Genomic DNA, 144,179 nt, shown 5'->3' on the forward strand with positions numbered 1-144,179 from the left:
ACCCGTGGGCACCAGGTACCACATAGACCATCGACGTCATGAAATTTTTGCTCAGCGACCACCAAAACCCCCGAATAATGGTTAGTGATTGATTTTGATTATAACATAAAACTCCAAGCGACGAGTTTCACCCTGGCACCAGCTATACCTTGCAGTCCATCGCCGAGATGAAATTCGTATTCAACGACCTCCAAAATCCCCGAGTATAAAAAGTGAACTAATTTCTGTAAGTATTTCCTGAGCTATAAATTTTTCATTTTCGATCTCTTCGAGTTGCACTTGGAATGCATTTTTCTTATGGAAATTTTCATCTGCTGGAGATCAATTTAGTTCACAAACTTTCCTGACACTCTCCTGAATCGAATGCAAAATGTTGCATGACGATTCATCTTACTGCACAAAATTCCTAGGTGTAATGCTTCGTTTCTTTGCCTAAACGACGGAAACTTGTTATCAGTCGTCATTAAATCCTTCTGGATGTGTTTTACCTCGAGGCCACTATTTTTGTGAAAAGTTGTTTTGTTTAGAATTGTTTGACTCTATTTTTTTGGTACTTTGAACATTTCTGTTAGCTAGTTAAACTTGATTTCTTCCTGAATAAGAACCTCAATAGATGCAACGATTGTTGAATAGTTGACACAAGCACAATAATAATAAACACCTTTGACATCAATAAACACAAATGTCATGGTAAAAACAATTTAAATTGCACAGCCTGCTTGTAACATTAAAGTAAAGGTAAGATGATAACTTCAATATCGTTGAAATTTTCTAACAATATCTAGAAAATTTGAATTTAAAAGACATTTCTCTTTAAAAACTGTCTTTAGAGATTTTTGCTTTGTTCATTGTGTGCCCAAGTAAAAACAACCGAAAAAATTAAAAGATAGAGCAATTTCGTCAGAAATTATAAGAGTATTATTCCTTCCGGTGAGTGTATTTAGATACCGTGTACTACTCACAAGTACAAAAAAGAAGATATAAAAACGGGTGATCATGTCACATACGAACAGCTTTTTGTCCTTTTATGTTCCAAATACTAAAAACAAGACTACTTCACATTTCATTAGGATTATGTATTTCCATTTTATAACTGACTCTGTGCCGTAATTGTAATTGGAAAGTACATTATACATCTAGTTTCCAATATGTATCGGTCGGTTTTCTATCTCTATAAAAGGCACGATACTGCATATTTCTGTATACATTTCATTAGTTATGTCAATGCGTGGACTTCATTATTCTCGTGACATTTTAAATATTAGAACAGTTTGCGTTTGCTGTATTTAAAAATAAATATTAGCAGATTAATTACAAATAGTTTATACTCTTTTTCTGCTTAGTTATCTATGAGCTATAGCACAATCATTGCATCAACTTATACACTCCTGGTCAAAAAATATCCGGACTTTTGCATTTTGTATATTTTTTATATTTTGTCAATCTATGGTGGTTTTAATGGGGAGGAAGTAAACATTAATAATGTTCATTCCTAACGATTCTTTTAATGCTTTTAAATGATCGCACCATCATAAAAACAAAATTTTGACATTTGACAAAAAATGATACCTTATCTTGTTTATTAGCTACAGATTTTTATTCTGATATGAGTGATATGAGTCTCGAAATAATGCAAAAGTTGTGACATTACATGAAGAATCATTTGAATATTGCCAAAAGTACTGTCCATGATGCTCTTACGAAATATCGTTAGACTGGGAATAAACTAGAAGACTAGCATCAGTAGAAAAAGTTGCAAAGATCAGGGTGCTGGACGTTTTTAAAGATTTCCTCTTTAACGTCAAACGTTCTAACTAGTCACTTGTTAGATGTTCGAGGAACTCATATATTATCTGTACGAGCTGTAAGAAGCGTCCTTCATGAAAGTGGTTTACGTTCTTATAAGTCAGTAGCATACCCTAAATTAACAGCAGCTCCTCGATCTAACAGGATGGGATTTCCGGATTATCAGTTGGACTGCTCAGCAATGGAGTTTGTACTGTTTTCTGACGAGTCCCGGTTTTCTTTACGATCCCCAGATGGCCGCGAAAGTGTATAAAGAAGATCCGAAGAACGATTTGCACCTTGCTGTATTTCACCTAGAACGCTATTTGGTGACGGAGGTGTTATGGTCAGTAAAATTACGTATGCATTACGTTGGTGCTCCGTGTAACTGCTCCAATGGATACGGCATGTGCTCCTCTACATACAAACCGCCACCGATTGGATCGCCGAGGCTGAGCGCCCAGCGGGAGAACCAACGTAATGGATACATGCCTTTACAGCAGATAGATACATATGGCATTATCTAGAGTCTAGAGGACATTTTAGAGGACAGATTAGATCTCTCTATTAATGCTCAACATTTTGGTTGCGGTATTTTTACGGCTGGATTAAGATTAGTTTTGTTTGTCTAATTTGTATGCAATTTTGGATGAAGATTTAGAAGCTCTCATTTTGGCCAGTGCTAATGATGAAAACATCGAGTTTATCATATTTCATAACATTCTATGAGATGATGAACATACCTATTACATGTTCAAATTAATTTGATTTAAATGGAAGGAAGGTTTGATTTTTCTTCCAAATATCGAGCAAGAGAAACAAAAAATGATCCTTGAGTGTTCTTAAAATAAAATATTTTCCAGTTGTACTTTTCATGTTTTCCTGAACTAACGTCCAATTTTCTGGATAGGTCAATTGATTTTGATCTAAAACTTATTTTAATAAACACAAATCGTCGTAAATCTGATTCGTTTGCTACTGTCTGAGGTACTTATTTTAGAAAATTATTACAAATAAACTTAGTTTAAATGAAAGACAAACCACATACATAACCTAAAAAGAAAATAGCGCAACGAATACCGCACAGCGTAACGGCTCCCCTAATAACGGCAGGCACTATTTCCAATAGCGCAGCGTAAGCCAAATATCACATCTGCGCATGCTCTACTGTCAAAATAACGCGTGCTGTGATACAGCAAGTGCAAAAGTGACTGTGCAATATCTCTCTTGTTGTCCCCTGCGCTCATTCGTTGGAGATAATTTCTTGTTTATGCAGGATAATGCGCGTCCACACACTGCGCGAATCATCATGGACTACATAAATACTGTCTGAAATCCAGTTTTGGATTAGCCCGCTTATAGTAGGTACTAACATGAATTCATTAGAACATTTATGGGACATTTTAGAAAAAAAAGATTAAAAAAAGGCAACCATTGCCAGAACCGATTCACGAGCTGAAAATAGAGTTTTTCTACGAGCGTGCAAATAAGTCTAATTTTCCGCATGCGTTTTAGTTTGGAAAGTTTTCCTTTTCCACATTACTTTTCCGCATTAATTTTCCGCACTGAATTTAGATATTTTATTATGGCCTTAAAATAATTATAGTACAGTGGAACCTCGATTATCCGTCTCTCTATTAACCGTCACCTCTGATAACCGTCAGGATCCATATATAAGTTATATTGTACAGTGGTACCTCGACATACGAGGGTAATTCGTTCCGTAACCTTGCTCGTATGTCAAATTGCTCGTATGTCAAAGCAATTTTCCCCATTGAAATTAACCGAAATGTCATTAATCCGTTCCATTCCCAAAAAACCACCTTAGTTGTTTTTGTTAAGTGTTTTTAAATAAGAAAAATGTTTTTACAAGAAGAAACATTTATTTATAAGTAACAAAAAATACATACATATTCTGTAAAAACAAAAGAAAAAGTGAGGTGCTTACGGAAGCGCTTAATTTTCGTCAGTGGTCTTCGCTTTCTTCGTCACACTTTGCTCATTTTCATCTGCAGCTCGTTTAAAAAAACTGTCCAAAGAGGTTTGTTTCTTCCTCCCTTTCATAAATCGCTCGTGCCTTCTCACATATGATGCTTTGTGTCAAGGTTCCTCCTTGAAGCTGCTTCTCTGTCACCCATACCATCAGTAGTTTCTCCATCTTTTCATGGAGAGAAGTCCGGAACTTGGAAATTATTGTAACGCACTTAGCTGGCATTATACCCTTTATCGCCTCCTTCAAGTTAGAAGTAGGTAGTCAAAAAGAGGCATGAATTTTAATAAAAAGCGGTTCCTCGTATCTCAAATTTTGCTCTCATCTCAAAGCAAAACATCGCTCGCTCGGCGGCTCGTATCTCAAAACACTCCTATATTGGGGCGCTCGTATATCGAGGTACCACTGTATACACAAGTAAAAATTTAGTCATCAATTCATTTTGTTTGAGCATTGCGATATGCCAAACGAAATTCGTTGAAATGTACATGTACAGTTATGCCACCACCGCATTTTTTTATGTAAATAATTTTTGTTCTGATCCAGGGCTCTGGATTAAATTGCAATTTAAATAGGTACGGATAAATGATACCGTGCTTTTAGAGTTCTATTTTTTGAATCGCAAGCCGAAAATGAAAACGCACAGCACAATAATTATAAGCATTAATTAGTCGATATCTGTATGTCACCATAATTCAGTGTGTCACCATAATACTATAAATTTTTTAATGTTCTGTTAACCGTCTTTTCGATTATCCGTCATACCCTTGGTCCTGTGCCCTGACGGATAATCGAGGTTCCACTGTACATGCAATAAACTAATAATTAGATATTTGCTAATTTATTTCAAATGTATTTTATTGTGTTCATGTTTTAATGAAATTAACGCGACAATTCGATGAAATAAAATTATTTTGACATAATATTCGAAAGTCAAACCAATAGACAATAACAGTGGTTTTGAATCGTCGTCTTGGAAACCAAGATCGTCGTCATGCTAACCAATAGGGAACTTGCATAAAATTTTAAATTCGAAAAAAATGGTATAAATCACAACAGAACATAATTTAGAACCTGTATCAAAAATAAGATAGTTTTTAGGATTGAAAACTACTTCGTCTTTCAATGCCAGATGGCGCTAGCCACCTTCTATCATCACTTCAGTTGCAATGGGTGGGAAACCCTCTCGATACGAATCAGTTAAAATATGGAGAACAGTGCCTACGTTCCTTCCGATGAAGGCTCCAATAAGAGCCGAAAATCGCGGTTCAAGGGACTGGACTGCACTCCGTATTCTAATTGAAAAGTAAGATTGTTTTGCCTTCGCATTGCAACTGAATAAAAATGGTATACATTTTTATTTTAGAGTCGTATTACTCCGTAGAGTAACTAGGTGCATTTTTCCGTTGGAACTTTACCAGCTGCAGACGGGGGATGTGAATTGCATAGTGTAGAATTCCTTCCCTCTCGTCTTCACTGCAGCATCCATTTGACTTGCAAATTGTAGAAGTCTTGGAGGTGTCACCAGGAAAGTGTACCAATAAGTTTTCAATTTAAAAATCTTTTAGTAATATTTTTAATATTTTCAATATTAATAATTTACTATTAGGATTGAAAACTACTTCGTCTTTCAATGCCAGATGGCGCTAGCCACCTACTATCATCACTTCAGTTGCAATGGGTGGGAAAACCTCTCGATACGAATCAGTTAAAATATGGAGAACAGTGCCTACGTTCCTTCCGATGAAGGCTCCAATAAGAGCCGAAAATCGCGGTTCAAGGGACTGGACTGCACTCCGTATTCTAATTGAAAAGTAAGATTGTTTTGCCTTCGCATTGCAACTGAATAAAAATGGTATACATTTTTATTTTAAAATAGTTTTGTTTGTCTTTCGTTGGGCCCCTAAAGACGACTAAAAATTCAACTTATACCAGCCACCCCAAAACGCGTCGTGACGTCACAGGGTTGTATGTTTACATTCTACACCAATTGTATTCAGTCGGAAAAATGAAAGAATACCCATGAACGATCACATCAATCACTTATTTTCTATTTCCTGTCTTTTTCTATAAATAACAAATGTTTGTTATAGAAAAAGGCAGCAAATACAAAATAAGTGATTTATGTGATCGTTCATGGGTATTCTTTCATTTTTCCGATTGTATATAATTTTAAATTAGACATTATAAACGTCAGTAGAAAATACATTTATGTGACGTTACAAATGTTTTTGACCGTTTGAACTATTCATAGAAAATTTGTACTTTTACAAAATGGTTTTATTTTCAATAGTAAACCTTCGTTCCTTTCCTTCAAAAACTGTATCAAACTGTAATCTCAACAAACTGGTATATTTTATTACAATGACATACGATAAATGTCATTAGAATATAAATATTTTTTATTTATTCCCCGACGACGATCTGGCTAAATACCCAAGTAGGTGGAGGCCAATAAACTAAAGAAGAAGAAGAAGAAGAATATACGTAAATATAACCGTAAACTGAACCACATAGTCAAACTCTGTGACGTCACGGGTTGTTTGAACTATTTTAAGGTAAAGAAGACTTTAAATTTGTACTTCTAAGTTATTATGAGTTTATGAAGCGTGAAATTTTGGAAATCTCATTTTTAAGCAAAACTGAACCTTATTATGTAATAAAAAAAATGTGCAAGTTCCCTATTATATTGAAAGTTTAGTTTTGACAACCTTGTCAAAGAATTAATTTGTGCATTTTCATATTTAATTAATTGAATTAATTGATTAAGATTTGGTCATTTTTTAAATGCTCGTAGAAAAAATATTGTTCCTAACTCTTGCGGAAAGTTTCTTTTCCGCACTCGACTGCTTGTCGAACTAATTACTTTCTTTTGGTTCATTTATTTTTCATATTATTATTTTTTAAACGCTTTTCTTTACTTCAATAGTTTGCATCAAATCTTTAGACGTTAATTTGACTGACTTTTCTTCAATGCAAATGAATGAAAATTTGCAGACATATGCATTCGCGGGAACAATACACAAATAGTCAATAAAAAAAATTTTATGTTTATTAATTGTTTAAATAAATAAAAACGATTTTAATGGAAAATGCTTAAATTCTCTTGTTTTTTATAATGTAGAAACTTGAAACTTTTACAGATTGTAGCTAATGATATGAACTATACATAATTTCACTTTTTACGTTAATTGTTTACGTTATGCTTCATAAATAAACAATAAAGTTTCAAATTTTACTCATATATTTGTTTATATATAAATCGGCGTTTATTACATATACGAAACGAAACTTCAACCAAAACTCGAATTTAAAAAATTCGTGTTTTTATCGAACTCTTAGAAAAACCACCGGTAGAGACGTTTTGTGCTACAATTAACATTAGAATTCGTTTTGTCGTATTAATTAATTAAACGCTTTTCTTTAGTTCAATCGCTTGGGTCAAATCTTTGGACATTAATTTGACTGCCTTTTCTTCAATGCAAATGACTAAAAATTTGCAGACATATGCATTCGCGGGAACAATACACGAAGAGTCAATAAAAAATTTTTTGGTTATTAATTGTTTAAATAAAAAAACGATTTTAACGGAAAATGCTTAAATTCTCTTGTTTTTTACAATGAAGAAACTTGAAACTTTTACAGATTGTAGCTAATTATATGAACTATAAAAAATTTTACTTTTTACGTTAATTGTTTACGTTATGCTTCATAAATAAACAATAAAGTTTCAAATTTTTTGCCGATTCCGACTACTTTTCATGTTTGTACATCATATGTTTTATACATATTTTAATAAACAGGACGATATATTTTAATGTTTGAAAAGTGTAAGACTAAAAAGTAAAAATAAAAAAATATGAAAAAAAATATTTTTAAGAAACGCTCTTCTTTAGTTACGAGTGACTAAAATTAAACATATTATAAAAAAATCAACTGAAAAGCAAAAAATAAAAATAATTGAAAAAATCTAACACATTCGTTAAAGAAAAGCGTGGTGCGAAAACCGTTTATTCGATGAAGACGTGCCATGCTTTTCTTTGACGAATATGTTAGATTTTTTAAATTTTTTTATTTTTTGCTTTTTAGTTGATTTTTTTATAATATGTTTAATTTTATTCACTCGTAACTAAAGAAAAGCGTTTCTTAAAAGTATTTTTTTTTTCATATTTTTTTATTTATTTAGTTAGTTGGTCGTTAACCTACTATCACTTGAGCACTACGTGCAATTTTTGGAGCAAGGATGAAGTATATCCACATGGTATTCAAATAATCTTAATATATCGACTACTTTTTACAATGTTTTTATCAATAATGTAATTTAGAGGTTTTTACACCTAATGAAGTGGCTAGTTTCAAATACTTGTACACTAAACGTTCACACTCATGATGGTCAGTTTTTATCGAAAACGTTTTGCGTATTGTAATTTTCCACTACCTTGTGGATGGATTTTAAAGAACTTTAATTAATTACAGCAGAAGTGTTTACTTCAAGCACCCGTGTTGAGCTGGCCCCCCCCACTTGCAAAAATTAAAAAACAAATAGCCCTGATTTATGAGCTATTTATGAGCTCTCATATTCCGCAAACTAAAAATTTTGAGCTCGTTCCACTGAGCAGGAATTTAATACCCTAGTGGGGGGGGCTGACTCAGCCCCCCCCACTACTTAAAAATAGGAATATTGAATCGGTTTTGCGGCAGAATTACGAGCTATTTATGAGCTCTTGAAATTATATAGTTTCGATTTTTGAGCTCATCCCCTTCACCCCCAAACAACCCTTTAATTGATTTAACTTAAGAGAAAGATGCTGAGAAAACTTAAAATATATCGTATTGCGGATATAATTCCTATAGCTTATATACTCTAAGAATAAACTATTAAATCAAGGGCATTTCGATTATTGAGCTACAACCCCTTCGCAAGAAAACCACCCTATCTTCCCGGCTTAAGAGAAAGTTGTACTTAAAATGCGTTAAACTAATTATTTGGCGACTACATTTCATTTAATAATTTATAAGCTTCCAAATTACGCGCATTTAGATCAGTAAATTGCAATTTATTTTGTATAGTGCAGTCACTGAAGGTAAAAATCGACGATTACCTTCAATTTCGGTGAACCTTCATCGATTTTCACGAAAATTGGTCAGTGGTTAGAGGATACGTCAAGAAACAAAGGTGACATGGTACCACCTTGCGCCTTTACCCTGAGGGTGGATACCGCCCCTTCTCGGGGGTGAAAATTATTTTATAAAAAATAACTGCACAAATCAATAAAAGAACAAATTAAAAGCAAAATTTTTTATATAAAGTTAATAAAATAAGTCAATACTTTTTAAGTTATTAAAGATCAAAGATTTTAATTATTTGTGAAAAAAATGCATGTTTTGAAGAGGTTTTTTGTAAATCACTGAAAAACTGTAAGTTTTTACAAAAAAGTTAATAGTAGTTTAATTCGTATAGCTTATATTCTAAGAATAAACTCTAAAATCACGCGCCTTTCGATTATTGAACTACAACCCCTTCGCAAGAAAACCATCCCATATTCCCGGCTTAAGAGAGGGTTGTACTTAAAATAATTTAAATTAATTATTTGTCGACTATATATTGTTTAATAATTTATGAGCTCGCAAAATATACGCATCTCAATTATTGAATTGCCATTTTCTTTCTATAGTGCAGTCACTGAAGGTAAAAATCAACTATGACCTTCGATTTCGGTAAATCTCCATTCATTTTCACGAAAATTTGTGAGCGGATTTTGATACTATCAACTTTTTCTGGATCTTATTTTTGATGGGTATTTCTAAGTACTTTGACAAGTATTTAGTACCTAAGTGTTATAAAATGCATCTTTTTCCCGTTATTTAAGCTTGAACCCTTCGATTTGAACAGTCGCGGAAAAAAATATACATTTAATTACCAATAACTTACTTTAAATTAACATTAAAGGTTTTTCAAGTAAGCAATTTATTATATTTTTTATTAGCTTCAATTTTAGTGATGAAAACTTTTTTGTAAAAACTTACAGTTTTTGAGTCATTTATCAAAATTCGCTCTAAAGCATGCATTTTCTTTCCAAAAATTAAAATATTTGATCTTTAATAACTCAAAAAGTATTGATTTATTTTAATCACATTATATAACAAATTTTGCTTAAAATTTGTCCCTCTCTCGATTTGTGGGGTTATTTTTAATAAAGTAATTTTCACTCCCGAGAAGGGGTGACATGTACCCCAGGCTAAAACCCCAAGTTGTTATTGTCAATTCGTGAAAATAAATGGAGATTTACCGAAATCGAAGGTAATAGTTGATTTTTACCTTCAGTGACTGCACTATAGAAAGAAAATGGCAATTCAATAATTGAGATGCGTATATTTTGCAAGCTAATAAATTATTAAACAATATGTAGTCGCCAAATAATCAATTTAAATTATTTTAAGAACAACTCTCTCTTAAGCCGGGAAAATGGGGTCGTTTTCTTGTGAAGGGGTTGTAGCTATATAATCGAAAGGTGCGTGATTTAAGAGTTTATTCTTAGAATATAAGCTATACGAATTAAACTACTATTAACTTTTTTGTAAAAACTTACAGTTTTTCAGTGATTTACAAAAAACCTCTTCAAAACATGCATTTTTTTCACAAATAAATAAAATCTTTGATCTTTAATAACTTAAAAAGTATTGACTTATTTTATTAACTTTATATAATAAATTTTGCTTTTAATTTGTTCTTTTATTGATTTGTGCAGTTATTTTTTATAAAATAATTTTCACCCCCGAGAAGAGGCGGTATCCACCCTCAGGGTAAAGGCGCAAGGTGGTACCATGTCACCTTTGTTTCTTGACGTATCCTCTAACCACTGACCAATTTTTGTGAAAATCGATGAAGGTTCACCGAACTTGAAGGTAATCGTTGATTTTTACCTTCAGTGACTGCACTATACAAAATAAATTGCAATTTACTGATCTAAATGCGCGTAATTTGGAAGCTTATTAATTATTAAATGATATGTAGTCGCCAAATAATTAGTTTAACGCATTTCAAGTACAACTTTCTCTTAAGCCGAGAAGATAGGGTGGTTTTCTTGCGAAGGGGTTGTAGCTCAATAATCGAAATGCCCTTGATTTAATAGTTTATTTTTAGAGTATATAAGCTATAGGAATTATATCCGCAATACGATATATTTTAAGTTTTCTCAGCATCTTTCTCTTAAGTTAAATCAATTAAAGGGTTGTTTGGGGGTGAAGGGGATGAGCTCAAAAATCGAAACTATATAATTTCAAGAGCTCATAAATAGCTCGTAATTCTGCCGCAAAAACCGATTCAATATTCCTATTTTTAAGTAGTGGGGGGGGCTGACTCAGCCCCCCCCACTAGGGTATTAAATTCCTGCTCAGTGGAACGAGCTCAAAATTTTTAGTTTGCGGAATATGAGAGCTCATAAATAGCTCATAAATCAGGGCTATTTGTTTTTTAATTTTTGCAAGTGGGGGGGGCCAGCTCAACACGGGTACTTCAAGCTATGTTGTCTTATCGAAGGTATACAGCCAACTACAGGGTTTACTTTTTTGAAAGTTTTACTTTTTTAGTGTTTTAAATAAACGAATTTTATTATTAATGTTTACTTTCTCAAGTGTCCGGATTATTTTGGCCAGGAGTGTAGTTTTTATAAACTCAATTAATAATAATACATCTGAAAGAAAATTAACGAGCGTTCGTGTACTAGGACCACCGTGTTATACATGCATTACTATTCAATTACATGAATTAAATCACAACGTTTAAGCAAACGGCATATCGTCGATATGAGACTTAGCATATATATGTCAAATTAATTAGTGGTTGGAATAATAATTAATAGACCATATTATATTACTCTCGATAATAGCTTATGAATATTATAGTGCCCTCTAGAGTAATGTTCAGCGGTTATACATACATTAGTCGTCCAGAAAGTAAAAAATCGTTTTGGCATTAAAAATGAAAACACAAAATGAAAAGGTATCAACACAAAATTTTATTTACAAAGTGACAAGTATACTTGGCATCAAGTTATGTTAGAAAATCTTAATATTAATCCTATTATAAAGTCATTTGTATTTGAATGGTGTGATTAAGTTTCCGGCCTATTGTCCCTTTAATTATTATACCTGCTATTCAGATATTCAGTATGTTAAATCTCATAACCGAAGAACTCCATTTTAATATAAATGACCTTGTAATAGGATTAAGATTAAGGTTTTCTAAAATAGACGAAAGACTAAGTTTTCACTCTAATGGCATATAAAACAACGTAATGTTACTCTATATCCCAACAGACTGAAAACAATGGGAACCTTCTCTGGTTACAACTCCGAGGCTTCTACAATTTGCAAGCCATACGGATGCTGAGACTAAAGAAGATGAGGGAATTTTACAATTTATATCTCACGTCCCATCAGCTCAGCGCGCTAAAGTTCCAACGAGAATAGTTCCCTTCATACTCCAATCAGAGTAAACATGTAAATCAAAAATGAATAACCATTTTCAATTTCGTTGCAAAACGAAAATACAGCCACATCATATTCCAATCCAATCAGAGAGTGCAGCAAGCACCTCTACCGGTTTCGAAACTTATTAGTCTCTCATCAGGAGGCACATATGCTGCTCTCTCTGATCCAACCAAAACAAACCCCGGAGTGCAGTCACGGATCGCAACGAACGAAATGGCATAGACGCCCTAGCGGCAACTGCTAGCAAAAGACTAAGTTTTCACTCTAATGGCATATAAAACAACATAATGTTACTCTATATCCCACCAGACTGAAAACAATGGGAACCTTCTCTGGTTGCAACTTCGAGGCTTCTACAATTTGCAAGCCATACGGATGCTGAGACTAAAGAATATGAGGGAATTTTACAATTTATATCTCACGTCCCATCTGCTCAGCGCGCTAAAGTTCCAACGAGAATGGTTCCCTTCGTACTCCAATCAGAGTAAACATGTAAATCAAAAATGAATAACCATTTTCAATTTCGTTGCAAAACGAAAATACAGCCGCATCATATTCCAGTCCAATCAGAGAGTGCAGCAAGCACCTCTACCGGTTTCGAAACTTATTAGTCTCTCATCAGGAGGCACATATGCTGCTCTCTCTGATCCAACCAAAACAAACCCCGGAGTGCAGTCACGGATTGCAACGCACGAAATGGCATAGATGCCCTAGCGCCAACTGCTAGCAAAAGACTAAGTTTTCACTCTTCTTCTTCTTCTTTAAGTACCGTGCCCAAATTTTTAGGCGTGGGTAGCTTCCATAACAATTTGCCGATATCGTTCTCGATCTTGTGCGGCATGTAACAATTGATCTGCTGATAAGCCAGTCCATTGACGAAGGTTTCGGAGCCATGAATATTTCTTTCGACCAGTTCCTCTTTTTACGTCGATCTTTCCATTGAGTATTAACGTATTAACTGCAGCATCCTGTATCTGCTACCTCCCATTATATGCCCCAGATATTCTTCTATATAAGTTTTCTCTTTTTTATCATCTTCATTAAGTCACTTTCGCCTTGACCTACTCTGTTTAAGACTTCTCTGTTTGAAATACGTTGAACCCAAGATATTCTGAGCATTCTACGATACGACCACATCTCAAAGGCTTCTAATTTGTTCATCATGTTAACCTTCATGATCCAGGTTTCACATCCATATAGTAATACAGGATACACATAACATTTTAGGAATTTGATTCTTAGTTGTAAGTTCAGCTGAGAGTTGCTCAGAATAGATCTAAGTTTCATAAATGCTCCTCTTGCAATTCTATACGAGTTTTAATTTCTTCATCCGAATTTAGTGTCTCGTTTATCCAAGATCCTAGGTATTTAAAATGGTTAACTTTTGTTATTGATTCATCACTGAAAATTAGTTGCATAGGGCCGACGTCTTGTTTACTAACCACAAGTAACTGTGTCTTTGTTGCATTTATATTAAGTCCGTTATTGGAGAATTCTCTAGTGACTCGATTTATATAATTAATTGAAGATCTTCTATATTTTCAGCCATGATCGCGGTGTCGTCTGCATATCTGATGTTGTTAATAGTTTCTCCCCCGATTCGAACTCCACATTGTCCTTCCAAGGCTTCATTAGAAATTATTTCTGAGTATACGTTAAACAAAGTTGGGGATAACACACAACCCTGTCTGACACCACTTTGAATGCAAATTGTGTCTGTTTCTTTGCCGTCTACCAGAATAGAAGCTTCTTGATTCCAATATAGATGTTGAAAAGTCTCAGGTCTTTATTATCTATTCCAATCATTTCTAGATATTCAAACAACCTATCATGTTGAACTCTATCAAACGCCTTCTCAAAATCTATAAAGCAGACGTAAATTGGTTTCTGTACATTAAATGTTAACATTGGGAACAAAGCTTCCCTTGTTCTAAATTCTTCTCTGAAACCGAATTGTTTGTTTCCCATTGTCTCTTCACATTTCTGCTTGATTTTATTAAGAATTATCTTAAGAAGTAGCTTGAGCGAGTGGCTCATGAGACTAATTAGTCTAAAGTCTTTACATGATGATGTATTAGGTTTTTTTGGGAGTGGAATAAATGTAGACTCTAACCACATCTGTGGCATCATTCCAGTCTCGTATATATGGTTATAAATGTTTGTTAGTTGTGAGACATTGTCGTCATCCAGAAGTTTGAGCCAGTCTGATGGTATTTGGTCAGGGCCTGGAGATTTCCCATTTTTGTTCTGTTTGATGGCTTTCTCTACTTCCGCTTTTAAAATACTAGGACCAGTATTCGTATACTTTGTGGTGTTAAGTGGTGGCCTCGTATCCAGTAAGAGCTCTTTTATATAGTTAGTCCATTCTTCCTTTTTTTCATATAAGTCGAGAATTATTTTACCTTTGGAGTTTCTCATAAAGTGAGGAGTTCTTTTTCTCTGAGTGTAGCTCAGCTGAGTCTTTAAGCTTTTTATGTATATTAAACTCGTCATGTTTTCTTTGTAGTTCTTCCATTTCACGACATCTTTGTTCCATCCAGTCCTCTTTTGCTCGCTTAACCTCGTATCTTATTTGTCGATATATCTCTCTATACCGAATCTCGTCTTTGTTTTTCCAATTTCTTCTTTGTTGAATAAGGTCTAGTATTTTATCGGTCATCCAATCATTTTTCTTTATTGGGTCTTTTTCTGGTTTCAAAATTTCGTTTGCTATGGTGACCATGGCGGAATTCATGATATCTAGATTGTGACCGATATTTTCTTCTTCAGATCTTTCTAACTGTTTTCACTCTAATGGCATATAAAACAACGTAATGTTACTCTATATCCGCACCAGACTGAAAACAATGGGCACCTTCTCTGCTTACACCTCCGAGGCTTTTCTAAAATAATTTGATGCCAAGTATACCTTAGGCTATTTTTCAATGCAGTTACCTTAGTTGTCACGGTATTTGTTGTATCGTGGAATTAGTTTTTCGATGCCGGTGTTGTAGTCCACCACACACCAATCGGTGTGTAGGCCGATTCAGGATATCAGTTCATCTTTGAGCTCTTCATCGTTTTAAAACTACTTTCCACCTATGAATTGCTCTAGTTTGGGGAACAGATAATAATCTGGAGGCGCAGGATCTGGGTCTGGGCTGAAGGGAGGATACTCGAGAATTTCCCATTGTAGACGCTGAAGTTCTTGCTGAGTTCTTGCCGATGCGTGGGGCCGAGCATTGTCATGAATCAGAAACTCCTTCGTCGACAACATACCACGTCGTTTATTCTGTATTGCACGTTTTAGTTTTGGGAGGGTTTTACAATAAGCTTCTAAATTCATTATTTCATCCTTAGGCATAAACTCAACTTGAACTAAATAAACCCGTACATTTAAAAACCAAATTCACATAGCGGAGGCCACGAGAAGAAGTTTTTGCATGTTTTTTGGGTGTTTTTTGAAGTGAAAACTTCTTTAGGGACGTTGTGCACTTTTTGAATAGGGGAAAAAGTATTGAATTCGCGACCGTCATCGCGATCGTCATTGCGACCGTCATCGCTTATGCTATATACTATTATCGTCTATTATTATGTGTATGTATATTATATATAAATTGTGAAGAGGTATTTAAATTTAAAATAAATATAAAACCTATTTTAGGATGGGGAAAAAGGATTGATTTAGGGACCATCATCGCGACCGTCATCGCTTCGGCGAAATAAATTTTGTGTATATATATATATATATATATATATATATAAATTGTATAGAAGTATTTAAATTTAAAATAAATGTAAAACCTATTTTTGGATGGGGAAAAAGAATTTTTTTGGCGACCGTCATCGCGACCGTCATATCTTCGGCGAAATAAATTTTGTACGTATATTTATTATGTGTATGTATATATAGATTGTGTAGAAGTATTTAAATTTAAAATTAATGTAAAATTTATTTTAGGATGGGGAGCAAGGATTGATTTCGCGACTGTCATCGCGACCGTCATCGCTTCGACGAAATAAATTTTGTACGTATATTATTATAATGTACGTATAGCAATAGTAATACTGTTGAAGTAAAAACTTGTTTAAGGACGTTGTGCACTTTATAGATGGGAAAAATGCATTGAATTCGCGACCGTCATCGCTTCGGCGAAATAAATTTTGTACTTATATTTATATTATTATGTGTATGTATATATAAATAGTGTAGAAGGCACGCAACGCGTATATAATATTGGTATAACACCTATTTTTGGATGGGGATAAAGAATTGATTTCGGGACCGTCATCGTTTAGTCGAAATCAATTTTGTATTTATATATATTATCTTCTTCTTCAGCCTTTTTGCATCCACTCCTGGACAAAGGCCTTCCCATGAGTTCTCCATTCTTCTCTGTTTTTTGCTATTTGGTGCCAGTTTCTTTCCATTTTTGCTTGGATGTCGTCTAACCATCGTTTTTGTGGTTTTTCTCTACTACGACTGCTCTCGTGGTCTCCAATGTACTCCAATATTTCTCGTCCACGTTTCGATGTTTTGTCGTGCCACGTGTCCTACCCAGGTCCGTTTCATTTGCATTTCAATTCTTCAAATTACATATTCCACTTTCGTCCTGCTTCGCACGTGCTCATTTTGTATATGCTTCCTAAGAGATACCCCTAACATAGCTCGTTTGATCGCCCTCTGGGTCGTTCTCAATCTATTGGCTGATACCTCTGTAAGTGTCATCGTCTCCATTCTATAAGTCATAATTGGTAGAATACAACTGTTGAATACCCTTTTGTTTAGATTTATTGGTATCTTTTTGTTCTTCAACACATCACTGAGTCTTGTTACTGCTGCCCAAGTCATTCGGATTCTTCTAGTTATTTCTGCCGTTAGATTCTGTTTGCCTAGTTTGATCGTGTGACCTAGGTATATATATCTTCGACACTTTCGATATCACTTCCATCTTAGTCGATTGTGATATATTGATTTGTCATCACTTTTGTTTTATTTGTTTTTGTACTCTGTCTATTTTCTCTCTCTATTCTTATTTTGCTTGTTGTTGGACCTTTTGATACATTTATTTGCATAGGTGCATTGTCGTATATGTATTTAAGGAGTATTCTATATCTAGAATCAATCCTTGCGTTATTCATTCCTTCTAATACGGACCAGAGTTCTATGGAATCGAATGCCTTATTGTAATCCACAAATGCCAAATGAAGAGGGTCATTGTATTCTTTGCACTTTTCGATAAGTGTCGTTATTGTCTGCAGGTGTTCTATGTTACTATGTCAACAGGCTGGTAACTATCGAATTTATTTGATAGCCTGTTAGTAATTATTTTGGTAAGCATTCTGTACGTATGTGGCAACAGTCTTATTGGTTTGAAATTTTCGCGTTTGTGGTACATACATATTAGGTGTATGTATATATTTATAAATAGTATAGGACGCACGCAACGCGTGTATAATATAGGTATAGAACTTCTTTTTGGATTAAGAAAAAGCATTGGATTCGCAACCGTCATCGCTACGGCGAGATATTAGTAATTTATACACTATAGGTTGAATTGCTTATGTATGAGTTCGAACGAAGTTATAATGGTTGGAGGAGGGATATAGTGTGTACCCGAAGGAGCTTGCGAAGCAAGCGCATAAGGGTCCACACGGTCCCTACTCCAATCATTATAAGTGATAAGTGTTTAAAGTATTTTTGAAGTGATAACTTCTGTATCGATTTTGTGCACTTTCTGGACGGGGAAAAAGCATTGAATTCGTGACCGTCATCGCTTCGCCGAAATAAATTCTGTATGTTTATGTATTATGTGAATGTATAGGAAGGTAGGAAGGTAGGTATACCACTTCTCTTTGGATGGGAAAAAGCATTGAACTCGCGATCGTTATCGACATGGCAGATATTAGTAATTTATATACCATAGGTTGAATTGCATATAAGTTCGACAGAAGTAATAATGGTTGGAGGAAGGATAGAGTGTGTACCCGAAGGGGCTTCTTCGTAAGAAGTTTTCACTTCTGTCGGCACTCCCGCAAGTGCCCTAATTATTTTTTTTTTGCATATTTTTATATTTTCTGTAGGGACCAAATTAAAGAGGTTGGTACCTTTTCAAATTGCCACACTGTATAATATAAAAGGTAACTCTACTTCAGTGAGTTTTTATGTTTATTTAGAAGTCATTATGCTTTTTAGTCCTTGTAAATCTTTATTATTCCTAAATAAACATAATACATAATTATTATTATTACTATTAAAAAATAGGATTTTATTAACTTTGATGCATTCTTCTTATTGAATTCAAATTAAAACTGTTGAAACATTAGTAACGGTATTTTTAGTAGGAAGCAGATTACTCGCCTTTTGGTTCTATAGAAGTATATTATCGTTATATCGCTGTGATCGTACAACCGCACCGTCTCTACCACGAGGTACCTAATTAGTGATACTACATTACGTAAAACAAGCAAATGGGACTCCACTTCTATTGTGAATATCTAATTTCTCATTTTTCAACCAGCCATCGTTACCGCCTGTGTAATCTCTCACATCTCGCGAAGATTTTAATTATATAACTGAACATGTCTTCTAAGGTCAATATTATTCTATTGTTTAAGTGGCGTTGGGTAATTTTTGTAAACATGTCACATAGTTCAAGCGATCTAATTATGCTTATTAGGGAAACAATGTTACATATAGAGATTAGGATCTCGGGTATGGGATGGGAGTTAGCGAGAAAAATTCATTTTCCGTTCCGTTCTGGGAGCTTCCGAGAAAGGAACATGGATATAACAGTTACGTTTTCTTTGATAAAACAAACAGTTTTTTCTTAAGGTTTCATTTTGCGAAGATTGTCGATTATTATGACGGTTTTATTGAACTTTTGCAGCAGAAGATATACAAATAATTAGTATCTTTGTAGGATGTGAAGCTTTAGAGTTATGGCTACCTCTCATGAGTTTAAAAATATAAACGCACAATCTGCTGCCGAAAATTGTTTCACTGTTTATAGGTAATTTGGATCTTCGCCCCCAAAAACGCAAACATAATTGATCCACGATATCGTTTTCACAAAATAGGACAACAGATCACATTTTTAACATATCGGGTAATTTAAAGCAGTGCTACCTATATACGTAGTGCTGCTACCCTTCAAAGGAAGAAGACACGAATTAAAAGAAAGGTATTTATTATTGTACAATAATATAGTTACAATAATCATCAAACATATCTGCCAAAAAACGTAAACCTATTAGTACGTTCTTTAACGGTAAAATATTGCAAAACCTCTAAATTTTAAAGAACCGCTTGCATTGACATGAAATTTGGCATACACAAGCTTTCCGTAAGTCCGGAAAATAATAAACTGACTAATTTTAAGTAACTTTTTTTCTATAGAGTTTTTTCACTAAGTCAATACTTTTCGAGTTATTTTCCAGTGAATATGTTAATTTTTTCAACAAAATAACCACGCTTTTAGACGGTTTTTTGCAAATAACTCAAATAGTAAGTATTTTGTCGAAAAAACATTCCTAGCAAAAATATAGCCTATAAAAAATTTAAAAAAATGGTGTATATATCACGTTTCTATACCTAGTAGAAGGAAGCTAATTAAAAATAGATTCATATTCGTCAAATTCCAAATGGAATACTTTAACGTGAAATAACCAAAAATGAAGCACATTTCGGGGAAAACTCATTACAACTCATTTAAAGTGTTTAAAAAAAGCTTAATTTTTGTTTTATAAAAAAAAATTCTAGCATTAAAAGTAAACAAGTTACGCTCAAAATAAAGTTAGTCCCTTTTTTTTTGTTAAAAAAGTCGGGAAAATCACCGCCTAATTAGTATCTCAAATGAACTTAATCGTTACGACTTCACAAGTTTCTTGACTCGTGTACGTATTGTTTATATGATCTGTAAGTTTTTTCGGTTCAAAGTCCTTATTTTTGAAAGGGCTGTAGTTAAAAGAGGTTGAACGAGTCACTGATCACGAATGTATGCAAATTTAGAAACACCAAATCTTAATCAATTTTTGTCTAACAGAAAAACAAAAGAATACATGATATTCAGAAAAGCAATGCTGACTTTTTTTGTTTTTCGAGATTTTTGGTATCTCTAACAATTTTTAAGTTATTTTGAAAAAAAGCATATTTTTCAAAATTAACATTTGTACAAATTTCACATTAAAACCAAATTTTTTCCAAAATAAGCACTTTGAATCGATGAAACTTACAGATCATATAACCACAACATAAGTAAAATAAATTGTGGAGCGGTAACGATTAATTTCATTTAAGTTGCTAATTAGGGGGCGGTCTTCCCGATTTTTTTTGCCAAAACAAAAATGACCAACTTTATTTTGAGCGTAACTTGCTTAAATTTTATGCTAGAAACTTTTTATAAAAACAAAAATAAACTTTTTTAAACACTTTAAAAAAGGTATAATGGGTTTTCCCTAAAAAGTGCTTAATTTTTTGGATATTTCACTTCGAAGTATTCTATTTGAAATTTGGTGAATATGAATCTATTCTTCATTGGCTATAACTCTGGTTCTACGAGGTTCAGAGACCTAACGCGTACACCGTTTTTTTTTTACTTTTTTACAAGCTATATTTTTGCTAAGAACGTTTTTTTCGACAAAATACTTACTTTTTGAGTTATTTGCGAAGAACAGTCTAAAAATGTAATTATTTTGTTGAAAAATGAACATATTCACTCGCAAATAACTCGAAAAGTGTTGACTTGGCGAAAAAGCTCTATCGAACAAAAGTTACTTAAAATTAGTCAGTTTATTCATTTCCGGACTTACTTTGGACTTATATTTTTTCACTCCCAATAGGGGGTGAAAGTCACCCCTAGGTCAAAAGCACATATCGGCACAATATCACTTTTTTTCTTTGATATGTAAGCGAGGCGTATGCCAAATTTCATGTCAATCCAAGCGGTTCTTTAAAATTTAGAGCAAAAACCGTAAAAGAATGGACTATATCCCAAGCATCATCGCAGCACAAAGCTGTTATTTTTCTTCATCCAACGAAAAACTTCCTTTTATGTGATTTTCTTACAAAGGAATAAAAAGCACGGTCCCTTTGAAGACACCAGCAGTAATTATCCATCATGTGAATATCTCATCTACCCTGATACCCTGATACATTTGTTCCATCGTTGTGTTATATTGGATGAATTGTTCCCCCTATTCCTCCCTAAGATCGTCAAGATTTTTTAGGAAACGGTCTGGTAGCTGTGGAGGTAATGAATTTTAATGCTCATATGACAACCGTCTTTCTTAAAATTGATGAGCATGTCTTCCACTACATCTCGTTAATTTTCCGATTTTTGTTTCCACGAAAATATTGTACAATCTTCAGTCATCAATTCTGTAAAATACCAATATTTTATAAGTTGTTTCGTCTGAGGCCCATCAAATATCCTGGCTTTCAAATTGTTTGTACTAAGTGTAGAGAATTTGATAAATCAATATTAAAAACATGAACCATTCTATTAAAACTTCAATCAAAAGACTTGGTAGCGTAAAAAAAGCATTTACAAATTTTGTTAATTCTGTAAATGAGATAATTAGTAATCTTACAGGGCCATCAAACTACTTTGTTATATCTTGAAAATATGAAGAGAGTAATTGATAGATGCATACGTGAAAAAACTGAAATATCCGATAATTAGTTTGGTTTTATGCAAGGCAGATCAATAACACATGAAATTTTCAGTGATCTTGAGAAGAAATATAATAAGAGTCCGTCGAGAGATTCTGTGATAGGCGCTCAATAGAAAGTAGTTTCCGGTGAATATGTAAAATTTGTGAAATATCTAATTTTTCATTTAATAATGATAATGATTAATAACCCTTGTAGAGTAAACAGTTAATAAAGCTTTCTTTAAACACTTTAAGAACGTTTTCATGAGATTTTCTCAAAAAATGCTTTATTTCTTAGTTATTTTATGTTGTATTGTTCGATTTGGAATTTGACGAATAAGAACCTACTTTTCATCAACTACAACAAACTCTACTTGAGTTTACAGAGTCTACAGGCTTCAAACATATATTTTTTTCGTTTTTCTATAAGCTACATTTTTGCTAAAAATTTACATTTTCACTCGCAAATAACTCGAAAATATTGACTTAGTGAAAGAGCTCTATGGAATAAAAGTTACTTATGGCAGGGGAGTCCAAGCGGAATCTTTTGCAGTTATTCGAGCGCGTCAGATTATCACATGGAGAGAAACCTTGTACCCTGTAAATATACCTCTACCATATATTATTGGCTCTTAATACAGGGGAGTTCGTTAAGGGGGACCGGAAAAAAAATATACTTATCCTTAGAAAAACTCCAAATAGTTAGATTAAGATAAGGTAAGTTAAGTACATGCAAAACAGTGTATATTTCAAAAATCTGACGATTTGAGTGGGGCGTAAGGAAATGGGCGAGTCACAAAGTTTCACAAGGAAAAAGCGAATATTTTGCGAAATGAAAGACAGATCGAAAAACTAAAAAATACGTGCTTAATATTTTTTAAAAATCTATCGAATGATACAAATCACGACCCCACGTAGAGGGGTGGGGGGTAAATTTAAAATTTTAAATGCGAACCCCGCGATATTTCGCGAAATGAACATCAGATCGAAAAACTGATAAATACATGTATTCAATATTTTTGAAAAATTTATCGAATGGTACCAAACACTCCGTGGTACCCCCACGGAGGTGGGGTGGGGGTTACTTTAAAATCTTAAATAGGAACCTCCATTTTTTATTGCAGATTTGGATTCCTTACGTAAAAATAGGTAACTTTTGTTGGAAATGGAAGACTAAATTGAAAAATGGGAAGTCCCCACTAAAATGGAAAACTTAACTTCTTTTGGTTTTAGGACATACTCTTCACAACCAAACAGGTCCCCATAACGCTCGAGTGACTGGTTATCCATTTTTGGACTTATTTTGAACGAATCTTTTTTCACCGCTGAATAGGGGTGGCTTTCACCCTCCATGTAAAAGCAACTTTGAGCTTAAGTCCAAACGTGAAGTAGAGTGTAACAGAAATCCAATTGAATCGGTCATTTCGAAAACAATATTTAGGGTAAAATGACTTTTCGACGTCATGATGTTTTTAAGATTCAAATCGACCATTCCGCGCGAAAAAAATGGCAGTCACTGTTTATATTGTATATTTAAATGTTGTATTGTAGGTCAGTATGTTTTTCGGTTAGTTCTAAAACAACACATGTCCTTTACTTGTGAATTTTGACTGTTTCTTACTGAAATTAAAGCATAGGCGTAACCAGGATGATCCTAAGGGGGGTTACAACTACCTGAGAGGGGGGGTTACAACTACTGGAAGGTCTCTGAGGGCTATGGTGTTAAGCGTATAGAGCTCAAAGTACATCCCAATGGAGGGGGTTATAACCCCCAAAACCCCCCTTTTTACGCCTATAAATTAAAGAAAGGTTTAGTACAAACATTAAAAATTATGGTTCATTTCGAAAACAAGATAAGTCCACAAAATTAAAAGCTTAATATAAAAAAACTAAGTAACATGTAGGCTTTTTTGTTTTTCAGAAACATGCATTTATAACCCATAATACTTACTTATATAAAATATAGTATAACCTCAAAATACCCAACTATTATTGGAAATATTTTTAGGAAATGACCGATTAAATTGCAAATTTTCAAGGAAATCCGTCGTGACTAGGAAAATTACTGGGCTAGTTGGTCAAATTTTAAATTTGATTGGAAGTTAGTATACAACCAAGCATATGTACCTACTGGTCTATAAGCGATTGTAAAGCGAGCACCACACTCTCGCGAAGTTACTTCGGGAAAGTTGACCGAAGTCCGAAGTACCCGTCACTACACACTCATTCTACTTCGCGAGGAACACATTCACGCCGGGTGATAAGGACTTCGGTTCCTTTGACTTGGTCGTAAAAACCGCCACAGAATGGAAGTAGGCCGAGGCGCAGCGAAGTCGCATGAACAACCTGTCTACACTCTCGTACTCGCTGAACTTCCATCGACTTCGCTAGCAGTATAAGTATAGTGGACGTTTAACAAGAACCTTTCGTGAACTAATACGTCAATAATTAGTATTTTCTATTCAAAGGATAATTTCCTATTTAACTTATTCTGTTCATTCTGTTTATCTACTTCATTTTAATTTTAAAAAATTGCTCCGTTTTATTTAATTTTTTTCACGTACTGTAGCGGCTTTTACTTTGGCACTGCCATGCAAATAAAATAAATCATTAACCATCACTAAACACACGGATACTATAATTTGTCTTGATATGATTTATTTTTTAGTCTTTACAAAAAAGGAGCCTGTAAGAGAAACCGGCCATTGACTTCATTCCTACGCTCCTGAAGAAATCCTGCAATTGTCGCTTTGTCCATCCTGCATCCTACGCTAATTACCTCTTTAATTAAATTTCGTATTCCGAACCTTGTTCAAAGTTAACTGAGTAAGTTTACAATTATTCGAGCAACTTTATTCTTGGTTTTGTAGGAATGTTTGGAATGCAATAGGTCGTGTGGTGTAATGAGAGAAATTATTAAGATTTTTTTCTATTCTCATACTATAATATATCAATTATGATGTCACTACCTGTATCATAATGAACTTCATTATGATACAGACTTTCATTAAGATACAGATTTTTAACCAATAGAATCGCGATATGGCAGTCGCGATAAAGGTGGTACACGCTCAGTGACCAATGGCGAGTCAAATACATACGCTTTGACAGTTCTCATTATGTAAACAAACCGCCAAATTGACAAACTACTGAATTTATTTGTGTTACAAAATTAATAAATTTGAACATATTTTTTGTTGTGAATGATCATAGAAAAAATAGTGTCTACAACTTGCATTTAATTATCATTATGAAGCTCGTACTCTATACGAAACTCGCCGCATACGGCTCGTTTCGTAACCCTCATATTCGCTTCATAGTGACCATCATTAAATGCTCGTTGCATAATATACTATTATATTTACTATTTATTTATTTATACGCACAACAGGCTATTAAGACCTAGGGCATTTTGATAAAACATAATCATAAGACTAACTAATTACAATTATTTTAAACAAAACTCAAACATAAATACATATATACAAAATTCTTAACTACTCTGAAGCACCTGTTACACACCTGTTACAAACAATATTTCTGAATTCACTTCTATTTTGTGGTTTTTTCTAGTCCCTCACCTTCACGTGTTTAAGGTCTTCCTCTGCTTTATTAATACACCTCGTTTTGGGTTCACCTCTTCTTTGGGACCGATTAGTCTTCTGGTCATTAATAGTTTAGGCATTCTGTTCACTGCCATTCTTTCTACCTATGTCCCAACAATCTAATTCTTTGTGACTTGACGAACTTGATGATGGTAGCAGTGGTGTACTGAGCATGTTTCCGCGGGTTCCGCGGAACCAAGGCACGGGCGCTTTATTGCGCTTTTTGCTTCTTTTGTTTCTAATTTAATGGGGACATTTTGAACTACACAAGTACACACACAGGAAATTTAACTGCTTAATAGATTTTAATTTTTTTGCAGGTACTTATAAATAAAAACGAAGAATACCTATTCCTCAAAAAATTTGAAAACAAAATTTATTGAAATACAGGGAACCCTGTTGTAAGGTTCCTTACACGTTTTACCTGCTTTCTAAAGCCCATGTTTCAACATTTGTAAAGACTAACCGACAGGGCATGTCTACACGTGATAACTCAAATACTTGTATATTAGCAAGATTCATGAATAAGATGTAGGTAAACTACAAAGTTGTAAATATGCATTGCAAGTTTTATACGGCCATAAAAATAATCCTGATACAATAGGCTCGATACTCGTGTTTATTGAATCATCATTCAACCTGTACTTTTATAGAGGTAGGTAATTCTTAAAAATTAAAATTAAATTCTAAATATAGACAATAGTGGTAAGGATAACAAAACACTATATATAGACACTAATTTCTTTTTAAGGAAATCTCGTCGTTTGATAAAAAATATCAACCCCACCGTTATCCAGGTTTTTTTTATATATTTTTTAAGCGTTTTATCTCCCTAGAGGTTTGTATGTAATTATTTAACTTATTTATAAATATATCATATTATCCAATTTCAGAATTAGTCCGTTCTTTAACGGTAAACTATTGCAAAACCTCTAAATTTTAAAGAACCGCTTGGATTGCCATGAAATTTGGCATACACATAGCTAACAAGTCAAAGAAAAAAAGTGATATTGTGCCGATATGTGCTTTTGCCTGGGGGTGGTTTTCACCCCCTCTTGGAGGTGGAAAAATATTCGTCCAAAGAAAGTCAGGAAATGGATAAACTGGCTTATTTTGAGTAACTTTTGTTCTATAGAGTTTTTTCACTAAGTCGATACTTTTCGAGTTATTTGGCTGTGAATATGTTCATTTTTTCAACAAAATAACCACGCTTTTAGACGGTTTTTCGCCAATAACTCAAATAGTAAGTATTTTGTCGAAAAAACATTCTTAGCAAAAATATAGCTTGTAAAAATTTTTAAAAAATGGTGTATATATCACGTCTCTACACCTAGTAGAAGCAGAGTTATAGCTAATGAAAAATAGGTTCATATTCGTCAAATTCCAAATGGAATACTTTAACGTGAAATAACCAAAAATGAAGCACATTTCGGGGAAAACTCATTAGAACTTATTTAAAGAGTTTAAAAAAAGCTTCATTTTTGTTTTTTTAAAAAAAATTTCTAGCATCAAAGTTAAACAAGTTACGCTCAAAATAAAGTTAGTCCCTTTTGGTTTTGGTAAAGAAATCGAGAAAATCACCCCCTAGTTAGTATCTTAAATGAACTTAATCGTTACGACTTCACAAGTTTCTTGACTCGTGTATATATTGTTTATATGATCTGTAAGTTTCATCGGTTTAAAGTCCTTATTATTGAAAGGGCTGTAGTTAAAAGGGGTTGAACGAGTCAATGATCACGAATGTATGCAAATTTAGAAACACCAAATCTTAATCAATTTTTGTCTAACAGAAAAACAAAAAACACATGATATTCAGAAAAGCAAATCTGACTTTTTTTGTTTTTCGAGATTTTTGGTATCTCTAACAATTTTTAAGTTATTTTGAAAAAAAGCATATTTTTCAAAATTTAAACTTTTAAAAATTATACTTTGAAACCAAATTAAGCATTTTGAAACGATGAAACTTACAGATCATGTAAACACAACATAAGTAAAATAACTTGTGGAGCGGTAACGATTAATTTCATTTAAGTTGCTAATCTTCCCGATTTTTTTTGCAAAAACAAAAGGGACCAACTTTATTTTGAGCGTACCTTGCTTAAATTTAATGCTAGAAACTTTTTGTAAAAACAGAAATAAAGCCTTTTTTAAACAATTTAAAAAAGTTATAATAGGTTTTCCCCAAAAAGTGCTTAATTTTGTGGATATTTCAAGTCGAAATATTCTACTTGAAATTTGGTGAATATGAATCTATTTTTCATTGGCTATAACTCTGGTTCTACGAGATCCAGAGACCTAACGCATACACCATTTTTTTACTTTTTAATGACTATATTTTTACTAAGAACGTTTTTTTCTACAAAATACTTACTTTTTGAGTTATTTGCGAAAAATCGTCTAAAAATGTGGTTATTTTGTTGAAAAATTAACATATTCACTCGCAAATAACTCGAAAAGTGTTGACTTGGCGAAAAAGCTCTATAGAACATAAGTTACTTAAAATTAGTCAGTTTACCCATTTCCGGATTTATTTTGGACATATATTTTTTCACCCCAAAGAAGGGGTGAAAGTCACCCCAGGGCAAAAGCACACATCGGCACAATATCACTTTTTTTCTTTGACATGTAACCAAATGCCAAATGTATGCCAAATTTCATGTCAATCCAAGCGGTTCTTTAAAATTTAGAGCAAAAACCGTGATAGAATGGACTAAATCTATTTTGTTGATATAAATTTTATTCCAATGATCATTTTTTAAAAGCTGTGTTAGTTTTCCGATATTAATGAGGTTTTTAATCATAAGGTTTTTAATTATGACTGGAATTTTGGATGTAGAAAATTTTTGAGTTTTATTATTTATAAAAACGGCTGGCGTAAAGTGATCAATCACGTGAGTATGTGTGTGTGTGTTCACAAAGAGGGGATGGCATTAGATAAACTTTTTGCCACAGATATTTGAAAGTTGAAGATTGAAGATGTCATATTAAATTTTTATTTTAGAATCTTTAAGAAATTGTATGATAATATCATTAATAGTTTTGGTATTGAAGCTTAGTAGATGTGAAATATTCAGCGGTAAACTTACATTCCGCTCCTGAAGTCTAGCAATTAGTGCTTTCGTATGGTTTTTATTAAGTTCACAATTAAAGATTATATGATTTAAATCTGCAGTAGAGTAGTTATCACATGAACAGAGAGAGTTGATACGCATTCCTATTTTAGCTAAATGTGCAGGAAAATTGCCATGGTTTAATCTTAAGCGACTTAGGGATGTGGAATAAAACCGAGTAACGAATCACGTGAGTATGAAAAACAATAATATAAATATTAATTTACCGTTTTAATAGTCTATTGTTTTTTAAAAATTTCCAACATCAAAAGTAAGTAAAATTCAATCAAAATAATGTTATCTTTTTATTGGTTGGCAAAAAAGTCGTGAAAATCACTTTCTAATTAGCATCCGAAATGATATTACCGCTTCACAACTTACTTTACTTATTGTTTATAAGATATGTTTGTAAGATAAATGGAGAAATAATTAACAACATAAGGTATGCTGTGATTCTAGCGAGTGGCATGGAGGAACTGAGTTGCCTAATGAGTAAGATACAAAAAGTGTACAATTCGTTGGTTCAAAGTGCCTATTTTTGAAAAGGCTGTAGTCAAATGGGCTTAAACGAGTCACTAATCACAAGTGTATGCAAAATTTGAACAGACATATCTTATAACCAATTTTTGTCTTCAGGAAAACAAAAAGTCCAAAATATTCACAATAGCAAAACCTATATTTTTTATACTAGTTAAGATTTTTAGAATCACCAATAATTAATAAAGTTATTTTGAAAAAAAAAGAGTGCAGAGGACCGAAAAGAATGGAGAAATATTATCCAGAATTTAGAAGCCATAGGCCTATAAAGCCTGTTAGCGCTGTTTTATATATATTTTGAAAAAAAAATTTTTTCACAATAATTATAATTTTTTTTAATTTAAAACCCAATTGGTTTTAAAAATGAGCACTTTGAAGCGGCAAAACTTACAGATTATATAAGCAATACGTAAGTCACGTAACTTGTGAAGCGGTAACGATTAATTTCATTTGGGATGCTAATCAGGGGGTGGTTTTCACGATTTGTTTACCAAAAAGAGTGTCCAACTTTATTTTGAGCGTTACATAGTTAATATTGATGCTAGAAACTAAAAAATGACAAAAATATAAGGTTTGTTCCAACACAACGAGAAACCGTTCATGTAAAGATCACCGTCCTGCGCAGTACCATAGAACGCATTATTTCGTTTCCATGAAACCCATGGAACGTTAATTGGAACGTTACATGACAGTTCTTCGTCGTGTTGGAACAAACCTATATTAAATAAGTTGTGATTACTTTTTCTCGAAAATTGATTCATTTTTAGTTATTTCACGTTGAAATATTCGATCTGGAATTTGACGAATAAGAACCTACAATTCATGACTTACTGGGTTTAAAGACTTCGTATATACACCATATTTTTCACTTTTTTGATAAAATATATTTTTACTAAGAATATATTTTTTGATAACATACTTACTTTTTGAGAGTATTTGCGAAAAACCGTCTCAAAACGTGTTTTTTTTTTTTGAAAAATGAACATATTCACTCACAAATAATTCGAAAAGTATTGACTGAGTAAAAAAAACTCTATAGAACTTAAAGGTTGCTTAGAATTAGTCAGTTTATCCAATTCCGGACTTATCTTGAACGTATGCTTTTCACCCGAGAAGGGGTAAAACATACCTAGGACAGAAGCGCATATCGGTACAATAGGTATCACTTTTTTTGTTTGACATGTTAGCTATGTGTATGCCAAATTTCATCTCAATCCGAGCAGTTCTTTAAAATGTACAACAAAAACCGTAAGTAAATGGACTATAAATTAGCTTGAGTTTTTATGATATACAGAGTGAGTTTTATGTATGGAAACACTCAATTATCTCGGAAAAGACTTAAACGATTTTTATAGGTTTTGGTTGGTACGGGTTTTCTTATGCGGCCGATATTATAGTGCAAATTACATTGTTGTAAGAGTTTCCGTTTTTCTGGAAATCTAATGAACTTTCTTATTTCAAATGGAACACCCTGTATATTTTTTGCGTTTTGAAGTCCTTAAGAAATACTGATTATTTTTCATGTATATTCCCTATACCTAAATGCCATAATTTCGGACTTATTGCTATATTTATTTAAAAAAAAATTTAAACAAATTATAAAAATCATTTTTTTGGCCCTGGTAAACATTATTTTAGGTTGTTTGGATCATTTTGAACAAAAATGATCTTCGGTAATCTTTCTCCAAAATTAATAGTTTCCGAGTTATAAACAATTTAAAACTGAAAAAAATCGAATAATGACGATTTTCAAGGTTCAAAAACACAAATCAAAATATTATTTTTGATACTGCAAAGTACTCAAATTCAAGTTCAAGCCTTATATTATCAGATATCGATAAGTAATTTTAGCTTGTTTCATTTTAAAACATGGTTTTTTAGTTGTTAATGCAGCTCGATCGCCCGTCCTCTCATATGCACTTCATTAACAATAATTAAAAAGCATTGTTTTTGAATAAAACGAGCCAATAAATCTTATAGCAAGCTATTAGAAGAATAGTTGAGCTAGAATTTAGGTACTTCGTAATTTCAAAAATTATATTTTTTACTTGTGTTTTTGAACCTTGAATATCGTCATTATTCGATTTTTTTCAGTATTTAGGTAATAGTTGTTTATTACTCGAAAACGATTAATTTTAGAGAAAAATTACAAAAGATCTTTTTTGTTCCCAATGGTCCAAAGAACGTAAAATAATATCTACTCGAGCAGAAAAAATTGATTTTTTTATAATTTGTTTAAAAAAAATTTTAATACATGTAGCAATAACTTCGAAATTATGGCATTTAGGTATAGGGAATATAACATGAAAAATAATCAGTATTTCTTAAGGACTTCAAAACGCAAAAAATATACAGGGTGTTCTATTTGAAATAAGAAAGTTTGTTAGATTTCCAGAAAAACGGAAGATCTGACAACAATGTAATTAGCACTATAACATCGGCCGCATTAGGAAACCCCTATCTGCCAAAACTTATAAATATCGGATAAGCCGTTTTCGAGATAATTGAGTGTTTCCATACATAAAACTCACTCTGTATATTATGATACAATATGATGATTTATATTTAATGTTTTGGGCGGGGCCCGCATCCCAACTGGAACCAGGGCCTGCTGATCTATCAGTACGCTACTGGATGGTAGGTTCTTTGTACAAAGCCATTAATTCGTTGTTCATTCTTCTCTCCCAGGCGTCTTTTTTCTTCCGTCCTCCGAATACGCGTCACAATATTTTCCTTTCCCATCTCTCCAGAGATCTCTTCCTTCTTATTTAATGTCCATTCCTCGCAAGCATATGTTACTGAGTCTAATTACTGTTTTAGGTATGGTACATTCCATGTCAAATCACTCAGGCAAAAAATTTTGGATCTCCGATTTGTCTGAAAATTGGTATATAGCTTCTGCGGGACGTAAAAATAAGATATTTAAGGTCAAAAAATCTTCTTCTTCTTCTTTTTTTCTTAAAATGTTATTTTATGCGATTTTACAGTGATTTGGTGTTTATTTAAACAAATTTGCATTTTCTGTCGTAAAGTATCAATGAAAAAAATAATATTTTAATAGAAAGGACTCACAAATATCATTATATGGCATTATAACAAGTTATTTTGAATCAAAACAAGTTTTTGATCGAATTTTATAGTGTAAAAAACGTTAAAATACATTTACATAAAATACATTTTTACATTTTCCTCCATTCCCAAAATACATCATCATCGATTTGGCTGAAAATTTGCCCACAGATAGCCAATAGATAGGACTTTAAGTGGTTAGAAGGATTTGAATTATATTACAATACCAAAAAAGTTACATGCAGTAATATCAGACTCAAAAGTATATATTAGTCCAATCGGGATAGAATTTGACCTTGAATGCCGAGCTGCCCAAAATTTTATTTTTTTGATCTTTAGTGGAGTCAATAGTAGCCTAAATTTAAAATCACGAATGAGTTCCTCCGTTACGTTAGCTGCCATCTTGATTTTAAAGGAGAAACTGTTTTGCTCAATATCTCCGCCATTTTTAACTTTTCGACAAACATGGTAGGAACTGAAATTGTTCCAAATAAATCGTATTTACAATTATTACAATTTCTTTTTAACAATTTTTGTCGTGAGGTCGATATTTTCGAGTTAATTGTACTTACAGTAGACGCCTATATTTTTGACTATAATACTGCGTGTAACTTTTTTAGTATTGTAATATAATTCAAATCCTTCTCACCACTTGAAGTTCTATGTCTTGTCTATCTGTGGGCAAATTTTCAGCCAAATCGATCATGATCTATTTTGGGAATGGAGAAAAATGTAAAAAACGGTATTTTAACGTTTTCTACACTATAAAATTTGATCAAAAGCTTGTTTTGAATCAAAGTAACTTGTTATAATGCCATATAATGACATTTTTGAGTCCCTTCTATTAAAATATTATGTTTTCCATTGATACTTTACGAAAGAAAATGCAAATTTGTATAAATAAACACCAAATCACTGTAAAATCGCATAAAATAACATTTTGAGAAAAAAGAAGAAGATTTTTTGACCTTAAATATCTTATTTTTACGTCCCGCAGAAGCTATATACCAATTTTCAAACAAATCGGAGGTCCAAAATTTTTTTTGCTCCCAAATTGAGTGATTTGAAATGGAATGACCCGTATATATTCGGAGTTTGCCTTGTCTAGAAACGTATTTTGAGTTCATTAAGGCTCTTAAACTGGCTATTTAATAGTAACGTGAAAACTGTGCTACTTTATGGGAGTGAAACATGGGTAATAACAGAAGGAAAAGTAAATAAAATTCAAGTTTTTGTAAATAGATGTATACGTAAAATTCTAAAGGTATATTGGCCCAATACCGTAACAAATGTAGCACTATGGAGGAAAACCAAACAAGAACCCATCAGAACAACAATAAAGAGGAAAAGATGGAACTGGCTGGGACACACCCTGAGGAAAAAAAATGCAGACATAACAAAACAAGCACTCAAATGGAGTGCAGTAGGACGAAAAAGCAGAGGACGCCCGACCAAAACATGAAGGAGTATCATTGAAGAAGACTACAAAATTATGAAGAAAACCTGGGGAGAAATAGCAACCATGGCCAGAAATAGAGGGGAATGGAAAAGATTAATGGATTCCCTATGCTTCTGCACGGAGTAACAGGATTGGATATATGTAAGGCTCTTAAACTACCTAATTTTTTATTCTCTCTTGTTATTCTGGCATCGAGCTTTCATTTATCTTTTCCAGTTTCATCGAATACTAAACCAAGGTATTCAAAATTGTCCACCCTTTTAAAACCATAGCTTTTACCGCTTACAGACCTCACACTAAAGTATTCTTCTTTTGTTTCTTCTGTCCCTCCCATGATCATATATTTGGTTTTGTCTTCGTTTAGCTCCAATCCGAATATCTGTGCGTTAATAATTTTCTTCACAACTCTTCTTAATCCTTTCGCGGTTATTGCTAGGATTGTTAGGTCATCAGCACATGTCAACACTGTTGCTCATTTTTCATGATTGTTTCTTCCACCCCATTCTTCATTTTCTAATTACAATCTCTAACGCTAAGTTGAATAATCTTCTTCTTCTTTTTGTATAGACATGACTCTGTTTTTTCAATGTCCCTCTAGTAAGTTATTGTTCCGTCGTTTTCGTGGCCTTCCCACTGATCGTCTTCCTATTGGGGAACCGTCTCTCGCTGTCCTGACTACCCTATTTTTGTCATTCGGCTTATGTGGTCATTTCATTTTATTCGTCTGTGTCTTACTAAGTTATTAATGTTATCCACCTTGCATCTCCGTCGTATATCTGTACTTCTAGCTCTGTCCCATAGAGTCTTACCATCGATTTTTCGAAGGGTTTTTATCTCCGCTGTTTTGAGCAATCTTTTTGTGTCCTCATTATTGGTCTAATGACTGTTTTGTAAATTCTGCCTTTCATTTCTTTATCGATATTTTTATTTCTCCATATTGTGTCATTCAGGCAACCTGCGGCTCTGTTTGCTCTATTCACTTGATCTTCCACTTCTGTTTCGAGCCTTCCGTAGCTAGATAGTGTGAGGCCTAGGTATTTAAACTCCATCACTTGTTCTATTATCTGACCTTCCAGCTCCAATTTACATCTTATTGGATCTGCTGTTATAACCATGCATTTTGTCTTTTTTTTTGGGGAAATTAACATGTTAAACAAGTAATTGGACTTCGTAAGTCCTAGGTTTTCACCCAAAGCAATCGAAAGTAGAACTGGAAGTCGATATTTGAATTCTTCGTGTAACTTTGCGTCGATCAATATACGATTTTACTAATTTTGAGTCCTTTTTACTAAACTTTGGGTCATAATTGTTTAAACAGGAACTAAAGATTCAAACTCAACTTTTCAATACGCTTCGATTGATGTGTTACATGTACTATTTCTGCGACTATAATGGCACTTCTGGTTAGAAATTTTTTACCGGAACTGATATAAAAACCAAAACTTTACATTTGTTCTTATCTTGCCAAGGCACGTCGAATAATATATCACTTATACTATTTCGGTGACTTTAAAACAGTACTAACGGTTGCAACTCTAAAACCGAAAGTCCGATGTCAATTTTCTCATCTTTAATACCATCCTTGGGTTATAAGCTTTCATTCGACACCTCATTTGTCAGTCAATCTGTATTAATAACGGAGAAGTTGTATTCGCGGACGGACAGACAGTCATGAAATCGGACGTAAGTATATTATTTGTTTTCGTCTTGCGAAGGCGCGTCGAATAACATATCACTTGTACTATTCCGGTGATTTTAAAATAGTACTTCTGATCGCATTTCTAAAACCGGAAGTCCTAGGTCAAATTTCTCACATTTAGTACCATCCTTAGATTATAAGCTTTCGTTCGACACATCATTTGTTATTCTACCTGGTATAGTGACGGAGGAGTTATATTCGCGGTCGGACGGACAGACAGCCTAGGTCAAATTTCTCACCTTTAGTACCATCCTTGGATTATAAGCTTTCATTTGACACCTCATTTGTCATTCTACCTAGTATAATGACGTAGGAGTTATATTCGCGGTCGGACGGACAGACAGCCTAGGTCAAATTTTTCACCTTTAGTACCATCCTTGGATTATAGGCTCTCATTTGACACCTCATTATTTGTCATTCTACCTGGTATAATGACGGAGGAGTTGTGTTCACAAACAGACAGACGAACAGACGGACGTGGATAATTCAAAGTTTTCACATTTTTTCAAAATTGGATGAAAACAATTTTCTGGCGGTTATGTTAAATTGATGCAGCGTACGTTGTAAATCATCTTCACTTTGAGAGATTAGTCTTGCATCATCTGCATAGCAGATTATTTTAAGTTGTTTTTCTCCCATTTGGTATCCTTTTTTAGTTCTTACTTTTTTTATTATTTCGTCCATGAAGGACGAAAGACATTGAACAATAAAGGACTCAAGGAATGCCCCTATCTTATCCCATTGCCGGATTCAATTGGGTCAGTTAGTTCATCTTCCACTTTTACTTTTATTGTGCTGTTCTGGTATATGTTTTCGATCGTTTTATTACTAGAGGTACTTCTCTTAAGTATAACAAATGGATAACGTCCTTTAATGTGACCCTGTCAAATGCTTTCTTAAGGTCCGCGAAACATAAATATGCCGGTTTGTTGTATTCCAAGTTGAATAATGTAGTGGATAAAGAATCTCCCTGTAAAAAGCTTTTCGCAACCCTAAATTAATCTGAAATGTGTCCCTGCTAATCATTTTTACAGGTAGAGTTATTTAGTGTCATTTTAACTAGTCTGATCAGTTTTTTTGGTATACCCAAATGTTCCATTGCTCGTTACATTTTGACTCTATCGACTGTATCATATTCTTGCCTAAAATCCACAAACAAATCATGCAAAAGGGAACAAGTTAGGGAATAACAAGTTGTTTGTATCTTCTTTCAGGAGAAGATTTGGTAATTTGGTCTATAGTAGACCTGTCCGTTCTTAGGCCGGCCTGATACTCATATAGGATTCATTCCGTATAGCAATTTAGTCTATTTCTCAATATTCTTGCCAAGATTTTTTATACAGTATCTAGTGAGGCAATACCTCTATATAGTTGTCACACTTCAGTTTGTCTCCTATTTATGCAGCGGGATATGCGGGCCTCATACCAAGCCGTTGCCATTATTTCCTTTCCCATACTTCTGCAGTTGATCTTCACCCAACTTGAACATTTCTATGCATATGTCATTTTTCCCAGGACTTCTGTTATTTCTTCTATTGCTGTCACCACCTCTTCCTCTATAGGCTGCCTTATTATAGTAATTATAGTATCTGTGCTACACATAGATACTATAATTATTTATCTTGAGACATTCGAACAATAGCGAGTCTCTATTGGGGTCAAACAGCTAAAGTGAAAGTAGGATCTACAGTGACCAATAAAATTGAGATCAAGAAAGGGGTATGGCAGGGCTGTATCTTGTCTCCTATTCTCTTTAAAATATACTCAAAAGAAGTATTTAAGACAGCGCTGAAGGAAAGCGCAGAAGGCATAAAGATAAATGGAGACATAATTAATAACATAAGGTATGCTCAGGGACGTAACTAGGCCGTATTTCACCCGGGGCAAGAAATGACTTTGGCGCCCCCCCCCCCCCCGGCCAGATGCCTCATGAGTCATACAAAGACTCAACCACCCTAAATACCAATGAACCACAAAAAAGTAATAAATTGCTTTTTTTCACAATTATTTATGAAGTCTTCGTCTAAAAGGAGAAAGGTATGGTAAATAATTGCTCAATGTAAGATATTAAATAATAATTATTTAATTTCTTCAATAGATGATAATTACATTTTTGTACAAAATGAAAGCCCTAAACAAACTTTAAAATGAAACTTTTCGGGCTTTTTTTGCTGCAAATGTTTTAACAATGTCATCAAAAGATATTGCTGAAGCTATTTTGTGCTCTATTGATATGATGGCCAAGTTGGTTAGTCGTTGTTGTCCTGTCAAGTTCCTGATGTAGTTTTTTATTATCTTCAGTTTACTAAAACTTCTTTCATTTGATGCGACTGAAACGGGAATTGTAAGAAAAAGTTTCAAAGCTGTGGTTATATTGGGATAGGCATCATGGAGACCGTTTTGGCAAATATAAACCAAAAGGTCGAGTGGAGTAGCCTTTTTCATGTTAGAGCCTAAATCCAATGCATGGTACTTGAAGCTTTCCACTTCTACTTCCAACTCACTCTGATCCAAATCATCCTTGTAGGTAACAGCCAGTTCGTTAGCATGGGTCTTTAACTCCTTTTCAGACATTTGTTCAAATTTAGCCCCATTTAAGAAACCAAATAAAACATTCACATTTTGGATGGCTTCAAATCTTTGTCGCAGTTCAGAAAGAATCCTGTCTATAATTTGTATAGTTAAGAGCTCAAACTTTTTTTCCTCTGATAGTTCGCTTGATTCATCTTCTGCTTTTTCGTCAAACATCCGCTTCTTTTTCCGCTTGCGTACTTCTTTGAAGTGTGGATCTATGTTGATCTTTGCTGAAATATCTTTAGCCTCCTTCACTGCATCAGCTGAACAAATTGACCGTTGAGCTTCAAATTCTGTGATCAATCGACTGATGTGTCTATCTGATTGCCGATCTATCTACAGTGATGTCCTCCTTTTGAAGAAGCTTGTTGACGATGTCAATGCGGCATAATTGTTTATACCAAAAACAGGAGAGAACAACAAACTCAAACGTACTAACATTTTTTAGGTGATAGTTCGCTTCTGTTTTCGTTTCAGGTGTTGTTAGTGTAATGGATTTTAGTTCATTGAGGGCATCTACAACTTTTTCTAAGTGCTTATACACAACAGTCACAGCTTCCTTCTTCGTCGACCATCTTGTATTACTCTGTAGTTTTAGAGATAGAGGGACATGTTTAGATAAAACCTCCCATCTATTGGTGGAGGAAGCAAAGAAATTGTGCAGACAATTAAGAGTGCCGAAGTAGGTCTGTGCCTCTACTGACAAGCTAGCAGCATTTGCACCAACCAAGTTAAGGGAGTGCGCAACACATGGCACAAATAAGGTCAGAGAGCTTTCTTCTAGGATTCTAGGATTCTAGCTTGAACACCCTTATACTTGCCGGCCATGTTTGATCCGTTATCATAACATTGCCCTCTACAGTTTTTTATATCTAAACCATCAGTTTGTATTTTGTCCAATATTTTTTCAGACAGAGCCAAACCACTTTTTTCACTAACTGTTATAAAACCAATGAAACTTTCCACAACTTCCGGACCCTCTTCTGTGATCTTTACATAACGTAGAACTTGAGACATTTGTTCTAAATGACTAATATCTGGTGTACAGTCAAACATTATTGAATAATATTTTGAAGCTTTTATTTCTGAAAATATGTGCTCTCTGATTTTCCCAGCAATGATATCCAAAAACTCGTTCTGTATCTGAAGAGAAAAGTAGCTCACTTGCCCTTTTTTATGGCGAGTAATATGCTCTCTTAACTGGGGATGATAATGAGACACTAACTCTATAGTATTTAAGAACCTACCACATCTAGGGTCCCCAAATTCCAGGCTTTCATTAGAATTAGAACCCCGTAACGGGCTACCTTGTTTAGCTAAATTTATGATAACATCAATGATAGCATACAGGACCCCTCTCCAGTGCGCTTCCTCAAGCGCTATCTTGTCTTGTAGCTCTCTATCAATTCCAGTACCTTTATTTAATGATGACTGCAATGATTTCCATGAGCAAAAACACTTTTTGTGAATGAGTGAATTTTCATGCTCAGGAATTCGTTCATTCAATTTTTTCCACTGAGTTAAACCCTGCTCTTTAGCCAAAGCAGAAATATTTTGTTCTGAGTTAGAGCGGGAAAAAATTTTACATGGAATGCAAAATAAGGCATTTTTTGATTTGCTGTATGCTAACCATGTGCGGTGGATCTTCTGGCCACCGGACAAAGTTTTTGTAAACCAGTCTTTGGTTAGTTTTCTACCATCTCTTAAGGTGTTACTTAAATCAGGCTCTACACTTTCTTCCTTTGATAAGCCTGATACTATGAAGCACCTTTCTGTATCCGATAAATCTATAGGCCATGTTCCCGGATCTTTAAATTCTATATCAAAATGAGTTGTATGCTCACCTTGCGCTACATCCATTGTCAGAGCTGTAGGAACGTCATCCTCAACAGTCTTAGTGCACGGTTGGATAACACTATCTGCATCATTTTCGCCTTCATCACCTTGTAATGATATTGCTATACATGGGAGATCTTCTAGTTCGTCTACTTCCATCGAACTGGCAGCCTCCACCTCGGTTAAACATTCCTCTTGAACATCTTCCGGTTGTTCCTTACACATATCACTTGTATTGCAGCTTCCATCATCTGAAAAAAAATTAAAATAAACAACTTAAAATTGAAATATTTAATAATTGTGTTTATTTTTAAACTCGAATATACCAATTGAATAACAAGATGTACCGTAGTTTTTTAATCAATTTAATCAAAATCATATGAAAAAACGGAAGTTTACCAGTACATTTCGTTTTGTTAAGCTTCTTATGCAGAAAAGTATCTATTAACTAAAATACAATAGTTTATTACAATACCATACAATTTAAATATCTTACTCACCTTTTCCTCTCGAGTCGTTAACATTAAGCCATGACGATAACAGGGCAGAAGATTTCTGAGCTACTTTTTCTCTTTCTTTAGCTCTTGTACGAAATTCAGAGCCGGATGGTTTTTTTGACATGGTTTTAAATATAAAACTATCAATATTTTAAATCACTGTGGCACAACGTGTCACCACGACTGGCAGACTCAGACTGTCTGGTTAGTGCGCGAGCCGTGTAACCTCACCCGCACTCGCAAATCACAGAGTCAACAACCCTGCATTATGCAGGGTCGTATGCAGGCTGCATACGACCGCTCAAGGGCAAGGCTACTTCGCGCCTCGCGTGGCATACGTTTACGTTGCCTTTGTTATTTTTGTAGATCTATTTCATTTCTAATTTATATTATTATTTAGTTTTTTGTTTGTTTTTTACTAAATTTGCAAAGACAAATGTACTCCAATCGGTCATGATATTTTAGAGAACTAGGAAAAAAATTTCACTTTTTTGCCCGTTTGGCGCCCCTCCAATTTTGGCGCCCGAGGCAGCCGCCCCGCCCGCCCCCCCTAGCTACGTCCCTGGGTATGCTGTGATTCTAGCGAGTAGCATGGAGGAACTGAGTTGCCTAATGAGTAAGATACAAAAAAGTGTACAATACGGACTCAGGCTAAACATCACAAAAACCAAATAGATGTTAGTAAGCAAAACCCAACAACGACCAAAACAACTGATACTAGCCCAGCAAACAGACTTGAGCCCAGTTACGTGATGATTACGTTAAATTTGCGGAAAATTTCAACGAATACCTAACTCGGTGATTTATGACGGGAAAAAAAAGTATTTCAGTGCCAAATCATTCACCTATATATTAGTGCTTCCTTTATACATGTTTGACATTAGAATAATATAAAATCATAATGACAAATATAGTACATGTTTTGTATAGTAGGTGTGAATGTCGGTTACATCGCAAAGGTACGTTTATTTCACGTAATAATCACGAAACAGAAATAACTTCCTTTTATTAAATTTTGAGAAATATTTTTAAAAACAAAATTTTACAACGGTGTTGGTTAAATACGTATCGCTTGAATTTTACTCCCTGTATTTTATGGACGTCGAAAAATTAGATGTATTTCACGTAAAAGTAATGTAAATAATACCAATATTTAAACAAAAAGTTTATGATTTCGCTTTTAAAATCATTTAGCATAACTATTTCAATCCAACCTTGATTTGAAGCTATTTTTGCTATTTTTTTCTTTAAAAGTATCACAGGAGCTAAAATAATGTTGAGTCTAATTTTTCAAATCGCGCGCGGTGATGATGTACTATCAAGCTTTTCTCCTCCTTTAAATACCATCACGTGACTTACATAGTTGGTTCGAAAACTAAATTAATCGATTTATCGAATAATACGTTTCGATAGGATTATTTTTTTTATATTATGCTGGTATTTAAATAGATTTTTAGTAAGACCAATTAGTTAATAGTAGAAGAAATTTAAAAACAAAAAGAAAATATGTAATAATAATTTAAAATAAGTAGAATAGTTTAACTGTAATTTAAACATAATCGATTTTTATAATCGATGATCATAACCTCTAATATCAGCTTCTCACATTTCCATCACATTATCACATTTCTCATTTCAGTCATTTCTCACAACTACAACAAAAAGTGAAACGTGAAGAGCTTTCTTTCCCTCGTTTTATTCTAGGCGGGTTTATTTATAATAATGTTTTTCGTATTAACGTTTACCTCACTGCTCGAGGGTTGAAGTCCAATTAGAAAAAAAACAAGAAGTAGAAGTGTCCTCCTCGAAATAAAAAGTGACCTGTTTGCATATTTTTTAATGTGTCTTTAGGTCACTACCATTTTTGGTGCATTATCTTTTACATTAATTATACAAGACAAATGTTTTAAGTCTCTAAATTCTACTAAATAAATACATACATTGTTAATACTTTAAAACTAATATATACGTTCCCTAAAAGATACGCTAATCAACACGTGTTTGCAACGTGAATTTCCCTAAAAATTTTATTGCTATTTAAGGTAGATAACACGTCTATTATAACACGTCTATAAGACGAGTTATTCACGTAATTTAAAGACGTTTTTTTGAATGTGACATTCCAACCAAATTTTCACGTAAAATTCACATAAGCAATTTACGTATATTGGTGACAAATGTACCCAAAATTCACGTATTTAACACGTCGGTCTGTTGGGAGACAATCAAAGAATTGAACACGTGGATTCGTACATCTATTTAGGAACAACAGTTAACTCAAGTTGGGATCAAGCGAAGGAAATACTCATAAGGGTACGAACATGCCGAAGATACATGGATGTATCCTTCATTTTCTTATGAGATCGCACATACTCAGGATGTGTCACCCGTTCACTCTCGCGATCTATCATAGCGGTTTTCAACGAAGTCGATGCCAAAACAAAATAGTTTGTTTTACATAGCGATCGAGCTGCTGATCTCGTGGTAAATTAAAGTTTATTGGTGGTTTTTAAACTACGTGACATTGGCCGGAGATACGGCTGGTGTATTTATTCATTTCTTGTTGTAATCAGGTTGCGATAAGCTTTGGTTATATGGAAACCGCAAAGAACACTGAAAGGAAGGTTCCTTCGGTATGTTCTGCCCGTCATCGATGTAAACCTCGACCGTGATCGCGACCTACACCGCGCTCATAAATGTATCTTCGGCATGTTCGTACCCTTTTAGAATGGAAAAAGCGAGAGCGTCGTTCACTAGAATGAAGCAAATTTAGACCTCTAACAGCGTTACCCTACCTCTCAAAATCCGACTTCTGAAATGTTATGTATCCCTGATTTTAATATATGGAATGGAGGCGTGGACAATGACCGCAACATTGATGAAAAAAGTAGAGTCCTTCGAAATATGAGCTTACCGACGTATATTACGTATATCCTGGACCAAGCACGTGACCTTGTACTACGCCGGATAGGTAAAGAAAGAGAGGTAGCAATAACTATAATGAAAAGATAGTTGGAATACTTTCATGCAAGGGAAAATAGACAGCAGAAGGGGTCCAGGGAGGAGGAGAGACTCGTGGCTCCAAAACTTGCGGCAATTTCAGATTGTCATCTGTCGAACTATTCAAATCTGCCGTAAACAAAGTTGTAATAGCCATGTTGATTGCAAACTTTCGGAACGAACAAGGCACATAAAGAAGATCCAAAACTTCTTTGGAATTTTAATAAAATCTAAATCTTTTAAAAACCTCTCTCATTAACTGGTTGTTTCTCAATTATAAACCATACCAGAACAATGCAGAAAAACATCAACGTTATATTTTAAAAATTATATTACTTTATAAACTATAATAAAAATTTAACAAAGTATACAAACAACAAATAATACATAACACTAATAGAACTCAACATCGAATATCCTCCGGAGAACGTCATGGACAAATCTTTACACTGTTCACCGTAAAAATTCTTGACCTCGTCCTTACTATCTTTGGCCAACAAACATATTTGGTACCCTTTACCATCACTTATTTTTTTCTTAAAACCCGTGTTAGAATCTATTTCCAGTATCCGTTTAAAATAAGGAACGGTTCTTCTGTATACCAGATTGTCGGAATTTTTTAAATCCTTAACAAAAATTTCTGTATCTGCTATATCGGTTTGTTTCATGACGCGCCATTTTATTTTGAAAATTCCATTTTTGCTAAAAAGTAACAGATATTAATGATTAACAAGAAAAAGATAATAGAAAGTGAATTTACGTCAACCAAACCCCACTATACAAGCTATTCTGCAAGGAAAAATATTTTGAAAACGGGATCCAGGAAGAAGAAAAACATCCTGGTTGGAGAACCTCAGATCCCAGGCAACCAAATAACGTTTACAAAACGTTGAAAAGACGTCGTAATTATCACCAAACCACGTCAGTTTATCACGTTTTTTCGACGTCGAAAGTCACGTGAATTTTTCCCACCACAATTGACGTCATTTTTATCACGTTTTAAATACGTGATATCAAAAACGTAGTTTTTAGGTAGTTTTTTAGATTTATTTTTCATTTTATAGTTTTAAAAATACATAATAATTATTTGTATGAGCATTGTTGGTATTTCAATTTTTCCATTTAACTGTTTAAAATTTAGCTCACAGGCTAAAAGTAAAAACAAATGAAAGACTCTCTAAAATACATAGAATTACAATACTCTCAATGCAACATACCTATATAGAATTTTCACTTTTTTATATACCTACTTACTGTATCAGAACTGAAACACCATGTAAATAAATAATTTTATTAACAAATTATCCAGCATAATATCTTAATTTAACGTTGTACATTAAATCAAAAAGAATCATGAACAACTCATTGTTGGGAATATCTGTATACAGTAGTGCATAAGCATCATTTTTCTTCACTTCACTTTAAGCAATCTTAGAAGGCTAAAAATAATTTAATTAGCCTCGGTAACACATAATTAGTTCATTAACAGAAAATAAGCACCAAAAAGATAACCTCAAAAGTTTGCAAGAAGAATTAAAGCATTAAGCTAACTCACCTGAGCAAAACGAATAAAAATCTCTTAATTAAGACGTTTCTTCAACTAAATATCTAAATGAAACGTCTTATTGTACCAAACAAAGCATGAAAACAATAAATGAAAAAATTTTTATGACCACTTAACGTTATGTTATAAACGAAATCGTTTGGAGTCAAAGTCAATAAGCTCCTCCCAATTTTGTGACGTGAGACTTAGGCTGTCTGAAGAAAACGTTTGTTTAAACGTTTTTAAACGTCATTAATCTTACGTATTTAAAATCACCTACAAAAGACGTTTATATGACGTAGTATTCAAACACGTGTATATATTCAACCAAAAACTGACGTTTCCTCGACGTTATTGACGTCGCTTGGTTGCCTGGGAAGCTGGTTCAACACAACATCTGTGCAACTTTTCCGCGCTGCGGCATATAAGGTAAAGATTGCCATGTTGATCACCAACATTCATCACGGATAAGCACATCAAGAAGAAGAAACCCCACTAGGAAGAGTGGCGTACTACAACTACCTCGGCGCCATAACAAATGAAGAATGAATCAACATCCAGGAGAAAAGAGCGCGCATCGGCGAAGCTAGATCCACCTTTAACCGGATGGGTGCCTTCTTCAAGGGCCACAATATATCTCTTGGAATATTTAATATCCTGTCGACTGGTCGTGTCCACGAAATAAATATATTTAGAGTGCAGAGTTTACAAAATTCCTTGTGCATACTTCCCCCTTAGCTGTTTTTACATAAGCCAAACCATTCGTAGAATCCAAAATAGGAGTTTAGAACATTCCATTTCTGTTCACAGTTCCGGTCTAGGCAGCACCATTTTCATACAGGTCACAAAATTGATTTTGAAAACTTCAAAACCATAGCTCCCACCATCTTCTATAAACCAAGAATAATCCGAGAAGCCATAGAGATAAAAAAACGGCCAAATTTTCTAAACAAAATAGATGACCCCACCCGGTTGTCTTCAACATGTAGACCCCCCTAGAGAAAACATCGGCCGTTCACCTACTAATCCAAATTCCGCCGTCAAAAATCTTCGCGCCAACCCCCACCCAAGCTCCATGTCAGTAAACCACTTCTTCGACGGTAAAAATGAACCCTCCGCCGTCCCTAGCAGCAGTCATGATACAATAACACAATATACGATACGGAGCGTTCCTAATTTCGTTAAGGTTGTGCATGACGTCACGTTGTGAGTAGACCCTTTAAATTTCGAATGCATTGCCATTATGATTTGGGGATTTTAGCTTTTAATATCAGTTGTGAAACTTTCTATAAGTGCTGTTTTGTTTAGTAAGATTAAATATAATTATTGAGAACATATTCTAATAATAGAAATCAATTAGAAACATGATTTTTTTATTTTTAGGCAAGATAGGTCTAATTATACAATGTGGAAGGCACTTATGGAATAAAATTATTTCTGTTCGTGTTTTGAAACATTATAAAAAATGCTGATACCCGTCGACTTTTAAAATAAAATCTGCACTTTTTAAACATAAATTTAAATGTACAGGGTGATTCATGCAATCAAACAGAGTCTATAAGCTTTATTTTTAATAGAGCACCCTGTATATTTTTATATTTTAAAAGCTGCTTAACAACCTGATTTCAACTAACTTTCAACTAACCTGATATCATGTAGGGTGAAATATGAATCATACAGGGTGAAATTTTGAAATTATTAAGGATGGAATCCACTCATGGAATAAAATTGTTTGTGTCCTTATTTTAAAAAATTCTAGAACAGATCAACTTTTAAATTTAAATGGGCGCTTTACAAACATAGATTTAAATTTACAGGGTGATTCACGCAAGTACTGCATATTCCATGATCTTTCGTTTTAATGAATCCCCTTGTATATTTGTATGTGCTTAGAAGCTACTATACAACTTTATCTCAAAAAAATGTATTGTGTAGGGTCCGTTATGAATAATACAAGGTGAAATTTTGAAAAGGTGAAATTTTGAAATTATTCATAAATTCCGTCAAGACATTAAATACAAACAAAAAAAATAAATCTTCTTTATACTTATTTTAAAAAATGTATTTTTACTTTATACTTTATTTAGCCAAGTTTAAAAATAGTACTATTATTTAAAGTATGATAAATTATTAGATAATTTAAAAGTTTTATGTAGGTATTCAATATCTTGACGAAAATTATACCTATATAATTTTAAAATTTCATCTTGTATTAATCATAATTGGTCCTATATAATACATTCTTTTGTGATGAGGTTATTTAGCAAATTCCAAAAACATAAAAATATACAGGGTGTCTCATTACAATTAAAGATTATGGACTATGGTAGACTTGTGTGAATCACCCCGTATATTTAAATTTATATTTAAACAGAGCAAATTTGAATTTAAAAGTTGACATATCCTAGCGTGTTTTATTATTTTCTAAAATAAGGACACAATCCATACACTACCTATAATTTCAAAATTTCAAGCTGTATTATTCATAATACACCATACATGATATGGGTCGTTGAAATCAGTTTGAGTAGCTTTTAATAATATAAAAATATATAGGGTATTCCATTAAAAATGAAGCTTATGAACTATATTAGGCTTGCGTGAATCACCCTGTACATTCAAATTTAGGTTTAAAAATTTATATAAAAAACATTTATATAAAAAAATAGACGCGTTTTTTAAAAATTTTTAAAACAAGGACAGAAATAATTTTATTCCATAAGTGCCTTATTATATGTTTTATCACTTACGTTCTTTTATCTTATTCAATAAATTTATTATCACACGACTATTCAAATATAACTATGAATATATTTTTAATAAAAGTATAACAACTTACAAGTAAAATTCACCTTAAACACAAAAATAAACACTATTTACTATACGGCAACACTGAATATAATGCTGTTCTACTCACAGGGTGACGTAGCTACGTAGGTCCCGCCCACCTGATCCATGTCATATCTTCAGAGTTATTGTATCATGAGCAGCAGTAGTGCAGTGAATAGTGAACAGTAGTGTCTGGGGCTCAGTAAACTGAGACTTCGAAAGTACTGAGGAAGGCATCGGAGAGGATGCGGGGAGCTCAGCTCGCTGGCAATTGACGCGGATCAACCCGGAAGCCTGATGAGTTTAATATTCATATTTGTAATAATTTAATGTTATTTTTGTGATTTATAACAATTGATGTAAAATCTACTTACTGCGATAATTCCCTAAACCTTAAATCCGACAATAGCTCATAATCCCCTGGTAGCGTTTTCATGAGTTGCGTAGTATTTACATTTATTGGACAATTAAGTCTTTCCTCTGGAAGGTCGTATAAGGTGTGATTATTTAAAAATGATGGAGTTTCACATCGTATTGTTTTATAAACCTCTTTCAGGTATATCTGGCTTCTGAAGTATCGTGACAATGGTCGCAAAAAGCAATCACAATGAAGTTTATTACCTGCAAAAAAGAGCTGTATTAGTTGATCAAATCGGAGATACAAAATTAAAGTATAGAATTAAACGAAAATGAAATGTGTACTGGAATTAAAATAGGCTTATCACAAGCATATACGCATTATACATGTTATATTATTCTTCTTTTTCGTTCCTTCTTCGTTCCAAAGATTGGAAATTAGAAGTGTTAACGACATAATTTATTGAATAAAATTCAAATTTTACCTTCAAAATAGACATCGACATTTTTCTCAACCATTTGAATCAGATCTGACACAAAACTTTCAAAACGATTGTTTCTTAAATCGAGTAAGGATAGTTGAGCGGAGTTTTTTAGATATCTCCAAGGCAAGTCAGATAAAACGTTGTTTGCTAAATAAAGTTCCGAGATATTCGAAGGCAGTTTGAAGAAACCTTTGTCGCTTACGAGATCATAAAGTTTATTATGGGACAAGTCTAGTGTCTTCAAACGTGTAAGGTTACCAATAACACCTAAAATGTAAAATAATAAATTAGTTTATTAATACTATTATACATAATCAGGATATTCTTGTTTATTTAGAGGTGCTACTATGGTAGAAACTTGAAGAAAACTTTTGTAGAAACAAATATTTGTTTGCAAGTAATAAACATTTGGAGGAAAATAAATGTTAAATGGGAACTAATAGTAGTTGTAATAGTAGGGAACGTAGAATTTTTAACTTATTCTTAATTTAATGCATTTGTGTACGTGAATTTTATCTAATTGAGATTAATCGATTCTTCCTCCTTAGTGCAGCCGATATGTGAAAGAATTGTGCATTTAATGATAGAAGTGTATAATTTGGACCACATATACTACACATATAAAGGTTTAAATTTAGATACGAGGCCATCTCAGATTTTGTTCCTTTTACAAAAATGGCGGGCATTCAAAATGGCGACTATACATATGTGACTAATAGCACGATAACTTTTGAACGAGATGTCATATTTCAACCAAATTTGGTATATAGGTTCTTTTTTTGATGAATAATATCGAGGTCTTGAACCGGAAGAATCGGTTTACCATAATGTGTGTTTTTTCTGTTTTTTTTTATGTCATAATATGTTGCTTTTTTAAATTCTTTCACCCTTTATGTATAAATTTTTCAAAAAGGTAATAACGCCATTAAAAAGAGTGTAAATATATTTTTTAGGAAATATTTTGAACTTTTCAGTTGTGTTAATTACCATTTAATAAATGCATAACGTATGTTCACTTGTACCTATGGGCGGCAGATTCATTTTGAATGCCCGCCATTTTTGTAAAAGACTAAATCTGAGATGGCCTCATATCTAAATTTGAATCTTTGTATGTGTAGGATGTGTGGTCCAAATTATATGCTTCTACCTTTAAATGCACAATAATTCTTATATTATTATTTGCACGAATCTGCCGCACATAGGTACCTACATGTGAAGATACGTTATGGATGTATTAAATGGTAATTAATAAAACTAAAGAGTTCAAAATATTTCCTAAAAAATATTTTTACGCTCTTTTCAACGCCGGTATCACCTGTTTGAAAAATTACTATATACAGGGTGATAGAATTGAAAAAGAAACAACAAATTTTTACATAAAAAAACAGTAAAAACACAAATTCTGGTAAACCGATTCTTCCGGTTCAAGACCTCGATATTACTCATCAAAAAAAGAACCTATATACCAAATTTGGTTGAAATATGACATCTCGTTCAAAAGTTATCGTGCTATTAGTCACATATGTATAGTCGCCATTTTGAATGCCCGCCATTTTTGTAAAACGAACAAAAACTGAGATGGCCGTATCTAAATTTAAACCTCTATATGTGTAGTATATGTGGTCCAAATTACATGCTTCTACCATTAAATGCACAATAATTCTTGTAATATTTGCACGAATCTGCCGCATATAGGTACATGTGAAGATACGTTTTGCACTTAATAAATGGCAGTTAACATAACTAAAAAGTAAAAAATATTTTCTAAAAAATATTTTTACGCTCTTTTAATGGCCGTATTAACTATTTGAAAAATTAATACATACAGGGTGATATAATTGAAAAAAAACAACATATTTTCACATAAAAACCAGGAAAAACACAACTTCTGGTAAACCGATTCTTCCGGTTCAAGACCTCGATCTTTTACATCAAAAAAAGAACCTATATACCAAATTTGGTTGAAATCTGAAGTCTCGTTTAAAAGTTATCGTGCTATTAGTCACATATGTATAGTCGCCATTTTGAATCCTCGTCATTTTTGTAAAAGGCAAAATCTGAGATGGCCTCCTATCTAATTTTGAACCTTTATATGTGTAGTATATGTGGTCTAAATTAAACGCTTCTATCATTAAATGCACAATTCTTTTAATATTTGAACGGATCCGCCACACTACCTTCTTGTTGGTCAGTTTTGTTTCCTGTAATTGCTGATGATGGCTCGTGTTGGGACGAAACGCGTCCAATATTTTAACCTATAAGTTTTTTAATAAAATTATTGCGGTTCATCTTCTTCTTCTTCTCAGATGCACATCCACTAATGGATGTTAGCGATAACATTTCCATTGACTCTCTGTTTCTTGCAATGTGTATCAGTAGGCGAATTCTATAATTTTCGTTATTACCGCGAAAGCTAAGCTAAACGATAGCGAAGTTGATTTATGTTTATATTCTATAAGGTTAGTTTTCGCTTTGGCTTCGTTATCATAGCGGCATACGATAATATACGAGTTTAAACGATCTATGAATAAATAATTACGGCAACATTGCAAATATATGTGCAGGAAGTAAAAAAAGAAGAAGTAAAGAAAGAAGAAGAGTAACTAGAGAGTTACATGACGTACCTATATAACCTTATAATCACAAGTTTGATTAAATTTTTATTATATTTTAATAAAAATGTTGCCGGTGCAATTTGTTCTATATGGAGAAGAAGAACTCGAGCGAAGAAACCATCTGCGATCTGCGGTTAACGCCAGAGGAAAGCAGGTTCCTTCGAGATAGAAGTGGAAGTGACCCATTTGGTTTAACAGATATAAGGTTTATTGATATTTTTCGCTTAAGCAAAGAACTAGTTTGATTCCTTTTTGATGAGCTACAGGAACTTACGGAAGATTGGGAAGGTGGTGTAAGAGCATCACTAATTCATAATTCATTATCAACAAAACAAAGAACACAGAATTCTTGTGAAATCAACACAACAACGAACAACCTGCTTAGCGCCTGCGCTTGTTTACCACGTGAAAATGATCGACCAATCACTATCGAAAGCGAAACGAAACGCAAGTCAAAAGTTATCGCTTTCGCTTTGTAATCGGCTTCGTGATCTGCTTCTCCGATTCTTCCCGAATGAGCTTACAGAATAGCAAACCGTCGGATAACGAACGTAATTGTTTCGCGTTGATCTTATAGAATCGGTCCACAGACATTTTATGTCGTTAATCGCTGTCTATTGCCTTCTGTTTTGGATCCATGACTTTTCTCGCGTCCTATTCCTCTCTTGCCTTCAATTTTACCCTGGATTATAAGCTGAAGGAACTGGTATTTTTCCTTTCGCATCATGTGACCCAGATACGCCGTTTTCCTTTTCTTGATGGTTTCGAATAGTTGACGTTCTTGGTTGATTAAGGACATCTACATTTGCGACTTTCGCCGTCCATGGTATCTTTATGATGATGATGATGATGATGATGGTGATGTTTGGCATGGAAACTAGTCCATTTGCCACAGATTTTTGCATGTTTATATAATATAATTTTAAGTTATATTAATTAAGATATATTTACGAACTGAAACTTGACTGTTACAAATCTAAATATATATCCGGAAGCGTATAGATGATTACATACGAGTTCAAATATTGATTTCTGATTGAGTAACAATAGATGGGTTATGTTTACTGGAAGTTGCACCTTACTTTTTACAAGGTTTTCAGAAAATATATCTGAAAGCGCTTTATTTTTAAAACATCCAAAAAGGATGTGATTAATACCACACTGGGAAACATTATCGCATGAGCACTTTCCTGATTCGATAATTTTAAACCTAGCCAGGTGAGCTGGAACAGCACCGTGACTAGTTTTTAGTCTTACGATAGTTGCAGCTGATCGTTTAGATATTTTATATTGGAATATATGTGGTAATTCTGTTAAGGATGGTAAGGATGAATCTTATAATAATGATAATTTGAAGTTTTCGCCAATACTTTCCATCTGTCTTTCCAGTTATAGTTTATTTTTTCATTATTAAATTTGGTTAGATCCGTAACAGTATAAATATATTCTTGTATACCAGAATGCGTGGAATTCTTAGCAAGCCCGTCTACTATTTCATTACCTTTTATCCCGCTGTGACTTTTTGCCCAAATAAATGTTACATCTTTGTTTCTAATTTTATTTTTAATTTCACATATCAGCTCACATGTCTTACGATTTAATTCAATATTATTAAGTCCGCTAAGAACTGACTTAGAGTCCGAGATAATCACTGCATCTTGTATATTTTCGTGCTCCAGCCAATCCAGAGCTTTCCCAATAGCTACTGCTTCTGCGGTGTAAATAGAGCAATTCGAATGAAGTTTTATTTTAAATGACTTGTTTTTTAAGGAATGTACACTGCAGACCCTATCTTTCCATCGTTAAGTTTAGAGCCGTCTGTGTAGATTATGATTTTATTAGTGTTTTCACTCAATATGGATTTCAATAAAATGTTATTTATTTTAGGTGACCTGAATTTTTCGGAAATATAATATTTAGTTTTTTGTAAATCGTGTCAAAATCTAATTTATAAAGTGGTTTGACAAAGTTTGTTGCTAATGTAACCGGTAAATCATTGGTTTCCAGAAAAGTATATATATATAAATGGTATCTTTAGGAAATGGCGATAAAGCCACATTTCGAAGGCTACTAATCTGTTTGTATCCCTCGTTTTGACTGTCCAGCCCTCTAGTCTCAATTGAAGATCGAACTCTGAACAAGTCAGTACTTTCCTGAATTTTACGAAAGCTTGTCGAGCTTGCTCAATGCGACATTTTACTTCCCTGTCCTATGCCCAGTTTTCAAAAAACCACGTTCCCAGGTATTTAAATTTGCTTACTTTTTCAATGGTCTTGGTATTCAGTGTTATGGTGGAGTTTTCAAGTGCATCAAAGTTTCTGGAGATGATCATGAATTTGGTCTTGTTGGTATTATTCTCTAATACCATTCGCTTACTGTATTCTCCGATTATAGTGACAAGTTGTTGAAGATCGAATATGTTGTCACAAATTATGACACCATCCTCAGCATATCGTATGTTGTTGATCAATATTCCATTCACTTTGATTCCCATCTCTGCATCTTCCAAATACTCTGGAAATATATCTTCCGAATAACTGTTAAATAAAATAGGGGAAGCAGAGATCCCTGTCGTTTATATGTATGAATTTCGATATAGAATTGTCTATTTTTAATTGTGTCGTTTGATACCAGTACAAATTTTCAGTGTATCTTATGTCTTTTTGGTCTATATCAAGTTTCTTGACAATCTGTATTAACTTGTGGTGTTGGACATGATCAAATGCTTTTTCGTAATCTAAAAAGCATAGGAACACGTCCTTCCTCTGATCATAACAATTTTGGACCAGCACTTGTGTTGCTACTATTGCTTCTCTTGTTCCTAAACCTTGCCTAAAGCCGAACTGAGAATCACTGATGTCCCATTCACATTTTTTGTATAATCTTTGATGTAGTATTTGTAAGAATACCTTTAAAGTGTGACTCATCAGGCTAATGAGTCTGTGATCCTCACATCTTATTGAATTAACTTCCTTGGGTAAGAGAATACATGTAAAGCGTAACCAATGTTGAGGATAGCAACCAGTTTCATAAATAAAATTAAATATTTTATGTAGTGCTGAAATTCCCCTTTCATCCAGTAGTTTGAGTATTTCTGAAGGGATTTCATCTGGTTCCGGTGCCTTATTCATCTTAGAATACTTAATTTAAAAATATATTACTTTATTTGATTGGTTAAAACAAATTGGTCATTAATTACAACACTTTCCGCTTATAAAAATTTCTGGCCAGCGAAAAATACTTACCGGTTCGAATATCGGCAATGGAATTATGTGATAAATTCAATTTCTCCACTTTTGACGTCCCAATTGTTAGATCTATAGTTAAAACGGGCATCAAGTTATAAGACAAATCGATTTCCCTTAGCTTATAGGGAATGTAGACATTGCTGGGGAAAAACTTCTTTGAAAGAAAGCTAACTTTATTGTGAGACAAATTAAGCTAAAACAAAGTCTGGATTAGAACATTGGATCTAATACTGTATTCGACATACAAATTAATTAATCTAATTTTAAAAAAACGGTATATGGAAGTCGGATTATAAAAATTCTCAAAGATTCGTAATCAGCAACAGCAATTTAAGAAATTGGCAATTTTTTCTATATTTATATTATACCTGTCGTTGATATCTGAGGGTATTAACATCTTAGCCGAAAAAATATTTCATATTAATGGGACTATGCAGTATAATATGATTAATATCTTTAAGTTTAAATTATTTGTAAAAAGCTGGTTGTTTCACCTTTTTATGCATATTAAACTTATCTTGTTTTTGTTCTACACCGAGAGAACAATTTCTTTTCTCCTAAAACACTGATTTCTTTGAGCTATCTTTCTTAAAAGTTACCATATCATATTAACTTAAACATACCGCTTCACATATAAAGAAACGAGTTTTTTAAACACAACTCAATAATTTCTTACAGATAATTTCTTCAATACTAAGAAATGCATTAATGGTTACATTTTAATTTTCTTATCCTAAAGTTTTTGTTTCTTAAATTGAAAACTACAAATATTTTGCAGTATAGGAAATATATGTTTAGTTAATCCATATTTACATTTGTGAACAAGAAATTTTCTTGCAATCAAATAAATATTTTAAACCACAAGAAATAATTCTTCAGAAATACCCTCTGTAGTAATTGTGGTTATTAAATAAAAACTTTATCATTAATGCCGAAATGTTACTTGCAAAGAGATTTTCTTCCACAAAAGAATTGCGCAGTAACCATTATTTACTATTTGTGATTAAATCTCAGTGTTTGACAATATGGCGTGGATCTTATTCTAACTGGGAAATAAGCTTATCTTAAAAAATGATTTTATTGACGTTTCGACTTCCACCTCGGAGAGAATAATATATCTAATATAAAGCTTAAGAACAATATTGAAAGGAGCTATTAACCAACTAGGGGCTTCCATAAATGGTAGAACTGTATACAGGTAAGTCCCTTTATAAAAATGTGTATACTTATGTATAAACTATAATATGTTTCTTGAATGTATCGTCTTCTATATACAATCCCACAATTCAATGTTATATCAAACATGACGTGTGCTTTATTTGTCATAAAGAAATATTAGTTAGTCTAAAAGAAACATCAACGATTAAAAACTTTTTTTGCCGAAAACTGAATAAGTTAATAGGTATAAAATAACTTAAGATGAAAACTAATAATACTTTCCTGTAATAAAATTTCTTAATGATTAGGTTTGCTGTCTCTTTTAGATTATATAAATAAATAAAATTACAATATATGTCTGCTTCAATCTTTTACATTGGTTGTATTTTTCTTCTTATTTTAGCTAAACAATGTCTATTGTGTGATATTATACAGATATATAATTAATATTTCATATACAAAAAGAAAAAAAATTAACATAGATGGTAGGATAAATAAAGCCATGTTTGAACTAAATATGATTGATTATTATTTGTTGAAATGCCAAGAAATGTTTTTGGATTGTAGACTGTTTTACTGATACCTACCGTTCTTATACCAAAAATTAATAGTTTTTATGTGGGCCCGTGTATTTGTTTTTTATTTGTATTTCCTTTTGTCAAAATAAGTATGTATTTGTATCCTTATAAAAAATTTTTTATTAAAATAAGTTTATCTTTCTCTATAACGGTTTTGTTTTAGCTAATTGCTGATATACAAAGTGCTATTAACAAAAAGAAGGAAAAATTAAGGAAATTGTATTTACCTCTCCATCCTTTTATTATTGTATATAAGCCAGTGGCTTAAGAGGGGAGATATCATTTGTATGTATTAATATCTAACGTTTTATATCCTGTTTTTATTATCTAATAAAGAATAATTGTACCTTAACAGAATGATTTATTTCGCCGTATGTAATATCACTTTATTTTTAACAAATGTAACTCAATTCTAAATATACAATTATATCTGCGAAATATATTTCTTAACATTAAATACATTAATTAATAATGGTCAGATAACAATATTCCTTACTAAGAAATATTATTTCTCAGAAAGAAGAGTTTTGTAATGCCAAGAAAATATATTCTTATGACAAATATAGTTTCTTTCTGACAAATGGGTTTGTAGTTTGCAAGAAAGTGATAGTTCAATCATGTTTAAGATATATTTCTTTGGGTACATTAAAATTTATTTGAAATAGTTTAGAAAATTATATCTTACATATAAAGATATATTTCTTAGGCAATATGCCAAGTCGATTTTTCTTAAATATTAATAAAGTTTCTTTATGTCAAGAAGTTTTTTCTCTTGGTGTAACAACTCTATCTCTTCACAGTCACACTGATTTTAAACAATTTTCTTTGGCCTTTCGTATTTCGGTTCTTATTTGTTTTTCCAAGTTTAACCTGTGGGTATTTGCATATTTGCACTGTGCAATATACGATTAATTACATTAATTTTAAATTATTTGTTTAGAATAGGGTCGAGGATAAAAGTAATGGACAAGAACTGATGGAGGAAAGCGGTCAACCAGGCCTAAGGCCTACTATGCTCGATGTGCTAATTATTATTACTTATTAGTCTTACCTTTTCCAATGATAGACAATCATCAAGAATTCCGTGAGTCTTATTATCCATTTTTGAAATTCTATTAAATGAAAGATCTAGTTGTTGGAGAGCTACCAATCCTAGAATAAATTTATTACAAAATTAAAAATTGTAGAATTATTTCTAGATACAGAATTATGGGTCTAGGACGTTTCATCGCCGCCGTTTCGATGCCGCCAGTTCGATGCCGATGCCGGCTGATTCATCGCCAGTCAATTAATCGCTATCTGATATATTTCCGAATTTTCGACAGTTACAATTATTAGTTATTTTTAGTATTAATTAGGAATTCTAGGAAATGCGAGATATGACGGCGATGAAATTGACTGGCGATGAACCGGCGGCATCGAAACGTCCCATTCCGCAGAATTATTGGATAAGCACTAGGGTATAGACATGATTTAAAATATTACCTTGAAAAGCTCCATTGGGTATATGGGTAATATTATTATTAGTCAGATTTAAAACGAGAAGTTGTAATAGACCTTCAAAAGCTCTCGTACTTATATTGTAAATATTATTATGAGCTAAATTGAGTTCAAAAACTACCGGTAATTTACCAAAGGCATTTCTTCCTAGCTTTGTAATATTATTACCCTGAAAATGACAAAAGTTTATATTAATTTGCTTAAATAGTAGAAATATAGGTCAAGTTAGAGGGTGGTGAAGTGTCCACTAATTACAAACCTAACCTAGCCCACATTCGTCGCTCCTTAATACGTTGACGGACAAAACGTCTATAGACGTCTAATTTCCATTGATGTAATGTGACACAACGTCTATAGACGTTGCATTTTTTCCCTATTCTACTTTGCGAAATATATTTAGTGTCACAACACTTACACTTGCTTATACATTTGACGCACTGTCCGTCAACATCTTAAGTACGGAGCTTACAAGACCGGTTATAATAAAAATGGTTATTTACTCTCATATATTTCGCGTTTATTTAATTTTGCGTCCCACATACTGTCTACCTCACGAGCACTCCAAAACTACTTACACACAATTAAAGTTAAAAAATACCTCAAGAATTTAAAATTAATTTGTCCGCTTGAAACAGATCAAACTCTTTCACTTGTGAAGAAATCACGGAAGCTCTTAATGACATGAAAACGGGAAAAACAACTTGTTTTGATGGTATTCATGCTAAAGGGCCTAGCCGGGTAAGATGATGAAAAATACCCAACTCGATTCGAATTCCATATAGGTCACCGTTTGGCACATATAGAGAAACTCACTTTCTGAAATTTTTAGCCCCCTAGGTGGTCCCGTGACCCACCTAGAGACTAATTAGACTTTTTATGTTTTTATTTTTTATCTTAGCCGCATCGAGATCTAGTGAAAAACTTTAAATAAAAAAGTTTAAATTTTTTTTTTAATTTTCGGCGAGAAATTTAAATTTTTTAGGACGATTTTAAAATTTTAAATGAGTATAAAAAATTACTAAGACATTCGTTTTCACGAAAAAAATTTATAACGTGTATTTTTGCATATTTCACCCTGAATTTTTTCAGATTTTTAAAATTGGTGTAACGTACTTTTAAAAATAAAAAATCGCATTTTTTTGTTTTTTTTTTTTCGCTTTTTGATACAATTTTATACATGGTGTTAAAAAGGTAACACCGTCACTAGGATAGGTAAAAAATTGAAAAACAATTGGGGTTTGATTAATAAAAAATTTTGTAATGCCATCCATTTTCAAGATACAGGGCGTTGAAGAAAACAAAATTTTACACATTTTTTACGATTTTGCCGAAACTCGGTACATTGTAATAAAATTTGGCAGATTTTAAGAAGTGGTTAGTGTGCATTTTTTGACATACAATTAAGAATTTTATATTCATCATTGGCGCGCATACGGGTAATGGTCTGAACTTTTTAAAGAAAAAAAGATAGTACGCCACTGACATATTTCAAATTAACAATCATTTTTAAATTCCTCGTACCATTTGTGACAAAAAGTCTATTTTTTTTTTCGGACAGAACTTTTTAAAAGCTACAACTTTTTTATTTAAAGTTTTTCGCTAGCTCTCGATGCGGCTGAGATAAAAAATAAAAACATAAAAAGCCTAATTAGGCTCTAGGTGGGTCACGTGACCACCTAGGGGGCTAAAAATTTCAGACAGTGAGTTTCTCTATATGTGCTAAATGGTGACCTATATAGAATTAGAATCGAGTTGGGGGCATTTTTCATCATCTTACCCTGCTAGGCCCTTTATAAATCACAGTGGCAGATTTGCCAGCCAATGGCTTGCAAAGTTCTTCTCAGACATTCTTCAGACGTGAAATTTTCCTCATGAACTAAAGAGAGCAAAAATCGTTGCCATTTTAAATTCAGCTGTTTTTAAACATTTAAAGCATTTTACATTAGCGGGAAGCTGCTGATATTTGAAAGGAAGGTTCTCATAATGATATTTGTCCCTCAAAGAGATGAATTGACAGGAGAGTGGAGAAGGCGCCATGCTATAATGTTGAATTGGCGATTTTGTATGATACTGAAAACATCGTCAGATATATAAAAGCTAACCGGATTAAATCAGTAGGCCGTCTGAGAAAAATGTGAAAGGATGATGTTGAAGCCGATTTATCTAGGATTGGGGTAGGTACTACAATGGGAAATGGAAGTGCAAGTTCGTAGAAAATAAAGGGCTATAGTGGGTGCGGCGAAGATTTACCTCGAGTTATAAAGCCATTCAAGAAGATGAAGAAGATTTTAAAACTAGAGAATGCTAACGATTTACCGAAAAATTACTGTTCAATTGCATTTCGAAGTATGGTCTTCAAACTTTTTAAATATATGTGTAAGAGAATTAACCAAATAATACTTCAACAAATACCAACAAGCAGGATTTTGACGAAAACGCAGCTGCACAGACCAAGTTCTAGCACTGAGTGACTATATAGAAACAAGCTTTCAAAAACAACTAAAAGTATCTACCATTTCAATGATTTATCACCAGCGTACGATACCTTATGAAAACAAGTTGTAAAAATAATGCGAGCGATTACATCCAGAAAGATCTCTGATGCAATTAATGTTATAATTTACTATTTAGATGGGAAATAAGCCACAATTAAATTGAAAAAAAAATTTATTAACGTTTTTTTTTATTAATTTTTTTCATGTAATCGAATAAACTATCTTTCAGTAAAGTCGTCCCAGGAACGCAGCTCATAAATATTGGCAATATCATTTTAAAGTCTTCTACTTTAAAATGTATAATAGATGTCTGAATTGCCGATATAAATGAGTCAAATTAAATAAATTATTAGAAGAGTTTTTTACTAAGCAACAACATTTTTGTTTAATTTAGTAGTATTTTGTATTTTCACGACACCCGATTTGTACGTCGAAACGTTAATAAAATTTTTTTTTTTTCAATTTAATTGCGGCTTATTTCCCATCTCAATAGTTAATTATAAAAATGCCACAAGGAAATAGATTCATAACAAAATTAATGCTTTATTATGCAATAGCATTTTCCAATTCATCATGCCCGATAAGACTAGTTCCAAGTGAAACTGAACAATGACATCCCACAAGGATCAATGTCCACCCGGAATTTGGTCCACCACCGTGGGAATTTGGTTACACAGAGTTTATACTAGTGTCCAACCAGGAGACGGAAATCTTGGAAACTTTTAATGAAGCCTTTAGAGGTGAAGTTGAAAGTTCGTTGTAGCCATATTCGACGCGGTTCACCGCATAAATTAGGTAAAATAAATGAATGTAAAAAAAAGACTAAGTTTTCACTCTAATGGCATATAACATATCCCACCAGAATGAAAACAATGGGAACCTTCTCTGGTTACACCTCCGAGGCTTCTACAATTTGCAAGCCATACGGATGCTGAGACTAAGGAAGATGAGGGAATTCTACAATTTACAATTCACGTCATATCTGCTCAGCGCGGTAAAGTTCCAACGAGACTGGTTCCCTTCATACTCCACACAGAGTAAATGTAAATCAAAAATGAATAACCATTTTCAATTTCGTTGCAAAACGAAAATACAGCCGAACCATATTCCAGTCCAATCAGAGAGTGCTGCAAGCACCTCTACCGGTTTCGAAACTTATTAGTCTCTCATCAGGAGGCACATATGCTGCTCTCCCTGATCCAACCAAAACAAACCCCAGCGTGCAGTCCCGAATTGCAACGAACGAAATGGCATAGATGCCCTAGCGGCAACTGCTAGCAAAAGACTAAGTTTTCACTCTAATGGCATATAACATATCCCACCAGAATGAAAACAATGGGAACCTTCTCTGGTTACACCTCCGAGGCTTCTACAATTTGCAAGCCATACGGATGCTGAGACTAAGGAAGATGAGGGAATTCTACAATTTACAATTCACGTCACATCTGCTCAGCGCGGTAAAGTTCCAATGAGACTGGTTCCCTTCATACTCCACACAGAGTAAATGTAAATCAAAAATGAATAACCATTTTCAATTTCGTTGCAAAACGAAAATACAGCCGAACCATATTCCAGTCCAACCAATGTTTTGGTTGGATCAGGGAGAGCAGCATATGTGCCTCCTGATGAGAGACTAATGAGTTTCGAAACCGGTAGAGGTGCTTGCAGCACTCTCTGATTGGACTGGAATATGGTTCGGCTGTATTTTCGTTTTGCAACGAAATTGAAAATGGTTATTCATTTTTGATTTACATTTACTCTGTGTGGAGTATGAAGGGAACCAGTCTCGTTGGAACTTTACCGCGCTGAGCAGATGTGACGTGAATTGTAAATTGTAGAATTCCCTCATCTTCCTTAGTCTCAGCATCCGTATGGCTTGCAAATTGTAGAAGCCTCGGAGGTGTAACCAGAGAAGGTTCCCATTGTTTTCATTCTGGTGGGATATGTTATATGCCATTAGAGTGAAAACTTAGTCTTTTGCTAGCAGTTGCCGCTAGGGCATCTATGCCATTTCGTTCGTTGCAATTCGGGACTGCACGCTGGGGTTTGTTTTGGTTGGATCAGGGAGAGCAGCATATGTGCCTCCTGATGAGAGACTAATAAGTTTCGAAACCGGTAGAGGTGCTTGCAGCACTCTCTGATTGGACTGGAATATGGTTCGGCTGTATTTTCGTTTTGCAACGAAATTGAAAATGGTTATTCATTTTTGATTTACATTTACTCTGTGTGGAGTATGAAGGGAACCAGTCTCGTTGGAACTTTACCGCGCTGAGCAGATGTGACGTGAATTGTAAATTGTAGAATTCCCTCATCTTCCTTAGTCTCAGCATCCGTATGGCTTGCAAATTGTAGAAGCCTCGGAGGTGTAACCAGAGAAGGTTCCCATTGTTTTCATTCTGGTGGGATATGTTATATGCCATTAGAGTGAAAACTTAGTCTTTTGCTAGCAGTTGCCGCTAGGGCATCTATGCCATTTCGTTCGTTGCAATTCGGGACTGCACGCTGGGGTTTGTTTTGGTTGGATCAGGGAGAGCAGCATATGTGCCTCCTGATGAGAGACTAATAAGTTTCGAAACCGGTAGAGGTGCTTGCAGCACTCTCTGATTGGACTGGAATATGGTTCGGCTGTATTTTCGTTTTGCAACGAAATTGAAAATGGTTATTCATTTTTGAATGTAAAAAAATTTTCAGGACAAATCTAAAATAAAAAAAATAGCTGAATGCGTTAATCGGTTACCGAGAAAATCAACTTTTAATAAAGCATAATTTTTGGTGGTGCAAAACTTTTGAAGTTAAGTTTATGTTATAAGTGGTACTTACCTCCAAATAGATATATTGCAATGAAGTCAGTTGACTAAAAGCTACCCATGGCGGATTCTCAATACCATTGTAATTTAAATTTACTCGCTGTAACGTCAACAAATTTGAAAAACTTCCATCTTCCAAATTGTCACCAATGTTATTGTAGCTCAAATCCAAACTCAGCAAGGAATTCATACTGGGCCAGGTGTCCGGTGGTAATTTCTCTATTTGGTTATAAGACAAGTCCAAATGTGATACAGAAATGGGTAGCTGGAAGAGGTTTCTTAAATTGTTTCCTCTTAAATTTAGTTGTCTAGTACTTGCTAACCTCGTTAAGGAGCCCCTGGAGACACTTTCTAAATCGTTGTAACTTAAATCTAGCTCCAATAGCGTGGGTATTGAACCAAACATGCTTGGTTTGATAGTAGCTAGGTTGTTGTAGCTCATATTTAGGTTTCGTAAAGAAAATAATGTTTGGAATACTGAGTTGAATACATCAGTAAGGTTGTTGTGCGAAATATCTATCGTGTGGAGTTCGTATAATTTGGGAAACGTCTTCTTTGGAATAGTAGTGATGAAGTTGTGGGAAACATTAAGAATTTTTATGCCAGTCATGTTGTGTAGAGGAATCTAAAAAATAAAGAAAATATTAATTCACAAGCCAAATATCACGAAATAGTTTACTAAATAAAATATTTTAATTACTGTAATAGTTCTTTATCGCGAATACCATTTCGCAATTCTATTGGTTAAAAATCTGTATCGTAATGAAAATCTGTATCATAATGAAGTTCATTATGATACAGGTAGTAACATCATAATTGATATATTATAGTATGAGAATAGAAAAAAGTACTAATAGTTCAGTACACAGAGATATGATCTCTATAATTGAGATTTAGTCCTGTCGCCAGGGGGGGTACAACGGCCTCGTTAATTCAGATGGACTTACCCAAGTTTTTTTTATGTATTTTCAGATGGACAGTAGAACACGAATTTTTTGGGTAACAGTTGATCCGGATGTCGATAAGATTGTTATAGACCAAGAACTTGAGGAATCAAATAACAGCGATTTTTGGCAAAACAAAACAATATTTTGTATTTTTTGGGTCATTTTAAGCAAAAAATATTTCTACAAGTTTTTTAGTAGGATGCACAGTTTTCGAGATAAACGCGGTTGAACTTTCAAAAAATCGAAAAACTGCAATTTTTAAACCCGAATAACTTTTGATTAAAAAATAAAATAGCAATTCTGCTTAGCGCCTTTGAAAGTTCAAGTCAAATTATGTCGGTTTTGATTATTTGCATTGCTAAAAATTTATTGTGTTATTGTTAAACAAAGCTACAAACAACTAGTGCGTGAGTGATGTTTCTATGATTTCTCATTTAAAATCGAACGAGTAGGTAGAATAGGTACTAGTGCAATCAAGACTATTTCTATGTTACATGCGTTAAAACGCATGTAAAAGCACGGGAAACCCTACGTGTTTATAGCTTTGTTAAACAATAAAAAAATAAATTTTTACCAATGCAAATAATCAAAACCGATATAATTTGACTTAAACTTTCAAATGCGGTAAGCAGACTTGCTATTTTATTTTTTAATCAAAAGTTATTCGGGTTCAAAAATTGCAATTTTTCGATTTTTTTAAAGTTCAACCGCGTTTATCTCGAAAACTGTGCATCCTACGAAAAAACTTGTAGAAATATTTTTTACTTAAAATGGCCCAAAAAATACAAAATATTGTTTTGTTTTGCCAAAAATCGCTGTTATTTGTTTCCTCAAGTTCTTGGTCTATAACAATCTTATCGACATCCGGATCAACTGTTACCCAAAAAATTCGTGTTCTTCGGGTCAAAATACATAAAAAAAACTTGAGTAAGTCCATCTGAATTAACGAGGCCGTTGTACCCCCCCTGGCGACAGGACTAATTGCCAAGCTGGATTTACCATGAATGTCAATTTTACGACCTAAATATATGCAAAAAAGTTGACACTCCTACCCCGAGCTTCCCCTTAAATCTTCCTCGTAGGGGGGAAAACGGCAAACATCGATTTCCCAAAAATCTGTACGCTGTAGTAAAAAATGTTTTGAACAAGAAATGTAGCTGAGATAATTTTGAACAAAAAATTGTATTAGTGTTTTTGTGCAGAATAAACCGTTCTCTCACCGGTAGCGACCGGTAATTTTGAATGTCAGTTACAAGGGCGATATCAATTTTTGAAATAATATTTGTATCATGTAAATGGAATTGACAGTAAAAACTCGATTTTTGTTGATCCAAGTGTCCTATCATGATCAATATAATCAAAATGCATTTTAAAATTGAAAAGTTCATGAATGAAGTGTTCATATGCATTTTTTAACAATTTGCCTCAAATGAAATCAGTTTCCATAGATCTGTTAATATATAGATGTTACACGATTTTTGTCATTTTTTACTATTCCCATGAATCAAAACATTTATTACTTCCATTCACCGGTCACTGTGGAATTTCCACTTGGCGACATCTGTGAGGCATTTCAAATATGCCTAAAAACGATGCTTTTAAACTTTTACATATGATCTCACGTCACGGAAAATACTTGTAGGTACAAAGACAGCATTAGGTGGAATTTTTAGCTTAAATTGTGTAGTTTTGAAGCACGTACATAAACAATCGAAGAGAAGCAGCTTTAAAGGTTTTATTTGATATATATATATATAAGCCAAATATAACGATGTCTTCATTTTCACAAAAATACTCGTATATAACTTTTAATTCCAGCCATATTTTGAGACCTCCGAAACAATACTTGGGTCTTGGAATTTAAAGGAACACCTTCGAAAAGAGGTGACTATGCGCAGAATGCACAACATACGTGCTTTAAAACTACGCAACCTCAGCTACATATTCTACCCAATGCCGTATTCGTGGAAGTATTTGACGTGACGTGAGATCATTTTGTAATGTTAATTCAGCGTTTTTAGGCATATTTCAAAAGCCTCATATTTGTTGTCAAAACGCAACATAGAAATTTCATGCTATAGGTTTTTAAGATTAGGTTCTAATAATGGAAAAAGGTTTTCCTGTACTGGCTATATATGACAGAAAATTTAAGTAAAATCGAAAACTGCTTTTGTGATGTAACCCTTTTTAGTGAATTTTAATAAATATACCTTTTAAAGGATTTTGCTTAAACTTTTTGAGATATATTTATTTTAAATTGAATGTGATGTTTAAAATAATCCTAGATTTAACATCAGGCAACACAGGACTCTCCACACCACATGTGGGTGGCTTGTCCAGAATATAGATCCTTACATTATGGACTCTAAGTAGCAACTACTTAAAATGGCAACCAACTACTTAAAATGACAAATTAAATTATTTTTTTTTTGGGAATTATTAAAAGAAAAATATTTAAAAATACTTACTTGCGATAAATTACTAAAGTAATTATGTGATAACTGTAGTTCTGTTGCATAAGTGGTTTCGTCAAACGCCTTTTTGGGAAGGGACGCCAATTCATTAAACGACAAATCCAACACTGTTATATTCGCACAATTTTCAAAAGCTCCATTTTCTATTTTATTTATCTGATTCTTTGATAAGTTAATATCCGTTAGATATAAGTCCTTAAAGGCCAATTTTTGTATCTCCTTTATTTGATTCTCCGCCAAATTCAGTATCTAAACGGAGGAAAAATATAAATAAAAAGAGTAAAAAGTTTTAAGGTCATGTTTGAGTCAAATGTGAGTGATTAAAAAATTACAAAAAAGTATCAATATGTTATGGGCGACACTCAGATTTTAGGGATGTCAGTGTCGGTATACGCTTCTGTACAATAAATACATGTACAGGGTTATTAACTATATTTTGACCCCCCTGTAAACTGCTTTATTTACAGAATTAGAAAAAAATGTAAAATAGAAAAGTTATTCGATTTTTAAATTATGATTTTTTGACATATATATCTTACTGGTGACGTCATCCGTTTAGGCGTGATGACGTAATCGACTATTTTTTTAAATAGGAATAGGGGTCGAGTGCTAGCTCATTTGAAAGGTTATTCAATTCCCTATTCAGTAATATAAACATTAACATGATTAATTATACAGGGTGTCAAACAAAAATTTTTTTTTAATTAAATTAATTGACACAAAAAGAAGAATGTATGTAATTTATTTAATTCAAAATACATTCTACTGCTCTCAGAAAACAGAAATAAATGTTTATTGAACAAATAAACATTACTTTTCACTTAAATTCAATGTTCAAGCTGCCACCCATCTGCCTCTTGGCAGTTTGAACATTGAATTTAAGCAAAAATCAATGTTTATTTGTTCAATAAACTTTTATTTCTGTTTTCTAATAGCAGTAAAATGTATTTTAAATTAAATAAATTACATACATTCTTCTTTTTGTGTCAATTAATTTAATTAAAAAAAAATTTTTTTGGACACCCTGTATAATTAATCATGTTAATGTTTATATTACTGAATAGGGAATTAAATAACCTTTCAAATGATCTAGCACTCGACCCCTATTCGCATTTAAAAAAACGCTGTGTCTAGGTACACGCTAACGTGTACGCAAATAAAAAAGTTAGGTACACGCGAATTAAACTTAATCAAGCCAGTGACGTCATTATTTAGCGTGCGCAGTGACTTTATATATTGGTACACGCTATTTTGATATGTTTAAAAATATTTTTATTGTGGGAAGTGGAAGGGAAGCAAAACTATTCAGATGTTTCAAACTTAATTGTAATAAAACAATGTGTAGGTATATAAAAGTATAGGTACATACATATATTCAGGTTAGCAAAATAAATATTAGCTAACATGATATATTATATACAAAATACTGTTGAAATAATTTTTATACGTAAGTTAATTATACCAGTTTATATTGGTGTTTATTTTTGCTGTGATGTTTATTTTTATTTATACAGGGATAGTTGAACTTGTTACGATTTTCATAGAAAATTGGTTATAACTTTGTAAATACCCTGTATAACATAATAAACCTTTATATTTTTGTGATATAGAAGTTAAGAAGATTTCGAATGTAAAATAAAATATAGGGTGTTCCATTAAAAAAACATAAGTTTGGTCTGCCACTATGTTATCGAACGCCCTGTAACATTCTAACTAATTTTGTAATATGAAGCTCAAAGTTTAATACAATTTTGGTTATTAACATTTATTGATATCTATTACTAGAGCGGATCTACTGAGCTTTATCACACTAATCAATCGCCCCGTATATTTTATCTTATTACTTTTGCTACCCTTAATGACGAATTGTTGTCCCTTATCTTTTTCATACTGTTTTAGAATGTTGTTAAACTCATTAAAAGAACTAAATAATTGTCCACACTCCATATTTCATAAAAAAACTCTTTACAAATCAATATTAAAGTGTAATGTAAACATAAACGAGATTAGACAAATTCTAACCACACTCTGACACTCGCGATACTTACAGATACTTAATACCACAGCATACACGCGGCTCAAATTAGCGTGTACCAAAAAACCCAGTCATAAGTGCACGCTAAATAATGACGTCATTGACTTGATGACGTTTAAGCGTGTACCTAACTTTTTTATTTGCGTACACGTTAGCGTGTACCTAGACACAGCGTTAAAAAAATAGTCGATTACGTCATCACGCCCAAATGGATGACGTCACTAGTACAATATATATGTCAAAAAATCATAATTTAAAAATCGAATAACTTTTGTATTTTACATTTTTTTCTAATTCTGTAAATAAAGCAGTTTACAGGGGGGTCAAAATATAGTGAATAACCCTGTACAGTGTACATACAGTGTATGCAAAATTATTGAAACAATTTCAGAATTTTAGGACTGTATCAATGGGTGTGGTTCAAAATAATTGGGAGAAATAATTATGTTATACAGGTAATATCTAATTAAAATTACAAAAAAGCGTAGCAATATTACTGTTACTTATAAATAAAATAAATAAATACTTATAAAATAAACTTGCGGTATTCAGATAAGTCGGGGTTGGTTATCGCATAGCAGGTCTACAATCGCGGTATTCACGATTTTGCGCGGTTAGCAAGTCTTCTTATTTAGCGACTTGGCGGTTTTTGTCTATAATGGATTAGCGGTATTTTTCACTGTATCTACTGTTTCTTTTTGAGTAGTCGTTCACTAAGGCCGAAAAAGCACGTCTTGTCTATTCTATTTAGGAACAAATGGGTAAGAGAGCGAAAAAAGCGTCTATTCTATACGAGAAGCGGTATCAGAGAGATTTGCGGTATTTCAACACGTGGTAGTATATATAGGGTGTCAATTTAAAAAGTTGCCACCCATATAATTTGGTCCGTATAGAAAATCTAAAAATATACAAAAAACACGTCAAATTTATTTGTGATGGGGGCATTTTATAGATCAGTTTTCAACTAAATTACACTAACCCTGTAGCGGGGGCGGACACAACCCCCAAAATATTTAATGGAAAGGGGGGTTGAATGATACCTCATTTTAAAGGTCGTTCGATTAACTTTTCAAAAATACCACATACATTATATTTCTTTTCAGTAATTTTAATTTTTTTATAATTAATTTTAATAATTAAATATCGAGTTCAGAACTCCAAAAGTTTTTTGGAGTATTGAACTCCAAATTGAATTTTTTTTTGGGGGTGTTTAAGTATTTAGAGTGTTTTTTTTGAAGTATTTTTGGAAAAATCAAATAAAACCGTAAAGATATTAAGTATAGAGTTCAGAACTCCAAAATTTTTTAGAGTATTCAGTCCTAGATTTTTCCAAAAGTACTGAAAAGAAATATAAGGCATGTGGTATTTTTGAAAAGGTAATTTAATGACCCTTAAAATGAGGTATCACTCAACCCCCCTCCAATTAAAGATTTTGGGGGTGGTGTCCGCCATCGCTATAGGGTTGATGTAATTTAGTTGAAAACTGGTCTACAAAATGTCCCCCTCACAAATAAATTTGACGTGTTTTTGCATATTTTTAGATTTTCTATAGGGACCAAATTACAGGGGGTGGCAACTTTTCAAATTAACACACTGTATAGTGTTTGTCACTATGAGATATCAGTACGGCTTGTATGTGGCAATACTTTTCAAGTGAGAAATAAGGTAACCGTGTTGCCACATAATCGGTACGGATACCAGAGATACAAGAATTTAACACGGTCCGCTTACTCGACCGACGTGCTGTACTCCAAACACGATGTTCAAAGCTCGCTGAAGCAGCGAACTGGCATCGTTGGGCTTCCTAAGAACCTGTACTGACTTTGCAGCGTGACAAACACTATAGTGCATAGTAATAGTTACAGCTCGGGAAATATGCAAAATGTATATTAAGTGCATATTTGCATATTTTGGATAAATTTTATAAGTGCATATGCATTTATTAAAAGTGCATATTATGAGTTATTTACGAAAAACCGCTATGCATTTTTTCACGAAACATCAAAATTTTTGATCTTTGATAACTTAAAAATTATTTATTTATTTTAATAACTTTATATAACAAATTTTCCTTAGAATTTGTCCCTCTATCATTTGTGGGGTTATTTTTAATTAGGTTTTTAGACGCTGTACGAATTATATCCTCAATACGATATATTTTAATTTTTCTCGACATTTTTCTCTTGAGTTGAATCAATTAAAGTGTTGTTCGAGGATTAAGGAGATAAGCCCAAAAGTCTAAACTGTATCACTTCGAAAGCTCATAAATTTCTCGTAATTCTGCTGCAAAGATCAACTCAAATATCTCTCTTTTTAAGTTTGGAGGGGGCTGCATCAGCCCCATAAAAATATTAAATTTTTGCCCAGTGTAACGAGCCCGAAATTTTTGATCTACGGTATATGAAATCTCATAAATAGCTCGTAATTTAGCTCTATATGTATCTTAATGTCTACAAGGTGGGGGGCCAGCTCAACAGGGGTGAAATATAAAGAAGTTTTTCCGCGTATAAACAATTATTATCAAATAGAGGGCACAGTTATTTTCTAGAAAATTTAGAAAGACATTTAATAATAATACATGTATATAGTTTTAACTTTAATAACAATATAATAAAGAATGATGATGATGAATATAAAGAATACATGAATATGATGATGTAGAAATTTCAATAAATATTTTTGTGACTTTAACATAATAGTTATTTATGATATAAGTGTTAAAAGTACAATTTTAAGGCACGCATGTGAAAGTTTGCAGAATGAGCGAAGCGAATTCTGTAATTCACATGAGTGCCTTAAAAATGTACTTTTTAATACGTATATCATACAATATTTTTTCTACAAACGTTATAAATTTATAAAATACAATATTTTGTTAATTACTGAAACCATGAAACCTAAACAAAAAGAAATATTGCCAAAATCTCCTTTCTAAAAGCAATACATCATTGAGTAGAAAACAGCCTTCTCAACTTGCACGGTTAAACTAAATACTTATTAAAATATTGTTTAAACATTAAGCAATTAAGACTATTGTTTACTGTTTATCGTAAGAATTAAATAACATTGCGTAAAGACAGCGGAGACTATACTAAAAAACAGGCCATGTACAGTAAAATAGATTGATTCAATGATGAATACTAACACCTTATACACCAAAGAAAAAAGAGCCAGATTCAAAATGAAAAGCAGACGAACAAGAAGTGGCCAAGAAGTCCATCTGATGTTTGTAGACCTTAGAAAAGCATATGATAGTGTCCCGCTGGTTAAATTATGGAAGGCACTGGAGAAAACAAATGTAAATATAGAATTGGTTGAAGCCACAAAATCGTTGTACTACCAATAAACAACAAGAATTAAAACGGAAAATCATAATAAGGAAGATCATTTGGTTAATTGAAGGGAAAAAGTACATAGGTCAAATATTGGCACAATATTTTATTACCTACCTAATCTAGTTCCTATTTCTAACTCTACCCAACTCTTTTAGAAATTCAGACATTTTTGGACGCTATAAACGAAAAATAACTCCCTCAGACATCTCCTCTTTAAGTGAAAAGATACGTTTTTCGCTCTTAGTACTATTACTAAAGCTCGGGAAATATGCACTTAAAAAACCCTAAAATATGCATGCAAATATGCACAAAAAACAGTTTAAATATGCATTAAAATATGCTTTTATGCATTTAATGCATATAAATAAAAAACGCAGTAATCTTTGTATTGAAAATATTTAATTTATTTTTTCTACAACCGTGTTAAAAATGCAATTTTTAGCACTCCATAGGAGCGTTAAAAATGCTACTTTAAAGCACCAGTGCTTTCAAATTTATAAGGCACTGCAGTTAAAAGTGAATTGTCAAATTGTGAAACGTCAAAATATTTATATTTCATTTATTAACATTAATATTAATAGTACAACTTGCGAAATTTAAAAAAGGTGGTTTAAAAGGTTTTTTAAAATTTAATTTAAACTGTATTATTGCATTTTTAACACGTTTATAGAAAAAACCAATTTATATAACGGTATAATATTTTCGCTAAGAATTTTTAGACATTCCCCTCGAGTGTAGACAACCAGTTCGACCTTTTACGTGTCATAGCATTATACCGTTATATAAATTGGTTTTTTCTATAAACGTGTTAAAAATGCAATAATACAGTTTAAATTAAATTTTAAAAAACCTTTTAAACCACCTTTTTTAAATTTCGCAAGTTGTACTATTAATATTAATGTTAATAAATGAAATATAAATATTTTGACGTTTCACAATTTGACAATACACTTTTAACTGCAGTGCCTTATAAATTTGAAAGCACTGGTGCTTTAAAGTAGCATTTTTAACGCTCCTATGGAGTGCTAAAAATTGCATTTTTAACACGGTTGTAGAAAAAATAAATTAAATATTTTCAATACAAAGATTACTGAGTTTTTTATTTATATGCATTAAATGCATAAAAGCATATTTTAATGCATATTTAAACTGTTTTTTGTGCATATTTGCATGCATATTTTAGGGTTTTTTAAGTGCATATTTCCCGAGCTTTAGTAATAGTACTAAGAGCGAAAAACGTATCTTTTCACTTAAAGAGGAGATGTCTGAGGGAGTTATTTTTCGTTTATAGCGTCCAAAAATGTCTGAATTTCTAAAAGAGTTGGGTAGAGTTAGAAATAGGAACTAGATTAGGTAGGTAATAAAATATTGTGCCAATATTTGACCTATGTACTTTTTCCCTTCAATTAACCAAATGATCTTCCTTATTATGATTTTCCGTTTTAATTCTTGTTGTTTATTGGTAGTACAACGATTTTGTGGCTTCAACCAATTCTATATTTACATTTGTTTTCTCCAGTGCCTCCCATAATTTAACCAGCGGGACACTATCATATGCTTTTCTAAGGTCTACAAACATCAGATGGACTTCTTGGCCACTTCTTGTTCGTCTGCTTTTCATTTTGAATCTGGCTCTTTTTTCTTTGGTGTATAAGGTGTTAGTATTCATCATTGAATCAATCTATTTTACTGTACATGGCCTGTTTTTTAGTATAGTCTCCGCTGTCTTTACGCAATGTTATTTAATTCTTACGATAAACAGTAAACAATAGTCTTAATTGCTTAATGTTTAAACAATATTTTAATAAGTATTTAGTTTAACCGTGCAAGTTGAGAAGGCTGTTTTCTACTCAATGATGTATTGCTTTTAGAAAGGAGATTTTGGCAATATTTCTTTTTGTTTTACTGTTTGTGTATGGAAGGGAATCTACATCATTTACTCTACAGGTGGATATCACCAATAAATTATCAGATAATTTAACATAAGAATAAGTGCAAAAAAATCCAGTCATTATTATTATTAACTTTTAGACCAGGGCATTTAGCATATAATAAATCCATTTTTAAGTACAGCACCTAGAGACAAGATTTAGCATTGTATTCACGATCATGTCAGGAAAAAAGTCTACTATAAGAACATACGTGGTAATACATAGTTGTATTTTTAAGTGCATAAAATGCATACAAAATTGCATAACCATGTTAAAATAAGTGAGTGCCAGATTTTGTTACTCGGGCGGTTTTTGGGGTCGCTGAAGACGAATACGCCATCAGTACCTACCCACGGTTTACCGCTAAGGCACGTCATCTGAAGTTTCGAGGGTTTTCGGCATTAAATTTATATAAACACATTACTTCGGCGTTTTTGTTGTCGCTGAACAAAAATATGCCATCAGAATCGAGTCTCGGTGCACCTGGTGCCCAAAACTCTCCAAACTCCAGAAAATAACATGCCTTAGCAGTGACTTTGGGCACCTGATGGTCTGGGGGTCGGTTCTAATATTGTATTCGTATTCGGTGAATCAAAAACTGCCTAGTAATCTATTTACATGCATTCAAGGCGAAAATCTTCGAAACTTCTGAAGATGACGTGCCTTAGCAGTGACCGTGGGCACGAGGTGCTCCGGAGGCCAGTTCTGATGGCGTATTCGTGTTCAGAATCAACGGCGTAATCAAAAAACACCTCGCGTAATCTGTTTGCATCCATTTAGTTCCAAAGTCTCTCGAAACTTTAGAAGATGACGTGACCCTAGACACCATGTGCTCCGGGTGTCGGTTCTTATGGCGTATTGGTGTTCCGCAACCGCAAAACGGCCCGAGTAATTGATTTGCATCAATTAAATGCCGAAAACCCTCGAGACTCCACAAGATGACGTGCCTTAGCAATGACCCTGGGCACAAGGTGCTCCGGGGGTCGGTTCTGATGGCGTAGTCGTGTTCAGGGACCCCAAAAACCTCCCGAGTAACAAAATCTGACCCTTAATTTACTTATTTTGACATCTTTATGCACTTTTGGATCCATTTTGGATGCAAAGAAAATACGCATTACTTCAAAATATAATGCAAGGAAAAATAGAAGGAAAACGGAATCCAGGCCGTAGAAAAATGTCGTGGATGCGGAATTTGAGAGAGTGGTTTGGCTGCACCACTAATGAACTTTTTAGGTCAGCTGTAAACAAAGTCAGGGTAGCCTTGATGATTTCCAATCTCCGATAGGAGTGGCACAAGAAGAAGAAGAAGGATGCATTTTATACACTTTAAAATGCAACTATTAGTCCAAGTAATGAAGCTTAAAATAGGACAAAACCTCACAATTTTTACAGAATAGATAGGTTTGCTTGAAGATTTGAGAATAAGTAGTGGATAGTCCAAGGATCAAAATCTATATAATTCCGAAAGGCGATTTTACCATGGGGGTGGTTGATGTCGGGGGTGGAAATTTTTTATTATATTTCGACCGCAAAAGTTGGTAAAAACATTCATTCTGAGCAAAAAACGTTCAACACATTTTTTTGATAAAATTAATAGTTTTCGATTTATTCGCTATCGAAAATGTTGTTTTATATTGAAAAAATCAATGTATTTAATCAGTTTTTTGCTAATAACTCAAAAAGTTTTCGTTTTATCAAAACAACTTTGCTTAAAAAATGTACCATTTGAAAAAACAAACAAAAACCGTTTGTTCTAATTTTCTTTAAGACCAATAGTAATCGAGCTATACTTTATTATATGTTAGCTCTTCTTCCTCAAATGCAAAATATTGTAGTTTCAACGTCAAAAGACGGAAAAACTATGCATTTTTCAAGGATAACTTGTCCAAACTAATTTAAAGTATTTAACAATTTCTATCTTCAGAGATAAAAAAAGTATCTAGCTCAAAAATTAAGTGACTTATAATCAAAAAAATGTCAGTTCCTATTTTTTTCAGCGGAAAAGTTATCCGAAACAACCCCCTAATCACCACCCTAATTTAAATTAGTCATTGACCTTATTTGGTCTTCTTTATTTATGTATTATTTATAGGTTCTACAAGCTTAATCGGCTTAAAATTATTAGTTAAAAAAATGGAGTTAAAATCGAAAAACGAATTTTTGTAGTTTGGTAAAAAAATGCCTTTTTTCTTCGGAATACAAGATTAGCATCAGAGATACGAAAATATGTTTTAATATGAAATTGTATCTAGACAAGGCGAAAACGGCAGGTTCGAAGGGGAAAATATTCCCATGAGATTTTTTGCATAATCACATTCGTGAGACATCCCAGAATAAGGTTCAAGAAGTCGCCCAAGTGAAAAGTGGGCCAATTTTTTTTTAACAATTTTTTTTTAATCAAATTGCAAGAATCAATATTTTTGGCCCGAACAATTTTTTCTTTAATTTTTTGGACCATTCTGGACAAAAAAGGTCTCTTATAATTTTTCTCTAAAGTTGATCGTTTTCGACCTATAAGCAATTTAAAATTAAAAAAAACGAAAAATGGCGATTTTCAAGGCTTAATAACTCGGTTAAAAGTTATCATTATGAAAGTAAATATATGACTAAATCAAGGTTTGAAGCCCCCCTACAAGATCCTGAAGAAATTTTTGTCATTATTTTATTACTAAGCTGTTATTCTTAAGTAATAATAATAAGCGCCATGCACGTGTGCGGGGCTGTAAATGCTGAGTGCGAGAGAGAAGCTATTCCAGCAGTCCAATTGTGCATCTTACTCGCACTCACATTTACAGCAGCGTCAATACGATACAACCACTCATTGTTATTAATTAAAAATAACAGCTTAGTAGTAAATTAATGACACAGATTTCTTCAGGATCATGTAACGGCGACTTTAAACTTTGATTTAGTCACTTTCTGACTTTCAAAATAATAATTTTTGACCGAGTTATTAAGCCTTAAAAATGGCCATTTTCGCGTTTTTCAAATTTTAACTTGCTTATAACTCGAAAAAGATCAACTTTAGAGAAAAATTATAAGAGACCTTTTTTGTCCAGAATGGTCCAAAAAACCTAAAAAAAAATTAGTCCGCGCCAAATTATTGATTTTTGCAATTTGATTAAAAAAAAATTGTTAAAAAAAATTGGCCCACTTTTCTCGTGGGCGACTTCTTGAACCTTATTCTGGGATGTCTCACGAATGTGATTATGCAAAAATATCTCATGGGAATATTTTTCCCAACGAACCCGCCGTTTCCACCTTGTCTAATCCTATTTTATTCTCAAGAAGCTGGTTTGCAAAAAAATTTTCTACGGCAAAAATTGAGTGAGCTAGTGACAATTAAAACTTGTAAAAACATGCAAAAACCACCTTTACCAACCCTTTCAAAGTCACCTCTTTTTGCAACTGAGGATTTTAAAAGGATTTAATATTAATATCCTTATATATCTTGTAAAAACCTACAACATTTTTTTACCAATCTTTCAAGATAAAAAATAAAAAAGTTACGGTTAAAAAATCAATATATTTTTTTTGAAAAAAAAAAAAAAGAAATTCAATTGGACGCATAATAATGTAAGTTAGCGATGTTTTTGGTCATTAGCCTTATTTTTTCTTCTTTATTTGTGTATTATTGATAGATTCTAGAAGTTTGACGGGCTTAGAATGATTAATTTTTAAAAAACTGGAGTTAAAAGCGAATAGGTACCGAATTTTTGTAGTTTGGTAAAAAATGCCATTTTCTTCAGAATATAAAGATTAGCATCAGAGATACGAAGAAATGTTTAAATATAAAATTGTAGGTTATTTAACTCCCAAGATCTTGGTTTGAAAAAAAATTTTCTACGGCAAAAATTTAGTGAATGGTAAATGAGTATAATATCGAAAAACATTGATTTTTTCGATATAAAACTAGATAGCGAATAACTCGAAAACTGTTAATTTTATCAAAAAAATGTATAGAAAAATTTTTGCTTAAAATGATTTTATCAACTTATGTGGTCAAAATATAATAAAAAATTTCCACCCCCGAGATGAGGTGGCAACCACCCCCATGGTAAAAGCACCTTATCCACTACTTATTCTAAAATTTTCAAGTAAATCGATCTATTCTGTAAAAATTGCGAGGTGAAAAGCTTCGGTTCCTGTATTTTATTCATTTAAACCCATTTTTCTATAGTGGACTTTTTTCTGTATTATGCTGAATACAATGCAAAAAGTTTTAAAAGTAAGTATTCCGGTGTTTTTAGTGCCCGGAAATACCCTGATACATACTCTAAAATTAAAGAAATGTTTATAATACATAATGTATAGTCATATACGTACCTCAATAAAGTTTAACTCAAAGAACATCTGATAATCGAGCTTTTTCAATCTGTTTCTAGCCAGATCTATAGTACCAATTCGTTTTAACGAACCAAAACTTCCCCTTCCGACATCAAAAATTTCATTTTCTGCTAAATAAAGTCTTCTTAAAAATCTCATACCCCTAAAGGAGTGCTGGTCAAGTTTTTTAATTTTATTACCGTTCATGTTTAGTACTCTTAACACTGTGTTTCTTGCAAAAGCTCCTCTAAAAATGTGAACACAATGAACATATACAGTAAAAAAGCATTGAAATCATATAAATAAAATTAATCCGGTATATATTAAAGCAGAGCTAAGAAGTATAATTACTATCTTATGTCACAACCCACATTTTTCCTACAATACTGCTGCACGTTGTCCAGCATAATACGGCCAAAACTGCGTATGGGGAACCTTCTACCTGCAGCTTACATATACAGAGTGGGCCAAATAAAAGTATCCACCTCGATATTTGGCAGTATTTATTAGATTTTAAGAAAATGACGAAACAGGTCAGTTTTTGATCAAAGGGGGACACATTTTTACGGTACATACATCTGTCATTTGTCAACCCCCTCCCTTCCACATCCCCCACCCCTTATTTTTAAAAAGGGAATAGGGGTCGTTTGCTAGCTCATTTGAAAGTTTATTCAATTCTCTATTCAGTAATATTAAAATTGGCATAATTGTTTGTACAGAGTGTCCAAGAAAAATTATTTTAAATTAAATTAATTGACACAAAAAGAAGAATGTATGTAATTTATTTAACTCAAAATACATTCTACTGCTGACAGAAAACGAAAAAAAAAATGTTTATTTGATAAATAAACATTGTTGCTTAAATTCAATATTCAACCTACCAACAGGCAGATGGGTGGCAGCTTGAACATTGATAGGCGAGCGGAAGATACCACTAAAATGACCAGGTACTGACCACGGAGACGTAAATGGCTAATTTTATTATTACTTTATATTTTTGAAGGTGCTGAAAACGAAAATGAAGTTTATTTTGAATTATATGTGGGGGAACATTGTCAAAATTGCAATTTTAACCTAAAAATAAAAAAACAGAAATCACGTTATTTGCGTTTACCTCGCTACAACTCTGTTCCATTTTAATATTTTTTTCTGATATTTTTACAGTATATATTTCTTACTTTAAGAGAATGGTACTTACTTCAAGATTTCAAGCTTATTCTAATAAAAGTTATGAATTTTTTGAAGTGAAAGGTGCAGATTTCTGAATTGCAAAGTTTAATCGCAAAAGTTGAGAGACGAAGTTTGAAATTTAGCTTTGTATTCACATGTATGTTAAAGTATAGAGAACAAAGAAGTTTTTTGGAAAGTTTTAGATCAAAATGTTTTATAGAAAAAAAATAGTTCAACTTTTATTATCGACATTAGAAATCCCCAATATAACGGTTATTTTTCGAGATACTGACCATGGGTGGTGAATGGCTAATTTTGGTCTTAGATTATGTTTCTGACGGTGCTGAAAACGAAAATGAAATTTATTTTAAATTTTAGGTGGGAGAATATTGTCAAAATCGCAATTTTAATATAAAAATAAAAAAGTGAAATCACGTTTTTTGCGTTTAACTCGCTACAACTCTCGTCGATTCTAATATTTTTTTTCAAGGTTTGTACACTATATGTTGCTCACTTTTTTAAAGACAACGGTATTTCTTTTAAGATTTTAATCTTATTCTAGTACAAGTTATGAATTTTTTAAAGTACAAGGTGCAGATTCGTGAATTGCAAAGTTTAATGGCAAGAGTTGAGAGGCAAAATTTAAAATTTATTTTATTAATCACGTTTATTTTAAAACATATAGTACAAAGAAGTTTTCTGGAAAGTTTTAGTTACAAATGTTAAATAGAAAAAAAATGGCGCAACTTTTAATATAGACGTTATACATCCCCAAAATAACACTTATTTTTAGGGATACTGACCATGGGAGACGAATGGCTAATTTTGGTCTTATTTTATGTTTTCGATGGTGCTGACAATGAAAAAGCGGTTTCTTTTGAATTTTATGTGAGGGAACATTGTCAAAATAGCAATGTTAACCTAAAAATGAAAAAAAAGTGAAGTCACGAATTTTTACATTTAACTCACTACAACTCTGTTTCATTTTAATATTTTTTTCTAAAATTTCTACAGCATATATTTCTCACCTTTTTAAGACTATGAAAGTAACTGTAGTCTTTCAGTCTTTTTTTATAAAAGTTATGAATTTTTAAAAATAAAAGGTGCAGATTCGTGAATTGCAGAGTTAAATCGCAAAAATTAAGTGACAAAATTTAAAATTTATCTATTTGATTTCGTTTATGTTAAACCATAGAGTTCAAAGAAGTTTATGGGGAATTTTAGGTCTAGATGTGTTATAGAAATAATATGGTGCAACTTTTAATTTTAAGAAAAAACGTGGTTTAACTTTTTTTTATTTTTAGGGCAAAATTGCGATTTAGGCAATGTTCTCCCACCTAAAATTCAAAATAAACTTGATTTTCGTTTTCAGCACTATCAAAAACATAAAGTAAGACCAAAATTAACCATTTACCACCAATGATCAGTATCTCCAAAATTTGCGTTATTTTGGAGATTTATAACGTAGATGTTAAAAGTTGCACCATTTGTTTTCTATAAAATATTTTGATCCAAAACTTTCCAGAAAACTTCTTTGTACTCATGTTTTATTTTTGAATTTGATTTAAAATCTATATTTCAAATTTTGTCTGTCAAATTTTGCGATTAAACTTTGCAATTCACGAATCTGCACCTTGTACTTTAAAAGATTCATAACTTTTACTAGAATAAGACTAAAAGCTTAAAGCAGAAACCATTGTCTTCAAAAATGTGAGCGAAATATAGTGTACAAACTTTAGAAAAAAATATTAAAACGGACCAGATTTGTAGCGAGCTAAACGCAAAAAACGTGATTTCATTTTTTTTAATTTTTAGGGTACAATTGCAATTTTGACAATATTCCCCCACCTAAAATTTAAAATAAATTTCATTCTCGTTTTTGTCACGGTCAAAAACATAATCTAAGACCAAAATTAGCCATTCGCCACCCATGGTAATTATCTCGAAAATAAACGTTATATTGGGGATTTCTAATGTCGACATTAAAAGTTGCACTATTTTTTTTTCTATAAAACATTTTGACCTAAAACTTGCCAGAAAACTTCTCTGTACTCTCTACTTTAACATAAACGTGATTAGGAAGCTAAATTTTAAACTTCGTCACCCAACTTTTGCGATTAAACTTTGCAATGCACAAATCCGCGCCTTTTTCTTTGAAAAACCAAACACCATTTTTTTTTATTTCACCATGATTTTGGTCTTCAAAATAGTAAATGGCTTATCACCTGAATATTTTCAAGAATTCATTTCTTTTAACAAAGATATTCATTCTTATAATACTAGAGGTTTAGATGACATATATATATACTGTTATATTTCTATTTGATCTGAAAATTAAATTTTGATAATTATAAGCAGAATTCAAGTTAATATAAAATATTTTCAATTTTCTCAACCACGGGCATATAAATTTAAAACAACCTGTATACAACAAATTGTTATGTTTAATTTTAAGAAGTGATTAGACGAAGCTTACGAAACTCGGGACAATGCGCTTAGAATAAACAAAGTAAATGGCGCGTACCATTATCGTTGTTCGCGGAAGGTTCGATCATTAGCCTATGCTAAATAAAACTCAAGTGAAATAGATAATAGTTCATTATCGTTTTTCGCGGAAGGTTCGATCATTAGCCTATGCTAAATAAGACTCAGTTGAAGTAGATAATAGGTCATTAAATTTTGTAAATAGTAGAAAGTAATTTTAGAATGGGAATTAACTATTTTTCTTTTGAAATCCATTAAGAATATTTAGAAAGATTAAAAATTGGTTTTGAGGAATACTGAGAATGAGAGTTGGTGGTGGAAGGTTGATTTGTGAATCTGGAAGGGATATTTAGAAAGTAGGGGAATGAATGACAAATAGAGATCAGAATGTTTTGAGCTGTCGAGAAGTGAAGTCCAGTAGTAGACGGTAGTGTACGGAGAGGAGAAAGCCGGTGTAGTTCCGTGAGTGTGGAGTATCTATCGTGGAACGAGAGGTAGGCCAGGTTGAGAGTAAAAGAACCTCCTTGAGCCAAGAGTGTCCCGGTAGCTGATTGAAGTTTCGAAAAAGGTAGAAACACGGCATCACGACAGAAGCAGGAACGGGAGCTATACGAGCTAGTTTTCAAAGGAGAACATTACTGGAAGCCAGGACGAGGTTTTGATCGCAGCCAAGGATAGCAGGAAACGGGTCTTGTGTGAAGACATTCTCAGTTCACCAGAAAAAGGTCAGTCTCATTTGTTTGGACATGAATGTATGGGTTTTTCGTATTAAATACCACATTTAAAATTGAAGAACATAATCAATAATATCAGAAAAGCTTCATCAAACTTAAATAGAATTGTTGCTAATAAATCCTAATAGTTAAATGTTAATAAAAACTTTCAATTGGAAATCAAAAGGAAATAAGATTCCCATGTGTAAATGTTATGTTTAAGAATAATAAGATATAGCAAATATTAAGCAGTGATTGCCATTTAAATAAAATAAACAATATTTTGATTATAATTGTAACCCATATGTGTGTATTATTTTACTCTTTTCTTTCCTATCCCGATTAGGAACCATTGAGAAATACTTAGAAGCCACGTAAGTAAGTAATTAATTTTATAAAAAGCCCTGAGATTGAAAACATATTGATATGTGATCTGGTAAATTAATTAGATTATGATTAATGCATTGATTAAATTAAATGACATATAAGAATATTATCTCATATCAATAATCAAGATCATATCAATACCTAGAACTATGTATAAAAGTACGATGAATTCGCTCTTTTTTATAAGCTTTCTTAAGTTTAATCAGTTACCTGCAGCTGTAAAAAAATGTACTAGTCTCAATAATTTCAAAATATTGCTTAAACAACATATCAAAAATTTATAGTGTACTTTCTTTTCTTTATATTGTATGTATATTAGGTTTTTTCTATTTAAATAAAGATCTATATTAGTCCAAGTAATGAAGCTTAGAATAGATCAAAACCTCGCAATTTTTACAGAATGGATGGATTTGCTTGAAAATTTGAGAATAAGTAGTGGATAGTCCAAGAATCAAAATCTATATGATGTCGAAAGGCGCTTTTAGCATGGGGGTGGTTGTCACCCCATCTCGGGGTGGAAATTTTTTATTATATTTAGACCGCAAAAGTTGGTAAAAACATTTATTCTAAGCAAAAAACGTTCTATACATTTTTTTGATATAATCAATACTTTTTCATTTATTCGCTATCGAAAATGTTAGTTTTATATCGAAAGAATCAATGTTTTTAATCAGTTTTCTGCTAATAACTCAAAAAGTTTTCGTTTTATCAAAACACCTTTGCTTAATAAAAATGTACCTTTTGAAAAAATAAACAAATCTGGTTTTTTTATTTTTTTTTTAAACCAATAGTAATCGAGCTACCTATACTTTTTTATATGCTAGCTCTTCTTCGTCAAATGCTAAATATTGTAGATTCAAAGTCAAACGACGGGAAATATATGCATTTTTCGAGGATAACTCATTGAAACTAATTTAAAGTGTTTAAAAATATCTATCTCTAGAAATAAAAAAAGTCTCTAGCTCAAAAATTAAATAACTTATAATGAAAAGAATGTAAGTCCCTATTTTTTTCGGCAAAAAAATTATCGGAAACAACCCCCTTATCACCAGCCTAATTAACATTAGTCACTGGCCCTATTTTGCCTTCTTTATTTATGTATTATTAATAGGTTCTAGAAGTTTGACGGGCTTAAAATTATTAGTTTTTAATAAAATGGAGTTAAAAGCGAATAATTAATTTTTGTAGTTTGGTAAAAAATGCCCTTTTCTTCGGAATAGAAAGATTAGCACCAGAGATACGAAAAAATGTTTCAATATGAAATTGTAATTTATTTAATTCCCAAGAACATGGTTGGCAAGAAATTTTCCTACGGCAAAAATTGAGTGAGCTATTGACAATTAAATCTTGTAATAACATGCAAAAACCACCTTTACCAACCCTTTCAAAGTCACCTCTTTTTGAGATTGAGGACTTTAAAAAGATTTAATATTAATAGCCTTATAGATCTCATAAAAACCTATAAAATTCTTTATCACCAAACTTTCTAAGATAAAAAATTAAAAGGTTACGGTTAAAAAATCAATATATTTTTTGAAAAAAAGAAAAGAGAAATCCAATTGGAAGCATAATAATGTAAGTTAGCGATGCTTTTAGTCATTGGCCTTATTCATTCTTCTTTATTAGATTCTTATTAATAGGTTCTAGACGTTTGACTGGCTTATATTGATTAGTTTTTAAAAAACTGGAGTTAAAAGCGAATAACGAATTTTTGTAGTTTGGTAAAAAATGCCATTTTCTTCAGAATAGAAAGATTAGCATCAGAGATACGAAAATATGATTCAATATGAAATTGTAGATTATTTAATTTCCAAGAACTTGGTTTGAAAAAAAATTTTTCTGCGGCACAAATTGAGTGAATTGTAAATGAGTATCTATACCAAAAACATTGATTTCTTAGATATAAACCTAACACTTTCGATAGCGAATAAATCGAAAACTATTAATTTTATCAAAAAAATGTATAGAACATTTTTTGCTTAGAATGAATGTTTTTATCAACTTTTGCGGTCAAAATATAATAAAAAATTTCCACCCCGGAGATGGGGTGGCAACCACCCCCATGGTAAAAGCGCCTTTCGACATCATATAGATTTTTATTCTTGAACTATCCACTACCTATTCTCAAATTTTCAAGCAAATCGATCCATTCTGTAAAAATTGCGAGGTGAAAAGCTTCAGTTCCTGGACTATACAGGGTGAGGCAGATAAAGGGCCTATTAGAAATATCTCGAGAACTAAAGCTAAGAGAATCTTGAAAATTGGAATACAGGGGTTTTGAGGTATGAACTATTTAATGAAAATATTTTCTTCTCTTTGCTACTTCCGGTTATACCGGAAATTGATTGTAACTTCGTTTTTTTAAATGGGACACCCTGTATATTTTTACATTTTTTGATTCTCCTCGATTTCTTCTTTCTTAAAATATAAGGTTTTGTAATATTATACAGGGTAGGTTAAAAGATAATTACGTATTCTTATTAATTTCATAGCAACATTAACACCCTGTAGGATTGTAGTAGATTGGTATAATAAACTCTATTAATGTTCAAATGATTTTTAATATAGTCTACTATTGTTAAGAGTTATTGGTATAGTTAAACTTTTCATTTTAGTATACAGGGTTGGTCGAAACTCGGAATGAGTATTTTCTGAGTTTTCTTAAATGGAACACCCTATATTTTAGTATTGTAATGAAATTTTATTTTATGGTACTTTTTAATTTCGTAAGCATTCCCTATATCTAACTTCTTTAATTTTTGAGTTATTGGTGATTAAAACCAAACATCAATTGCAACACAAAATAGGTGAAATTGTAATAGGTTGGCCGTGAAAATATTCAGTCACAAATAATTTTTTGGAAATAAATACATATTAATCTATACTGATACTTAAAATTGCCAATAGTGGTTGAGGTATCAAAATACCATCGAAGTTAAGATTGTTGGTGCGATTAACAATTAAGCACAAACTAAAGCAGTTAGGTATAGGGAATGCTTAAGAAGTAAAAAGTACCATGAAATATCATTTCATTACAATACTAAAATATAGGGTGTTCCATTTAAGAAAATTCAGAAAATACTCATTCCGAGTTTCGACCCACCCTGTATACTATAATTAAAAATTTAGCTACACTAATAATTGTTAACAATAGTAGACTATATTAAAAATCATTTGAACATAGAGTTTATTATGTCAAACTACTACAATCCTACAGGGTGGGAATATTGCTACGAAATTAATAAGAAAACGTAATTACCTTTTAACCTACCCTGTATATTATTACAAAACCTTTATATTTTAAGAAAGAAGAAATCGGGGAGAATCAAAAAATGTAAAAATATACAGGGTGTCCCATTTAAAAAAACGAAGTTATAAGCAACTTCCGGTATAACCGGAAGTACCAAATAGATGAAAATATTTTCATTAAATAGATCAGTCTTCAAAACCCCCTTATTCCAATTTTCATAATTCAATTGTCTTTAGTTCTCGAGATATTTCTAATAGTCCCTTTATCTGCCTCACCCTATATATCTATCTATCTAAAAAGTCATAACCTTTATCAGGATTAAAATAGAAGCTTAAAACAGGTACCGTTGTCTTCAGAAATGTTAGAGCTATATACTGTAACAATATCAGAAAAAAATAAATAATAAAATGGAACAGAGTTGTAGCGAGGTAAACGCAAAAAAACGTGATTTCTTTTTTTTTATTTCTAGGTTAAAATTGCGATTTTGACAATGTTCCCCCACATAAAATTCAAAATAAACTTCATTTTCGTTTTGAAGTATGAATAAAATTAGCCATTCACCCCTCCGTGGTCAGTATCTCGAAAACTAAGCGCTTTTTTGAGGGTGTCCCGCTCGTGTATGAAATTAAGCAAAAAGCAATATTTATTTATCAAAAAACTTTTTTTCTGTTTTTTGACAGCAGTAGAATGTATTTTGAATTAAATAAATTACATACATTCTTCTTTTTGTGTCAATTAATTTACTTTAAAAATTTTTTTCTTGGAAACCCTCTATAAACAATTATGTTAGTGTTTGTATTACTGAATAGAGAATTGAATAGCCTTTCAAAAGAGCTAGCACACGACCCCTATTCCCTATTTAAAAATAAGGGGTAGGGGATGTGGAAGGGAGGGGGTTGACAAATGACAGATGATTGTATCGTAAAAATTTGTTCCCCTTTGATCAAAAATCGACCTGTTTCGTCATTTTCTTAAAATCCAATAAATACTGTCAAACATCGAGGTGGATACTTTTATTTGGCCCACTCTGTATATCATAGATAAATATGGTGAAGGCATGTGCAGAACAAAAAGTTAACGTAAATGGGCTAGAACTAGACAGCGTGAGGGAATCATACAGGAATAGACTAGACCAGATTTTGAGAAATAAACTATTAAACAGTTCTATAATAATGAAGGACAGTACCACCAAATAAAAAAGCCATCAAGTACTTAGCAACGGAAGCCCTAGGATACGAAATAAAGAAGCAAATAAAACACACGTATTAGTGAAATAAAGAAATAGAGAGAGAAATAGAAAATAAAACAAGGGGGGAATATCAAAAAATGTTTAGTACTAAAGACATTTAGTACAAGACAACGTAAGAAATCTTAAGTTAAGTGTGGAGAATGATATGTCAAAAGAAAATTAAGCAAAGAAATGAAAAATGATGAGAACATCTTCTTCTTAAAATGCCTATCCGTTCCGGATGGTGACAATCATCATGGCTATCTTGACTTTGTTTAGCGCAGCGCGGAACAGTTCAGTGGTAGTCGTGTTATACCACTTTCGTAAATTTTGAAGCCACGAAACGCGTCTTCTTTCCGGTCCTATTTTACCATTTACCTTCCCTTGAATCAGTTGGAGAATTGCTTGGAGAAAATTAGGAAAGATAGGACGAATAGAAGAGAAATTAAATAAAAGACTAAGTTTTCAATATAATAGCACCCAAAGCAACGCCAAAAAATGTTACTCTACATCCTACCAGATCTAAAACAATGGGAACCTTCTCTGGTTACACCTCATCCGAGCCTTCTACAATTTGCAAGCCATAACGGTAATGACCTATGGTGCAGAAACATTATCACTCACAAAGAAAAACGCACAAAAACTAAGAGTAGCGCAGAGAAGAATGGAGTGATCAATGATAGGGGCCACTCTGCGAGACAGGATTAGAAATGAAGATCTACGAGCTAAGACCAGTGGCATGCTGGCTATATAAATGAATCGGTGCAATCACCGAGAGGCCGCGGCCTCTTGAGGCCGGTCAAATAGGTTTTTTTCACAAAAAATTTTAGATGTAACCAAAAAATATTTTTTTAATTTTTAATCGAATGTTAATTTTGTTAATGTTAATTTTTTAATTGTAAAATACAGTTAAGTAAATGAATAAGACTCTATATAATACATAAATAATATATTGCGACAGATAATATTTATTTTAATACATACAAGTATATTTATGGTTTTCCAATTTCCTTCAAACATGTATGTACCCTGCAGAATAAAAAATGGAAAAACGTCTTGCACAATTTTGACCGAATTATTGGAAGTATCGAAAAACGATTTGATCAATAGAAATCGTTTTATGATGATTTAAGCACTCTACATCCTAGAAATTTTGATACAATAAAAAATGGTATACCTTAAACTGCATTTAAATCATTTACTGAAAAATTAAGAAATTTTTATCTGACCATATCTGCGATTACCATAACCGATACCATTATCGATACCCTAAAGTAACGTTTACACGTATCCAGTAACTGGCGCCAGTCTCACTGGAATGCCAGTGGCATGAAAAATAGACCACCTTTCTATTCGAGACAGCGCTGGCAGACAGCGCTGGACTGGCACAAAAAAGTGTTTACATGATGCCACTACCATGCCAGCGCTGTCGTGTCAGTGCGACTGGCGCTAGTTACTGGATACGTATAAACGCGCCTTAACTGCAGTTAGAGAAGAACTAGTGGATTTTGCTGATAAATGTGTGTTAAAAAGTAGGATTTTGCAAAATACTGCAATTATAGAAGATCGAGTTAATGATGAGTGTGTTCAGTCTACAGAAAGTATGAAGGGTGATATTATTAATCTAAATGAATGAACATGATGTAATAAATGACAATGTTGTTGATATCGTGAAAACTTCACTTCCATGTGGTACTAAAAAATGTAAAGATTGTATAGCTTGCTGTGATGCTTTTTTGCATAAGTACAACTTATATCTGTGTGCTTATCCAAATAGTGTATAAGCATTTATTAACTCTTTCATTGACACAAGTTTCTTGCGATAGAAGCTTTTCAACGTTGAAATACATAAAAAATCGGTTAATAAGTACTTTAACACAAGATCACTTGGAAACATTTATGCTAATGGCTATAGAAAAGGAAGTTTTGTATGAGCTTAAAAATGATGAAATAATTGACGAATTTGCTCAAAAAGTTAGTTTAATGCGGAAGTTATTGATCGAGAGTAAAATAATTATTTTATAAAATAATTGCAAAAGAATGTTTTTAGATTATTGCGTTGTATTAACATTTTAAATATTGTTAAATTAAAATATTTGCACTGTACTGGTATTTGTACTCTCTTGTATACTTGATTTATTAAATTCAACTTAATACATAATTGAAAAATTCTCAAAATTGTATTTTACTTTTTATCTTAATTATATCTAATTCATATTATATTTATTCAGGAAGTTATGGTTTCTGCCTTACTACATACAATATTGTCATACATGTCATACATTATTTTGTGAGACTGCTTAATTCTTAAATAAAAAAATATAGCAAATTAAAAAAATCATTGAATTCAAAGTTTTATGTTTGATTTAAAAATAATTTATATTTTTGTTTTTTTTTATTATATAAATAACGAATTAAACATCCTGATAATAGAAGGTAAAATGAGGATGGGGGGCCGCTTTTCTATAAAATCACCGGGCCGCTTGAAAAGTTCCAGCACGCCACTGGCTAAGACCAAAGTCATAGACGTCATTGAAAGAAGCTGTAACTTAAAATGAAAATGGGCTGGACACGTTGCCAGAATGAAGGACGGAAGATGGACTCGCAAACTAGTTGAATGGAGACCAAGAGCCGATAAACGTAGCAGAGGAAGACCACCAACACGATGACAAGACGACTTACGAAAAACAACAAAAAACTGGATACAGCAAACACAAGATAGAACACTTTGGAGACAAACAGGGGAGGCCTATGTCCAGCAGTGGATTGAAAGAGGCTGATGATGATGAAAGGATGCAGAGACTAAGGAAGATGAGGTAATTTTACAATTTATAATTCACGTCCCATCTGCTCAGTGCGGTAAAGATCCAACGAGAATGGTTCCCTTCGTACTCCAATCAGAGTAAACATGTAAATCAAAAATGAATAACCATTTTCAATTTCGTTGCAACACGAAACTACAGCCGCATCATTATTGCAGTCCAATCAGAGAGCGCAACAAGCACCTCTACCGGTTTCGAAACATATTAGTCTCTCATCAGGAGGCACATATACTGCTCTCTCTGACCCAACTAGGACAAATCCCGGCGTGCAGTCACGGATTGCAACGAACGAAATGGCAGGGATGCCCTAGCGGCAACTGCTAGCAAAAGACTAAGTTTTTAATCTAATAGCACACAAAGCAACACCAAAAAATGCTACTCTACATCCTACCAGATCGAAAACAATGGGAACCTTCTCTGGTATTGGAGAGTCCATGAGATTTCCCGTTTTAATTCTTGTTGTTTGTTGGTAGTACAACGTTTTTACGGCTTCAACCAATTCTATATTTACATTTGTTTTCTCCAGTGCCTGCCATAATTTAACATTTAAGGTCTACAAACATCAGATGGACTTCTTGGCCACGAGCAACTTTCTTTTCAATTATCTGAGTAATGGAGAAAACATGATCTATTGTAGATCGACCTGCGCGAAAACCAGCCTGTTCTTCGGCTTCCATATTTTGGTATTCTTCTTCTATTCGATTTTTAATAAGTTTTCCATATATTCTGCTGATACTACTAGTGACTGCAATTCCTCTATAGTTTTCAGGTTTTGATTTATCTCCCTTTTTGTGGATAGTGCTCAGATGTGATTCTTTCCATTCTTCAGGTATTTCATGGTTATTCAAGCATTGCTGGAAAAGTTGTCATAGCCGCTTAATTAGAACTTTAGGTCCATATTTGATGACTTCCGGAGCTATATTTCCTGGGCCAGGTGATTTGCCATTCTTCAACTGTTTGCATATGGTTTCGACTTCTCTCTCATTTACTCTGATTGGTGATCCTATCAACCTGACGCCTTGTATGCCGTTGGATTGTATCTGTTTGAAGGGCTCTCTTGTCTCTGTTAGTAAATCTTCAAAGTATCCTTCCCAAGTTTGTGGTGATATAGACTGAATAATGTCTTTCTTTCTGTCGTTTCTTAAATTTTTTAATAGTTTCCAACTTTCTGAACTTTGGCTTCCACCTATGTATGTATTTAGCATGGTACACTTTTTTGTCCAGGATTCGTTTTTCTTTTGACATATTTTTCTTCTGACCCTCGCTTGCATTCTTTTATAATGTATTCTGTCTTCCACGTTTTTTGTGTTCAGATATTTTTGATACAATTCTCTTTTCTTTGTTATTTCCTGCGAAATATCTTGATCCCACCAATACGGTTTTCGATGTATGGTTTTTCATATCGCCCTAGTGCTTCTAAGGCAGCGGCGTGTATACATTCTTTGATGTTTTCGTATAACTGATTCACATTTCTGGTATTATCTTCCGTTTCAATTAGTTTTTCTTCCAGTCTACGTTTATATAGGTTTTTAACACTTTCTTGGTGTAAACTATTCAAATTGTATCGTACTGCTTGGAGCTGTTCATTTGAATGATTACCTTGCGGTGTTTCTTTTTCTATCTTTGGTGGAAATGAAATATCTGAACGTAGGAGATAGTGGTCACTGCCACAAATTGGTCCTCTACATGCTCTCACATCTGTTGTTTTAAGTCGACTTTTTTGTTTAAGAATGACATAGTCTATAACTGATTTTAAGTTGCGTGTTTCCTGAGTCCACGTATATTTATGAATATTTCTATGCTGGAAATATCCGTTCATTATTCTAAGTCCATTCTGGTCGCAGATATCTATTAGCCTTTCTCCGTTATTGTTTGTGTTATCTTCTCCATATCTGCCAACTACTTTGTCGTTGTTCTTTTTCCCTACTCTGCTGTTGAGGTCTCCTAGGATTATTATTTCTCTCGTGTTTCCCACCTTTGTGATTTCTTCACTCAGGTGAAGACCTTGGCACCTTGGTGACACCTTGGCTCCTACATAACAGAAAACGGGACACTAGATCGAGGAATTGAACTCAGTATACAGGCTAGTTGGTTTAACTGGAAGCGATTCAGCGAGGCACTCCGTGATCGAAAAATCGGGAAAGGGATGAAAAGAAAGATATACCTACCATACTGTGGTGAGACCTGCGTTGGTGTACGACGGTGAAGTTTAGCCTATAAAGAAGATTCAGGAGAAAAACATGGAGCTAGTTGAAATAAAAATGTTATGGTGGATGCTGGGTAAGACTAGAAGCTACTCAATCAGGAACAACTTGATTAGGAAAAAAATCGGGGTGACTACAGTTACAAAAAAGGTTCAAGAACAAAAACTGCAATATTTTCGTCATGTTAGATGTAGGAATGAAAACTATCTAAGAAGAAGCATAGAGCTGTTAAAAGTTGATAGGAGGAGAGGTAGAAGAAAACCGACTAGAAGATGGAAGTTCTGTGTGGCAGGTGACTTGAGAGAGAAAAGTTTAAGTGAAGAATATACGATGAGCAGAACTGGATGGCGAAGAAGCGACCCCTGTATAGAGAAATTCTGAGGAAGAAGGAGAAGGAGCTGTAACAAAAATTTTTGGATAGACCGAGACAGATGCCGATCGACAGGCATCGTGAAGACGGAGGCGAAAGTAGTAAACCAATATGTATAATTATAGCATTTACCTTGTAATCTCTGTAAGCATGTTATTAGAAACATTTAACCAAGTCATTTTGGTAAGATCCGCTAGATGCGAAGCATCAATTCTAGGAATTTCATTAAAACTCAAATCCAAAATTTCAACATCTCTTAGCCCCTAAAATACAAAAAATTACGAGACTTATCACAATCAACGAATCAGAATCATTCTTACCCTAAATTGATTTTTGTTTAAATTCTTTATTTTATTTCCATGAAGATCGACAGTCTTCAGCCTTCGAAGCGGTTGCAAACTTTCTGGAAGAGGTGTTGATAAATTCCCGTTAGCTATGTGGAGCCTAAATAGAGATTCTGTCATGGCGCTGGACGAAAAGGCATTTTTGGGGATTTCGTTCATTTGATGACCAGTTATGTTTAAGATAGTTATGTTACCTAGAATCTGAAGAATAACAATGAAAATAAGAATTTATAAACGAAAAACTAATAAATCAAGATAGAGTATCAACTTCTAACTGTTCTAAAATGAAAAATTATTTAGAAAAGTTGAATTTCTAGTTACTCATTCCAATAATTACACTTTATCCGATAGTTTGTGTACCTAAAATATATGCGCAACAAATTTAATTTTTTATAAATGCGATCTAATATATTTCATGAATTTTTTTTCTCTTCTCTTCGGCTTTTTCCCATTATGGTCATGATCACGCCGCGTCGTTCTCGTTCCCTACAGCACTCTATTCCCCCAGTTACCTTCTCTGGGGTCTCTATCTATTACAGCATTTTCTATGAACGTTTTCCATCTTGTTTCTGGTGGGTCCCAGTCCAATATTATTTTAGGCTACCTGTGCTCTGGCATTATGTGTACATATCCGTACCAGTGTAGGGCTCTGTTTTCCAACTTACTTGTATTTAAGCATTCTATTTCCATTCTTTTACATAGTTCCTCTGTTCTTATTATCTGCTCTCTGGTGATTGGAAGACATCTATGAAGTTGTTATTTGTCCATATTTTCACTCCATATAGGGTACTATTCATAACGCAATCTGAAAGATATTTTTTTTCTTTGGTTCCATATCACTCAATGGATTGATTTCGTGGCTCCTATTCCCTGTGCTATTTTCATTTCTATATCTTTGATACAAGTACTATCTTGGCTTATCATTGAGAAAAATACTAATAAAAAGTCTTACTACTCTTTCTATTGTCGTTTCTAAATTCGACTTTTTCCGAATCGTGCTACTTATTTGGTATGTGGATGTTAAAATCTGCAAATAATAGAATATCATCTTTTTCCTTTGGCTTATCTGTATACATCAATTAGTGCGTTGAAAAATCTTCCTTGTTCCTTATTGTCGCATTGTCATTAGTTTCATACACTTATTATTGGTGGTTGTCCAAATATGTTCATCCTAATACTACGACTACTACTACATGTCGATTTATAACGTTTTCCTCCATTTTACGACTTGCAATCGTCACTTCGTCCGGTTATTCTACAGGTTTTCTTCTATCTTTCTTTCTCTCAGCTGTTTGTCTATCCCTTCTCTTCAACGTTTGTCGCTTTACCTCACTTTACCTCGTTTTCTCTTTTCTTCTGGTTGTCGTTGTCGTTTTAGTATATCCTTTGGTACTCGTTATTCGTCCATTCTTTGTATATGTCCGAATCAGATAAGTTGTTCTGTTGATAAGTCTTCCGTGATTGTTCGTTTTATTTCCATTATTTCTCTAATGCGTTCGTTAGTAATCTTTTCTCTTCTAGATCTTCCTGCTGCCCTAAGTCCAGGTGTAAGGCAGAAAAGTCAAGAATATTGGTTGGAGAGCACCGGAGAGCAAAAAAAGAGAGGAAGACTAAGAAGGAAATGGAGAGATGCAGGTATGGAAGACGTCAGTGAGTTGGGAATCAGAGATTGGAAGCTGACAGCTAAGAACAGAAAACGATGGAAATTATCCATTAAACAATGGACCTAAAAGGCCTGTTAACGCTATACAAACATACATGGACTAGTCCTTATAGGGTATCTTGATTTTGGACTAGAAATATTGCATCGTCCAGCATAACAGAGTATTTTGATTTTTTTTGTTCCCTGTTCTGAATCCTGTTCCTTTGTTAACGTTTTTGATGTATTCATCGATGATTAAATTACTGGACTGGATGTTACCGATGGATGGACCGAATTACATACGAACAACGACTACATACGCATTACTTAAGGACTACGTACTGTTTAAAAATAAGCTATAGTAAATAAGCATAGCAAGAAACTAAACTAGAGTAAATTATAGCACGCAATGTGACTTTTGTTTTGCTCTTATCTGAGCTTAAGACTAAGGCCGCACCTACATTGGATCCGTTTTCCTCCGATCCGATCCGACGTCGGCCGACGTCGGAATAAAAAATAAACCCATAGTATTAAATGGGGGTCCCTACATTGGATCCGTAAATCGACCGATATCGGGCGATTGATAGGAGAAGCTACAGCAGATAAACAGATTCGACGTCAGCCGACGTCGGATCGGATCGGAGAAAAACGGATCCAATGTAGGTGCGGCCTAACGAGAAAATTAATCAAATTAGTTGTTAAATATTTACCTTAAATGCCAAAGTAGGAAATTCCCTTAAACTAGTATTTCTTAGATGTAATTCATTAAGCGTATTGTTTACACCAAGAAATGTGTGCTCTTCAATTTTCTCTATAGGTGTATCTTCAATAATCAACGTTCGCAGATTTAACTTGTAGAGCAGACTGCCAAATAACCTTGCTGAAGCAATAAAAATATCATACCGATAAATACCTATATCATATAGATCAAATAAAACTATCATACAACCAATATTTCGTACAAACATGGAGCATGACAGAAAAGAAAATAAGCCTTATCAATACTTTTGAAAGAAAGATATTGAGAAGGATATTGGGACCCATCTACGACAATGGTATTTGCATAATAAGGTTTAATCACGAGTTGTATCGATATTACAAATAATAACCCTCTATAGCAACTTACAACTTCAAAAATACAAAGACTGCTACGTCTGGTCGACATTTCTCTATGCAGAGAGTAAAAATTTAACGTTTACACCGGTAGAGAACCACGTTCGTTATTAACTTTGATCGTATATTAAGTTTTCACTTACCTATGCTGCATTTGAAAATGATTAGTCTTTCGATAGGGAGTTTAAAAGTAGCTAAGTTGTTCAATCCAATACTCATAGTTGCCAAGTTGGTGTTATTACAGCTCACATAGATTCCAATATCAGATTCAATATCACAGGTACATGGATGTAAGAGGAGTTTGTCCTTTGGACATCTGTATTGCGGGCCAGGAGGAATATATTCAGACAAAGTGAAGTTGCAAAGCATGAACACAAGATACAGTCGCAGTATCATTGTTAAAACAGTTCTGAAAAATAATAGAATATTATAAAGTATTGTATTATTTCTCCGAGTATAATATTTAGACAAGAGAAATTAGCAAAATAAAAGCCTTTTTCAAGACTCTTTGATACAGGTATTTAACAACTGCTGTTGATAAATTTGATGATAACAGTAGGTAGGGGATAGATGGACAAAACCGGGTAGGTGGATAAAACCGGGTACCCCTTAATTCTTCTAATTGTCTGCTGCTATCTATCAGACAATGTTAAAATTAGTGTCCCTAAACCGCCAACAGTCGCGTGTATTCATTTCTACTTCATTTGAGTAATCTGAGCCGGAGCAGTAAGACTTCCCCTGTTTTTTGATGCAGAAAACTAGATTGTTAAGGTAAGTTTATAGTTGTTTTTTCCTCTACTGAATAACTAATAACCGTTTCAAAATTTAATACATGTAACCTAGTATATTACCCTTAATTTGGCCAAAAATTTTGAATATTATTTCATAACTTAAAAATCTAAATAATAGTTAATGTCTTGTTTACGGGTTTGACAAAACCAGGTAGTCCGAAAATCGACAAAACCGGGTACCCGATTTTATTAGACCTGTTGTTACTTCCATTTTCTGCAGTGGTTATTTTGCTTTTAGTTAGCTACAACATGTGGAATTAGAAAAGAAAAACTACTTGTCAGTCATTGGATCAAGAAAGCATGCAAAATGCAATAGTTGAAGTGCTAGAAAATAGAATAGTATACAAAAAAGCCTCTCAAAGTTTTAATGTTCCGTAATCAACTTTAGAGGATCGTGTTAAAAATGTAAGAAATGGTCACTCTGTTGACGAAGCTAGTAAGAAAGTTAGTAGGAAAAATTAAAAAAAATCTCCAGTCGTAAATAAATTAAAACTAAACGAACTGGACAAAAAAGGAAAAAACGTGGTAAAAAAGGCTGCGCCAAAAACAAAATTAGTTCTGAAATTACCGATTTCTGATTCTGAGAGTTTGAAGGAAGAAGATAATAATGATGATGCGTGTCTATATTACAATGAACTATTTTCAAATTCCAAGGCGAAGGAAGGCTGCATAAAATGTGTGTCTTGCACCAAATAGGCTCATGAAGCCTGTAGTGCCTATATGATGATGTAGATGAAGTTTTTATTTGTGACTTCTGTTCATAGATCTTTGATTTTTGTTCACATACTTTCAATCAATATTTTATTTTCTGCCCATTAGTCTTTTTCTTTGTACATGGTAATTAAGTTACTACCCGGTTTTATCATACCGGTCGGACAAAACCGGGTATTTTGAAATATTTTCATAAAAATAAAAAATATTAAAAATTTAAGAATATTTATAAAAATTGACATTGGTATATGAAACTTAAGTCGTTTGAGAATATTTCAATCTGGAGCAAACGTTTGCTACTCTAACATAACACAAGATACAGACGGTTTTTGCACTGGTACCCGGTTTTGTCCAACTCTCCCCTACCTATGTAATAAACAAAATATTTAAAATAAACGTATTGGGTACTTATAAACAACATATTTATAAACAATGTAAGATTGCTATTTGATTTTATATACTGAAGGTGAAGACCGGTAAAATATAAGGAAAAGTGAGACAATTTTACTGAAAATGTTTGGAATTCCTTTAAAATGAGAGTTTCTAAAGTTGTTTTTATTAATTTGCTGCTTAGTTATTGCAAAAATGGCTTCAAAAGTTGATTTTTTGGAAAATTATTAATGACTTTCCTAAAAATACACAAAAAACTTTAATTTCACAATGGATACAGTATCACAAATATTTAGCTTTAATTTCAAGACATTTCACTTAATAGTTATTGCAAAATTGAAATCTTTTATCCCAGAAAGTTTTTACTATTTACAATGTTATTATGCGTTCACTATTAGATCTAGATAAATGAAAGCACCAAATTAAAGAGAAAGACATGTTATCCTTAACTTGGATCTATTTTTCAAAGGTTCATATGTAAATGTTTTCGAATGTTTATAAATCTATTTTTTCATACCAATTTTAATGCGCTTTAAATGCGCTTTTTGCTATACTGAACCTATAAATGCTTCTTTTGCCCCTCCCTTGGTAAATAGGTCCGCTTTTTCGTTCCCTTCACTTCGAATTCAAGGCAAACTTCGAATACAATATAATATAACATAGGATCCAAACGAGCTGTAGAAGAAAAATTTTACTATCAATAATTTTTAAACCAAGTATACCTAGTAAAATATATTTTGAATAAAATAAACTGTATATCTATGAAATATGATCTCGTGTATTGGTTTTTCGTAAAAGTAATTTTTCGCAAAAACATATTTTTTCGCAACATAAATTTTATTAAAACCGAATTACTGACAAAAATATTCTAACAATCAGTTGATACCTTCCGATGAAACCTATTAATTTATATAAATTACATGCTTAATATAAATAAAATAGATTATTAAGTTCAACACACTTAGAAACAATTTACTGTAATGACACCATGACTGGAATATTAATTAATTATATACTTAGCTGAAAAAATACTAGACATAGTTTCAAAAGTTATGTATCTTTTAAAATTGTTCACATTTTCATAGTTGATTTTTTCGTGTACAGGTAAACGGATTCCACTATTTTTGTATTTTAGATTTTTCTTCGGTATCTACATAGTTGGACGAAGGTTTACTTAAACTTATTTTTTGTACTTATACAGGGTGGAAGAAAAGAAATGTTTCTTTTATGGTAATTTTGTGACACCCTGTAGGGAGGACGAGATGTAAATGTTAGTCTACATCGGAATCGTAGTGTAGTCTTATTTTTTGTGAACATTTTGTTTTTTGAATGTCTCTGATATCTTTAGAAACAAATAAGATAGGTGGTTTTACTCATTAACATGTGTTTTAACTGAAACAATACTAAATTAACAATAATAAATATCAGCAGTTAACAAAACTTGAAAAACAGCAAGTAAAATAACGTAAACTAATACTTAATATCGCATGTTGTTCCTTTAACTCTAATAACAGCTTCACATCGCCTAGGCATGCTATATATTAAGCAGGTTATTTAATTTTGGTTTATGTAATTTCAGATAGCAGTAACCATATTATTTTGTATATCCCTTTCGTGACCGGCTGGCACGATCGTGAGCTCATGTTTATGTGGGTATCAATATCAAAATAAACATATTTTTACTAGGAAAGATAATATCAATATGTTGTGTCTATCGTGTATTATCAGAGTAACTGAAATTATTTAACGAATTCCCGCTTATAGTCCTGTCGCCAGGGGGGGTACAACGACCTCCTTAATTCAGATGGACTTACCCAACTTTTTTTTATATATTTTGACCCGCAGGATACGAATTTTTTGGGTAACAGTTGATCCGGATGTCGATAAGATTGTTATAGACAAAGAACTTGAGGAATTACATAACAGTGATTTCTCGCAAAACAAAACATCTTTTTGGATTTTTTGGGTCATTCTAGGCAAAAAATGCTCTGACAAGTTTTTTCGTATGATGCATAGTTTTCGAGATAACCGCGGTTGAACTTTAAAAAAATCGAAAAATTGCAATTTTTGAACCCGAATAACTTTTAATTAAAAAATAAAGTAGCAATTCTGCTTACAGCATTTGAAAGTTTAAGTCAAATTATATCGGTTTTGATTATTTGCATTGCTAAAAATTTATTATTTTATTGTTAAATAAAGCTATAAACACCTAGTGCGTGAGTGATGTTTTCAATGATTTCTCATTTAAAATCGAACGAGTAGGTAGAGTAGCTACAAGTGCAAGCGAGGCAATTTCTACGTAGCATGCGTTAAAACGCATGTATTAGGCACGGGAAACACTATTTGTTTATAGCTTTGTTTAACAATAAAAAAATTAATTTTTAGCAATACAAATAATCAAAACCGATATAATTTGACTTAAACTTTCAAATGCGGTAAGCAGAATTGCTATTTTGTTTTTTAATCAAAAGTAATTCGGGTTCAAAAATTGCAATTTTTCGATTTTTTAAAAGTTCAAACGCGGTTATCTCGAAAACTATGCATTCTACGAAAAAACTTGTAGGAATATTTTTTGCTTAAAATTACCCAAAAAATACAAAAAGATGTTTTGTTTTGCGAGAAATCGCTGTTATGTAATTCCTCAAGTTCTTTGTCTATAACAATCTTATCGACATCCGGATCAACTGTTACCCAAAAAATTCGTATTCTACGGGTCAAAATATATAAAAAAAAACTTGGGTAAGTCCATCTGAATTAAGGAGGCCGTTGTACCCCCCTTGGCGACAGGACTATTAGTTTGCAATAGAATACCCTTTAAACAAGGCTGTGTATTTTGACGACAAAACCGATAAAGGTAAGTAAAAGATATCTTGTTTTTTATAAGTGTTTATGTTATTGTAACGGGGTTGTGGTATAGATAAAGTTTCAACTTCAAGATTATAAACAAAATTTAAGAAATTATTGGTTTGTTTGTAGAGATCTTGTCCCGTAAAATTTGAATATCACGATAGTGAGTTGCCGTCACACATTCAATTTTCAAAGCAGGAAATTAAAGTACTAAATATTTATTGGTGTGACTTTTTATTAATTTTTCTACATTTTAATGATAAAAGTAGTTTTTCTAATTATTACAGGTGTGCCTCTTACCCACGATTTGGCTCTAGAGGTGTGAAATGATGGTAACTAGTCCGAAATAGAAGATTTAGATAACGAAAATGATGTTGCTTTTGACGTTGAAATGTTTAAAAATAACACCGATGACAAGGATAGTAAAGAAACTGTATCAGAAGAAGAACCTGTATTGAATGAAGAACCTGTTCCTTCAACGAGCTCTTCTTCAGCAAAGAGGCAATGGAAAGACATGAAATTTCAGCAAAAAATGTTTGTTCTATTTTAGTTAGTATGTAATAGCATATTAAACAATTATAAAAATAATGTTTATTTGTCCCTAATGGTGTTTTACGTTTAATAAAAATAAATATTTTCATACACTTACGATCCTGCATTCATAGAACATAAGCCCAGAGCGCACGAACGTGACATGTCATTTGTGACAGATTCAAATAATGAATTTTTTTTCTGCATTTTTTACACTTTTTTTAGATACCGTATATCGTATTTATTCAAAGGGAAACTTCATTTTCACTCAAAAAAAATTCAGGCCTGAAAGGGATATCTTGCAGGGAAAGAAGAAGGGGCTGAGGAAGTCTTAATTGTCTACCGACAATATCCCATAATTGATCAATAGACTCAGTGAGTCTGATCATGTCGAGACTGTATATTTACTTCACTTAAATGTGGACTAACGACATGCGATGCGTGAGGAGGCCATGTCTGATTATACACTAAGATGAAATTATTTCTTATATTAAGTACGAAAGGAATAAAGCGATCAAAGAAAGAAAATCTGTGTAATATAACTCTCGCTATTTAACTTGCCTCCGCGTAAAGACACCAAATCCATACTTACTCTCAAGGAAATTCCACCCCAAAAATCACAGAGCTTCAATTAAACAATCTCGTCTATCTTATGTTGCGCTGTGCATACCGCTCACCTAGTCGACAAATAACTCTTATACGTGTCGACTAGTACTGTTAACGGTATGTGCCTTTCTGTTTTTAAAGTTTTGTTAACCGTGCTATTTTATTGCCAATTTAGTTTTGTTCCAGTTAAAAACATGATAAAGAATAAAACTGTCTATTTTCTTTGTTTCTAAAGATATCAGGGATATTCAAAAAATAAAATGTTAATAAAACATAATACTACAATAGGATTTCGATATCTACCCGTACTTGTACCTTGTCCCCACTACAGGATATCTCAAACCTAACATAAGAACAACATTTCTTTTCTTCCACCCGGTAAAGTTCAAAAAATAAAGTCAAAGTTTTTCAACCTAATAAAAATATTAAAAATATTTATATTAAACATACAAATATCTGAGAAAAAAAGATAGGAAAAGAATAGAAGTAGTAGAAATGGATTATCTAAGGAGAGCGTGTGGTATATCTAAAAAAGATCACATCAGGAATGAAGATATTAGAAGGAGGACACATACTGTATATTCCAGTGTAGATAAAATTGAAACTAGACAACTAGTGTGGTTCTGAAGCTATTTCCTTGTGGCATTTTTATGATTAATTATTTATATGGGAAATAAGCCACAATTAAAATGAAAAAAATAATTTTATTTTATAAAATATAATAAAATTATTTTTTTCATTTTAATTGTGGCTTATTTCCCATATAAATAATTAACTAGTGTGGTATGGTCACGTGAAACGAATGAATGAAGATAGATGGCCAAAGAAAGCTTTAAATTACATACCACACCAAAGAAGAAGAAGGGGAAGACCTTCAGTTGCCTGGGAAGAAAATGTACGGCACATCATGAAAGATAGAGCCATCAAAGAAGACGAATGGATGGACAGAAAACGATGGCGGTCGAAATGCGAGAAACGGCAGAGGCTGTAGGAACCTCGCTGATAGATAGAAAAATATTTTTAAAAGATATTTAATTTGAATACTTATTGGACCATTTTCCTGGTGACACCTCCATGGCTTCTAAAAATTGCAAGCCAAATGGATGCTGCAGCGAAGACAAGAGGGAATTCTAAAAGTTGCAATTCACAACCCCGTCTACAGCTTGGTAAATTCCAACGGAAAATGGACCTAGTTACTCTATATAGGAGTAATTCTAATAGAAAAATAAAAATGTATACATTTTTATTCAATGCGAAGGCAAAACTGTCTTATTTTTCACTTAGTACAGAGAGCGGAAACCAGCACTTTAAATCGACGATTTTCGCCTCTTGTTGGAGGCATCATCAGAGAGGCGTAGAGATGACTTAGAGTGCTGGTTTGCGCTCCCTGTTCTAAGTGAAAAATAAGACAGTTTTGCCTTCGCATTGCAACTGAATAAAAATGGTATACATTTTTATTTTTCAAAAAAGAAGTTTGAGTAAACCTTTGCTGTGTAAATACCAAAGAAAAATCTAAAATAACGAAAAAATCAACTATGAAAATGGGCATAATTTTAGGTAACGCATCACTTTTGAAACTATGTAGGTACCTATATAATAATCTCACGAGGTACTGTTAAATTTTAACGAACATAAAACAAAGATTACGTAAAACTATTGTAGGAACTATTATAACTAAAAAAGAAAACACAAAAATAATAACTTCAATTTAGTAGATTTCTGGAGAAGGGTCGCTGTAAAATCCCGACAGGAACCATTATGACGTCAGATAATACATCTCGATACAGACCTCGAGGTCATGCGAAAAAACAACAGTTGAAATACTTAGTAAACGAAAGAGTCAGAAACAAATATTAACATGGACGTGATAAGAAAAAAGATAGTGGACTATGGAAAAGCTTTAAACAGAATAAAGAAAGGTAATTCCTTGATGACTTGCGAGATGATTTATTACGTTTAATTAAATTTCAGTTACTTATAAAGATCTTCCTGTCAGGCGACGTAAAATTTTGAAAATCTTTACATAATATAGGTACCTATTTCTAAATTCCTTTAAAGTTTAAAAATTGAGTTAATGGGTGTAACCTTTTTTTATTTTTATGTTAATTTTTGTTTGTTTTAGGTACTACGATGACGAAATTTTTATCTTTCGCATGTATATGTAGGTTCCTCTACGAGTTTAACGAATAAAAATAAGTATTGTCTTGTTGTTATAAAAATACTATTTTCATAATAATTCTTGATTGTTTTAGTAATTTTTCTATTTTTTTTTAACTAATTTATCTGCTGTATATCTATCGTAGTAAGTTCAGTTTATAATTAAGAGTAAGAGTTTTATTCCTCATTAGTACCTACTAACTTATCTCATCTGTATCTGTATCAGTGCAGTTTCCAATGCCAAATTAAAACATATCTTAACAATCTTGAGTTAATTTAAAGCAATATCCGGTTTAAATCACAACATATAAATAGGTAGGTATATCAAGTAATTATAAATTTTAAGATAATATTTGGAATAGCATTGAAAAATGTAAATAAATAAGATACTTTTAGTTAATGCCTTATTTATTTTACTACAGGATGTTTTAGTTCATATAATTAAAAAAAACAAATTAAAATGTGAAACCTAGTAGGTAAACCAGTAATATGCTTATACGGCTAACATATTTATTTAGTCTTTGCGTAATAGCTTGCAGTCAAACCAAATATGAAGAAATATCAATAAAAGTAACTATTTTTTTAATGTAATCCTTTGACCAAAAGTATTTCCTACCTTTCACATTCCAAGCACAAAACAACAAATACAAAACTATAAACACTTTGAGGGTGGATGTATGACTAATTAATTACTAGATCACATATTTATTTTAATTACTATACAACTCAGGCATCGCCTTTAACATTTCTTTTAAATGTCAACTGCAAGTGTGGTACCTCAGAAGTATACTGTACTGTCGCGGTTTCACCTTCTTTCTTTCAAGGTAACCAGGTAGACTACAAATTAATCGCGCTTTCTATTTATATCAATAAGTTTACTTATTACTTCGTTTCTTAAATAAATATATCAATTATTAATAGCTGTTTATGACAAATTTATTTTTAATAACAGTATTCAACAGATTATTAAAACTGTGATTAGCTTGTTAATATGGAATTTGCCGCTTAAATTTCAAAGATTAAATATGGTGGTCGAAATATTAGCGCCATCTTCTGCCGAGTGATAGCAGCTTATACATATAAAGAAATCGATAAAGAATGGACTCCCAACGTTATACTGGTTGTATATTACGCAGTATGGCAATGAAAAAAATACAATTTACCAGTAAATTGTAAGTATTTTTATCAAACAATCCTGCAAAAAATTCATTTATGACTGCATGGAGAGGTTACGCATCATATAAAATCATAAAATTTATAGTTACCCTCACACTGATTTTTGCAAGATTGTTTGATAAAAATATTTACAATTAACTGGTAATATTGTCAACATAATAATTGTATTTCGACAAATTTTTAAAAGTACTCCAGTTTTAGGACGCACCAAAGTTAGATATAAAAAGTGGTACCTATAGTCTACAGTAAGCGGTATTTTAGACAAGCGCGAAGCTTCATACTATGTTTTCTGTATTTTCAAAATTTAAATAATATGTTTAAAATTGTGACGCACAATACCCCTACATGCGACATTATTATACCTACCTATACACAAAATTTTTGATTTTCTAAATCTGACTGAATTGAAAATTGGGTCAAATCCCAACTTAAAGTTTAGGAAAAGACTCGCCCATCCATATGTCAACTCTCCATTTTGGTCCAAGGGTGTGGATTTTACGGCCCTTCCCATTTAGGATCTGTTTTTCGTCCTCGTCCCCAAAACTCCCAAAAATTAAAAAAATGTAAGTCCGACTTTTGCGGCTTCTGATAGTACTAATCATTACCTTTCCAACGCATGTCTAATTTTGAAAATCGGTTATACAATTCAAAAGTTACCGAGCTCAGAAGTATTACTCAATTTTTATTTAAAAAGGGAAAAATGTTTGTGGATATGTATATATGTATGTAAATACAAGTGAAGTTTCTAAGTCCAAGAACAACGTTTTTAAAAAGAACTTTATTGACAAGGGACTACTTACTACAGTTAAATGCAAAATAAGAGTGACGCTATACAATGCAAAAAGTTTATTTATAAGCTCGGTGACGCCGAGGTGTGGTCGAGGTGAAGCTTGCTTACGCTGTCCTTTTATTATTGGTGATTTAGCAGTTCTGGTTTCTTAACTCCTCCGGGGCTAGATGAGAACTATGGGGTAGCATAGTTCGAAGAAATGGAAAATTTTCTGGTACCTTCTTTTCTTGTTCTGTGGATTCCTTTGGTGATTCTGGATTCGTATTTTTTCTGTATATTTGCCAAATGGTGTAGACAAGGAAGATGATTGCTATGACATATAAAATTATGGTATAAAAACTGACATGTTGAAAATGAATGGGAACTGTGTCTAGATTGTCTATTTTGTTTTCTTGATCTGCTAAAGCACTTTGAACATTATTTAATTCGTCTAATTTTATCGAGTCTATTTTTATTGTTTTAAAGTTTAGATCACTGACCGGGGTTTTTAGTAACACTTCTAAATTTGGCAGTTCCATTTTAACAAAGTTTGGAGTTTTTAGTTCAAATGATTTTAAAACGTAATTGTCTATATAAATTTCGCACGCACTATTGAGTTCGATTAAGTAACTACCGTTTAATGGAATATTGTCCGAATTTTTGTCGCATTTTTGAATACTAATCACTTTGTTTAGAGTTATTACGATCCACTTATTGTTTTCAAGTTTTTGAATTTTTATATTGTTAATTTCTGTTGGCACTGATTGACATTGATTTACAAATTTTGAGTACTGTATTAGTTGAACTTCGCAAGGGGCTGTTGGTGTTACTTCAATGGACTGGACATCGTGGCATAAATATTCTTCTTCTAACAATTTTTGACATTGAACGTTGGCAAGTGCATATTGGTATCGATTGGAAAGTAGGAACTTGGATTTTGGAATAATTGTTCTAAAATGAGTTTGGTATCGGGTCGGAAAGGAATAAAGATGATAATAATCATAGTCATTGATCTCAACAATGGGTAATTCAAGTACAAAAATTATTTTATTTGCTTTACTATAACTTTTTATCTTTATTATTTTTTCGAACAACAAAATATTTTGCAAAGATAATTCAAAAGGGAATTTGTTATTTTTAAGGAATTTACTAACGTTTAAAATTTCTAGAAATAGTTCATCTGGGTCGGCTATCGAATTATGAAATGTATTTAGTTTCGAAAAGCTGATAGCAACTTCGATTTTTTCTAGTAGATCATAAATAATTTGGAAACTAGTGTAAAATTGTGACACAAGTCTTTCTAGTGCAAAATAATGAAATGTCTCAACTTTTTCTACTTTTATATCTTTAATTAAGTTTTGAACTTCTGTTATGCGTGAACTTAAAATTAACTGGTTATGAGCTAAGATTTTTGTATTATTTTCAAAATTCTTTATTGAAGATCTTAATAAGGTGATTTGATTTTTAACTATAGTTTTAATATTATTTTGATTATTTGTTAGAGTTGATATAGCGTCGTCGTAGCGTTTTGCATCGTTTTGGTCTAGGTTTCCGGTTATAAATTTTATTGCGGAACCTACACCATCAAATAGAGATCTTTTAGATCTGGTATTCCAAAAGGGATTTAATTGTCTTAATTCGAGATAAATTTTGTTTTCTAAAATTTGGATTAAATGATAGGAGTCTTGAAATTCTTTATTAAAGCTTAGAATTTGGGAAGTATTTGAAAGGGTATTTATCATGGAATCATATTGATTTTGTAGAGTAAGGAAATTTGTAGTAATGTTTGTAATGTCATAGATATGTATAAAAGTCCAAACATCTGTCTGAATTCGGGCTGTGCCTAAATGAAGGGGTAAAAGTCCGGGATTGTCGTTTAAGTTATGGAATTTGGATGTGTCTCGTCTTGCGTCGACGTTTGTTGTCCAGAGGGTGAACCTGCAACGGGAGGTTTCTTTAGTTCTTTAATATGTATAATTTCTGTCTGGTTAATGTCTTTTTTATATTTAAGTCTTTGTCGTACAAGTTCTACTCGGTTTCTGTCAAGAATTTTGGTTACTTTGTAGGGACCTAAGTATGGTTGATGTTTTTTGTTACGTTTTTGGGTATTAACTTTATAAACTACTTGTCCAATTTTAAATTCTGAATTTATTTCTCCTTGATCGTTTCGTTTATCAATTACTTTAGTTTTATTTTGTGTTAGATTTTCATGTACATTTTGGTAAACGTGTTTTAATTTGTCTTTATGATTATTTATATATTCTGAATAGAAATTTTGGGAAAGAAATAGTTCGTTGGGGTTTCTAGAATCTGTATGTCCGAAAGTTAGTTCAAATGGGGTAAATTTTGTGGAACTATGAATAGAATTATTGTAAGCTATAAGAGCATAGTCCATTAGGTCATCTTCGTTAGGATACGTTTGTTTTAGAAGTCTTAAATGTTCGATTAGTGTAGAGTGTATTCGTTCAGCTATTGAATTTGATTCATGGTGGCCAGGAGTAGTAAAATGAACTTTGATTTTGTGAATTGCTAATAAATCTTTTATTACTTCATTATTAAATTCTCTACCTTTGTCTGCTACTATTAATTGGGGAATGCCGAAAGAAGTGAAGTATTTTATTAAGGATTTCGTAATGTGAATTGCGTTTTTACCTGGAATAGAATAAGCTTGAGCAAATTTAGTAAATGCATCTGTGAGGGTCAAATATTTGTTACCGTCATATGTAAAAATATCTATATGAATAATTTGAAAAGGTTTGCTGGCGGTTTCCGTAAGCATTAGTGGGACATAGGGGGTGTGTCTACCATATTTATTTTTTTTGGCAAATAGAACATTCGTTAATGTAATTAGTAATAGTTGTCTTCATATTTTTCCAGTAATAATTTTGACGTAATTTTTCAAATGTTTCGTTAATTCCTCTATGGTTAGTTTTTCCTTCGTGGTAGTTTTTTAATAAAATTATTTGTTCCTCTTCGTTTGCTACTGTATTAATTAATCTAGTGCATTTAATTAGTTTCGGACCATTTTCAGAAAAATGTTTTAGGTAATATTTATTAAAATCATTATACAGGTTGTCTTTACTGAAGTACAAATAAAATGTAGTGTTAAGGTCTGTGTATGCCATAAGAAATTCAAAAATATCTTTTTCATTATCAGTTTCAGGGATTTTTACTTTAATTATTTTATGGTTTTGATAAGTTTCATGAGTTATATCGGTTTTTGGGTAAACGTTAGGGTATACTAAGATTTGGTGAACTTTGTTATTTATTATTTCGTCTAAAATGGGTATTCCTTGATTCGTTGTTTCGTTTGCGGTTGTATGTTGTGTAGATTCGTCTGAGCTTTCGTCTTGTGTATTTATTTTGTCTGGAGGTATTCTTATATCAGAAATAATGTTAATTTTTCTCGATTCGTTATTGTTACTTGTTGAAGGTTGTTGGTCTAATGGATTCTCTGCAAAATTTTGGAGGTACTTTAAAATATCTTCGTCTACGTCTCCAGGATTATTTATTATTGATTCATCTTCTAATGCGTTAATTGTAATGCGAGATAGACAGTCTGCGTTTGTATTGTGTTTTCCTTTTTTATAAATAATTTTATAATCGAATTCTTCTAGTTTTAGACGCCAACGTATTAATTTTGAGTTTGGCTCCTTTAGACTAAAAAGCCAAGATAATGGTTTGTGATCCGTGTAAATGAAAAATTTTCTTCCGTAAAGGTATGGTCTAAAATGTTTACAGGCCCATACAATTGCTAATAGCTCCTTTTCTATAGTTGAATAATTTGTCTCTGATTTATTTAGTGTTCTTGAGGCGTATGCGATGGGTCGATCATTTGGTACATTTCCTTGTGATAATACGGCTCCAATTGCATAATTGCTAGCATCTGTCGTTAATATAAATGGTTCGCTAAAATTTGGGTATTGTAAAATAGGGTCATTTGTTAATATTTGTTTACAAGTTTCAAAACAGTCAATAAAATCTTTATCGTGGTTTACTTTAGAACCTTTTTTCAAACATTTGGTCATTGGTTTAGTAATTTTTGCAAAATCTTTTATAAATCGTCTATAGTAACCTAGTAATCCTAAAAAGCTTTTTATTTCAGTTTGGGTTTTTGGAATGGGAAATCTTTTTATAGCTGCGATTTTATCAGGGTTTGGTTTTACTCCTTGAGGGGTAATTACATGTCCTAAATACATAACTGTTTTTTGTAAAAATTCTGACTTGTCTAATTGTACCTTTAAATTACTTTTTCTAAGTCTTTCGAAAACTATTTTTAATTTTTCAAGGTGCTCTTGTAAAGATGTGCTATAAATTAAAATATCGTCTAAATATACTATACATGTTTCGTCTGTTAGTCCTCTTAAAACATTGTCTATTACTCTCTGAAAAGTTGAGGGTGCATTTTTCAAACCAAAAGGCATTCTTTTAAATTGAAAGTGACCTTGTGGGGTACTAAAGGCTGTTTTTTCAACATCTTGTGGGTCTACTTCTATTTGGTGGAAGCCACTTGCAAGATCTAGTGTCGAAAAATAATTTGCTCTTCCTAACTTATCTAAAATTTCTGTTATGTTTGGTAATGGGTATTTATCATCTACGGTTCTCTCGTTTAACTTTCTGTAATCTATTACTAGACGCCATTTTCTTTTTCCTGTAGCATCTTGTTTTTTCGGGACTACCCAAATGGGACTCGAAAACGCTGAATTGCTATCTTCTATTATACCTTCTGCTAACATCTTATTTATTTGGGATTTAACTTCTTCTCGGTGAACTTCCGGGAAACGATATGATTTTGTATATATTGCAGAATCATCAGTAACTTTAATTTTATGTTTAATACTATTAGTAAAACTTAAGGGTATGCCTTCACAATAAAATATGTCTCTATATTGGAAACAAAGATTTCTTAGTAATTCTTTTTCTTCTTTGTTGCAATGATTTATCCTTATATTTTTTAAATTCCTTTTTAACATATTATCATCATTAATAGACGTTTCTTCGTCAGTTTCCATCTTTTTTATAAAATTAGTATTTACTATATCTAATGGTTCTATATCTAAGGGTTCAATATTACTTAACGTTGTCTTATATTCGCTCATATTCGTAATAGTGGTTATAGCAAAATTATTTTTAACGTTAACTACTGCTTTGGGCATTTCGATTCCTTTACCAAAATTTTTATATTCTAGTATACCTAATCCTTCATTTAATTTTACCGGTATTTTGACTATTTGCTTAGTTCTAGGGGGAATAATTATTGTATGATTAAAAGTTGATTTGGGATATAATATATTCTTTTTATTGGGTTCAAAAATTATGGGTATTGTTACATAAGGCGTTTTCATTTGTCTCGTGTTGACATTAATTGAAGCTTTTAATTTTTGTAATAAATCTATACCAATTAAACCATCAAAATTTTCGCTAAATTTAAAAACATAAAACTTATTGTATTGGTTTACTTTAAAAATGTTAAAAGCTGGAATATTAATTATTTCATTGTGCATGGAAATTCCGTGAGCCGTCTGTATATTAAAATTTTCGTAAGAAATAAAATTTTTATAATATTTATGCGCTAAGTGTGGGGATATTAAACTTTTGGAAGACCCTGTATCTAATAAAAATCTGGCATTGAGTTCTGGTATAATAATATGTGGTAAATCTGCTATCGTTGTATTTAAGTATATTATGTCGGATTGTAATTTTCTTGGGTCATGCAAAAATTTACGTTTTCAACATTTTGAGTTGGATTGTGATATGATCTTTCATTTGTGTTGTCTTGAGTTTGATAAGGACTGGATTGAGTTTCATAATTGTTCTCGTAAGGCGGTAATGAATAGGGTAATGAACTTTGAGTCGGATATTCGTAATCAGTGGGAATATTATTATTTTCAAAGGGATTTTCGAATTGTATTTGATCGTTATTTATTTGTTGATTAAATAATTGCGTGGAAGTAAAATGTGGTTTAGATCTTAAAGAAGTATTTCTTGAATTTGTATCCATCGGTTCTGGCTGGTATTGATTTTGATTTTGAGGTTGATTATTAACATTTCTTTGTTGAAAATTAGGATTATTATTATGGAAGTATCTTGGTCGAAAATTAGAATTATTATTGTCGAAATTTCTTGGGTTGAAGTTAGAATTATAATTATTGAAATTTCGGAAATGATTTTGGTGTGGTTGAAAAGTATTGTTAGGATTAAAATTATTATTCTGGTATTGCGGTCTGATATTTTGATATTGGTAAGGTGGAAATCTCATATTAGGGCGATTTTGTTGAAAATTATTTCTAGGAATAAAAGTTTGATTAGTATTATTGTTTCTCGTAGGAGTATGTCTCGATGAAGGTCTAAAAGAATTTTGTGAGTTTAAATTATTTCCGCGTTGTAACGAATATAGAAAATTCTCTTCTTCGATAACGAAGCACATAGCTTTCTCTAAACTGTCTGGGTTTCTCAATCTAATATTTGTTTGTAACGATAAGGGTAAGCCTCTAATGTAAGTTTTTAAACATAAGTCATCGTAACTTTGTATTCTAATTAATTTCTCTTGTGCTTTAATATTAAGGGTATTTAATTTTTGTGCTACTAAACTACGTGTTTCTTGGCATCGCATGCCAAAATTATAAGGGGTTTCATTTTTGAAAGGCCTCAACGTTATAAGGTCTTGGATAAGGCAATCGAGATCTCTCTGATCTCCAAAACTAAGATTAAGGGCATCCTTTACAAGTTGCCATGTATTTAATTCTGTCCTAGAGCCTATTAACATTTGAGCTCTTCCATTTAATTTACCTAATATAGCTCGAAGTAAAAATGTATTCAAAGTGCCATCTGTTTGGCTAGCAAAATTAGTTATTAAATTTTCACAATTTTCAATAAATATGGTTAAAGTATGTGGATTACCATCATATGCTGGGATAGAATCTAAGTATAGTTTTAACAATTGGTAGTTTGTTTGAGCCATTTCGTTATTTTTATTACTATTTGGTTCCAAAATTGAATTTAATTCTGCTACAAGGCTACTTAAATCTAATTTACTATCAGTTTCACTCATTAAATATTTTTTTTTCAAATAATATATCAGGTTATAATAAAATGTTAAATATGTTTCAACTTCAATATAATCAAATATTTTCAAAAATATAATAATATAATATAATAATAATATTCTTTTTCTTATTTAAAATAAAAATCTTTGTAAAATCATAAAATCTTAAAAAAAATCATTTACTGTCGTTAGCTCTCTGACTATAAGTATTCTCAAATATGTATAGGAAAATATAAAATGGAATAATAAAATGGAAAAAATAGGAAACACTTACATTAAAATGTAGAATTTCAACATTTCTGCCTATAGGATTCGACGATTTTGTTCTTCTCCCAGGTCTCGTTGAACTACTGCTTAAAATCTACTGCCTCTAGGGTTCGACGATTCTTGTTCTCTCCCCAGGTCTTGGTGATACCTTGTCTAAAGCTGATCTTGGACACTTTCACAAAAAGTTCGGTTTTCCGGTAAATCGTTAAAACGAAAAACTACTCGCGAAATCGTTCGATTTTTGTAACGTAATTTTGCGACGTAATTCCCGAAAAATCCTACTGACTGCGCCAGTGAAGTTTCTAAGTCCAAGAACAACGTTTTTAAAAAGAACTTTATTGACAAGGGACTACTTACTACAGTTAAATGCAAAATAAGAGTGACGCTATACAATGCAAAAAGTTTATTTATAAGCTCGGTGACGCCGAGGTGTGGTCGAGGTGAAGCTTGCTTACGCTGTCCTTTTATTATTGGTGATTTAGCAGTTCTGGTTTCTTAACTTACATATAATATTATGTATGTATTTATTCTATTTATGTGTGTGGAAAAGTTACCCCGATCTGAATTTTTTTTCTGTATTTCAAGAGGGAGTCAGGTCCGATTCAGAACCAGTCTAGTTTGTGACTTTTGACTACCCATAAGCCAGCTATAGGGCTAGGTATATACAAAATGGCATATTTTTTGGGCGTATAGATCTTAGTTTCAAGGAGAGTCAGGAAAACCGCAAATACATCAAATCAATAGCATTAGGTTAAGCTTTCAAATGGTGCCTAAGCGGTCAAGATCATACCTATACACGGCTCAGTATCTATAGCCGAAAAACTGAAAAATTAAACTTTGAAAATTTTGGTTTTTCGACAATTACTCAAAATTTCAACCTACGAATTGCACCCATAACTAAGCGTTTGTAGGAGGACTCTAGACGCGTATAACGGTGTATACTGGAAAAATTCGAATTTTTATGTTATAGGCTTCATAAGTACCTAGGTATGACCAAATCTATTTCTTATGGAAAAAACGGTTTTTCAAGCTCAATAATCCCTGTAATACCTTCAGTTATCATACCTGACCTTGTATGTATCAGATACTACTTGTCAATACGTTCTAAACTCATGTTTAATGTTCAAAATCGGTTAAACTGTTCAGAAGTTATCGAGCTCCAAAAGTATAATTTATTTAACCATTATCGCCGAAATGGTTTATGTAGTTGTGGTGGTTACGACGCTAAGTTTGACTGGGCAATCCGAGTTCATTTGCCGGCCATAATTATTAGGATGGCTGGGATATGAACTCGGATTGTCTTATCACAAGTCTGGTGTCGTAACTACTAGATCATTTGGGAGAGAATGCGACAAAGGCGACCATTCATAGCGCTTAACGTGTAATCGAGAAACATTACATTCAAATTCATACATTTGATTTATAAAAAAACTGAAAAACTCATGATACAAGAATAAAAAACTGCCAAACGCCGTAAAAATGAGTGACGCATAAAATATTCCAGCTACAAAAGAGGTGATATGAATATTACGTGGCACGAAAATGTATTTTCATTTTGATGGAAAATAAAATTGTAGTTTTATTTTGAAAGATTTTTTCCATAATATTTGCTAAATTTGAAGTAAAACGCACCACAAATGAGCCTCAAAATGCAAACTGTATCAAAGTTACTCTTTTGTTGCGCGTTTTACTTCAAATTTAGCAAATATTATGGAAAAAATCTTTCAAAATAAAACTAGAATTTAGTTTCCATCAAAATGAAAACACATTTTCGCGCCCCGTAATATTCATAATATTCAGCTCTTTTGTAGCTGGAATATTGTATGCGCCACTCATTTTTACGGAGTTAAACGGTTTTTTTATTCTTGTATAAAATACCTACATTTCCAACGGGTACAATCGCAGTTCTTCAAAAAATGTACTGATGCGTATGGGATACATCTTACATTTACTGTACCAAAAATCTTGGTTTAATTTGTAGGTACAATTTTACCCGTGTTTTTTTCTGATCGCACATAAACGTCAATAATTTCGAATTTTATATTTAAATTGTTCTTTAATTATTAATTATTTATATGGGAAATTATTTAATTATGTTCTTTAATTATTCCAACATGCTGCAAATATTAGATTAATTTCGCATCATTTGTGTAATACGTGTTATGTCAAAAATAGAAAAAGAAAACACTGCCATTTTGTCAGAATAAAAGCAAAACATAAACTAAATTCGTTTGTTTAAACTAAATTAATTAAAGATAATAAATAAATGAATAATAAAATTACTTCGTTTAATTTTAAAAGTACAGAAAATAGTGTGAAGCTCTGCGCTAGTCTACAGTACCGCCTACTGTATCAGTGTTTTTTTTCTTCTCTTTCGTCGTCATTTGCCAATATTCAGATATGTACCTATGGTAGAGGAGCAAAGTATGCTAAATTTGCAGTCACTCGAGCGTTATGAGGACCTATTGGGTTGTGATTAATAGGTCCTAAAACCAAAAAGTTAAGTGAAATTTTCCATTTTAGTGGGGACTTCAATTTTTTAATTTAATTTTCCATTTCCAATATTCTTCCGATTATAGCGCCTTCTATCTATAATTGGAAAAAATGTCTCGAATAAAAATTGCTTATTTTTACGTAGAGAATCCAAATCTGCAATAAAAATTTGGGAGTCCAATTTAAGATTTTAAAGTAACCCCCCATCCCACCTCCGTGGGGGGTCGTGTTTGGTACCATTCGATAGATTTTTCAAAAATATTTTGAAAGTGTTTTTTGCAGTTTTTCGATCTGATGTTCATTTTATGAAATATCGCGGGGTTTGTATTTAAAATTTTAAATTTACCCCCCACCCCTCTCCGTGGGGGTCATGTTTAGTAACATTCGAGAGATTTTTGAAAAATATTGAAGACGTATTTTTTAGTTTTTTGATCTGACATTCATTGGCGAAATATTCGCTTGTTTGTGAAACTTTTTGACTCACTCATTTCCTTTGCTCAAATCGTCAGATTTTGGAAATATACACTCTTTTGCATGTATGTACTTTACTTACCGTATCTTAATCTGACAATTTCGAGTATTTTTAAGGATAGATTTTTTTTTTTCGGGCCGCCCTTAACGAACTTAACTGTGTTAAGATCCAATATATGGTAGAGGTACATCTGCAGGGTACCAGGTTTCTCCCCATATGATAATCTGACGCTCTCGAGTAACTGCAAAAATCCCCGCGTGGGCTCCCCTAAAATTGGTTCTACAACCATTTTGTAGATGCATGGTAATTTTTGTTCGTAAACCAATATCCAATTATTCATTTTAAGAGATTACAGTAATAAATTTTTGTGTTTGTACCACATTTAGGCAGGCCCTGTTGTATTTTCTGCTGAGTAACCAGTTTCTTTCGTTCGCTATTACTGTCCCTAGTTATATTAGAACGTTCTTTAAAGGTAAAATATTGCAAAACCTCTAAATTTTAAAGAACCGCTTGGATTGACATGAAATTTGGCATACACATAGCTAACAAGTCACAGAAAAAAGTGATATTGTGCCGATGTGTGCTTTTGCCCCAGGAGTAAGTTTCACCCCCTTTTCGGGGTGAAACATATATGTTCGAAATATGTCCGGAAATGGATAAGATGACTAAATCTCAGCAACTTTTGTTCTATAAAGTTTTTTCACCAAAATAATACTTTTCGAGTTATTTGCGAGTGAATATGTTAATTTTTCTACTAAATAACAACGTTTTCAGAGGGTTTTTCGCAAATAACTCAAAAAGTAAGTATTTGGTCGAGAAAAAATTCTTATGAAAAATATAGCACGTAAAAAAGTGAAAAACATGGTGTATATATTAGGTCACTATACCTAGTAGAAGCAGAGTTATAGCTAATGAAAAATAGGTTCGTATTCGTCAAATTCCAAATCGAATATTTTAACGTGCCATAACCAAAAAACGAAGCACTTTTTTGGGGAAAACTTATTTTAACTTGTTTAAAGTGTTTAAAAAAAATGCTTATTTTTGTTTAAATCGTAAATTAATTGTACGTATTGATCATATTTTATGATCTGTAAGTTTCATCGGTTCCAAGTCCTTATTTTTGAAAGGGCTGTAGTTAAAAGGGCTTGAACGAGACACTTATCACTTATCACGAGTGTATGCAAATTTAGAAACACCGAATCTTAACTAATTTTTGTCTTACAGAAAAACACAAAAATACAACATATTCAAAAAAGTAAAGCTGACTTTTTTATTGTTTAAGATTTTTGGTATCTCTAACAATTTTTAAGTTTTTTTGAAAAAAAGCATTTTTTTCAAAATTAAATTTTTTAAAAATTTTACTTTAATAATAATTAATAATTAATAAAAAAAACTTTAAAACCAAAGTTTTTCAAAAATAAGCACTTTGAATCGATGAAACTTACAGATCATATAAACACAACATAAGTAAAGTAACTTGTGAAGCGGTAATGATTAATTTCATTTAAGTTGCTAATTGGGGCGTGATCGTCCTAATTTTTTTTGCCAAAACAAAATGGACCAGCTTTATTTTGAGCGTAACTTGCTTACATTTGATGCTAGAAATTTTTTCTATAAAAACAGAAATAAAGATTTTTTTAAACACTTTAAAAAAGTTGTAATTAGTGTAGGAAACAAAGGTTGAACCTTGCAAAATGGACACAAGTCCGGTTTTATTTTTTTTCTGGTATATCAAGGGGTGCTTATTATAAGACTAACTTTTTCTGAAAAAATTTCGCCCCGGAACCTCCCTTTTCACCCCTTTAAAGGGGGTAATTTGTGGTTTTTGCGGAACGTAGCCCTTCCTGTACCTTTTACAAAAAATTTCTTTTATAGAAATATGAATAGGACTATATTTTCTACGATTTATTTCCGACAGCATCTCTCTATCATCCACCGTTTAGCGGGGGTGGCGCCATAAAGTTGACAAGTTTTTAAAAAAGATGTTTTTAAAAAATATATATTTTTCCCTAACTGTAACGGAAATTAAGAAGAAATCCTGCGGTAATTATTCAAAAATAATTGACTGATTTTTTCGTACAGATTTCACTTAAGGGTAATTGCCCTTTTTTTAATTACAGGGTGTTACATTTTAAAAAACCTCTTTTTATACCATCTGAACCGTTTATGCTAGAGTAAAAAGACTTTCAGCGATTACCCACGTATTGGTGCTATTTACAAATTTGTATAATGCACCCCCATTTTTTCCCCGGAACCACCCAAAAAAAAGAAGAATTAATAAATAAATTGATTTTCTTGGAATCCTTCACACACAATGCCCTTTATTAATATGCTTCATATATCATTTTGTGCACGTTATTATTACCCATGCATGGACACCAAAAGCGATTTCCTAGTGCAACCCCTGTAGCAAAAAAAAATAAATAAAATGGGGGGTTGAAATTTTTTTCTGTTTTTTGCTTTTTGATCCATATGGGCATATGCTTCATCAATAGTGTTTTTCAAAAATATATATGGTTATTGCAACATCTCTGCGGAAACCACCCCCATCCTTGAAAATATACTGCAGAAACTACCCCTATCCCTTGGCGAGCATGTTTTTACGATTTTCTCATTACCTATATATTCTTTTTAAACAAAACTTATACAAGGTTAAAGACCACTATTTACTCTAAAAATTATGTCCTATTCATTTTTTTCGTATAAGCAACCGTTACGGCACAGTGGCGCCGTAAACCTCATATATGCTTTGGCGGGCTCCAGTTTTTGTTTTTTTTTTTTCGTCATCTGTTCGTTTTATTGATAAAGTACTTATGTAAAATAAAACAACACAGTGTAACCTACAAATTATGACTTATGCACATTTTACATTCTTTGCTCCCCAAAGCCACAGTGGTGGCCCAAAATAAATTTTTGCATATTTTCGCCACCTACACGCATTTTATTGCATTAATGCTACCTTAATAGCACAATATTTACCCTTAGGTGGTCGCTAAGCAGTGGCGGATCCAGGGAGGGGTGATTGGGGTGATCACCTCCCCCCTCTCAAACCAAGTGATATTATATTCGAAGATTATAAAAATATTCATTTATTTTTATAGAAATTTAACCAATTGGCACCCCCTCTTAACGATGCTCGATCCGCCACTGTCGCTAAAGCATAAAAAGTCATTCTTATAAAAATAATATTAATATAATATAAGTTTTTCTATAAAAATAAATGAATATTTTTATAATCTTCAAATATAATATCACTTTGGTTTGAGAGAGGTGGGGGGTGATCGCCCCATCACCCCTCCCTGGATCCGCCACTGCTTAGCGACCACTTAGGGGTGAATATTGTGCTATTAAGGTAGCATTAACGCAATAAAATGCGTGTAGGTGGCGAAAATATAAAAAAAATTATTTTGGGCCACCACTGTGGCTTTGGGGAGCAAAGAATGTAAAATGTGCATAGGTCATGATTTGTAGGTTACACTGTGTTGTTTTATTTTACATAAGTACTTTATCAATAAAACGAACAGATGACGAAAAAAAAAACAAAAACTGGAGCCCGCCAAAGCATATATGAGGTTTACGGCGCCACTGTGCCGTAACGGTTGCTTAAACGAAAAAAATGAATAGGACCTAATTTTTAGAGTAAATAGTGGTCTTTAACCTTGTATAAGTTTTGTTTATACAAAAATGAATAGGTAATGAGAAAATCGTAAAAACATGCTCGCCAAGGTATAGGGGTAGTTTCTGCAGTATATTTTCAAGGATAGGGGTGGTTTCCGCAGGGATGTTGCAATAACCATATATATTTTTGAAAAGCACTATTGATGAAGCATATGCCCATATGGATCAAAAAGCAAAAAACAAAAAAAAATTTTCAACCCCCCATTTTATTTATTTTTTTTTGGCTACAGGGGTTGCACTAGGAAATCGATTTTAGTGTCCATGCATGGGTAATAATAACGTGCACAAAATGATATATGAAGCATATTAATAAAGGGCATTGTGTGTGAAGGATTCCAAGAAAATCACTTTATTTATTAATTCTTCTTTTTTTGGGGTGGTTTCGGGGAAAAAGTGGGGGTGCATTATACAAATTTGTAAACAACACCAGTACATGGGTAATCGCTGAAAGTCTTTTTACTCTAGCATAAACGGTTCAGATGGTATAAAAAGGGGTTTTTTTAAAATGTAACGCCCTGTAATTAAAAAAAAGGGCAATTATCCTTAAGTGAAACCTATACCAAAAAATCAATCATCTATTTGTCAATAATTTTCGCAGAATTTCTTTTTAATTTTCGTTGCAGTTAGGGAAAAATATATTTTTTTTAAAAACATCTTTTTTAAAAACTTGTCAACTTTGGGGCGCCACCCTTGCTAAACGGTGGATGATAGAGAGATGCTGTCAGAAATAAATCGTAAAAAATATAGTCCTCTTCATATTTCTATAAAAGAAATTTTTTGTAAAAGGTACAGGAAGGGCTACGTTCCGCAAAAACCACAAATTACCCCCTTTAAAGGGGTGAAAAGGGGGGTTCCGGGGCGAATTTTTTTCAGAAAAAGTTAGTCTTATAATAAGCACCCCTTGATATGCCAGAAAAAAAATAAAACCGGACTTGTGTCCATTTTGCAAGGTTCAACCTCTGTTTCCTACACTAAATGTGTTTTCCCAAGAATGCTTCATTATTTGGATATTTCACATTGAATTATTCTATTTGGAATTTTTCGAATATGAATCTATTTTTCATTAGCTATAACTCTGCTTTTGCTAGGTATAGAGACCTAATATATACACCGTTTTTTTTTTCACTTTTTGATAGGCTATAGTTTTGCTAAGAATATTTTTTCGACAAAATGCTTACTTTTTGAGTTATTTGCGAAAAAACGTCTAAAAACGTGGTTATTTTGTTGAAAAATTAACATATTCACTTGCAAATAACTCGAAAAGTATTGATTTCGTGGAAAAACTTTATAGAACAAAAGTTGCTTATAATTAGTTAGTTTATCCATCTCGGGACTTATGGGGTGAAACTCACACCCAGGGCAAAAGCACACATCGGCACCATATCACTTTTTCTCTTTGACATGTTAGTCATATCTATGCGTATGCTAAATTTCATGTCATTCCAAGCGGTTCTTTAAAATTCACAGCAAAAACCGTGAAAGAATGTACTATTATTTAAATCTTCGTATTTTTGTATCTCTAATCGAGAGTTGTGAGTCTATTTCTTCGTCCTTTATTCCGTTTTGTTAACGTTGATGGTGAGTATCCAATTTCCATATTCTTCGGTTAACTTTGGAATCATATAATTCTTGCCTTCCTCGTCGTTTGTCATTATCACTTGATCGTCTGCGAAGAAAATATTTTTGTTATGTACTTTTTTTTCCTGGAAGCCATCTGTTGTGAACCGGTCGTACTGCAGACAATTGGCTTATTGTACATCTTCCATTCCTCTATAAAACCCATTCCAGAATTCTGGAACCCTGTACCAGCTTATACAAATATACAGGTCTAGTGGGTGGGTACTATATATATATTGAGCCACTTCTATGTTTGCGAAAAATAACAAACGTTTGTTATTTATAGAAAAAGACAGCAAATACAAGATAAGTGATTGATGTGATCGTTCATGGGTATTCTTTCATTTTTCCGACTGTAGTTGTGTTATTATGTATTAGAGCCTAAGGATTATTGGTGAACACGACCTTAGATAAGCCTCCTGTAGTATTTAATTAAGAGATAATTAAGTTGATTATTGCCCGTAGTAATGATCAGATAGGGACAATAATAAAATTCCAGCCGGAGTTTTACTAAAAATTCCTAAATGGGCAAAATTTAGAAGGTTTCCAGAAAATGTGTATTTTTTAGTGCCAAGTATAACTAATTAATAAATATTTAATACAAAAATGCTATTGTTTCAGTTTTATTAATGCAATTTTGAGTTGTTCAATCCAAAATGTAATGTAGGGGAGGCAAGTATTACAGTTACTCGAGCCTTATGGGGACCTATTGGGTTGTGAAGATTAGGTCCTAAAACCAAAAAAAAAGTTAAGTTAAGTTTTCCATTTTAGTGTGGACTTTCCATTTTTTAATTTTCAATTTAATTTTCCATTTCCAACAATCGTTTTTTCCAATTATAGCGTCATCTATTCTTAATTCGAAAAAATGTCTTGAATAAAAGTTACTTATTTTTACCTTGCTTTCTCTATCCCACATTTGATTTCTATGGAATGGTCCCAATTTTCATTGACGTTCGTACCAAGGTAGGTGTATGTTTTTACTCTTTCTATTTGTTGAGCATTCACACTGATTCGTGCAAAGTGCTGTTCTGTTCATTCTTAGAGACCATCATACATTTTGTTTTCTTAGTGTTTAGTGAAAGTCCGTATCTCTGACTGACTTCTGCGATTCTGTTCATTAACTCCTGGAGGGCTTCAGAAATGTTAGCGAATACCACCGTGTCGTCTGCGTATCTTATGTTATTGATACATTCTCCGTTAATTCGAATTCCGGCTTCAACATCATCTACTGCTTCTTGAAAAATTTCCTCAGAGTAGATGTTAAACAGCAGTGGGGTTAGTATACATCCCTGACGGACCCGTTTGATTTTGATATCGTCGGATTCTCCTGCCTCTGTCCGGATAGATGATGTTTGATTCCAGTACAGATTGCTGATCACAGGCCTACAGAAAAATTTTTTTGTTTTTGTGCCGTGAATCTTTAAGCTGATTTTTACTATATTAGGGGCGATAAATCGAAATATGGATTCCGTTTTTTTGTATCAGCTCTAGTTTTCTGGATATGGCACATTCCGAAATTAGTAGTTTTAATGTTTGAGATAATGAAGAATATGCTATTTAAAGGCATATACATTGTTAATTAAACTTCTTCCTCAGTATATTTGTTGTTCTCACTGTATTATGCCTTATTTATGCAAGAAGTCGGTTCATTACCAGTTTTTAGTCAAATCAGAGAAAATAATCTTACCACCTCTTCATATTAAGTTAGGCCTAAAGCAATTGGTTAAAGCACTTGATTCTAATGGACCATGCTTTGCCTATATAGGAAGGAAGCTGCCCCAGATAAGTACGGAAAAACTTAAAGCTGGAATGTTTGATGGACCACAGATCAGACTTCTTACAAAGGATCCGGTTTTTGTGAGGTCAATGAATGAGGCAGAGAAAAAATCTTGGCTTTCATTTGTGGACATAATGAAAAATTTTCTGGGAAATCACAAAAGTGAAAACTATGCTGAGCTGGTAAACCGTTTGCTGAATAACTTCCAATCACTTGGATGTAATATGAGCATCAAAGTCCACTATCTTCACAGCCAACTGGACCGTTTCCCTGAAAACTTAGGTGACACAAGTGAGGAAGCAAGGTGAGAGATTTCACCAAGACATAAAAATCATGAAGAACTGCTACCAATGGGACACTCATATACTGGCAGATTTTTGCTGGAGTTTGAACAGAAACTGTTTAAAAGTTCATTCAAGGAAATCACGCAAGCAAAGCTTTCGTTACGTCAAGTAAAGTTTTTTTTCTATTTGGTTAGTTTTTTCTCAAAACTAACTGTATATCTGTTTCATTGTACAAAGGGTTTTATTGTAGTTAAATGGCTTAAAATATACGTATTTTTTAATTGTGTAATTTTTATTTCAATTTAGTATATCCATATCAGCGTATGCGTAGTTTAATGCATAAAAGCTAGCATGACATATGTTATCTTGAAAACTAGAGCTGATAGGGCAAAACTGAAGCCATATTCGGAATCAGCACCCCAAATATACCTAACATCAGATCTAAACACTTTGGCACCAAAAACACTGTAGGCCTGTATAATCCTTAAATCACAGGTGTTTATTCCAATATTGGTTAATATCTCCATCAGCTTGTCGTGCTTTACTGTATCGAACGCATTATGGTAATCAATGAAGCATGCATAAATATCGCATATTTTTACGTAAGTAATCTAAATCTGTAATACAAAATGGGGGCTCCTATTTAATATTTTAAAGTAACCCCACACCCCACCTCCGTTGGGGGTCGTGTTTGGTGTCATTCGATTGATTTTTCAAAAATATTGAAAACGTATTTTTCAGTTTTTTGATCTTATGTTCATTTCGCGAAAGGGTTCATATTTAAATTTTTTAAGGTACTTGCCAACCCCCTCCGTGGGAGGTCGTGTTTGGTATCATTCGATAGATTTTTGAAAAATATTGAACACGTATTTTTCAGTTTTTCGATCTGACGTTCATTTCGCTAAATGTTCGCTTTATTGTGAAACTGTGTGACTCACCCATTTCCTTACGCCCCGCTCAAATCATCAGATTTTTGAAAAATACACTCTTTTGCATGCACTTAACTTACCTTAATCTTATCTTAATCTGACGATTTCGAGTTTTTCTAAGGAAAGATTTTTTTTCGGACCCCCCTTAACGAACTCCCCTATATTAAGAGTCCATATATGCTAGGGGTACATTTACAGGATACAAGGTTTCTGCCTCTGTGATTTTCTAACGCGCTCGAGTAACTGCAAAAGTCCCCGCTTGGGCTCCCTTGCCATAAATTTGAATCGCCATTTTCTTCTTTTTCTCGTTGTCCTTATGCCCTATAGGCTATTGATTATATTCAAAATAAGATAGCTAAAAGGAACTACAACTTTAACGGGGTTTTATTATTTCATATGGTCAATGGACATCTATATATGAAAAAACCGCAGAGTGCTACCATTTATAGGGGTGCGTTTTTGAGAAATGGGTGAATTAGTCCCTGGGCACAGGTTACATTAGGGTGAGTTCTATGCACTTTTGGTACAAACATAGCTACATAAAAATTGTTCCTGGTTAAATTTTCTATCTAAATATCACTTTTTAAAGTCAATGATACTTTTTTTTACAAAAATATATTCAAAAGAAAAAGCACAAAGAAACCCAAAAGAAAGAAATATTGTTTGTTGTCACATAACTTTTGTCCACGAAGATATAGGTATAGACATTGCTTTACAGAAAAAAAGCCTACATATTTTTTCTTTAAAATGTTGTTTAGTAGAGGTAATTAGGATTTATAGTTTTCGAAATATGATTTTTCACAGTTCGCCACTCACAGCAATTTTGGGCAATTTTCCTTGTTATTTCGCAAATATTGTTCTGTAATTTTTTTCTACGTAACTTTAGGTATATGCAATGGTACACGTAATAGGAATAGAAATCAATTACCTTTAAAATGGTCTACTGTATAACGTTGTACGACTTTTTTTAAAGAGATTATGGTTTTTCAAGGTTTTATACTTTTAATGATTTTTTATAATATAATATAAAAATAATATATTATTATATATGTATAATATAATATTATATTGTATATTATATATTATATATTATATATTATATATTATATATTATATATTATATATTATATATTATATATTATATATTATATATTATATATTATATATTATATATTATATATTATATATTATATATTATACAGAGAGAGTCTGTAATTTGGAATAAATTCATTATCTCAAATACTAATTGTTTTTTTGAAAAATGCTCAGACCCGTCGATTAGTATTTCAAATTGTCCTTTTTGACATATAATAATAACGTATACAGGATGTCCCAATTTAGAGATATGACGTCATATTTAATTTTCTTAAATGGCAACACTGTCATTTTGATAGCTATTTTGATAGGGTGTGTAAAGTTATATACAACTGCCAAATATCAAATTTTTATTCTCTACCATTTACAAGATAATAGAAAATAACAAAGTTATATCTGTAATTTGGAATAAATTCAATAATTAAAATACTAATTGTTTTTTTGAAAAATGCTCAGACTCGTCGATTAGTATTTCAAATTGTCATTTTTGACATACAATAGCAATGTATACAGGGTGTCCCAATTTAGAGATATGACGTCATCATTGATTTTCTTAAATGGCAACACTGTTAATTTGATAGCTATTTAGATAGCATGTGTAAAGTTATACACAACTGCCAAATTTCAAATTTTTGTTCCCTACCATTTACAAAATAATAAAAACTATATACAAAATAATAATAACAAAATTATGAAATACAAGTAGGTAATAAAAATAATAATTGAATTTAATTATTTCAATTAAGCAAATATATGTACTCATAATGTTGCCCTCAATTATTGTCAAATTGTCAATGGGCAACGTTATGAGAATTTGCTTAATTGAAATAGCTATCAAAATAGCTATCAAAATGACAGTGTTGCCATTTAAGAAAATCAACGAAGACGTCATATCTCTAAATTGGGACACCCTGTATACATTATTATTGTATGTCAAAAAGGACACTATGAAATACTTATCGAAGGGTTGTGATAATTTTTCAAAAAAACAATTAATATTTGAGATATTAAATTTATTCCAAATTACAGACTCTCTCTGTATATTATATAATACCCAATATAAAGAATATTATTCTCTACATTTTTTAAGATTATTTTTGAAATTTCTCATTATAACTTTTTTTTCTTGTTCATGAATATACTATATATTGCTCAATAAAGAGGGCTTACTTTCTGTTCTTTAAAATGGTGTATCATCTATATTTAAATAATATGTAATGGAAACCGAGTGATTCTTTGATATTTTTGTACCTGTATTATTTAAAATTATTTCTTTTACAAAAATTACATAAACATTGGTCTAAGAAAACATCACTTCAGTTAAAATTATTTAAACGTTGACATTTAAAAAAATTTCAAAATCAAAGTCCATCTCTTCGTTAGCATTAGCTTCAATATCTTCCTCTGACACCTCAGTTATCTTAGAGTTCCCACAATTAGTACCCATGCACATGCACCCTTTGCAGAATATTGAACAACTAATTCCTATTTTCCTACAACCGCAGTTTTTGTACACTCTTTGGTACATTTACATGCTATTTTTTCAAGCAAACCTTGTGGTGCAAGTGCTTTGACAGTAAATATTGGAATTAATCCATATTTTGAAGTTTGCCCGGCCGAGTCAAGTAGATCCAAAGTATTACCTATAAAAAATAAGATTCAATCATAACACACAATCACATAAAAAAGTTATAATGAGGAATTTAAAAAAATAATCCTATAATCAAAAATCGTTGCAAGTACTTATTACATTTTGAAAAAGCATATTATTCAAAAATAATCCTAGAATTTTTTATAATACACCATTTTAAAGTAAACAGAATAAGCTTTCTTTGTTTATTATATAATATATACCTAAATGTAGAAAAAGTTATAATGGGAAATTTAAAAAATAATCGTAAAGAATATAAAAACTCGTTAAAAGTATAAAGTCTTGAAAAAGATAACCTCTTTAAAAGAAGTGGTATAACATTATTCAATAGAACATTTTAAAGGTAATTGATTTCTATTCCACTTACATGTACCATTGCATATGTCTAAGTCACGTAGAAAAAAATTACAGAACAATATTTGCGAAATAACAAGGAAAATGGCCCAAAATTGCTGTGAGTGGCGAATTTTGAAAAATCATATTTCGAAAACTGTAAATCCTAATGACCTCTACCGAACATCATTTTAAAGAGAAAATATGTAAGTTTTTTTTCTGTGAAGCAATGTCTATACCTATATCCCCGCGGACAAAAATTATGAGACAAAAAACAAATTTTTTTTCTTTTGGGTTTCTTTGTACTTTTTCTTTTGAATATATTTTTGTAAAAAAAAGTACGTTTGACTTTAAAAAGTTATATTTAGATAGGAAATTTAACCAGGAACAATTTTTATGTAGACGTGTTTGTACCAAAAGTGCATAGAACTCACCCTTATGTAACCTGTGCCCAGGGACTAATTCACCCATTTCTCAAAAACGCACCCCTTTAAATGGTAGCACTCCGCGGTTTTTTCATATATAGAGATTCATTGACCATATCACATAATAAAACCCCGTTAACGTTGTAGTTCCTTTCTATAGTACATAATCAATAGCCTACTATAAGAGCGTCGATTTCCTCGATCTGCTCCATCCACCCCTTTCTAGGTCTGCCCCTTCTTCTTTTTCCCTGTCTTTTGGCATCAGTCACCTTCTTTACTAGTGTGTTCTCGTTCATCCTAGTTATATGTCCAAACAATTCAGTTTTCTTCTTTCAATTTTTTCTCTATTGGTTCCTGACTTAGCACGGTTTTGATGTTTTAGTTCCTTTCCCTGTCCATCTTCGTCTTTCCAGCTATTTTTCTCAGCTGCTTCATTTCTGCTGCAGTTATGGCACTTTCATGTCTTTTATTTGTGACCCATGTCTCGCTTGCATATAGAAGAGTTGGTAGGTATTGTGATTGTATTATATACATGTATTTTTGTTTCATGGCTGATTTCCCGTTTTAACAGTATCGTATTATTAATCGCATAATATATTTTCGTAGCTTCCTTTGTCCTATTTGCAATTTCTAGGTCTAGCTTTCCGTGATTCGATATTATCGTGCCCAGGTACTCGTAGGCCGTAACCCTCTCCAATTCTTGTCCTTTACAGAACACTCGTGTTTCGCCCGAATCGCCATTTTCATACACATTAAAATATAATATTTCTTTTTTAATCTCATTATTCATAAATGTTTTCATATTTGATGGTACATAACTTTAATGATTGCTCGTCATCGTTCTTTTGAAGGAATTAAGTTGAAAAGTTAAACAATAAATACTTGAAATCCTGCGACATCCTTTCTTGTTATTCGCCATTCACCACACCCCATTCGGAATTTCCTTCAGAAATTTCCCACGCGTCATATCTTTTGTTACTTTATTTTGACAAATGTTATTTTCTGAGATCGGCAAAAACATTCATAAATAAAGTAAATGGACTATCATCTCTCTTTGTAATTTTTAGCCAACGAGGCACAGACGCCAGTCGGTTAAGAGTCAATTGGACTTATTTTTGATTTATTTGAAAATTTCTTGCGTAACATCCCATTTCAAGTAGATGTTAATTTGTACTTATTCACCATAAAATAAGTCAGAAATTGGGAAATAAAAATTCAGAAGAACAATTATTGGAGTCATGCAAAGAAACATTGGAAAAAGTCCAAGAAGACCGTCTAATGGAAAATCAGCGTAGGAAAAGAAAAAGCAACAGTGGATGACAGAAGAGATATTGAATTTAATGGATGCAAGAAGAAAATATAAGAATGCTAATCTGACAGAATACAAAAAGTATGATCCGAAGAAAAATAAGATCAGCTAAAAAAGAAATTGAGAACTACGAGCGTATCTATGACGCATTCAATATGCACAAAAAACTGAAAGAAGTTGCAGGACTGAATAAAAAATGTAATCTTCCACTAATCGAAGATAAAAACGTAGAAATTATAATCGGTATCGACGGTCAACTAATACGATGGACAGAATATATAAAGGAATTATTCGATGATGAAAGAAGCGAACTAGAAACGCTAGATGGCATGAGCGGTCCTCCAATAACTAGAGAAGAAGTGCAATACGCTATAAAGAACGCAAAAAACGGCAAGGCGATCGGACCAAATTGGATTTACGTAGAAACGCTAAAGCTTTTAGGTACCGAGGGCATTAAGATACTTACGAAATTATTCAACTTAATCTACGAAAGCGGAAAAATTCCTAAAGATTGGCTTAAATCCTCATTTGTTGTACTACCAAAAAAACACAGAGCCACAAAATGCAGCGACTATCGCACCATCAGCCTAATGAGTCATGTATTGAAAACTTTTCTCAGAATAATTCATCAAAGAACATATAGAAAAATTGAGGAAAGAATCTCAAGTACTCAGTTCGGTTTTCGCTGTGGCCTTGGAACGCGTGATGCACTATTCGCAACCCAAGTTTTAATTCAAAGATGCAGAGATGTAAATCATGACGTTTTCATGTGCGCGATTGATTTTGAAAAGGCCTTTGATAAAGTTCGCCATGAAAAAATGCTACATATTCTCAAAACTACTGGTCTGGACGGTAGGGACATTAGAATAATCGCAAATTTGTATTGGGGCCAGGCTGCATGTGTTAGGGTTGGGAATCAGTGCTCTGAAGAAATAAAAATCAAGCGTGGAGTTCGACAAGGCTGTATATTGTCACCAATGTTGTTTAATCTTTACGCTGAAACAATCTTAAATGAAGTGTTGGAAAACGCAAAAGAGGGAATACTCATTAATGGTATGCTTATGAACAATATCAGATACGCAGATGACACCTTGTTACTGACAGGATCAATTGAACATCTTCAAGCGTTATTGAACCGAATGGTGCATTCTGCGCGATATATGGACTCAAACTCAACGCAAGAAAAACAAAGTTTATGGTTATTAGTAAACAGGCAGCCGTAAATAATAATAACTATAACGTAACAATCGGTAATGACTCAATTGAACGAGTAAGTAATATTGTATATCTGGGTACTCATATTAATGAAAGCTGGAACCCTAGTACAGAAATAAAAAGTAGAATTGCCAAAGCAAGAACAAGTTTTATGAAATTTAAGAAAATTCTGTGCAGTCATGATCTAAATTTGGAACTTCGCATAAGAATGGTTCGATGTTATATATTCCCAGTACTACTTTACGGGGTTGAAGCATGGACCCTGACAGAATCGCTTTTAAAAAACCTAGAAGCATTTGAGATGTGGGTCTACCGCCGTATTCTGAAGATCAGTTGGGTAGAAAGAGTCACAAACGAAAGGGTTTTGCAACGTTTGAATAAAAGTTGCGAAGTAGTGAACACGGTTAAAAGGCGCAAATTGGAATACTTTGATCATATAATGCGTCACCCAGAAAAATATGACATACTTCACCTTGTCATGCAAGGTAAAATAATGGGAAAAAAAGTGTGGGCCTCCGTACAACTTCTTGGCTTAAAAACCTACGCCAATGGTTTGGGAAAACTAGCACTGAACTATTTCTTGCGGCTGTAAATAAGACAATGATTGTTAATATGCTGGGCAACATTGAGAGCCAACGATCGACAAACGGTCTCGGCACCTTAGGAAGAAGAACATAAAATACGTATATTTAGTGGGTATGAATCTTTTCTCACCATTGCCTAATCACTATAACTAATCTGAATCACTAAAAATAAATTGAGACTCTACAGTCAAAGTACGATAGTCACAATGTACATAGGAAAATTAAAGAACTCACAGGTGCACCAAGACGGAAACCAAGAAAGGAAATCTAACTGCTTCTATTGGAAACATCATTTTGCGACAAATGGAGTAAAATAAGAACGTGGAAAAAATATTTAAAGAAAGTGTTTAAAGACCAAAGAGATAACACATTTGAGCTAGAAGAAGATGTAAATGGTCAAGAATATTACAGCAGGAAGTTTATTCCAAAATAACACACCTAAAGGATAGCAAAGCAACAGGCCCCGATAATATACAAGCAGAACTACTCAAATTAATGGACAACGAATTAATAGCAATGATCACAAAGATACTCAAGTATCCAGTTTATTGCACTGCCATAAAAACCATCAGCAAAAAATGCGACAAATACCATACGATAAAATAATCCGTAAGAGAATTTACAAGCTGTGTGAAAGTCAAATTTTCCCCCAATTGGTACGAGAGAGGCTTTGTTTTCAGCACAAGTCTTATTCCAGAGATGCTGAGACGTCAATTGAGACATATACGCATGTATTATTGATTACGAAAAAGCGTTTTATCGAGTAGGTTTATCTACAGCACGTCTACAGCACTCCAGGTGCCTACAGCACGCCAAATGATTCAAATACTAAAAGAAGCAGGAATTAATTACCAAGATCTGAAAATAATTCGAAACCTTTACGGAAAATGGCATTCTACTCAACGGGTAAAAAACATTAGATGTGCAGATGATACCATAGTATTTGCGGATAAACTGAAGACCTACAAGTCGTAACAACCAGAAGATAGGAGCGAGTACTGGAAAAGCTAGGTCCACCTTCAACCAGATGGGGATCTTTCTTAAGAAGCACAACCTCTCTCTTGGTACAAAAGTTTGAATGCTGCGATGCTGCGCCTTCCCTATAATTTTTTATGGTACTGAATCGTGAAGCTTGAACGAACATATGTGCAGAAGATTGGAACATTTTTTTATATTATAAGATTAGTAAATAATTAATATACCTGTTGGATTAAATTTTAAACCCACTAGTACTCATTACGGGTACGCCTATGGCCGTTTAAGTAAATAACTACCCTTGGCTAAATTTATTATCATAACGGTACTGGCACATTTCGTTGTCGGTATGACAAACGCAAATAACTGAGTTTATTATTATAAACGGGATTATTTTTTTATTGCAGCTTTGCCGAAACACAATATTTTGGAAATAAACCCAAAGTCTCTTATTTTATATAGCTCCTGTTATTGTAATGTGTTAGTAAGAAAGGTACCGTTAAGAAACCTCCCAAAAAGTTACTGCTAGACTTCCGTGAGGTATTACACTTTATTCAAAGCGGCATGGTATTGCCATGTTTTATGATCACTTTCCGTTTCAGTAATATTTCAAAGGAATAACTTTCCCTTCTGAAAACCACCGTCAGGTCCCTTGATTTAATCTTTCGGCATCTTTATAAAATACCGCTACTTTACCTAAAAAACTAAACTAGGTCGGTTCTTTTTTTGGAGTTCAATTTTTTGAGTAGGGATATATTCCCACTTTTTTTAGAGGAAAAGGATCGCAAAGATTGCGAAAGGGGAGGACTTGGCGGCTGGGTAGCTTGAAGTAGAGACGTGTGTCTCTAGTACCTCATATCTAAAGACTGGATTATATGCAAAATGCATATGCATATATATGCTGCATATTTCTCATGTTTTTCATAAATGCATATGCCTTGCATATTTGGAGATTTAAGAGCATATAAATGCATATTTTGATGGGAATTTACTCTACCCCATTTAAAAATAAGGTATATATTAGTAACATCAACATCCATTAAAATAAAATGTGAAAGTAAATATTTTGCTGTTAAGTTCCTTTGTTGTTGTACCCATAAACATAATGGGCGTTATTTATAGCTGCAGGTATCATTATCCGGATATTTAAGATTTATAGACTTCTCAGAATTTACAAATTACCTAAGTAAATACCGATTATATTTTGAATAACATTACAAATATTACCTGTACTTTCTGCTGGTGTCGGCCAACTATGAATTATTCTGGGAAAACCAACCAAAACGAAATTTTAAGGCAGCGTTGCCAATTTAGCTTATTTTATGCTAGATTTGGCATATTTTTGTGTTGTTTAGCTTATTTATTTCTTGTTTAGCATATAGCATATTTTCTAGCATATTAAATAATATAAAAATTATTTAGTAAAAATCGAAAATCTTCTAATTCAGAACAAATTTTTATGTTGGCCTTACAATTACTAAAACAACTTAGGAACTCTCTCACAGGAACTTGAAACTGATATCAGTGAGTCAAATCTGATTCCTAACAAAAAATGTTTAACCATTCACACATACACACCTACATCAGCAAATCCCTTCGCCTTCAATAATGTTTATATTAGTACTTATGTCTGTGGACCATGAGATTACTATTAACTACAGGATCATGTTTCAGCATTTTTTAAAACAAATAATTTATCTGTACTGGGTTATGCTTGCTATAGGGATTTTTTATTAGTTGATAATGGAATACCTACTGTTGAACTGATCATTCCATCATTCTTGTGAGGTTTGGCAAATACTATATTGGTCGAGTTGGCAACACTGTTTTAAGGGTAGGATAGATTATTTTATTTTATGAATGGTTAGTCTTAAATCAATCGCCGATTATTCAACTTTTGTGATTGCAAGTTATTGACTATACTGTGTAAAAAAATCATTTTATTATTATTGTGAAAATGCCTAAAGTAGCAAGGGAAAAATCAAGTCTTCTCAGAAGTTGGATTGGAAGTAACAATCATCTAAAAGTTATCGACAGTGAAAGTATGTTTTGCACCATTTGTGATAAAAAGGTAAGTTCTCCACTTCAATAGATTTTTAAACTTATCAAACTTCTTTGCACATCTATGTGTCTGTCTATTCTAAAATGACAAACCGTCCCATTTCTTCAAAAACTGTTTTTTAAAGTTCGCAACGGTTTGGCTTATACAGAGCGAGGTGTTGAGAGTGGCCCACCCTGTATACTACGGTACACTGACTGTACTTTATTGTTTGACGATTTCAATTTCACTTTGAGAAATAAAAAAAAATTGGGGGAGGTTTAAAAAGTTTGATCATTTTAATGTAGGTATCTATTTACGAAAACATCTAAAACATCATTATCATTATATTCCAGATTCCATGTCAAAAGAAATTCCAAGTAGTTCAACACATAAAAACTTCACTTCACCAAACTAAGCTATCAAAAAATGATAATAAACCTCGCCAGCAGATTCTACAGAACAGTTTGCAGATTCAGAATACGTCAGTTGGGCAAGAAACCTTTGCAAAGGATTTATGCCATTTTTTTTGAACTGCAATATCCCTCTGCACAAGTTAGAACATAAATCGTGTCAAAACTTTTTAAAAACTTATTGCAAGATTAAAGATAAACCAGCTCAAATACCAAGTTCTTCAACTCTTCGGAAAAAATATGTCAGTGCATGTTACAAAGATGTGATGACGAGTATTAAAAATCAGTTAAAAGCCGATTATCTTTGGATTTCCGTCGACGAAACAACGGATACAAAGGGTCGACAAATTGCGAATCTAATTGTTGGAGTTCTTAACGACTCTGGCGATTTTAAAAACTCATACTTAATTAGTGTAAAATGTTTGGAAAAAACAAACTATGCTACAATAGCTAGATTTGTTAACGAATCCCTAACAAATTTTTTTTTACCTGATCAAGTACCATTTGAAAAAATATTATTAATGCTTAGTGATGCCGCCTCATATATGATGAAAGCTGCATCCAATCTTAAAATCTTTTTCCCTAATTTAATTCACTGTACATGTTTGGCGCACGGCCTAAACAGAGTTGCAGAGAAAGTTAGAATTGAATTTCCCAATGTAAACACCTTAATAAATAATGTAAAAAAAGTATTTCTGAAAGCACCACTACGTGTACAGGTATATAGGGAGATGCTTCCCGATATTCCTTTACCACCAGAACCAGTATTAACCAGATGGGGAACTTGGCTTAAAAGTGCTATATTTTTATCTGAACACTACGACGACATCAAAAGCGTTATTTCAAGTTTTGATCCGACTTGTACCGCTATTGATAACTGTCAAAATATTTTTAAAGAAAAGTCTATTAAAAATCAATTGTTGTATATAAAATCGAATTTCGATATCATTGAAAGTTCAATTACAAAATTAGAGGCTCAAAATTTATGTCTTCACAATAGTATGTCTATTGTTGATTCGGTTAAACAGAAAATAACAAATCTGAATGGGGAAATTGGAGTAAAAATTAAAGATAAACTTGATGACGTTTTAAACAAAAATGAGGGTTTCACTTTATTGCGTTCAATAAATAATATAATCAATTTTGGAAACTTCGATGAAAATATTAATATGGATCCGTCTCTAATAGCAAAGTTTAAATATGCCCCAATTACATCTTGTGACGTTGAGAGATCTTTTTCTGCCTATAAACAAATATTAACAGATAGAAGACATAATATTAGTTTAGAAAATATGAATCAATATATGATTATTTATTGTAACAATAAAAATATGTAAATTTGTTTTATTGTACTCTTTTTATAATATTAGTTTAGAAAATATGAATCAATATTGTAACAATAAAAATATGTACATTTATTTTATTGTACGCTTATTTATCTTGTGGTCAAAATAAAATATTTTGCCGTTTTATTTGTCACAAAACCTGAAGTTAAAAAAATATATTAAGAAATAATAATACAATTTGGTTTAAATTCAAACCTATTTATTTATTTTTATTATTTTTTATTTATTTATGTATTTAACGTAAACCATAAAATTATTCATATAAAAATAAGTGCATATATAAATGCATATTTGCATGTTAATTGTGCATATTCAGCTTGTTTTAAAATGCATATTGCATGCATATTTTAGACATTTTTTAGTGCATATTTTCCAGTCTCTACTCATATCTTATCTACCATATACCTTATCTGCAATATATCTTGGGAGTGAGAAGTCACTCTATGATCTTATGATCTTATCTGAGTGGTATTCACTCGCTTATCGTATCTGTATTTGGATCTAACACCCGATTAGATCCAAATTACCAAATAACTTCAGTGCTTGCTTACTAGTTAAAGTAAATGTAGAATCAGTGCAATTTAAGAGGCAGAGTAACTGTAAGTGTCTTAATTATACTACCTACAACTATTTCCAAAAATAGAGCAATCTATGGGCTATCTACCTCAAAAATATCTTCATCTGTGGTTAAGCTAACCTCCGATGTAATCTCATCAGCGGTTTCATTAATATAATTTTTTATTCATTACATAAGAACTTTTCATTGTCAAACCTTAAGTAGGTACAAACATTCACTAATTCATTAATAGCTGTGCGATTGGCTTTTTGTTTATAAAACCAAGTGCGGGGTGGTTTTTGATCTTTGAACTGTAAACGTTTGTTAACTTTGTATGCTTTGCATTTAATTTTATTATATCTTTGTGCTTTATATTTTCTATCAATCATTAAATTTACCATATCCGTTATCTCGAGATAAGCCCTAAAACAGTAAAGAGAGATTTTTCATGATAGATGCTTGATTTTTTTTTTTATTCATAACCTCTCTTTACTGTGTTTTTAATTGTGCATGTTTTTGTCATAATATGATACTTGTATTTATTCTATCATAATCATTGTTTATTTCTAACTGTACACAACAACACATTAATTGTTGGTGCAGTTTTGATTGGTATATATTGTTTTCTCTTTATTTCTTGTGTTTTTTGGGATTCACCCTTCTGGTGAACCATTTGTACAATATATTGTTTTTTGTTTATGTCACGAGTTTTATTTATCTACTCCTAATAAGTTCCCTGATAAGAGATTACCTCTAAATATTTACTAATGAACTGTCTATATCTTTTCTTGTATTTGGTCTCAGAACCTCATTATCTTTCCTTACCTACCTGTTTTCGTTTTTAAGGTTTCTTAATTTTCCCCTTGTAACCCCAAAAAGTTAAGCGGCGCCCTGTATCTCTTCTCTTATCTTAGGTAATTTGACCTATCTATCTTTTTATCTGTTTCTCTCTCTTCTCTAATCTACCTTCTTTTGTCTTATCTTTACCTATTTCTTCTATTGACTCCCTTCCACGTTCCAAAAGCTAGTTTCGAACCCACGACTCGCTTTCCACCTACCATCTGGCTGCCGTCGCAGTGTCTCCATCGGTGACCTTTCTAGCACCATCCAAAAAAAGGTTTCCGAGGTTACAAGATTACAATACTTGGGACACATTATACGAAATAAATCCAGATATGCCCTCCTATAAACCATCTGTAAAGAAAAATTTTTCTTAAACACTATCCATGTTCTAAAAATTCTTCGCCTGAAAAAAATCTTTCAAAGCTTTTTCAAACGTTTCTGCTCCTGTTCATACAACATATTGATAACTGATAACACAGACGACAGACTAACTAATTCCTCACCTACCGACAGCTATGAATGCAATGTACCTATAAAATAAACAAGTAAGGACGGGTTTATTCTTGTTTTATAAGAGAAGTAAGTAAGAATTACATGGTTCTCTAAATCCAAATTTGTGGTCACCAGACGCATAAATGCTTCTCAATTTAAATAATTCGAAAAAAAAATAATAATGTAAGATTAATACGTAAATTACAGTGGGAACAATTTGAAAAAAAAATCTGTAGGCTTTGATTTTTCAGCTGTTTTATAGGTACTCAACAATGTTGATTTCTTCTTCTTGTTTCTCATAATCCTTAATGCTCTTCAGGATGCCGGATATAGTGTTCTGCCTCTTAACCATTTCTTCCATGCGCTTCTATTGGTGGCCAGGATTTTCATATCTCTTATATTCATGTCTCTCTTTTCGCCTATATCATGGATTTGGTTGTTAGAATAGAATAGAATAGAAATATGCTTTATTGTCACTGAAAATTATACAATTTTATGGACAAAGCTTAACATAGATTCACGAAAAAGATATACATAACAATAACAATAACAAATACAATTTTATAAAATTAGATAAATCGTCAATAAAAAAAATATATAAACAAGTTAAAAAAAAGTGAAGTAAAAAAACAAAAACCAATATATTGCAAAATTACTATAAATTGCAAAATTGAACCTACAACATAATATAATAAAACACAAACAAAGGAACTAATAAGTTTAAGCTGCTGTATGTGACACCCAAATATAGATAAATACACTTTAGTTACTTGTACATTACTGTGATTTCTTAGTTAGTCATTAAGAAACTCTTCTACTGAATAATATGGTCTTTTAGATAAATGAGCTTTTGTCATTTTACGGAACTTGAGAAAGGATGTTGCAGATTTAAGTTGTAAAGGGAGATGGTTGTATAGTTTTTTTGCGGAATATAGTATAGATTTCTTTACTAACTCAGAAGACGGGATCGGTAAATAGACATCAAAAGTTGAATTTCTGGTGGAGTAGTCATGATGAGGCCTTGCTGGAAAGACATGCATGTGTTTACGAATTAAGCAAACAGTTTCTAAAATATACAAAGATGGAAGGGTTAAAATTTCGTGATCTTTAAAGTAACTTCTGCAATGGGTTGTTCTTCTGAGGCCAAACAGATATCTTATTGCTCTTTTTTGTAATTTGAAAATAACATCAAATTGGGCAGCTGTACTAGACCCCCAAAAAGGAAGACCATATCGAAGATGAGACTCGAATAAAGAAAAATATGTTATTTTAGAAGATGCTAAATTGAGTTCCTTCGAAACAGATCTTATGGCATAGCAGGCCGAGGCGAGTTTCTTACTTAACAAATCGATATGAAGGGACCATTTGAGGTTGCTGTCTAAAAGAATACCAAGAAAGTTTACAGAATCAACGGTAGAGATCTGGCTGCTATTGACAAGCAGGGGTTGAAGAGCACCTTTATATGATAATGCTACCGTTTTATCCACGTTAAAGGAGAGTAAATTAGAGTCAGACCAGGTTTTTATCGTAAGAAGATCAGAAGTTATAGTTGCATGAAGAGTTGCAATAGTTGAGTTGCTCCAAGTGATACTGGTATCATCAGCAAAAAGAAAAATTTTTCCATCGATTTTTAAATTAGTGATGTCATTTATAAAGATCAGGAAAAGTAGAGGACCCAATACTGAACCTTGTGGTACTCCACATATAATGTTTTTGAGACTAGAGTCAGTATCATTTGCTCTAACCAATTGTTTCCTATTATCTAAGTAAGATTTAAACCAATTCAAAGAAATACCTCGAATTCCATAGTAATTAAGTTTTTTAATCAAAATGTTGTGATTTACACAATCAAAAGCTTTGGAATAGTCACAGAAAACAGTGGCAGTATAAAGATTATTGTTTAGTGCTTGGTAAACCTCGTGAAGTACAGAAAACATGGCATCAGTTGTACATTTATTAGTTAAGAAGCCGAACTGATTTTGTGATAAAATATTGTTATCAAAGAGAAAGGACATAAGTCGGGTTTTTATGAGCCTCTCAATAATTTTGGAGAGTACCGGTAGTAGGGCAATAGGTCTATAGTTGCAGGCATTAGATTTTTCGCCACCTTTATGAAGAGGAATAATAATGGCTGTCTTTAGGCACTCTGGAAATTTACCGTTTTCAAAGGAATCATTAATTAGTGACACGAGGAGTTCTAACACATTATCTGTGAGATTTGAGAAGATTTTTATAGATAGTCCATCAGTACTACAAGATGATTTGCTTTTGATACTATTGATCGTTTGGATCAATTCAGATTTATAGATTGGTCTTATAAAGAATGAATTCGAGACAATTTCTGAATTAGGGAGATAGGAAATGGGATCTTGTTGAGACTGAATAGTGGATGTTATATTTTTACTCACGTTAATGAAGTATTCGTTTAGATTTTCAGGGTTTGGAAGGGCAAATGTTTGAGCTGCGTGGGTTTTGTTTCGAAGATCGTTTATTATGGACCAAGTTTCTTTTGCAACACTTTTGGAGCTTCCTAGACGATTTTGATAGTAGGCTTTTTTAGCTGATTTGATGAGTTTTAAGTATGTGACTCTGTAATTGGTGATATATTGAGTGACAGAGACGTTGGTAGTAAATTTCTTGATATAAAGTAGTGAACGCATATTTTTTGCTGATCTGCGGATACCTTTGGTAGTCCAGGGTTTGCGACGTTTTGGCTTAATCGTAATTAAAGGAAATGCCTTATTGAAGATACAGACAAGCTTCTCCAAAAAATCACTGAAATTATAGTCCACGTCCGTAGAAGGAAAATGCCAGTCAGAAGTTAAACATAAATTTTGAAATTTATGAAAATTCCGAGCGGAAAAAATCCTACCTAAACGTCGGGTTTTCGAGGAGGGTTTGCTGAAGATGTTAAATTTCGTATATACTGCTTCATGATTCGATAGTTCCGCATTAATAACTGTAGAGCAAACATCAAGGGGTGAGAAATCGGAGACAATATAATCAATTATGGTAGATGTAGTTTTTGTAATCCTTGTAGGAGAATTAACGTGCATGGAGAGACCATATGATTCAAATATGTTGACCAAGAACATTTGGGTAGCACAAGCAGCAGCATAATTTATGTTGAAGTCTCCGCATATAATTTTTCTGCTTTTGTGAGGCAAGTCATCTAACAAATTTAGCAGGTTCTGAAAAAATAGTTCCACGGAAGAGTCAGGTGATCTATAGATGCAAATAATGTAAAGATTAAGATTTTTATTAAAAACTAAGGAAAATTCAAAGAAGGCTTCATTCAACAAAAAGTCATATTTTGTTATCAGAGAAAAATCATTGTTTGCAGAAAGAATTAGGGTGCCTCCATGAGCTGAGTTTGGACGATCATACCTAGCAATTGTGGTATAATTCTCTACAAAAAAAGACTCGTTGACTGCAAGCCAGTGTTCTGTAACAGCAACTATCTGGGGAAATCCTAATTCCTCTAGAAACAAAAACAATTCGTCAGTTTTATTTCTTATAGAACGAATATTAATCAGAACCATACTAAAGTTGTCATCACTAAAATTATTCGAGGTTTCTAGTTCCTCAGAACACGTCGTATTATTTAAAAATTTCGTCTTGGAGAGCTAGTGGAATAATAATTTCGGTGACATTCCCTTGATTTTTGCAGGTGAATAATTCTTTCCGAAGTGAGAAAAGACCTAAAAGCAGCAAGATCAGCGTCTACTTCATCTGCACCGATTCCATAAGCATCGTTGAATTCTAGAAGAATTTTTTTTAGATCTTCATTCTTAGTCGGAAGTCCTTCGGAAGCCAGAAAGAGTTTAACACTTGTGTTGGTATACCCATCATAAAATACTGATGCAGGTTGGTCGTGTAGAAAAGCAAGATGAATTTTAATGGCCTTCAAGATATCCGGTTCCCTTAATCTGGCTAAAAGATATCGACTATTCGAGTTATTGGTCAATCTAACTCTTGGTGGGGTCAAAGGATCCAGATTTATCGATGGTTCTAAAGTATCCTTCTTAATGAAATTAATATGAGAACGGAAAGGATCTTTAGATTTGCACATTGCAATGGCCTGCTTGTCTGTCAGTATATTTGTGGTATCAACTTCATTCTTGTTGTTACTTGGAATGGTAATTGGATTTTCCAAGTTAACCGTGCTTCTGATGTTCTTCTGATTTATATCTGTCTCAGATGAAGTCGTTGGTTCGGAGTATAAGGATTCTGTAGACCACTTAACGTTTACACCCGGTGGCCAAATTTCTTTATTAAATAATAAGTCAATAGATGTTTTAGACTTAATACCTATTTTGAATAAGGAGCCAGTATCTGAGTTGGCATCTTTAAGGAGGGCGTAACATCTTATAAATTCCTTGATACCTAGCTTCTCTTTAATGTAATGAACTACTTGTATAGGTGTGTATATTGGGGCTAAGTTGCTAATGACGACAAAGTGACATTTATCTTGTGCAATTTTTGTTTTTTTGACTGTACTGGTTTCAAAATGCTGGGTGTCTTCAGTTTGGGTACTAGAAGTGGCATATACTATGTTTTTCTTCGATACCTCTTTCTTCGTTGGTATAGTAGGTAGTTTGTTGGAAAGATTACACATTTGATTAGATATTTCACTGATGTGTGAAGAGAGCCTCTCTAATCCCAACTTTATCTCAGATGAATGTGTATCTTGGACTTGTATTTTAATCGTGTCATTTGAACAGCCGAAAAAAACTGACGATATATTGAAAATATCTTGTTCCATCTGCCTTATGGATTTTAAAAGATACTCAGGATTTAACAAGTTATTTAATTTATGAATCTCGTCAATTTTTTTTGTAAGATAGTCTAATTTGTCGTCATTTTTTGCTAATAAATCATATGTCTCTATAAATACAGGCAAATTATCTGTGAGTTTTTTAGTAACTTGAAGTAAGGCGTCAAAGTTCTCTTGTGGTATTTGATTTTTTGTTAAATTTGTTACTTTTTCATTTAAACATCTGAGGCTAGGTGAATCACATAATGTACAGAAATATTTTAAATGGGCATTTTTTGGATCTAGTAGAGTTTTTGAGACGGTTTTATTGAGACCAGAACACTTGAGACAAAAATATCGTCTACAGTCCCCATGACAACGTATCTTATATTTGTCGTTTTCGGAAAATTCAATCAAGCAAATATCACAATTGTAGATCATGGTGGTCAAGGTTAAGCAATATTTAATTGGGTCGTTGAATGTTAAAAAAGTAAACAAAATGTAGAATAGTCAAACAAATCTGGTAACACTTACAACGAGTTTAGTTACACAACACTCCAAAACAATAACAAAAACACTTAAACAAATTTGAGTAAGTCGGTCGTGATGACAAACAAAACAAAACACAACTGGTCACATCGACGACTGAAAACGAACTGTTTCCTACTACGTCTAGTTTTTTCTATATCCCACAATCTATATCCTATCTCTATCATTTTATTCCAAATTTAAGTAATATACCAAATTATTTTAATCCAAAAAAAGGATTAATACATTTCCTTCAGGGCACGGTCCGTACCCTACATACCTGCATATATTTAATTTAAAAGATGATAAATACTGTGAATGTGGAGAAATAGGCACACCAGAACACATATTATTTAATTGCGAAAGCCAAACAAATACACAAGAATTACAAAGAATGAGAAGAGACCTTGTTGGCATAAATATAGAAAACATAATACAAAATGAAGAATTATATAATACATTAAATAATTTAGCGGACATAATATCAAAGAAACAATTAGAATTATATAATATCAGGCGAAGAAGAAATCAAGTAAATATCCAACCTATATGAATTTGAATAAGAAATTATAAAATAAAAATTAAAATTATATATAAAAATATGGAATAAAATAAATATTTAACCTAACTAAATAAATACTTATATAATAAAAAATTAAAAATTAATATTAAATATAAAATAAAATAAAATAAATCAAACACAAAAAATTCAAGGGATATTTTCGGCTAAAGGTCTGAGGCTCACCGAAATACCATTGGGAATATTATACAAGTCAAATAGATCTACACTTACAATTATTTCTGACTATTTTTAGATTAATAGTGGATATTCATCTGAGAATGAGAACTGGAAGCACTTTAAAAAATATTTTCACAAAAAAAATAAAATTTAAAATAACAAAAAAAAATAAATTAAAAATAATATTTTGTTTATTAAAATTGTTTAGAATTGATTAATTGTTTATTAGAATTATTTATTAGAATTATTTATTAGAATTATTTATAATTTTCAGAATTAGTAATAGATTAGGGCCATTATTAATTAGTTAAATTAAATTAAAAAATTGTTCAAATAAATATTATGTATCAACTATTTTAATCCCATCAGGAAACGACCTGGATTAGTCTCAAGAGGCCAGCTCATTTGTATTTACTATAAATAAATAAATAAATATATCCCACAATCTCGTATGTATCAAACCACTATTTCTCTCTTATTGGCTGACACTAACCTTCTCCGAAAGATGGGATTTGATCAGCAAGAATTGAATCATTTAATACGAGATTTAGGAATGCCCAAAAATCTTTAGAGGTCTTAGCATCCAGCAAAAGTAACTTATTTTCAATCAAGAGAAAGTATTTCGTTTCTACAGTACTACTTTGGAAGAAGTATTCACTTCCGA

The 144,179-nt window shown here is 32.6% G+C and overlaps 2 protein-coding genes across 2 annotated transcripts; both read right to left on the minus strand.

The window, feature by feature from the left end:
- Nucleotides 1-2,152: 2,152 nt before the first annotated feature.
- LOC126880726 (zinc finger MYM-type protein 5-like) lies at nt 2,153-40,411 on the minus strand. Its single transcript, XM_050644773.1, has 3 exons — nt 40,291-40,411; nt 39,202-40,041; nt 2,153-2,277 (listed from the first exon to the last, which is right to left on the minus strand). The coding sequence occupies exons 1-3, from the start codon at nt 40,409-40,411 to the stop codon at nt 2,153-2,155; spliced, it is 1,086 nt and encodes a 361-aa protein (XP_050500730.1).
- A 3,189-nt stretch (nt 40,412-43,600) lies between these two features.
- Nucleotides 43,601-104,507, minus strand: LOC126880088 (chaoptin). The gene is made up of 14 exons (XM_050643758.1): nt 104,327-104,507; nt 95,821-96,086; nt 95,275-95,444; nt 92,899-93,123; nt 92,711-92,841; nt 77,951-78,197; nt 66,318-66,572; nt 62,916-63,527; nt 57,586-57,769; nt 57,152-57,252; nt 54,362-54,557; nt 48,502-48,768; nt 48,034-48,280; nt 43,601-43,989 (listed from the first exon to the last, which is right to left on the minus strand). Exons 2-14 carry the CDS (start codon nt 96,071-96,073, stop codon nt 43,632-43,634), a joined length of 3,246 nt encoding a protein of 1,081 aa, XP_050499715.1. The 5' UTR covers nt 96,074-96,086; nt 104,327-104,507; the 3' UTR covers nt 43,601-43,631.
- Nucleotides 104,508-144,179: the final 39,672 nt, after the last annotated feature.

This window comes from Diabrotica virgifera, chromosome 2 (genome assembly GCF_917563875.1).
Source record: "Diabrotica virgifera virgifera chromosome 2, PGI_DIABVI_V3a".
Taxonomy (NCBI): Eukaryota; Metazoa; Arthropoda; class Insecta; order Coleoptera; family Chrysomelidae; genus Diabrotica; species Diabrotica virgifera.

Excerpts from the sequence above, each read along its gene's own strand:
- LOC126880726 (XM_050644773.1), bottom strand. The coding sequence starts at position 40,411 with ATGTCAAAAAAACCATCCGGCTCTGAATTTCGTACAAGAGCTAAAGAA. Across the intron at positions 40,042-40,290 it reads TAACGACTCGAGAGGAAAAG|ATGATGGAAGCTGCAATACA; the intron begins GTGAGTAAGATA and ends ATTTTTTTTCAG. Across the intron at positions 2,278-39,201 it reads ATTTGGGGACCCTAGATGTG|GCATGTATCCATTACGTTGG; the intron begins GTAGGTTCTTAA and ends TCTGCTGTAAAG.
- LOC126880088 (XM_050643758.1), bottom strand. The coding sequence starts at position 96,073 with ATGATACTGCGACTGTATCTTGTGTTCATGCTTTGCAACTTCACTTTG. Across the intron at positions 48,769-54,361 it reads CATTGCCGATATTCGAACCG|GTGTTATTGGTAACCTTACA; the intron begins GTAAGTATTTTT and ends TTTACATTTTAG. Across the intron at positions 48,281-48,501 it reads TGTCGATGTCTATTTTGAAG|GTAATAAACTTCATTGTGAT; the intron begins GTAAAATTTGAA and ends TCTTTTTTGCAG.